Below are 121896 nucleotides of genomic sequence, written 5' to 3' on the forward strand. Positions count from 1 at the left end.
GCAAGCCAGCTTCAGCTGCCTGAAGGACTTAGTATGTGGAGGCCAATACCTCCCCGTGATTCCGTCATGATGAGGGGTAAACGAGGTGCAAACTCCCCTCCCTTTCTGCGCCCCAGATCTATAGGGCTTCCTTGTCAGAGCTTGGGCTGGGGCGGGGGTCACTAGGAAACCTGCCTCTCTTTTAACATTAAACAGCTCATGTTGGACTTCCCTGGTGGTCCAATGGTTAAGACTCCGCGCTTCCACTGCAGGGGTGCAGGTTTGATCCCTGGTCGGGGAACCAAGATCCTGCATGCCACGCAAAATTTTAAAAAAATAAATAAATAAAAAACAGCTCACACGGACCCAGGGGTTGCAACCCGGGGGGCAACAGGCTGGGTTCAACCCAAGGATGTGTTTCCTCTGTCCTGCATTTAGGGTTTTCAAATTCTGGGCATTCTATGCACACATCTGGATTTCCTTCTCCTGAAGAGCCAGAAGCTCTGGAACCCTAGGCCTTTCCCCTCTTGGCAGCAACAGGAGGGAGCCGACATGAGGCCTCCCCTTAGGGCAGGCCTGGGCTCTCTGTTCCCCCAGTCCCCAAAGCTCTCCCCTGCACCCCACCTGACCCCTGTAGGCTGTCTGTTCAAGGCCCCTGCTGGAGCATTCAGGGTACAGAGGGCAGTGACCTGTCCAGACCCCGGCTGGCCCAGGCCTTCTCCATCCATGGCCCCCCTGTAGCCTTTCGCTGAGGGGGACTTTGGGGTCCAGGTGCCCTGGGGATGGAGGTGAGGTTAGCAATGGCCTCTGGAAGATTGGGAACCTGTCTGTGACTGAGAGCAGGCCCAGCCAGGCATTCCCTGCTGTGGCTGGGGGGACCGGGGCTGGGACGGGGTAGGGGGGGCAGTCAAACTCAAGGGGGCCTCCGAGGCCCTGCCACCGCCTACCCCGTAGGCACCCCCCAGGGATCAGGCCACTCACAGGCGGCCCTGTCTCAGGCAAAGGGAGGAGGAGGGTGCAGAGAAACTGGCCGGATGGGGTCCCGGGCCTGTGGGCAGAGGCAAGTGGAGGCGCCAGTGTCCCCAGCCCTGCTCCCCAGGGACAAGGCCCCAAAGGGCCCAGGCGCCCCCTCCTCCCCAGGCCCTGACCACAGCTGCCATGCTGTGTCCCTGAAGCTGCCATAGCAGCGTGGCACCGAGGTTGCCTTGGCACAGCTGCCCTGGGCAGAGCAGAGAGGAGGTGGTGGCTAGGGGTGCCCCTGGGGAAGGTCCCCCTGGGGAAGGTCCCCCCGGATGGCCACAGGGAAGCCGCTCAGGCACGGGGGGAGGATCAGGAGCAGTAGCCGCCTGGAGCCCCCCGGGACCCGCTCGCACTGCAGCGGCGGGGGGGCAACTGCGCAGGTGGGCCAGGGCTGCCTCCCCTGAGCTATGGGGGTCGCTCACCCCACAGGCCCTGATCCGCGTGCAGCCCCTGGCAGGCCTGGGCCTGGGGCTTTAACACCTGAAAGCCGGAGTGGCACCGGTGCCCCCTCCTTCTTCCCTCCAGCCAAAGCGGGTGGGGGCCGCGCAAGGCCGAAGGGGAGAGAAAACCAGAGCGAGCTTCTTTCCCCTTTAAGAGCCCTGATGGCCGCCGCCCAGACCCAGCGGCCCGGGGACGAAAATGTCGCGAAAGATTCCCTTCCGAACTTCCCGAGTCTTTGTTCGGGAGGAGGCCGGGGCGGGCGGCTTCGCTGGGCGGAGGGCCGCGGGCTGAGCCGTGCGCTCCATGGCGGCCACGGTCACGGCGGCGGCGGCGGCGGCGGTGCCCCCCGCGCTCGCCCCCCGGGGCGCCCCCTCCCGGCCCGAGCCCGGGCCCGGCCCCCGGCCCCGGACCCCGCCGGCCGCGGGGGGCGCCGAGGGCTAGGGCGGGAGAGCGGGCGCCGCTTACCAGGTCATCCCGGAGTGCCCCGCGGTCCCGCCGGAGTCAAGTTCACGTCCGGCCGGCGGACTGTCCGAGGTCCCGGCGCGGCCGCGCAGAGCGAGGCCGCGAGAGGCCGCCGGCCCGGGTCACGCTGCACGCGGCCCCGCGGCGCCGCTGTCACCCTGGTCCCGCGACCCCAACTTTCCGCACAGTCGCGGAGCTGGAAGTTTCCGGGCTTCGCGGGCGCTGGGCTGGGTTTCTGCAGTGTCGTCTGAGCTTGGCAACAAAGAGGGAAAGCAGGCCGGGAGAGGGGAGAAAAGAAAGAAATACGATGGGGAGAGGCCCGGCTACTGAGAAATCTCCAGGACTTGAAATTCCACCCGAAGCTTTTTTTGGATGTTTTTTCTTAAGTGGTAACCACCACCCGCAGCTCAGGATGGAGCCCCTTCTCTGGTCCCATGGCTGAGGCACCTTCCTCGGCACCTGCCTGTTTTATAACCCACTCCAAAGCGTCTTGGGCAAATTTTGGGGGTGGGAGGGGAGTGAGGTGGGCACAAGATGCTTCCTGAAAGGTGGTTGACCCCAGTGCAGCTGCAGCAGGCCTGGGCTCGGAGGGGCTCCCTCTTGTCTTGTCCTCCCAGCAAACCAGCTTGGGTCAGCTGCTGCAAGCAGCTCCCCTGTGTTTCTGTCCTGGGAGCAGCGGGACAGCTGGGACCGCCCCCCGCCTCCACCGTGTCCAGGAGAGGACCTGCGCTCCGTACAGGGTCGAGGGCCCCGGGCCCACCTGCCCCCAGCCCGCAGGTGCCGTAAACGTAGGACCCAGTCCTTGCCCTCTAGGCAGTTGTTCTATGTGTGAGGTGGGAGGACTCACAGTAACCTCAAGCTCAGGCCTCCTCTTCTCGGGGGCTCCCCGGCTGCTGGCACCATTCTTTGCCCTTTTGGCTCTGCTTGGCAGGGTCCCGGGAACGTGTCTGGGCTGGAGGGGGAAGCTGAGTGTCCCCGGGCCTGGGAACCTTCGCAGTGGCCTAGCCCAGTCCCTTCAAGGGTCGTCTGAGCACTGGAACAGGAGCTGAGGGGCACAAAGCATCAGCTGTCACTCGGCCTTGGGATGCTCCTGCCCTGCCCTGTTCCTCAGTTTGTCTGTCCGTCCTTCCCTGCAAGACATGTTTATGGAGAAAACAGTCCCAGGCCTGCTATGCCAGAGCTCTGTGAAAGGCTGGGAGAATGGGGTTGTTTGTTTTTTTGTTTAAAGAAAAATGAGCAAGGGGGCCATGGAGACAGGTTGGGGGTTGGAGTGGGGGGGTGGGGGGAGTATGTTGTCTCTTGTCCCTCCAGGTGCCGGAGAGCTTCTCCCCTCAGTGGATATTTGCCCTTCCAATGATTTCTCTGATGTGATTCTTTCTGGAGTTGGTCCTGGATGCCCACGTGTAGTTCACAGAAGAGGCTGCGCCTGGGGGCACCTGATGGATGCTGCCCATCCACCTGGAAACTTCAGAACTTACCATGGGGCTGAGACCACAGAAGGGGCAGAGGCGGGCAGGTCATCCTGGGACTGGCTGGGGCGGCGTGCGGAGCGGGTGTTCAGAGCCACAGATCTTTGTCAGCTTATGTACCTAGGCTGCCAGTTCATCCCCAGGGCCCCCAGTTTGCCTCATCTGGGGAAAAATCCACCTGCCAATGAAGTCCAAGATCCTTTCCCAGAAGGGGTATTTTCACAGGGACAAGCATTTATCCCCAAAACCTAGGCTGGTCAGCCATGCACACTCCAGCAAAGCACCGAAGATCCATCAGGGCTCAGCGCCAGGGCACCTCCTGCAGTAGGTACCCCTCGTTGACACGAAAGTCCCTTGCTCAGAGGCCGGGCCCTTTCCGCGGGAGGGAAGCTGCCTGTTCTCTCCCACGGCATCCTCATTGGGGGACTCCATTTGTGAGCTGCACTTTGTATTTACAGGACTGAAAAATGCATCCAGAACTGCACGTCTTCCTGAAGCTTGAACCCACCCATTTGCTTTCTGATGTGTGGTCACTGGTGCTCAGTTTGTCCCCAAAGGGGATGTCACCCTAGCTCCATCAAAAACCGCCAAGACCTTGTTCGGCCTGGCTTCATGGGCACGTAGCCTGTGCAGTCACCCCATGCTCTATGCTCTGCTGTCTCTGTCTTAAAGTTCTTTTTTTGTTAATCAATATTTGTATTTATCAATATATTTTTTATTTTCAACAATTTACAGTGTCATGTTAATTTCTGCTGTACAGCAAAGTGATTCAGTTATACATATATATATATATATACATTCTTTTTTAAGTATTCTTTTCCATTACGGTTTATCATAGAATATTGAATATAGTTCTCTGTGCTATACAGTAGGATCTTGTTTTTTAAAAAAATTCTTAATCCTTTTTGAACAAGGGGCCCTGCCTTTTCATTTTGCCCTGGGTCCTGTGCTGTTGCCTACTTTGGCTGTTGTTAACAGGGTCATAAATTTAAAAAACAAAAACAAAAAAAACCCCATGATTTTTATATTTCTTTTACTAAAGTCTGTTTACAGAAATAATTTCAGATTCTATCTAAACAAGATAAAATATTTGAATAAAAGATCAATGTATTTAGGAAACATGTTCACCTTGAAGGGGCAGGAAGTTGTTATGGAAATAGTACAGCTCTGAGAGTTGGAATCATCCACGTTCAGCCCCCCGCTCTGCCACGTGGGCACTGTGTACCAACTCAGGGTCTCGGCTCGAGTGAGCACGGGGTGACAGCTCCCACCTGTGGGGTGTTCTAAGGAGCCAGGATGGTGAGAGAATTTGGCAGAATATCTGGCACATACCAGATACTTAATAAAAATACTGTGGATTGTCATGTTATATTATTTGACATGAAGGCTTAGGTGAAGTTTGACTACTTTTAATAAGAGTGTATTTTGTCCCTTCTCGTTATAAAAGTAATACAGACTACACAATGTTATAGAAAGTTTGGAGAGAGATATATATATATAGAGAGAGAGAGAGTTAGAGAAAGAGAAAGTAAGCATGTCCCTCTTAATCCAAAGCCACCTTTGGCCACTCACATTACAGTTTATTTCTTTATATAAAGAGACATACAAATACATTTCATTTAAAAAACTATTTCTTTTACCCCATGGACATTTTTAAATGGGAACCCTGGTGAGGCCCTGCAGGAGAATCCGAGCAGAACTAATGGCCCCTACATTGTGAACTAAATCCAGGCTGACCACAGTTCAGAGCAGCTTCACACACAGGTATAAACCCAGCCTCCGCCGCCACCTGCTCCCAAGGACCATAAATTGTGACATTTACAGTTACAAAAGCGCCAGGTGATAACAACTCTACATCACAAAATGTCCTTAACCTGCTGCTACCTCATCTTTCCCATTTGTGACTTAGTTAAAAAAATATATTTTTAACAGTTTCGGGTTCTTATTTTTAATTTCCACAGTCTGTTGTAGAATCTGCTTAGTCAGGGAGGGGAAAGAAACCCAATCAATCAGGTCTCCGCGGCACCTTCGTGAGGCCAGCTGGTTGGAGGGAAGGGGCCTGATGGGGGAGGGGGGTCCCAGCAGCTCTAAACACAGGCAGAGCCCTGTTCTCAGAGAAACTCGTGTTTAACCGCTAAGCCCCGCTGACGGGTCCACCGAATGAGCGGTAGATTATAAATTGTACAATAACCCGGAGCAGACAACAGGCACAGGAGAAACACAGCCCCTGACTCCCAAACCCATGCTGCATTAATGAGCTATTTGGGGCCCAGAAGCTCCTGGGAACTGAAGTTTCAAGGCAGTGAGAATCCAGGTGTGAGGTCAAGTCTGAGCTGCCCAGGGCTGCCGGCCAGGTGATTCTGGGCAAGTCACTTCTCCGCTCAGTTTCCTCCAGTTTGGAGGGAGTGGTAGTGATAAACAATAGCCCCAACCTCCTAGGGCCGCAGGGACAGGAGACGTGCTACAGCTCAGTCACTGGCACTGGGTGTGCCACCCTCTTGCCCCTATCAGTCCCTGCAGGTCTCACCGAGGAGGGCCTTGTGCAGCAGGGAAAGTGGCACCGGGGCAGAGACCAGAACCCCCGCCCACCCTCGCCAGCTGGGGAGACTGGCAGGTCCAGGAGGGGACCTTGGAGCCACAGGGTCCTGTCACTCCAAACAGGAGGGTCTGGCTTCCCAGCCACCCAAGCAAGCCCAGGGACCACACTTCTCCCTGCTTCCGTAGTGCCCAGTGGGCATGGCAGCCCTCAACAATAACCCAGCACCGAAACTGGGCCAAAGGACTGGGGCAGGGAGCTCCACCCTCACACGCCCATCATCCGCTACTGCCTTCCAGGCAGTTCCCTTTCGCTGGACCCGGGCATCGTCGTTGTTCTGTCCCAGAGCCCAGGCCCGCGTCCCTGGCCTGCTACAGCTGGAAGAGAGGAAAGGAGATCTGTTTGTTTTGATTCAATTTGTTTATAAAAAGGAAAGTGTTTGTTATAGAAAATTTGGAAATATAGAAAAGCACAAACAAGAAACCAAAAATTACCCATAAGATAATTACCAGGTACATTTTGTTGAAAGTCATTCTGGTATATTTCCAAACCATATATGTATATGTACTCTGTGTACATATAGTGTGATCACACTATAGGTTATTTCTGAATCTTTTTGTTTAATATGTTTTGAGCATTTTATGTCATTAAATTTCATTCTTTTCAGGATTTGAAAAATAAAATCTAAATACCATTAATTTTAAAAATCAACTTTATTGAGGTATAATTTCCATGCAATAAGATCCCTTTCACTTTACTGTTCAATGAGTTTTGACAAATGTATTCAGCCCTGGGACCACCAGTACAATCAAGAAAGAAAATACCATCACCACAAAATGTCCCCTGGCAGGCAATCTTCTGAATCCTACCACTATAGATGTTTTACCTTTATTTAACATAAATGGGATCACAGAGTGTGGACTCGCCCAGCATAGGTGACATTCGTCTATGTCTATCAGTATGTCCATCAACAGCTCACTCCTGTTTATTGTTTTATATTATCCCATTGTACGCCTATCACAGCTTGTTTACCTGTTTGGCTGTGGGTGGACAATAGAGTTGTTTCTGATGCTTTGGCTATTGTGAATAGACCTTGTGAATGGTAATTTTTTTTTTTTACAATGTCACTGGCACAGGTTAAGTACCCATCATGTGGACATGGCCTGTGTATTTCTTGCCTGGAGCACTCCCGAGAGCTGTGCAGTAGTCCATCCTATAATTTTTGCCACTATTGTTGGACATGTAGTTTCTTTAAAGCTTTTGCTACTATAAATAATGCTGCTGGGGGAATTCCCTGGTGGTCCAGTGATTAGGACTCCGAGCTTCCACTGCAGGGGGCATGGGTTCGATCCCTGGTCGGGGAACTAAGATCCCTCAAGCCGAGCAGTGGGGCCAAAAAAAAAAAAAAAAATGCCGCTGGAACATCTTTATAGTGACTGTTACATGTGTGGCTATGCTGCTTTCCTGAAGATAAATTCCCAGAAGCAGGAGTGTTAGGTCAAATGGTGTCCATGTTTTTAAGGCCCTTGCCACACAAGGTCAGGACTTTTAGGCACGTTCATATCCATTTTCCCCCCATTTACTTCTCATATTAAGGATAGGCATCACTATCCCCATTGTTCAGATGGGAAAACTGAGGACTGGAGAGATGAAATGATCAGCCAGAGGCCATGGAGCTGGTTAAGTACAGAGCTGGGAGGAAACACCAATCTCTGAGCCCTGTACTCTTCCAGGACCACTTCCTGCCTCACTCTCACGCATTTGCCTGTGTCAGAAACGCTTGGAATTTTCCCACAAAGATTTCCATGAAAATCAAATTGTGAGCTGAGAGATGAAAGGCAGCCTCGTGTTAATTAGTCTGGCTTTGGTTTGGTTCGTCCACCGAGCCTGGCTGTGTGTGACTATCTCCATTTTCATACACCCGCACGTTGGCACTCTCACACCCACCAACACCAGCGGCGGCGAGTCCAGACGATGGGTCCAGATTCTCCTTCCAAACTGCCTTCGGAGCTGGGAGCCACAGGTCTCCTGACTTTGCAGTCGTGGCACATTCTGGCACTGGACGGGGGGCCCTGGCTTGGCTTCCATACATCTTCTCAGCCAACTTGGCCCAAAGGACATCTGGTTATTTCCCCAAATCAAATCTCCCCTGAGGACAAAGATCAGGCTGCTGGGGTGATTCGAAAGAATGATCCGTTCCTGAGATGACTGCTTCCAAAGAGGTGTCGCAGCTAGTCTGGGGGTAGCTGAGCCCTGGCGCTCATCCAGTGCCCGGAGGATGTGGAGGTGCTCTGTGAAGTACGGGAATCCTGGGTATTTGCAGAGGGTTCTCAGGCCACTCTGGGGGTTGTGGAAACAGCTCACCATCAAAACTGAGACATAGTTTGAGTTCTTTCACTTAATTGGTTTTGTGTCTGACAGGGCTATACTCATTATCTTATTGAATCCTCAACAACCAAATATTATCCCTATTTTACAGATGAGAAAACTAAGGCTCAGAGAGGTTAAGAAACTTGTTTGAGGTCACACAGCAGTCCGTACTCAGTCTCAGTGTGCCTACTCTTTGCAGACATCAGGCCCCAGCCTCTCTTCTGAGTTACAGAGGTCTCTGCCCCTGTGTGTGGCTAGTAGGCCCCAAGAAACGCATGTTCATCTGAAGAACCCAAGATGATTCTCAAGTGCTTGGAAGATACAAATGGTCCAGACTCCTCCTCCCCCCACCCAAATCCTGTTCAGGTTCCTGAGGCGCTCCCTTCCTGGGACCACACACTAGGCCAACCCCATTGCTGAGTGGATCCATTAACACCCCGTTCCTGCCCCCTTTTAAGAATGTGGGTGCTGTGTCCTGAGTTGGGGCAAAAAATAATCACCTCCTGTCAGCCCTGGGACTGAGGCCTCCCTGTTCTTGAAGCAAGGAGGCCTAAGAAGGCCTTTGTCCACGGGTGAAGAAACCAGGAAAGGAAGAGACCATTCTCTCAGAAAACATGTGTTTTCTGTTTACAGAGGGGCCTGTCCAGTTCCCATGCTTTGTTCTTTAATATGGAGCCAAAAAAAAAAAAAAAAAATCAAATGTGCAGCTTCCTCTCTGAGGTACATTTGGAGGCTGGAAAATCTGGACTGCTGCAGGCGCGTTGTGCTGGGCTTTGAGCTGGCCCGGGCTGGGGCCTCGTGTCCTATCTGCTGCCAATGTCCAGCATCACGTGGCCTTCGTATACCAACCCAGAAGGCCACGTGGAAAACAAAATGCCCCCTCGGTGTCTCCCAGGAACCCGGTGGGTGGAGATGGAAGAGGCAGGCAGCCTTGGTGTAGCTGGGGGTTTGGTTTCTTCAACACTGAGTCTGTATGTGTGTGTGAATATCCTGGGGTGCCCTCACTCACACTTCCTGAACTTGCGCCACTGGCATGGCTGACCTGGTCCAACAAACCGACCATCCTGGAACCACCTGATTTTTCACACCCTCTTCTCAGCTGCTGGACAGAGCGTGTCCTTCCCAATACCTGAGGCAAAGAGACCCCGTGTAACAGGTGGGTGTTAACTTGGACGGAATCTCCGGGCTCCTGGGGCAAAGCTCGTGGGTGCTGGTCACCTTCAGAGTGGGTCGAGGGGCTTAGCTCTGGGTGGAGGGTCTTCCTGTTGGGGATGAGGCAGCAGTGAGCTAAGGAGCTGGCAGCCAGCTGTGCCCACTGTGAGGAAACTCTCACAGGAGTCAGGTTCGCACAACGCGTAGAGGTCTGAGTTCCACAATCAGGGATCTGGGCCCCAATGCAGGCTGTGCCCCTTCTGCTGAGAGGCCTTAGACAAGCCTCCTCTCTGATCTCAGCCCCTCATCTGTGAAAGGTGACTGCTTACTAGCACTTAATGGAGCTGCTATGAGGAGTAATGAGCTGCTACAAAGGCACAGGGCCCAGGCCTGCCTGGCACTGGTTTTCAGTAACTGGCAGCTGCTATTATGACCGCTGGGCCTTCCATCTTTGCAGTGGCACTGCAAACTCAGCCTCGGCTGACACAGCTTAGGCCCAAGTCACGGCCAGCATGAGGGAGGGCGCTACAACCCCTGACGCGGAGCAGAGCCCGGAGGGGGCAGGAGTAAGTCGCCTTGCTGGGCCTGGCCTGCTCACTGCAGACACCGTAGCCTGCGTCCTGCCTAATCGCGCTTCGTCCCGGGCAGCCGCTCGGAAGGCCCAGTCGGGGCCGGCGCGCTTTGATCCACCCGCTGCGCGCGTCCCAGGGGCCCCGTCGGGCCCCCCCCCCCCCGGCTTTGATCTCTGCCCCCCGCTGTGCGGCATCCACTGCGGCCTCCGCGACCCGCGCACCTGGGGGCAGGCGGGGGCAGGAAAGAGGTGGACAGAAGGAAGTGCGCGCGGGGGCTCCTCGGGGAACCGCGCCCTTCCACGGCGGGGCCTAGCGGCCCTGGCCTTGCTGGCCTTTGCCTTGCCGGCCGCCCGCCCTTCCGTCCCGCTCCGGAAGCCAGAACATGCGCAACGGGCGGCGCGGACGCAGCGTGGCGGGAGGGGCGTGGCCTTACGTCCCCGGGGGCGGGGTCTCTGCCCGGCCGACTCCGGAAGCCCGGGCTAGGGCGCAGCCCGCTGGCGTTATGAACCAACGCAGCGGCGCGGCCGAGGGGGCGGGGCGGGATCTGGGGGCGCGGCTTCTGCGCGGTGGTCGCCGAGCACCGGGGGCAGCCGGCGGTGCGGACTTAACGTCGCAGTCAGGCGCCCGAGGCGTGGGCGGGGCCTCGCGCGGCCGGGGGCGGGGCCCGGGCGGGGCCTCCTTTCTGCTGCGGCGCTTGTGGCTCAGTTTACGCGTCCCGCCTGCTGTCTTTGGCTCGGCTTTTGGTTGCGTATCCGAGATATTTGAGCTAAGTTTCATCTAATTCAGATTTTCATTTACTTTAGAATTTCATTTTTAAAAGATTAACAATTTCCCCTTTTTCCCCCCTTCCCTAAGCAGATAACAAAACAACCAGACAGTAGGGAATTTGGAAAACCTAGGAGAATACAACTAAAAATGAGAAATCTCAGAATCTCACAGCGCCTACCAGGGCGGCTGAGAGTTCCGCGTGGGACTCTGGTCTCGAGTCCTTTTTTTTTCTTGTAAATATATAGATTTTCACATAATCGGGGTAACACTGTACATACATACACTTGTGGATGCCTTAAAAATAACTGACTTATTTTTTCACTGTAAAGCCACACGTTTATTGCAGAAATTTGGAAAATTGAAAAAATACAATGAAGAAAATAAAAATAACCTGAGATTCCACCACACGAGATCACCAGTATTAACATACTGGCATTTTTCCTGCCTCTTTACAGAATTACACATATGCTTGAAACAAAATTGGGATCTCACTGTAAATATTGTTTTGCAACTTTCTCCTTTCATGCATAGCTAATTATAAATGTCCCCACATCATGGAGTGTTCATCTCCAATGTTACTTGTAATCTCAGAGCATTGTGTAGGCTGACCCATGTTTTATTTAACCTATATACCATGATTAGACATTAATCCTTGCTTCCTCCTTCTTTTATGATGACCATCCTTGTAGCTAAATCTTTGTGCACGTTCACAAAAATTCCTGATGACAAATCCCTAGATGTGGAATTGCTGAGTCAAATAATATAATCACTACCGCTTCTTGTATCCCTCTTTTTTCTTTACGTGTTTTCCAAATTTAAAAAATAATAAACTAATGTTTTAACAAGTGATATGACCCAAGAATACTGTATATGCAAAAAATGATCGCCCATATCTAAAATATATAAAGAGCTCCTACAACTCAACAACAACAAACCTGATTTAAAAGCAGGCAAAGGACTTAAATAGACATTTCTGCAAAGGTGATACACAAATGGCCAATAAACACATGAAAAGATGCTCAACATCACTAATCATTAGGGAAATGCAAATCAAAACCACAATGAAATACCACCTAACACATATTAAGATAGCTATTATTAAAATAATAATAATAACAAGCATTGGCGAGGATGTAAAGAAAATGGGACCCTTGTGCATTGCTAGTGGGAATGTGAAATGGTGCAGCTGCTGTGGAAAACCGTATGGCAGTTCCTCAAAAAATTAAACATAGAATTGCCATATGACCCAACACTTCCACTCCTAGGTATATACCCCAAAGAAGTGAAAGCAGGGACTCTAGCAGATAGTACACATCTATGTTCATAGTAGCATTATTCACAATAGACAAAAGGTGGAAACAACCAAAATGTCCACCAACAAATGAATGGATAAACAAAATGTTGTCTGTACCTACAGTGGAATATTATTCAGCCTTAAAAAGGAATGAACTTCTGACACATGCTGCAACATGGATGAAGCTTGAGAACATAGCCTAAGTGAAATAAGCCAGACACAAAAGTGTAAATACTGTATGATCTCACTATACGAGGCACCTAGAGCAGTCAAATTCCTAGGGACAGAAAGTAGAACTGTGGTTACCAGGGGCTGGGGGGGAGGGAAGAATGGCGAGTTATTATTTAATAGGTAGAGAGTTTCTGTTTGGGATGACGAGAAGTTCTGGAGATGGACAGTAGTGATGGTTGCACAACAGATGTGAATACTTAAAGACACTGAAATGGTAAATGGTAAATTTTATGTATATTTTACTACACACACACAAAAAAGACATTTCTTGGGGGGAAAAAGATCTCTCCCAGATTCTGGTTCTAAGATGTCTGGGTGGGACAAGGCCTGCACATGTCACAAGCTCCTGGTGGGTGACCCTGCCCAGGTGGTCAGGACAGCCCTTCTGGGGAGCTCTGTTCTAGGGAAGCAGGGGCCAAGCCCAGCCTTACACATCCAGCATTTTCCGTAATAATTTCCAAGCTGGGAGAGAGAAACCTGCTTTGGGAAAGTAGTGAGTCACTGTGGATCTTTATCTGAACTTGGTGTTTTCTTTCTGGGCCATTGAAACACACACATACACACACATACACACAAGTCTCTTTGTCTTGATTGTAAATATAATAAACATTTATTGTCATCAACAAACACAGAAAAGCACCCATGAGGAAATAACAAATACATAGAATCCCACCTCCGAGAAACCACAGTTGACGTTCGAGTGTATATTTGACCAGTCTTTCTTCTCTATTCATAATACATACCTAAAATCATTGTGGTGATATATCATGTTTTATAATCTGCACTTCTGCTAATACACACAGAACAATTCACTTTGTCTTTAAATATGTTTCTATAGCCCACTTTTTTAATGTTTGCAGAATAGTCCGTTGTTCAGACGTCCCCTGTATGTAACTTCTGTACCCAGTTCACTGGTTGGCTGTCTAGGTGATTTACAAATGTGCTGTGATGAACATCTTCCCTGCACATCTTTAATAATTCCCAAGTTCTAAATTCCTTTTTTTTTTTGAGCCTAAGCTGTGTTTTCTTTTTTTACTTTATTTTTTTAAAAATTGAAGTACAGTTGATTTAATGTTGTGTTAATTACTGCTGTACAGCAAGGTGATTCAGCTATCTATCTACACTCCTTTTTTATATTCTTTTCCATTATGATTTATCATAGGATATTTAACATAGTTCTCTGTGTTATACAGTAGGACCTTGTTGTTTATCCACCAAGTTCTAAATTCTAATAATTTAGGTACTCCTAGGCGAAGAATTGTCACTTCACAGAGGATTTGCTTTTTAAAGGCTCTTGAATATATTGCCAATTGGCCCTCCAGGGAGGATGAATAGGTTATTCTAGCACCAGGAGCCCATGAGTGTTTGTGGGCGTGTTTTTTACGTAGAGATATCTTAGTTCTACCTGGCAGGGGATCTGTCACAGCAGGAACATCACAGCTCCAGGCGTGGGGAATCACTGTGAGCCCCTGTCTCTTGCTTTTGCTGAACAATCCCCAGGAGTCAGGCTCTGGGGAACTGGGCTCTGAGCTCTGCTGGGGCAGCGGCTCTGAACCCATGGCACCTGCAAGGTTAGACTCCTACTAGCCCCTAGAGGCCACTGAGTACTTTTCACTGCTGGTTTGCTGGCACTGTAGCGACCACCTGGACCCAGGTGTGGGGTGTGGAAGGGGCTCCAACTCCCCACCAGGCTCACCCGGCTCTTCACTGTGGCTTGGAAGATGGCATCCTCCACTGTAGGGCCGACAGTCCTGGACACATCCCTGGTATGAAGCAGGACTCCTGTACTAAGTGGTCACCACCAGGAAACTGGACCCCCAGCCCTGCAGCCTCCCTCCATCAGGCCCCCCATCACGGCAGCACAGGGTGTCTTGTACAACGCTTGGGTGGTCACTGCTGTCAGCCGAGTCATGCCGGGGCTCAGCCCAAGACCCAGGGCTGGCCTGGGGCATGCCCTCCACATCTGTCCATCCCAGTTACGAGCAAGGCCACCAGGGACACTAGAGATACAGGTCCCGGCCATCCTTCCTCCGAGGCCCTGTCATCAGCCCATCCTCCCCTCCCCAGGGCCACAACCTTCCCTCATCTGGACAGTCCCCGCTTCACTGCTGCTGCCTGGCAGTGCAGCTGCCAGAGTGGCTCCTCAAACACACAGCTCCCTTCCCCCCTTCTTAAGCAGGTGGTCTCCTGCTTCTCTCTCCCACCTCACCTCCCACCCTTTCCCCAACACCGCCTCCCCCCTTCTCCCGCCAGAGAGAACTGCCTGCCTCTTCTCTCAAGCTGTTCCCTCTGAAAGGGATGTTCTTCCCACCCACGTTGCCTTCCCAGCCCCTCCTCCCCTACTCCTACCGTGAATAACAATAGCAGCTAACGTTATTGGTTATTGAGCATGTACCGCGGACGAGGCTCAGCCCAGCTACCACCCCCTCCAGGAAGCTTTCTGGGGTGGATCCCGGGCTAGGACACGCCACTCCAGCAGTGCGTGGGTCTTCCGGCCTTTGGTAACAAGCTCCACATCCCTGCCTTGGAGCCCCACGAGGCTGTGAGTATTCAGAGAACAAGGACGTGGGTCCTCACTGCCCTCAGCGCCCAGCCCAGGGCCTGTCCCAGCTATCAAGTCACATCCTGTTTGGGGCAGCAAGTCCAGGACACCACAGCGGGTAAAAGCAAGCAGCCGAGCGCTCATACGCTGGGCAGCACTGGTCAGAAATTAATTCAGACCATCTAGTTTCAAACACACAACCATCTGGAAACACGAAAGCTTGATATTTGTTCTTGACAGAGGGATAAAAGGGAAAAGGAAAACCGGAAAAAAGATTACAAGTTCACGTCACCTAAGAGAGCAATGGTTTTTCCAGTGTAACCCTGCTGTGTGACCTTGGGGCAAGAGTTGTCCCTCTCTGGGCCTCAGCCCTCAGTGACCACCCCGGGCCTCCCAGCTCTGAGACTGGGTGCAGGATTTCTTTCTTTCTTTCTTTCTTTTTAAAAGTAAATTTATTTATTTTATTTATTTACTTTTTAAAATAAATTTATTTATTTAATTTATTTATTTTTGGCTGCGTTGGGTCTTCATTGCTGCACGCGGGCTCTCTCTAGTTGCGGCGAGCGGGGGCTACTCTTCATTGCGGTGTGCGGGCTTCTTATTGTGGTGGCTTCTCTTGTTGCAGAGAACGGGCTCTAGGCGCACAGGCTTCAGTAGTTGTGGCTCGCGGGCTCTAGAGCGCAGGCTCAGTAGTTGTGGCGCACGGGCTTAGTTGCTCCACGGCATGTGGGATCTTCTTGGACCCACGCTCGAACCCGTGTCCCCTGCATTGGCAGGCGGATTCTTAACCACTGTGCCACCAGGGAAGCCCGGGTGCAGGATTTCAATGGTAATTACTGATGGTGACCACCCTGCAATCAGCAAAAGGTCCACGGTGCAGCCTGCCCCTGGAAGTGAGGATGACTCTCCTTCTAGAATGTTCCACAAGGTTCAGTGCCTCTGCTTCACTTGAGGTGGCCCTGCCCCACCCTCCCCCTCGAATGGACCCCCCCCTGGCCTGTAGCAGGCCTTCTGCAGGCCACCCCTGGGGACCCTCTTCATGGTTCAGCTCTTCGCCCTGACTGACCCAGTACGCTGGGTGGGTTTCTGAGGGCTGCCAGGTTAGAGGAACCCAGCAGAGTCAGGGGACCATCAGGAGACCCACCCGGTCCAACGGGGTCAGGAAAGCAGTGGTCCAGAGAGGAGAAAATGCCACAAGGAGGACCCACCTCGGTGAGGGCTCAGCCATGACCAGGGCTGCAGGTAGTGTTCGGGTGAAATGACAAATATGAGGATGACGTGACAAGTTACTCAAAATGCCACGTTTGATCAGCATGAAGAGATGGACTTTATCTTGAGACTGACTTCCTATTTTTTGTTGTTGTTCAAAACTATCCTTTCAGAAAAGGGAATTATAATTAGTTATTTTTCTAAAGGTCCCAACGTGGAAAAATAGAAAGTTGGCAATCTCCAGTAGAACGGCAATATTTCCTTTGAAATCTGACCGGTCTGTGAGTTCCAGATGTCTGAGAACCCCTTTCTGCATGCTCCCTGTTGAGGCCACCGGGGAGGGTTGCCACTCTGTGTTTAAAGCCTGCAGTGGCTCCCTATTCCTTCAGGTTTGGAGCCAGATTCCTTAATGTGGCATGGAAAGTCTAGGAAGGCAGGAGACGGGAGGAGGGAAGTAGGAAAGCAAAGGTCAGGGGCAGCTTTCTGGAGGAAGTGGTAACTGAACCAACCCTTACAGGCTGAGCCAGTTGGCAAGGGGTAGATGGAGAAGGGGGGGCAGGAGGCTAGAGAGGAACTTCCATGCCTCTGGGAAGTATCACATCCTGGTTGAAAATAGCCACGAGTGGGATCGGCTGAGCAGGGACAGGGTTAGGGAAGCTGGAGAGTCCAAAACAAGGTCCTGAGGAATGCTCAGAGCAGTGAGGAAAATATAACCATGCCCATTTCATAGGCTTAGAGAGAAGGAGGGACCCACCCGGGGCACGTAGTGAGTGAATGCTGGGGAAGGGACTTGAACCTGGATCTATCTGACTCCCAAGGCCAGACTCTCTACCACCTGAGGGCCTGACTGGTGCTGGGAGTCCCCTCTCTGGTGCCCCATGCTACCACCCTACCCAGTCCCTCCTTCCTGGGCCTGGGCTTGGGCCTGGGCCTGGCTGGGGCGGACTGGCTACGAGGCTCAGCTCCCCCCGGGCTGCTGTTGGAGATGCCATGGAAATGCATCCAGAACATGATGTCTCCCAACCTGCAGGCCCCCGCTAGTGCCATGAGGACAGATGCTGCAGAAAGTTGAGGGCCCCTTGTTCTGCAGCACCGGCCTCTAGACCTCCTGACAGGCACCCCAGTGGGGCAGCGTGTGCCAGCTCACAACCTCCTGCAGAGAGACGACTCCCAAGCCTCCCCGGAGGGCCAGACGTGGGGACACTCCTGGGGGATGGTGGGGCTCCCCTAAGAGAGGCCTGCTCTCACCTCGCAAGAAGGTCTCTGTGCCTCTTTCCAAGTACTAAAAACGCTAAACGCCATGGCTCGCCCCCTCGACCACTGCACAGTGTAACCCATGCTGGCTGGCATTCATCCATCCGATTATGAAGTCAATAAATACAGCCTGGGTGCTGCCGTGCTGTGGGGATGGAGCAGTTTCTGCCCACAAGAAACTAGGGGAGACAGAACACCGGGTGACCAGGGCCTTGATGGGGAGTGATGGTCATGATGCCAAGCTATGACAGTGATGCTCACGAGGGCATCTCCCACACAGCCACACTGTCAGTCCTCAAAATGTCTCAGGCTTTGAGAAGGAGCGACTGTCGCAGGCCACCAGGCTGCCAGGCTGGAGGGCTGCAGAAGAGGCCAGACCCTGCGGGAGCGTTGTCTAACCACCCCATTCCCAGCAGCCTGCTGGAAGACATGGCCAGGTCCAGATGGGCCCCTGGAGACCATCCAGGGCAGCCTGCCCAACTGTTCCGGTGAAACTGAGGCCCGGAGAAGATGCTCCGGGCAGCACCAGAGTCCTGGCAGGGCAGGGGCAGCGTCCTAGGCCTCGCTCTGCTCCCTGGCCAGCCTCTCCCCCAAATGTGGCGCTGCCTTTCCCATGGGGGCGGGGGTCCTCCTGGCGGCTGGAGGGGAGGGTCTCCTGGTAGGAGGGGTGGAGGTGGAGTGGGATGAAGGGCACCCGGCAGAGGAGTGGGGAGCGGGGGACCCCTGGCATGGGACTTGGGGGCCTCCGGGCAGGGAACGTGGGGGGCTCCCACCGGGCCGCCCGCCCGGTCGCGCTGCCAGGCTGATTAGCATGGGCGAGGGGCGCTGGCGCGGGGGCTCCGCCGGCCGAGCTGGCACGTCCCTCGCGGGCCCAGCTGGCCGGGCCGAGACACAAAGCGCCTCAGACGGCGGCGGCCCTCGGCCATTCACGCGTAGGGGCGGCCCGGGTGCGGGCGGCGAGGAATTCCCGCCGCCTGGGCGAAGAATAGCGCCTGGGCCAGGCGGGGCTCGGCCGCCCTGCGCTCCTGACCTTGAACCTTTGTGACTGGAGCGCATGCAAATCGCGGCGGGGCCGCGCCAAGCCCCGAGGGCGCTGCGCCGCCCGGGGTGTCCCGGCGAACAATGCGCCACTGTCCCCGCGCGGAGCCGCGGGCTGGGAACGGCGCGGGCACGCACCCGGCGGCTCGGCGCGGAATGCCAATGCGGATCCACCGGCGCGGCGGGGAGGCGCGGGCCCGCGGGCGGGCCGGCGGGGGCGAGGCGGGGCGGGGGAGGCGACCCCGGCCCGGAAGGAGGCCCGGCCCCGCGCCCTCCGCGCCCCCCGACCTCGGTGGCTACATCCCAGAGATCTTAGGTTCTTTTAGGTGGCTGTCTCTCCCTCCCTCCCTCCCGCCCTTCCTGTCTTTCTCTGATTGGTTTTATTTTTTAAATCCTCTAAATGATCGGTAACAAAATAAAGGTGGCCCCAATAACCGCCTCACCCAGAAGGTACTCCCCGGGGTGGGTTCCTGGCCCGTTCCCTCTCCTCGGGGCATATTCCTTCTCCCCGTGGAGGGTGAACTCTTACAATTCAGCATCTTGCCTTTGTCACTGGGCATTTCCCTTTGTCGTCCACACCCTTCACCGATGTCCCTTTTAAAGGGTGAACAGTATTGTTCTCCGTGGCTAAGCTGCAGTCCCTGCCCCCTGGGTGGGTGTCAACAGGGTCGTACCAGTGCATAAGGAGCCCTTCAGAGAGGGCAGACTGGGGGGAACTCTCCATGAGTCACTAAATTACAAGTTGCTAAATTGAACCCAGAAGGGTTGTACCAGGCCAGAGTGCGGGTCCTACAGCATCTCTCCTCAATGGCCTGGATATTGTCCTTATTATGTGACTAAGTGGGTACCTTAGAAAGCACACGTACCACGTGGGAAGCTTAAGCTGGTTTTTAGGCACAGGTGCATGACCAGGTGATTCTAGTACTTTGAATTGGACACATTCTCAGTAGGAGACAGAGGCCCAGCCCAGAGTCAGATGTTGCAGCCCTGGAGCTAACTGCTAACTGGCACCTTGTTCTCCTGGGACTCTCCTGGGACTCTCCAGAGCAGGGCTCTGGCACCTGCTTGTCCACCTCACAGAGGCAGTGGGTGTGAGGGCTGAGCCTGTGGGTTGCAGGAGGCTGCCCAGGTGTGAGGGAGGCCCCTGTGTGTGCGGGCAGCGTGCACGGGTCCGTTTCTACCCACCGAGGTGCCAGGGAGCCCAGTTCTGCAGGGGAGAGGGTCCACGGCAGGAGTGAGAGGCTCAGACGAGGTGACCTTGTCAAGATATTTTCTCTCTTGGCCTCAGCTTCCCCAAGTGATAAATAAGGGGGTTGTAGAGAGACTCTCTAAGGATCATTCCTGCTTTGTGACATACAGGAATAGGATCGCTTTTTAAAGGATGGGAATAGAGCACAGGGCCGCATCCTTCACAGACAGGGCTCCCGAACGTGCGGGCATGATTGGTTCCTAGCAGCTGGCTCGTACACTGAGGCTTCTTTGGGCTGGACGCTAAGCAGACCCCCCAAGGGCCTGAAACCCTGCCCCTGTCCTTGAGGGGCTCAAAGCCTGGCTGGGGGCAGGAGGGGTGGGAAGGGATAGATAAGGAAGCAGACGGTGAGGGTGGTGAAGGAGGAAGCTTGGTGGGTGGTGGGCGTGCTGGAGTGGGAGAACGCAGGAGGCAATGTGTGGGGGGGGTGTCTAGGAAGGCTCTTGGGAGGGGGCTGTCTGAGCTAAGTCTTAAGGAGGATGAGTAGCTTCTCATCAGGAGAAGAGAGTGGGGAGCGCTTCAGGCGGGGGAGCTCATAGGGCACAGAGGGAGCACTCCTGGCACAAGGAACATTCCAGGCGGAGGTAGCATTCTAAAAGGCAAAGGACATGATGAATGCATTCTAGAAAAATCCCTTCCTCAGGCAAAATTTTCTATTTCTTTGCATTTATACACTCTGCCTCATGGGTGGCCAGCAGAACTAGAAACACCAAAATTAAAATAAAATCTAGGACTTCCCTGGCGGTGCAGTGGTTAAGAATCCACCTGCCAACGCAGGGGACATGGGTTCGAGCCCTGGTCCAGGAAGATCCCACATGCCGCGGAACAACTAAGCCCGTGTGCCAGAACTACCGAGCCCGCGTGCCACATCTACTGAAGCCTGCGCGCCTAGAGCCGGTGCTCCGCAGCAAGAGAAGCCACCGCAATGAGAAGCCCGCGCACCGCAAGGGAGAGTAGCCCCCGCTCGCCGCGACTAGAGAAAGCCCACGTGCAGCAACGAAGACCCAACGCAGCCAAAAATAAATAAATAAATAAATGACATTTAAAAATAAATAAATAAATAAATAAATAAATAAATAAAATCTAGGAGTGGGTCTGGCGAATGGAGGTGTCAGGGCAGGAGAATGAGATGGGGGAGGAGTGAGGTGGGTGAAAAACTCACACTTCCAAGGAGTCGCAGGTGGTGCCACCCTTGCCCTCAGAGCAAAAGATTTGGGGTGCTGGGGAGCAGCTGCGTGCACAGGAGCCCGGCAGTTGGACTCTGTCCCTGAAAGCACACACCAGGTCCTCACCTCATTCCTCTGACAAGCAGGGCAGCAAGCATCACAGGGCACGGTGCCAGGGGCCAGGGCTGCTGCTCTTAGCACTAACACAGCTGGGAGGGGAGAGGAAGTCTCAACATGGTGGGACACACACTGGGTGGCACGGTCCACTTGGCTGGGGGGTGCCCGGCAGGGTGCCTGGGCAGGACTTGGAAGTCAGGGAAGGCTTCCTGGAGGAAGTGATGGCAAACAGTTGGTCTGATTCTGGCAGGGAGGTTAGCATGGCTGCAAAATGGCGATAATAATGGTACAAACCTCCCAGGTGGGCAAGGATGAAAATGAGCCTGGCGTTCGGTAAGCCCCGGGGGCAATAGGCACATCCTCTGTGTCCTCAGTTGGCTGAAAATCTGGCTGCTCCAGGGATAAAGCTGAGACATCCAGAGGTCAGTGGCGGCGGGGCAGCAGGGGGGGCGGGGGGCGCGAGCCACGTAAGACTGGTAAGTCACGGTTGACTGTTCTTCACTCCCAAAGACACATTTGAAAACAAACAAAACCCAGAAAGGCTGCTAGCCCCAGCTAGCAGTCCACCGGCTGCTGCCTTTGAAACTCCTGGGCCTCACCGACACCAGGGCATCTTGACGAGTCCAAACGGGACAGGGCCCTGAGCATCACGGCTCCTGGTTCCTTACCCACCAAAGGGGAGACTGAGGCCCTGGGGGTGCTTGTCTGAAGCCCAGACAGGGCCGGGGAGAGAACCAGTCTCCCGCCTTCTAGGTCTTTCCACTACTTCACCGGATTCCTCGGAAATTAGCAGTGGAAAAGCGATCCCACGCTGGGGGAAGAAGAGAGTCATATTTTCCGTCCTGGCTCCTAGCGAGCACCTGGGACGTGGTGGGTCCCCCCCCAGATCCCTTGCAGAGAGAGGAGCTGGCTTATGTCCCCCGGGGCAGTTAACGAGAAAGCCTGCGCAGTGCTGACATCACGGGCGGTGGTCCTGTGTGAAATCAGCCCCCCAGGCCTCCGGCTGGGGCAGTACCCGCTCCGCCAGGGCTGCCACCACCCTGGGGCTGGGTCACTGGCAGAGGGGATCAGGGTGGGTGGCTGGGTGACCCGAGGGTGATGGCAAGGTCTCAGAGCATCTTGGGCCCAGGAGAGGGGGAAGGAAACGTGGACACTCGGCTCGGGTCCCCCAGCGCCGGCCTGCTCTTGTCCTGGGTGGGCCTAGAGGCACGGAAGACAGCACTGGAGCCGGCCTGCCTGGACTTGACCCTGGCTTGCTACTCACTGGTCCTGTGCCCCCAGACAGGCTGCTTCGCCTCCCCGGGCCTCAGTTTCCTCCTCTGTGAAATTGGATAACAAACCTAGCTTGGTGCCTGGCACATGGTGAGAACTCAATAAATGCCAGCATTTATCTGATGCTCAGCCTCACCCCCTCATCTCACCGCCCCCAATCCTACACCCAGACGCGGTACCCTGTCAGTTTTGTCCTTTCTCCCCCACCTTCTGGTCCCCAGGTATGAGGTCCCAATCTGCTCCATGTGGAATAAACTGGGAGCTGGAAGGAAGGGGTCTGAGTGTCCAGCGCCCATCACTGGTGTCCAGGCAAAGCTTTCTGGGCAGGGTTCTTCCGCGCCAGCCTGTCAGGAGAAGGGGTTCAGGCCTTAGGGGACAAACTGACTCAGACACTGAAGCTGGCAGCTTCATTGACTGGCATGAGGGCCATGAGGGAGGTGGCAAAGGAAGGCTTTGGTCCCAAACGGCTGGCGGGAAATCACCCTTTGTGTCCACTGCTAAGCTGGTCACCCACCCCTCGCCCTCCCTCCCTCCCTCCCTCTCTCAGCTGTATTTCTATTTCCGTGCCTGTCCCTGTGCTCGTTGCTGGAAATAGAGGGCAAAACTGAGCAGATATTGACTCTGTCATTTCCATACCTACAATCTGGAACAAAGCAGCAGGTATCGTGCAAATAATCCAGAGAAACGGTGTCCAATAGAACTTTCCGTGATGGTCGAAATGTTCTATATCTGAACTGCCCAATACAGTAGCCTCTAGCCACCTGTGACTATTGAGTTCTTGAACTGTGGCTAGTGCTACTGAGGAGTTGAATTTTAAATTTTATTTCATTTAAATTAATTCAAATGTAAATAGTCACCCGTGGCTAGGGGCTACTGTATCAGACAGCATGGATCTAGTCACAGCTCCATCTCACCAGGCTGTCATTTCTTCATACTACATGTATTTATTCAAATGTGTGAGTTTACTTTTTCGTAATCTGTCTCTCTGCGATGGCATGTGCCTTAATCTGGTTTCCTTGAAAGCAGAGCCTGAGATAAAAGGCTTGCCTGCCAACAGCTCAGTTGCGACTGAGATCCTAGGGGTAACCAAGAAAGGATGCTTTATCAGCCTCATCACTGCTACTGGGGGCTGGTGCTTGATCTACAGGAACTTCTGGGGTACTCATGAAATACCCCTCAGATCCGTCTACCCAGGGGATAAAAGGCAGACGCATTTATCCACCAGCTCCAGCTCACCGTTGGTCCAGGATGGCTCCGTGAACGTTGACTTCCCAGCTCTCGTGGGTTGTGTGAGTGTGAGTGCAGAGTGGGTTCTCCCAGGTGTCCTAAGTCACATTCTCAGACAAGCACCAGAGCAGGAAGCAGGAGCTGTCCAGCATGGTCCCAAGGTAAGGTACTGTCTGGTTGGACCTGCCCACAGCTGGCCAAAGCCACCGTGAAATGGACTGCAGGGGCCATGGCCGGAGTAAGAGGTGAGGTTGAGAGGACCCTGAAGTGGAACACCACAGATCAATACAGTCCACCCCTTGCATCACTCATATCTGCTTGGGCCTTTGATAAAGTCTGTCCTGTCACAGAGTTCCCTTCACTTGATCTTAGCCAGAAGGCCTAGAAGTGATACACAGAATTCCCTTCAAGTCGATGACCAGCCACAGCTCTATAACTTTTAAAACCAAGATTATTCGTGGGGCAAGATGCAGTCTCCACCACTGCAGCTGGTCTGAGGCCGTGATTGTTCCCCATCACCTCTATCCTGCATCACAAATTCCAGATGAGCGTCCCAACTGGTCTAGGTTGCCTGGCTGGTGAAGCGGCCCTAGACCTTCATCACTGAGGGACTCAAGCCCTTCGTGGCATCACCCTTGCTGGCCTGTGGTGGCTGCCATTGACAACTCATTGTTATCACCATCTTGGAAGCAACAAGAGGCATTGCTTCCAGTGAATTCTCTTGTTCTGAGAAATACTCCTGCCCACCCCCCAAGCCTACCTCCTCCTGCTAGGTGACTAATATTTTGCCTGTTAGTATGTATGCTGACATGAGAAGCCAAAATGACCAATAGATAGTTGAGGCCTCAAGATCTGTGGAATCTTTGGTTTGTCCCGTGGTGGAAGAATCCCCCTGTGGGAACCAGGACCTCACACCTGACAAAGCCTAAGGCTGTGGGGATGGCAAAGGAGTCAGTTCTGCTTCTTGGGCCAGTGTATTTCCCTTGGTTCCTGGACCAATGTCTTCTCAATATTGGGGACACAGCACCATATGTCTAAGTTTATCTCCCACCTTCTGGCATTGAGAGTACCTGCCACTTCCTGTTCACCAGATTTTTTTTTTTTTTAAATGTGTTTGCCTTTATTCTTTTTTTTATTTTATTGTTTTGGCTGTGTTGGCTCTTCGTTTCTATGCGAGGGCTTTCTCTAGTTGTGGCAAGTGGGGGCCACTCTTCATCATGGTGCACGGGCCTTTCACTGTCGCGGCCTCTCTTATTGTGGGGCACAGGCTCCAGACGCGCAGGCTCAGTAGTTGTGGCTCACAGGCCTAGCTGCTCCGCGGCATGTGGGATCCTCCCAGACAAGGGCTCGAACCCGTGTCCCCTGCATTGGCAGGCAGATTCTCAACCACTGCGCCACCAGGGAAGCCCCTGTTCACCAGATTTTGAAGGGATGAGCAATGAGTGTCTGAACAGAATGAAAGTTCCATGAAAACAGAATTCTTCTCTGTGTTGGTCATTGCTGTATTTCCAGTACCTAGAACAATGTTGGACTCAAAATAGGAATTCAACAAATATTAGCAGAGTAAATAAAGCAAAAAAAAAAAAAAAACCTCAAGTGGAATTTTATATCTGTAAAATGTATTATAAAGCAAACATTTTCAAAAACGTATAAGACTATCACTGGGGTGGGTGGATCAATAAAAAGAACAGAAAATCTAGAAAGAGATGAAGGTAGGGGATACAAGTTTCTCTAAGTATACCTAAAAAAAAAAAAAAGGGATGGAGCAATTGGCAGCATTCTGAAAAAAATGACCTGACAGTAGACCCATGTCTCTCTTTTTGCACCAAAATAAACTTAAGCTGGAGTAAGAATCTTAAGGTAAAACAGTGAAACCATAAATATACCGGAAGGAAATATATGTATTTATATAATTTTGAGGTGGATAAAAATCTTCCTAAACAATGCCACCGACACCAGGAGCCATAAAGGAAATAACGGAGATTTTTGCTACATAAAAATAAAAATTCCCAGGACTTCCCTGGTGGCGGTCCAGTGGTTAAGACTCTGTGCTTCCACTGCAGGGGGCACGGGTTCAATCCCTGGTCAGGGAACTAAGATCCCGCATGCTGCACAGCCAAAATAAATAAATAAATAAAAATAAAAATTCCCATGTGAGGAAAAAAGTATAAACAGAGTTGAAAGACAAAAAACAAACAGAAAAAATATGTACCAGGCAAAATAGTTCTAACTCAATATAAAAAAATCCCCTTGCAAATCAACAAGACAAAATATCTGCAAAGATATGGAAAGAAAACTTACAGAAGAGAAAGTTCAAATTTCCAATACCTCTGTGAAAAAGGTTTAATTTCAAAGGCTGCAAATTAATCTAAGATAAAATTTTCAGCTATTAGATTGAAAAAGCTTATAAAAAGATGAACGTACTTATAAAAGATTGTAAGTACCAGTGAGAGTTCAGGGAATGAACAATCTTATGTGTTGCTGGTGAGACAGCAAATTGGGAAAATATCCTGGAGGCAAAGTGGGCAACGTTCATTCATTAAACAAATATTTATGGAGCTTCTCTGTGTGCCAGGCACGTGGCAACAGCATACTGTTCATCCTTGCTCTCATTTCCCTTCCAGTGTAGTGGGGGAGATAGACATGAAAGAAGAAAGTATACAAAGAGGTTTGTAATTACTGCAGTTGTAGAATGTACTTATAGATGTGTTTAACAAGTGGTCCTAACCTGGTCAGGATGACTGGGGAGACTTCCCTAGGGGGGTGATTCTGTAGCCAAGTCTAGCATGATGAGAAGGATTTAGTGAGGAGAATAGAGAGGAAAACTGTTCTGGGCAGAAGAAATGTAAAAGACAATGTAAAAGTTCTGATGAACTCTGGGACTGTCCCCTAACCCCCCACCTGTGATTCCTGGCATGCTACGGTCCTGGCTGATCTTTCCTGACTCAACTCCTGATTCCAGAGCTGCTGCAATGTATTATATCCAATAGCCCATTTTCAACCCAAAATTATTAGACTATCCAAGAAACAGGAAAGTGTGCCTCACAAAGGAAGTCCATAGGTATGAACTCTGAGTGGGCTCAGATTTCAAATACTTAGCAGTCACATACGTCAAAGCAGCTACTGTAAATATGGTCAAAGAATTAAAGAAAAATATGTATAGAGAAAAATATGTTCAAGGAATTAAATGAAAATATCATATCAATGAGTGAACAGATAGGGAATCTCCACAGACAAATGAGAACTTAATAGAAATTATAGAGTTGAAAAGGACAATAATTGAAATTTAAAAAATTCACTAGATCGGCTCCAATTCTGGAGATGAGAGAAGAAAGGATCAGTAAACCCGAAGATAAATCATTGGAAGGTATTCGACTCAAAGAAAGGAGAGAAATAAGATTGGAGAAAAAAGAATAGAACTTCAGAGACCTGAGAGACAATATTGAGTGGCCCAAATGCATGTCTCCTCTCCAGAAAGAGAGGAGAGAGATATAGGGCAGAAAAGAAACTGATGAAATAATTATAGAAAACGTCTCAATATTAGTGGAAAACATTAACTGAAATATCCAAGAGGCTCAAAAACCCCAAGCAGGGTAAACACAAGTGAAAACACTTCTAGGCAAATCATAGTCAAACTGTGAAAGCCAGAAAAAAGGGAAAATCTTGAAAAGTTTGGAGGAAAAAACAAAACAAAACAGTGTGTTCCGTGAAGGGGAGCTATGATATATTTAATACCTGGCTTCTCATCAAGAAACAAAGGGACAAATCCAGAGGTTGCCTCATCTATCTATTAAGAGCCCCAAGAGTAGATATATTAGTGAGAAGGAAAAATAATTAATATTTAGTCACATACTAAACAGGAATTCCCTGAAACTGAAGGAAGATGTGAGGGCTCAGACTGAAAATGCTCAGTGAACACCAAGCCAAATAAATAACTGAACAAAAAGAAAAATCTCAACGTTCCACACTAAGGTACATCATGATGGAATTTCAGGACATCCAGGAGAGAGAAAAAAAAATCTAAACTTATTAAAAAAAACCCTATAAATCACTATACTACTAGTTTTTTTTATAATTATACAAAGATTACAAAAGTATTATGTATTACAAAAAGTACTTATAAAAATTTATAAGTGCCAGCTCTGTCAGAGTAGAAGTTAAGCTGCAGAAAACTGATTATAGGGCAAATGATTCTTATCCATAATAATGCAAATGAATTTTTTTACAGTAGAGCTATAATTATATCCTGCCTTATAGTAAAGATAATCCCAGACAGTACTTTGTTGCTCTATAGGCTATTAACCAGTTTTGCACCTATTAGCAAATTCATTTCAGCTTTTCTGATAGCCTACAAATATGTCTGTCCTTCAAATTCTCCTTTGAACTGTTTTTCGCATTTACTGATTCCCATATTAATTAGTGAGTCAAGCAAAATCTTAGATGTGTTCATTTTCTATTTCCATGAGGATTGTGCTTTAACCTCTTTAAAAATTATTCTGTGTCCACAAGAATCTGAATTCATCATATATGATATATAAGTAGAAAAAGAGCTCCTATACATAAAAAAAGACACAAATCCAATTAAAAATGAGCAAAGTTGTTAAACAGAGAAGTAACCTCATTAGTAATCAGAGAAAGTAAACTTACAAGAGCAATTTATCATTTTTCACTCACAGCAGTTTTCCACTGGCCTGAAGTCATGGTCACTTCTGGGGAGAGGGGCCTGGGAGTGGTGAGGGGCCGGCCAGGGACAGACTTACCTGTGAGGTCTGAATATCTTAGAAAGAGCCTTTGGCTGCTGGGCGTGGGGGGTGGGGACTGTGGGGGACGTTGGCAGTAGCCCAGGTGAGGGATGACCTGGCTCAGATCCAGGTGGTGGCAGAGATAATGCACCGAGAAGTCCAGGGGATGTGGGGCATCTGCCTGAGATCTGAGAGTGACACCCCTAGGGGCTGACATCCGTCTCCACCCTGGGGCCTGAAGGAACAGAGTGAGTCAGAGGTCAGAAGTCACGGGGGTGGCTCCTGGTCCAGAAGTGGCTGGTACCCTGGCCCAGCCGCAGGAAGCCCTGATGCGGCGGGTTAGGACATCCGGGGAGGTATTGGGGATCCCAGGAGGGCAACCAGGTTTCCTCTGCCAGGGAGATGAGTGGAACCGCAGGAGGCCAGAGGTGGGAGGGCCTGCCCATGACTGGTTGAGTACCAGACAGAGCCACGGCAGCCGCGGGAGCATCTCATAGCATTAGGGACTCGTGGTCCAGGCCTCACTGCAGCTCACCTGGTCCCCTCCGCCATGAGCCCCCAACCCCTGCCTCCTCTCTCTGCAGCTGGCACTGTGGAAACCTCAGAGGGGACTGGGGACTGGCGCAGGGCTGAAGGCGTGGACGTGGGAAGCCTCAGTGCGTTTTGGTCGTTGAAGTCTGGCAGTGGTTAAGGTCAACCAGGAGGCTGGCCAGCCACGGCGCAGAGAAGGAGCATCCCGCAAGGCTGGAGAGGGCGCAGGCCCGAGGACAAGAGCTTCTGGGGGGGAGGTGTGTTTGCTGCATCCCTTGCCGTGAGATGGAATCGGAGGGGACCTTGGCTTTGGCAAGATGGAGCTCACTGTCTACCCCGTAAGAGCCATTTCGGGGTGGGGGGGTGACAGACCGCACCTGACGGCAGGGGGCTGAGGAGCATGTGTTGGGGGATGCGATGGGGGTGGCGGTGGCAGAAACGTGGGTGTGGCGTCCACGGTGTCTTTTCCCCCTGGAAGAGGGAGAGACTTGAGAGTGCTGGGTGCTAGAGGGAAGGGAGCGGTGGGAGATGCAGCCGAGATAGAAAGCACTTGCCAAGGAGGCAGAGGGAACGGGCCGGGGCCTGGATGAGCAGGTGGGGACGTGGAGGGAAGGGCGTGGACTCGGCACAGCGGGTTTGGTGGCAGGAGGCGGGGGTGGGGGAGGCCATGGAGAAGCAGGTGGGCGAGGCAGCGACTTGCCCCGGGCCAAGGGACTGCCTTTTACCACCGCCTACCCGCCCCAGCACCTGGGACGATGACTTATCCGTGTGACAATCTGATGAACTGCGGCAGCACCGTGGGAAGGCAGCTGGAAGGATGTCAGTTCGGAAACGTACAAGTTCCAGCACAGAGCTCTGCTGAGCTGTGGCTCGGGCGGCCGGGCGCCCAGGGCTGCAGGTCTTGGCCGGCACCAGGATGCAGGGATGCAGATCCAAGCAGATCCCCACCGCGGGAGCAGGTGGGAAGGGGAGGCTGACTCGGGCCCTGACTCAGCAGGGCTGCCACTAGGGTGAGGAAGGGGGTCCTGAGGGATCTGCCCTGTCCCCGAGCACCCTTTCCTGGGAATGTTCCAGAGTGTCTTTTTTTTTCTTTCTTCTTTTTTGGCCGCGCTGCGTGGCTTGTGGCATCTTAGTTCCCCTACCAGAGATCGAACCCGTGCCCTCGGCAGTGAAAGTGCCGAGTCCTAACCACTGGACGGCCAGGGAAGTCCCCCAGAGTGCTTTTTGGTTCCAAGTGAAGGGTGGCTTCTTTCCTCCTCCCAGAGATCAAAGACATTTTCTGAGCTGGTCCCGTGGCCTCTGAGCTCAAGGCTTGCCCCTCAAGGGGCTCTAAAGGAAATCCTTCACCATCTTCAGTGTGATAAAGCTGGTTCGCGGTCACCCCGATGTCATTTACTCATTCACGTGTTCATTCAGTAGTTCCTTGCTTCCTTCCTTCTTTCCACGTGTTCACTGCAGGCATGCTGGGCCCTGGGACACCGCGTGACAGAGACAGACATGTCCCTGCCCCAGAGCCCACGGAAGTTTTGTCCCTGCAGCAGCAAAGCCGGTAAGAGGCTGAGAATCCGGAGCTGGGGACGTGGCCCAGGGAAGGCCTCCTAAGACCTCAGCTGAGAGCAAAGGGGTGACTCAGGGAAAGGGCAGGGGAGGGTTTTAGGTGGCGAAGGTAGAGGCGAGTGGGATGCAGGGTCAAGCACTATAGGCCGTGTGGGCCGCAGAAGGAGGGGTGTGAGTGGAGGAGACCGAGGGCGGGGACTAAGCTTGGAGAGGCCTGGGCAGTGGAGCCTGGGGGCCTGTGAGGTCAGGGCCACGGGTAAGGGTGAGGGTGGAGAGGTGGGAAGGGGTGGTGAGGGCCAGGCTGGCACCACAGAAGTGCGGCTTCACCCAGACCCACGGCAGGAGGGAGCAGGAGCTTAGCTGGCGTTGGGGGGCTGAGGATAAGGGGCTGGCAGGACAGCCAGGGGCAGCTGGACAAGACAGAGGCCCCAAGGCCGCACCTGCCTTTGGGTGCTCTGAGCCCCCCCCACCCACCGCCCGAAGGTCTCCCCCCCTGTGCACACAGCCCTGGGCTCTAGCCCCTTGGGTGCTGGCCTCAAGATGTAGAGCCCCGCCTAGCCCAATGTCATGGCCTCCCTGGGCCGGCCACATCCAGTGATGCTTGCAGGCAAGAGTATAAGGACTGCCCGATTCCACCGAACTCAGGCCAGCTCTGGTGGCCCCTCTAGTTCCAGAGCTCCCACAGGGTCAGGCCTCCGCTCAGGCCTGCATCCTTCCCCTCCCGGCCACAGTGGTGACGCCAGGCCATCACTAACTGACATCCTGCTCCCTGAAGCCTGTCCCGAGTGGCCTCCTGGGAGCCCATACTACCCCACTCCGCCCCACTCAGCTGTGGAGCTAAGACCCCGGCAGGCAGGTGGCCCAGCCTTAAGTGGGGAGAGGGCAGGCGAGGGTGCAGGGAAGTCCCCTACCCCGGGGGAGGCACAGAGGAGGGGTCAGCAAGGGGCTTCGGTAGACCTGAGAGCTGTGATTTGGGCAGATGGCTTGCTCTGAGCCCCTTCGCCATCTCCACAAACCCCAAGGCCCCTTCCCTGTAGTTGCAGCCCAGCATCCTCGGTTCACGCCTTCTGGGTCCTTCTGGCCTCAGTGTCCCTCCTCGGTGAGGCTGCCCACTCTCCCCAGGGTCACAGTTATTGGGATGACATGGCACCCGCCCCCTCAGTCTCTGAGCTCCAGGATGGCAAAGCCCCTGTGACCGAAATTCTGGCAGAGACCCCTCTGCGAGCCCCTGGCTCTCTCTGGGTCTTCCCAGAAACCGGCCCGGAAGCGCCCATTCCGTGAGCCTGGCTTACTTGGGAAGGGACCCCAGGAGACATGAGGAGGGTGTGAAGAGTGTGTCAGGGAGGGGACAGAGCCATTGCAGCCTGTGTCCTCAAGCAAGTCACCTCTGAGGCTGCTGGGGCTTGGCCCCCGTCCCCTGGGGAGTGCTGGGGGCCGGGGCGGAGCACAGCTCTGAGGGGCCCCGGCCGAGGGGCAGCCGGTCACCTGCTCCATCCATGCTTGAGTGGGGGCTGCTCCTGGGCACCCACACTCTGGCACTTCGGGTTTGTCTGGCTTGGGCCAGAGACAGCATCTGTCCGCAGTGACAGCAAAGACACACTCTTGGGGGCGCCCCACGGAGGGGCGGGAGGCCCGCTCGTATGTTGTCGCTGACGCCCTGGTCTCTTGGCTCCTCACCCCAGCGATGGAGGGGAAATCCTATTCCTTTATCCAAGGAGCTTCTGCTGTCCTCAGTCTCCCGGGAGCCTCAGCCAGGGAACTGTGCGCCCGGAGGGCAGAGCTGGGGAGGGTGTCTGCCCCCCTGCCCTCCTTGCTGCCCCCAGCCCCAGCTTGTTCCCCAGGGGCCCAAGGCGCAGGTTGCGGGGCTTGCAGCTCGGCCCCGACTGGCCTGGTCTAAACCGATGTTCCGCCAGCCAGGCCCGGTTGGCTGCCATGGGCGCCTCACAGCCAGCCTTTGTCCCGTTGGCCGCGTGCTCTGTGCCCAGCTTGTTTTTCCCAGGCCAGGCTGGGCAGGCAGAAGCACTGAAGCCATGGAAACAGCACAGACCACCTGCCCCGCTCCAGCTCTTCCCTCCGCCCGGTCCCTTTCTTAGGCTCCGCAGACCCCCTGGTGTGCTGGCCCTGCCCCAGCCGGGCTCTGAGCAGGACAGCACTCACTGCCCTCAGCCCCACCCACCCCGGCACCTCAGCTGGGCCAGGGCAGAGAGAGCCAAGGGTGTTCTGGAGCTCTGGGGTTCCCTCACCTGCCCCCGGCACTCATCAGATGCAGGCTCTGAGGACCGTGGGTACCGAGGGCTCCTTCCTTGACCATGTGCCCCTTCCTTCCTCCCCTGGGGCCCAGGAAGGAGGCCAGCTGAGGGCAATGCTCTCTGATCTGAGCTGCCCCAATATGAAACAGGCTATCTTGAAAGGTGGTGAGCTCCCCGTCATGGGAAACGTGCAAGAGTAGACTCCTGGAGCTGCTATAAGGGAATCCTGGTTGCGTGTGTGGAAAATTAATTGACTGAATGAATGAGCATGGGAAGAGTTCTTTCATTCATTAATTCATTGTCTCATTCTTTCATTCAGTAAACACCAGTGGTGTCCACCTTTGGGCTAGGTCCAGGGCCAGGGGCTAAGCATGTATGGGTGAGATTACAGTCATGATTCCTGCCTTCATGAGAGGTGGAATCATGTGGATAGAAGGACTTGGGGGGAGACGCACATGCTCTGGTCCCACTCAGGCAGACCTGGGAGCCCAGAGGGACCCCAGAGGTTATGAGTTCAGTGTCCTATTCTGTGGGTGGGGAAACTGAGGCACGGGGGGCAAACATGCCACACAGAATCTGGATAAGTCCCCAGAGCTTTGGGTCCATAGTTACCCAAGCTGCAAAGGCTCTCAGGAGTTCTGAGGAGGGGAGACCCTTTTCCAGATTTGGGGAGTGATTCAAGAACAGCTCTGTGAAGGAGGCTGGACATTATTCATTTATTCAGTGAGCTTGCCCTGAGCACTGGTTACATGTCAGGCCGGGCTGAGGAACGCTGAGAGCATTTGGGGAGAATGTGTTCCTGGGACTGAATTCCAGGTTAGGACAATCTTGCTTCATGGGGCCACGTGGCTGGCTGAGCTTCTCACCTGTTGTAGTTAGCTAGGGCTGCATAACAAATCACCCCAAAACAGTGGCATAAAACTACAGCCACTGTATTCTACTCATGAATTCTGTGGGTCAGTTATTCTGAAAGGGCACAGTGGGGACAACCCTGCTCTGCTCTGTGATGTCTGGTGCCTGGGCTAGGACAACCTGAAGGATGGAACTGTCACCCAACACACCTCTGTATGGCCTCTCCATGTAGCTTGGGCTTCCTCACAGCATGGAGGTCTCAGGGGAGTTGAATTTCCTTCTTACATGGTGACTCAGGACTCCAGGGTAGCAACTGTGTAGCCTTTTATGACTCAGCCTTGGAAGTTACCCAGCAGCACTGTTGCCACACCCTGTTGATTGCAATAGTCACAAACCTGCCCAGATTCAAGAGGAGAGGACATAGACCCCACCTCTCAATGAGAGGAGAACCAAGGAATCGGCAGCCATACTGAAAACTGCTGCACTACTGCCTCTTCCTAGCTTCCAATTTCTTCCTCTCGTCTTTGAAAATCTACCATCTGCCAAAGCTGGGCTTAAATCCCAAGCCAGAAAACTTTCCTGCTAACTCCCATCCCCAGTTGCACTTCCGGCTCACACATGTTTCTTTGGTTCTGACCTCTTTCTGATGAATAACAAGGACAGCCGTGAGCGTGATACCCCTTACCTTTCCCATGTGCTCACACATATATGTTCTTTTTTGGCTCTCAGAGCAACCCTGTGAGACATTTCAGAGGAGGGGGCATCTCACCTGGAGTTTTGCAGGATGAGTAGGAGTTCTCCAGACAGAATTTGAAAGAAGGTGTGGTGAGCTTGGGCACGTGCACAGTCAGGTGTGGCTGGAGGACAGTTTCACTTACCCTGGGGCAAGAAGCTTTTAGTGGGGACGTGCACCAAACTGACCTGTGTCTTAGGAGGACCCTTCTGGCCCCAGCAGTGTGAAGACTGGCAAGTGGCCCAGGAGGAGCTGGTGCTGGTGATTGCCCACAGGCCCCCCACAAGAGCCTGTCTGCCTGTGCCTCCTATTCTCTGTTTTATGTGGTTTCAAGAGTCCTTCCAAGCATTCTCTGGGGTGGGTGGGAGGGCACTGTTAGCCCCATTTCGCAGATGAGAACAGTGAGGGTCTGAGAGGTTTCTCTGGACTCCAAGTTGGGTGGAAGGGCTGGGACCAGAGTTCGGAGCTCCTCTTGTCTGCCCCACACCCTCATCCCTCGGCACCCACCTCAGGCAGGGCGGGAAGTTCCTCCTCTTTCCCCAGCACCCCAGCTGCCCCTGCGGCTCCCCACCCCTCTCAGCCCTGACCACATGGCCCAGAAAGACTGATTCAGAGCCAGCTGCAGGCAGCCGGGCCTCTGGTTTAGATCAGCAGGCAGCAGGGAGCACGGTCATGTGCTCACTTATGTCCAGTGCTCCTTGGGGCCACAGGAGGGGGAGGGTAAGATCTCAGGGGGAGGGGTGCTGGACTGAGGGGAAACCAAGGCCCGGAATGGGGGAGGGCTCAGCTTCTGCCATTACTTTGGGCCCGGCTTCCCCTCCTGTCCAGTCATTCAGTTCCAGCTCTTGAAAGCCATCCTCTGCCCACTGGGTAGCCAGCCGGCCGGGGCCAGTGCCCTGCTGCCTGCCTGCTTCAGACTGGCCCGGTCACCCCGAAAAGCTGACAAAAGCCAGCTGCCCTCCCAGTGGTTGCCCGGCAGGCAGACACCCAGAGGCGTGATGCCTGCCCTGGTCTGGCACGGGAGGCTGCCAGGAGGGCCCTTGGAAAGCTCCTCTCCACTCCCACTCCCAGGGGCTCTGCAGCTCCTTTCCGGAATGGCTTCCCGATGAGGTCATGCCGCTCAGAGCGAGGGAGGAGGCCGCAGGGAAACGCTGCTGGCCGGGCCCCAGTTCGCCTGGAAGATGGCTGCTCGCGGCCTCCAGGCCTGCCCGCCCAATGCTGCCAGACGGGGGCCACGGGGCCAAGCGGGGAGAGGACGCCGGGCCAGGACGCTTGGTGGCCTCACTCTGGGGCGGCCCGGGGGACCCCGGATGTTGACTCGTCTCCCGGCCTCGATGGCGTGGCCCCCAGGCCCCCAGCCTCGGCTGCGGCCTCGCATTGAGCCCGGAGCCCGGCCTGTGATCACAGCAGCGCCCGCAGGGGACCGAGGCCCGGGCCGAGTGCGAGTGGATGCACGCTGCGCCGCAAGGGTGGCCTCGCAGCACGGTCGCCTCGGGAACTGCCCGACATGCCGGCTCCAACCTGCCAAGCTGCAGGTTCCTGGAACATGAGTCCTTTCCGGCCACAGAGCAGAGAGCTCGAGGCCGCCCGCCTTCCTGTGCCGGGGCCCGGAGGAAATGCCGAGCTGGCGCATGCGGAGGGCGGCCAGGGCCGTCGCCCACGTCCCCGTCAGACCTCCCCTGCCCCATGCGAAGCCAGGTCCCGTTTCCCTGTCAAGCCTGGCCCCTCTCCCTTCCTGGGGCTCTGGGCCAGGCTCCTCTGCAGGTGGGACCTGCCCAGGAGAGTTGGGAACTGAGCAGGGAAGTGTCCCAAGGGGTGACTCACCTCCTTCCCCCACGGAGGCCACAGGAGCCAGCATGACCCAACAGCCCCCGGGTCTCCCAGGGGGGAGGAAGGGACACTGAGATTTGAAACTGCCCCATGAGGGCCGGTGGAGCAGGGCCCACGGAGGCCTCACCGGGTCCTCCCTGGGGCCTGGCAGCCAGAGGAGGGTCACCCCCCCCCCCACCGAGGGTGGGCCCAGCTGGAGGTGCAGCAGGACCCCTGCTCTCGGTGGCCTTTGGGACTGGTGGTGGGCGGAGCGAGCAGGGCAGGCCTTGGCCTCTGCAGGCCTGGCCAGTCCCGTCTCTGCCTCGAATTTGTTGTGTGACGTTGGCCAAGCCCCTGCTCCCCATCTGCAGCCCGGAGGCGTGGGGTCAGGGGCCCCCCAGGCCTGAAAGCCCAGGCCCAGGACCGCAGCTGTGCGGGGTGGGAAGCCTCTCTCTGGGCCTCGCCTCGCATTTCCGTGTTGGAAGAGATCCAGCCACCACCGGGTAGCACCCCGCGCACAGAGGAGGGACCGGGTGCGGGAGTAAACGGTCGGGCCGGGATCCGAGCCCAGACTCCTCTGCTGGCCCCGAGTGACCCCGCTGGGCCTCCTCGCCTCCCTCCCACTCTCCCTGCCCGAAGCACAGGCTCCAGGAGCAGAACTACTCCCCTCTGCTGCCCCCTGGTGGCTGAAGTGACACATGGCGGCCCAATCCCCAAACCCCGGGCACCGCAGGGCCAGGCGCCCTCACACCCAGAGACACCCACAGATGTGTGCACCCACGGGGACACAGATACCCTCACTAGGAGCCCTGGCGAAGAGCACCACCTGTGTTATTTCACTGAATCTCCCTGTCTGCCCATAGACGGTGTTGCCCCTTTACAGATAGGGAATCCAAGGTTCAGGGGCTCGGTGGGCAGACGGGCAGACCCTGCAGGGAGGTGATTTGCCAGGCGGCTGGTGATGTTTGTCATCAGACGCCTCGGTGGAAAACTGCCCCTGACCCCAATCAGCAGCCACGGGGCTTGAGGCTGTGGGAGGGGAGGAGGAGTGGGGGAGCCCGGGGCTCCCTCTTCTGTAGGGGTGGGACGGCCACCCAACTGAGGAAGAGAAGGGCCCAGTTCATGGGAACAGGAAGGCGTGTGTCTGGGACGCCGTCCCGGGGCCCTGGGTGTAGGGGCAGGAGTGGGGTGGTGCCACCATCCTGAGGCCCCCAGCCCTGGGGCAGAGGGGAGCTGGGACCCAGGCCCACACCTGGAGTCCCCAGAGCCATCACTACCCTCTCCGGCTTTTGGCCTCAAGGCCCAGGCTCTGCACTGGCTGAGTCCCCACCATGTGTTAGCTCTGCGCCAGGGGCTGCACGCCCCTCCCCTAGTCCTTACCGGTCACCGAGGGCTTTCACAGGGGAGGGAGTTGCGCTCAGAGAGGTCCAGCAACCTGCCTAAGGCCACGTGGTGGCCACAGTGGCGGGCTGCCTGAGGACCCACGTTCCCGACAGCGTCCTCGGGATGGGGGTGGGAGGGCTGGCGGGTCAGTAGCTAAGGACATGCTGGCCACTCCTCTCTGCAGGTGTTTGCTCACGTGGGCGCCCTCTCTGCTCCCTAAGGTCTGACTCCCTTTGCCTCCCTGGCCTGCAGAAAGCACCATCAGGCTCTTCGGCTAGCCTCCACCCCAACCCCCGGTTCCCTGGCGCCTGCCTGGACACCCATCAGAGTGGGCACAATGCTGGTGCCAGGCCAGGCACGAGACAGGAACCCAGCAGGGCCATATGGCTTTAGGACGGGAAGGGTCATCATCCACTGAACCCGAGTGTCAACTTTTGCTGGTGGGGAAACTGAGGCCCAGAGAGAGGAAGGGCTTGACTAGGCCCAGGATGGGCCAGACACAGAGTTGGAGTGGGATCAGAGCCAGAATCCAGGGGTTCCCATCACTGGTCCCACACCTGTGGCACTGAGTCCCAGGGAGAACAGCAGGGACAGAGGACAGGTGGGGTCTCCCAAGTCCTTCCACCCGTTTCCCCGAGTTTCCCACAGGAAAGGAGATGGGGAACGGCACCATTGTGCCTGTGTGACTGGTGATGGGCGGGCGTGAGGCTTGGCCGGGCCCCAGCGGGGGCAGGGAGGGGAGGCCATGGGCACACCCTGTCTCCTGCTCCCTCTCGGGCGGTCCCCGGGGACCCAGCCTCGGAGGCGAGCGTTGCAGAGCCCGGCGAGGAGGCCAGTCTTGCTATGACCCCCAGTGTCATTTTGTGTGCGCTCCCCTCGGCCCCCCACTGTTCTGGGAGACTGGCTTCTGAATGAACAGACCCTTGGGAGGTGGGCGTGTCACTTCCGCTGGTCCACTGTGGGCCAGGACCCCGATGGAATGATCTGACGGGAGGTGGGTAGAATGCTTACATAATCCAGGGGAGGCCATCTTGCTGTCCCGTGACCTAGGCCTTCAGGCCAAGCAGAGGTAACAAGGCCCGAGGTAGTCGTGCCACAAACACGCCCAGGGCCTGCCCGTGTGCCCAGCCACTGGTCCTGTGGCAGCTCACCCGGGGGTCCTCGGGTAGGATGCAAAGTGTTCGGGCCAGGCTGCCCAGCTCCTTCCAGGTCCCTGCCTATCTGGCTGTGTGTCACTGGGCAGCTCACTCAACCTCTCTGTGCCATGGTGGGTAATGACAGTGCTCACTTCACAAAGCACAGTGAACAAACACACAGAAGATGCTATAGCGCCTGGTGCAAGAGAAACACTGAGTGGATCTTGGGTAGCGCTGTTGATGTGATGGATCAAGGCCCGGGATTTGGAGGGGAACCAGAGGTGGCCCTGCTCTTGGGTCTCCAAGTCTAGAGGAAGAAACTTGGCTGATGTCACCCTCCGGGCAGCCTGGGGCAGGAGAGAGTGACTCATTCCCTGGGACATGGGGTTTGGTAAGGAGGGTGGGGAGGGACCCGCCTGGCCCTGAAGAGGTGTGCAGCATCACAGGCAGAGGGGCTGGGGTCAGGGGTGCAGGAGGCAGGGGGGTGCAGGGCGAGGTCAGTGCTAGGCAGGCAGGTTCTAGAAGGTCTGAGTTTGTGCCGTGAGTGGTCCTAGAGCCAATAGCTGGAAAAGCCATCCATTCGTCCCCATGGCAATGGCCACGATGCCCCTGTGGGGAAGGCCGAAGTGAGCGCTGCCTCCACAGGGCCTGGGCAGACCGGAGGTACCTGGCCCCCATCACCCCTGTGTCCTGGAGTCTCGGGCCAGGCCAGGGCTGTTGAAGGGGGGCAGGGGCTGCATGAGGCCTGCATGAGGCCCTGCACAGCTGGATGCGATTAGGAAAGCTGAGACGTTATTGTTTTGGGGTTAAATCGAAACTAATCCCCCCAAGGTGATGGCCAGACACCTCAAGGGTGTGTTCTCACGATGTAGCCCCTTGGGCTCTGGAAGCGGGGTCCCTGGATTCCAGGGATGTGTGGAAAGAGGACAGTGACGGCCCTGCTGCCCCGCAGGCCTGGTCCAGCCGGAACACGGTGGCGTGGGTTCCTCCCACCCCCTCCCGCAAATCCCAGCTCCGTCCGCCTCCCACTGAGCCCGCCCCCTCCCTCCCCGGCTCAGCTGCACCATTGGCCCAGCCCGGCCCCGCCTCCGCTGGCTCGCCCCGCACCTTTCCCCTCCATCTCCATTCGTTCACCACCTGGGCGGTTTTCTTGAACTTCCAGGTGGCCCTGTCCTGGCTCTCCACCCTTGGGGAGACCTCACTGCACCCCTCAAGGGTTCCCCACCCTGCACCCCAATTCCCATGGCTTTTGACACCCACTACCTTGTTTGCCCCACGACACTGGGGGGCATTTCAGTCAGATGGAGACATCGAGGCCAGGGAGCAGAAGGAACGTCCAGAAGGTCCCGGGGTGAAAGCAGCAAAGCCAGGTCTGGGAGGCAGGGTCTGAACTCCCTCCCACTGACCACCAGACAGAGGGTGTGGGACCCAGGAGCTGGGAAACGGGGGCAGGGGGCTGCCGCCATCTCCAACGAGGGACACAGCCCCACTCTTGGCCTCCAGTGGCCTCTGGTGCGGGGCAGCCAGGCCGCAAGGGGTTTGGAAACACGACCGTGGCTGTTTATTCAGCTGTCTGCATTGGCGTCGGCTCCCCCTCTGGGGCCTGGTCTTTCTGGAGTTAAAATACCCAGCCCTGTCCCCACCACCGGGCAGTGACCTGCTCAAAGCCAGAGTTCTCTGCAGGAGGCTGGTGGGGAAAGCCACCGAGTGGAGGCCCGGGCCTCGGCCCGAGCCGCGTGGAGATGGCGGGACCTAGGGACCACCGTCTCCGAGCAGGAGTGCACATCTTCTCTCCCCAACGTTTCTGTCGGGCAAGGTGTCTGTGAAAGGAAGCGGAGAGCGCCCTCGGTTTGGGTCATTTGAGGAGCGTTTCATGAAGGGACATGGCCGTGTGCAGAGCTAAGGACAAGCTGCCGGGGACGAGCAGTTCTCTGGGGCTGGTGGCGGAGGGTCGAGGGAGGGCTTGGGCCCCAAGCCTGGAGCCGGCCTTTGGTAGAGGCCCCCGTCCTCCTGCCAGGGCCTCCTACTGGCTGAGCCCAAGTGGACGTCAGCGCTCAGGATGCCTGTACATGCATCCCTCCGTCCAGGTCAGCCTCCGGGCGGCTGGAGCAGGCGGAGAGTGGGTCTGCAGATGCAAAGGGAAAGGGGGCGGCAAAGCCCCCGAAGAAGGGAGACTGCGGCTATAGAAAGTTCCTCGTCAGGTGTAGGGGTGGGAGCAGCCACCGTACTTTCTTGCTACAGAAACGCAGAGAGACACCGCCTGGAGCCAAACAAAAAGATGGAACTCTGTGGCCTTTCTTTAGAACCTTACTGATTCTAATGGATGGGCCCGTGACGGCCTGGGTGAGTAGAAGGTGTGGAAGGGCGCTGGGTGGGTTCGGGCCTGGGCTGTGACAGCTGGCACCTCCACCTGGCCTTCTCGGGCACTGGCTCTAGGAACCCAGCGGGGTGAGGGGCAGCCACGTTGAGGGGTCACAGCTGACAGCCGGTACTACCTGACGTGTGAGCGAGGCTCCTGCAGTGATTCCAGCCCCCGGACCCTGAGCCCCCTCCAGCGAAGCCCCTGACCTGGTGCAGCAGAGATGAAGCGTTCCCGCTGCGCTCGGTTCAAATTCTGGACCCAGGGAGTCCATGAGGGTAATAAAACGGCCATGACAAGCCTCTGTCTTTCGGGCTGATCTGTTAGCAGCTATCCCAGCAACAGGGACAAACATCACGACACAGGTTGGCGCCGGCCTCTCTGTGCAGTCTCTCTGGACAGTGTTGAACCACCACCTTCTCTCTCTTTACTCCGAATGATACCTCCTGACCTTCATGGGCTGGCCCCCTGCTGGTCTGCAGAGAGGCAGGGAGAGGGCCCTGGCCTGGGCAGTGGCTGGGGAAGGGGGAGGACAGAGGTGGCAGTGCCCAGGAGTCAGGCAGAGGCAAGTCCTCCAGCACAGACCCAGCATCCAGAGGCACCTGGCTGGGAGGTCGGGGTGAGCAGGACATGCCCAGGGTTCAGTGTTCCCATCACAGGGTCACGGGGTCAGTCAAGGAGGAGAGAGCACACCAGGCTGTGGAGTGAAATCACTGTACAAAGCTGAGGGATTGCACCCCGAGGACACACAGACCCACCGGATCATGAAGACCGCTTGCATCTTTCCTTCGTCTCCTTATTTGTACAGTGGGAGGAGTGACAGGCGCTGGGCTGGGCTGTTGTCAGGTCGAAGCGAGTGGCAGTGATGTGCGTGTGCTGAGGGCCTGGCAGGTGGGGCCCCTGTGCCCAGCAACCCGACTTGGGTTGAGACCTGACACCTTCCGACCCTAACCACAGAGGAATCACTTGTGGAAACTGGCACTTTCCCTTTTTGCCTTGGCTGCTGGGGAGCTTCGAACCAAAGCTGGGAGCTCACCTCTGGCTCCACTTAGACATACCTTCTTGCCCTTGCTTTCCCTTCATCTTTTACCTCTACTTTTCATCCCACGTCCTGTGGCATCTTGGTTGTACCTCCAAATCCCTTCTGGGCGAGGTGACCCCTGACTCCTTCCTTCAGGCTCCTCAGCCCCACCCCCGAATGACATGGAATTCTGCCCTCGGGAAAAATGCCAGCGGGGCACGGGACACTCACGCCCTCGGCTTGGGCTCAAATCCTTGCTCCCGGTCTCACAGCAATGTCAAGGCCGCCCCTCCACCCGCACCCCTGCTTCCTCGGGGTCAGTGCCTCTTGTGAGGCTGCAGGATGGATGGACCGGCACCTGGCACACGTGGCAGCTGCCAGCGTCACTTTCTCCTCCTGTTTTGATTCTTGGCTGATCTCCTTCAGCCTGGCCCCCAGGCTCCTGAGTACAGGAGGCAGGAAGTACTCCCCGCTCCCCACCCCTGAGCTGTCACCTCTCTTCGGAGAGAATGCCCTGCAGATGGCATCCCAGGCCTCTGTCCCAAGGAACTCAGTCTAGCCAAGAGTCGGGGGTGATGGAGGGCTATCCGGAGAGGCTGCCTGGAGGAGGGGTCCTCACAGGTGAGACCTGAAGCTGAATAGGGTCAATCAGGGGAAGGTGGTGTAGGGGAGAACAGGTGGGAAGGAGGCAGTGAGGAGCGGGCAGGACAGGTGGGTCCATGGCCCTTCTGAAGCCAAGGAGCTGAGAAGGTCGTTTGAAGCTGGCCCTGTGAATTTGTGTTGATGGGGCTCTGGGGCCTGCAACAGCAGAGGCAGGGCTCCCGTGTGCCTGGGGAGGAGGGAGCAGGTGGGAGGCTTGGAGGGCAATGGGGAGCCACGGAAGGTTATGGGAGGAGAGTGTGCCAGGCTCTCAGATGCTCACTTGGAGCACAGTTCTGACCTGATCATTCAATCGGACCTGAAGACTCCTCTGACAAATGAGCCTGGCCCTCCTTGCCTGGTGGGCGGGTGTTTCTCCCCAGCTTTGGCACTCCAACCCCCCACACCCTGCCAGGCAGCGGTAGAGAGAAGGGAGATCTCTCAGGGAAGGATAACGGATTCTGTCCAGCTTTTGACATTAAAATAGACTTTGAAAAGCATGGCTGAGACCACATTTTTGAAAGAAAAACAACAAAAGGAGCTTCTAGAAGCCAGAGCCCCAGCCAACATGAGTTCACGTCCCAAACAATGGCTCTGGGGAGATGATGAGCCAGTGACCCTGACCTGGCACGGCGGCGGGCCTCCAGGGGGGTTGGACCTAAAGAGGTTGCAGACCCTCAGGACAGGGCCGGGCTGGGCTCTGAGGGTTTGGCGAGGCTGGCCTGTGCCCGCTGCCCTGGGATCACAGTGGGTGGGACCATGTGCTGCTCCCGGCTCTGGTGTAGGTGAGGTGGGGCGGTCCTGGAGTGGCCACGAGAGCAGGTCCACTCTTCCAGATGCCCCAAGACGGATGTGCAGTGATCGAGGCATGGGTGGCCCAGGGGGACCTGGCTGGAAGGAGGACCCCGGAGGCTGCCTGCCTGGACAGAGGGTGTCCGAGGTTGGGCGCTGCTGACGGTGACGTTGAAGGAGAGAGATGCCGCTGGAGAAAGAGGGTTCTGAGCGGACTCAGTTTACCCTGTTGACCAAGATCACGGGTCTGCTAGAGCCGGAGCACTAGATACAAGTTCAGCTATGAACAAGTGGATTCCGTTTTGCCCGCTGGACGTAGCCATCTTTCCTCAAGGATGCTCGGCGAGGCGGGGTGTCTCGGCCCCTGAAACCCCAGCCCAGGGTGGGCGCCATGGGGTCCAGGGGACACTATGGCTTCCCAGGTTTGACTTCTGCACCAGCCCACCCACGAATCCCTGCGCCTGGAGTCTAAGGTCCAGTTCCCTTGGGGCCAGAAACTGAAGCCTCTGAGGCTACAGGGCCTTGGTGGGAACCGAAGAACAGGATTATTTTCCTTTGGGGAGGAGGCCGTGGCCATCCCTGGAGTCGTTTCACTTGTAAATTAGGTCTTGGCTTTTCTCCCCTCTGGCTTTCTCCCCTTTGCCTTGGCTGAGAGGTGACCATCTGCAGTACCGGCCAATAATGGGGTGGTCATCCCCCAGCTGGGTGACTAGATGGTCGTGGGGAGAGTTGGGGGGATGCAGGGACAGGGAGAGAGCCCCAGCCTGGGCGGCCGTGCTGGAGGCAGGGCCCCCCCCGCCCGCCAGCCACGTCCAGCCTCCTCACTTTAGTTGGAGGCGGCCCTGGGTGGGAGCCGGGGTGGGAGCTGGGGTGGGTTGCCCTCCCCCAGCCCCGCTATCCAGGCCAGCGAGCAGAGGGTAATGGGGGCCAGGGCGGCCTCTGCGCAGACGCGGAGCCGGGTTCACAGCCCCCAAGCCCCCGCCTGCCCTGGGCAGGAGCCGCTTCCGGCCACAGGGCGGACAATGCACTGGCCTGGGGAGGGGTGGCCCCGGGCCAGACCCCCCCACCCCGTCCCTGCCACACAGGAAGCCGGAACTCAGAAGACAGCGTGTCCTGGAGTGAACCCTCCACCAGGCGCTGGGATTCAGGGCGCCGCATTCCCAGAGGAGGTGCCTCCAGTTGAATCCGACTGATTCCTTTCAGCCTGAAAATGACGAGGGGCCCTGGGACCCCGCCTCGGGGGTGAGCTGGGGGGACTTTAGAAAATCTCAGCCTCACATTTGCGCCTCTCTTGCAGCCTTGCCCTTGGGCTGTGCTGAGCTGCTTCCTACCGCAGGGCCTTTATGCTGGCTGTGTGCTCGCCTACAGGTCCCTTCAAGGCCACCTCCCCTTGGTCTCAGCTGCCGTGGCCTCCCATGGGCTACACCCCTCTCCCTCCTGTCGGGGTGTTCTTGTGCCAGCCGTCCCTCTACGGCCACCCCACCCACACAGGCTCAGACCCGTGCTGGGACCTGCCTGTCTTGGTCCCGCTGTGGGACTGTGTGGGTCCTCCCCGCCCACCCCTCCAGGCATCCCCTCCCTGCAGGCGCAGCTCTCGCTGTCCCCCAGCCCCTGTGCACTTCCTTAGTGCACACACCACACCCAGTGTGCTCATCTGCTGCTCTCTATCCGGCCCCAAGGCTGGGGTGAGGGTCCTGGCAGCTGGCGGCTGGGTACTCTGGTGACCGGTCGGGGTCGAAGCCGCTGACGATCCCCACCCTCTATGATCCCCTCCCTCTGCGACCCCAGGGCTCGCTCTAGGAGACAGGACACGGCCCCGCCTCCAGGCCTGTGGACCAGGAGGCCAGCCCCCTGAACCGGATGCAAGGAGCTGAGAGCAAAAGTCTCAAGAGCGGAACTGCCCTTCCCTGAGCCCTGCTCACTGGGGAGACCTTCCCACCATCCCCGCCCCCTGGCCGAGGACCAGCTCCCTCCCAGGCCTCGGGCCCTGCCCGCCGGCTGCTGTACCCACCGCCCTCAGCCCTCACCCAGGCCCCCAGCCACACAGCCTCCTTTAGGCTGAGAGTCACCCCAGGGCCTTGCATGCCCCATACCCGGCCGGCCGGGCTCCTCACCCCTCAGCCCACTCGGCCAGCAATGCTGCCTCAGGAAGTCCTCCGGGATCTGCCTGCCGTGCTCTCTGGTGTTGCCTCTGGTGTCCGAGCCCTTCCCAGCACTGAGAAGGGAGGTTTGTGCAGCTCCATCTGGGTCTTATATCTCCTGCCGGACTTGGCTCCATTTTTTTTTTTTCAAGGGGAAGGAGTTAAATTTTTGCTTATTTCTGTACCCCCCAAAACTTTTAGCACAAAACCTGGTACATAGTAGGCCTCAAAAAGATCCTTGTTGGTTGACATATGGCTGAGTGAGTGAGCTGTGATGACAGCACAGTCCTCAGAGGGTGAGGGTGTGTGTCTGTCTGTGTGTGTCTGTGTGTGTGTCTCTGTGAGTGCGTCTGTGTGAGTGTGGGTGTGTGTGTGTCTGTATGTCTGTCTGCGTGTGTCTGTGTCTGTCTCTGTGTGTGTGTCTGTATGTCTGTCTGCGTGTGTCTGTGTGTGTGTGTGTGTGTCTCCGTGTGTGCGAGTGTGTGTGTCTGCGCGTGTGGGTGTGTCCGCGTGTCAGTCTGTGTGTGTGTGTCTCTGTGAGTGCGTCTGTGTGAGTGTGGGGGTGTGTGTGTCTGTATGTCTGCGTGTGTCTGTGTCTGTGTGTGTGTCTCCGTGTGTGCGAGTGTGTGTGTCTGCGCGTGTGGGTGTGTCCGCGTGTCAGTCTGTGTGTGTGTGTCTCCGTGAGTGTGTGTCTGTGTGCGTGCGTGTGCATGTCTGCGTGTGTGCGGTCCACCACCGCCTGGAGCACACTAGACTCCACACTCGCCCTGCTGGTCAGCTCGCCTTGTCCCTCTGGATGCTTCCTGGAAGTACGGATTTCTCCCCAACCCGCTGCCTCTGTGGCCGCCCTTGATGCCGGGGCTGTGGGTTGGCTTTAGGGTGTCTCCCTCCTGACCCTGAGCTCCTGAGGGAAGAGCACAGGCTATTATACAGCCATAAAAATGCATGAAGCACAATGAACGAGATACCCCTTCACATCACTAGGGGGCTAAAAATAATAACAACAATAAAACAGAAGGGAAATAACAAGGAGGGGAAACTGGAACACGCCGGGGGGAGGCAGCCGGCGCCATCGCTGTGCACAAGAGTTTGGTGGTTCCTCAAAAATGAAACATCGTATACGACCCGATAATCCCAGTCCTGGGTGTGTCCCAGGGACCTGAGAGCTGGGCCTCCCTCGGACGCCCGCACGCAGCACCGGTCACGGTGGCCAGACCGTGGGAACACGCCGGTGTCCACCAGCAATGAATGGCCGCACAGAATGCAATCCATCCTTCCCACGCTTACCCAGACCTTTGGCCGCGCTGGCCTCTGCTGTGTCCCATTCAGGGCCCTCGGCCCCCCAAGAGGGCAATTCTGGGGCCTTACGGAGCCCCTTAGCCTCACGGGGACCCTACATTCAAATGCTTTTCCCACCACTTCTCGCGGCCATCTTGGCTTCAGTCTCCCCGCCTGGGGGGTGGTTGTGCCTGAGCCCTTTCCAGACCCTCAAATGTCCTCCTCGCAGCCCCCCAGGCAGCACCACCGGGGAGGGGCCTGCAGGGGTCACAGCTCTGCGGTGCCTGTCCCCACAGCGCCCTTCTTTAAGCTCTGCCAGTTCCACGGGCCCATCTTTTCCTGGCCGCAAAGCGCCCTCTGGTGGGAACACGGCGGGGTTGTCGGGGACTCTGGAGGAAGCCAGAATTGGGCGGACCCCCAAGGTCAAGGGCGGGAGGCCAGGGGCTGTCTGGGGACAAAGACCTGTCCAAGTGAGTCCTGGGGGACGAGGGCGGGAAGCACATTGGGCGGGACGGGGGAGGGGACAGCGACCTCTGACTTCTCAGGAGTGAGTGTTGTTAACTGTCCCCATGGTGCAGATGAGGCCGGGAAGGCAGGTGTCACCAGGGCTCTCACCCCAGGGACCCACTTCCTCCCACCCGCCTCTGCCCCCAGGCCGGGGCCACCCTTCCAGGCCGGGCACGCTGGGGTTGCAGGCTCGGGCAGCCCTCCGTGCATAGTGGGTGCCAGACCTCCCACCCCCCTGCCTGGCCCAGCGGCAGTCACCCAGCTCTGATCCTGACTCTACCCACGGAGGACGGCAAAGAGGCCCCGGCAGCCCAGAGCTGAGCGGTGGATCCAGGAAGGGTGATATTGGGATTTACTAGAAGAAATATATGTTTGGTCTTTGTCGAGTCCCCATTTCTGGCACGGAGCTCTTAAAACTTTTGGAATTTCCTGCGTGCAGAGAGTGAGAAAGGTGTCTTTTGTTATGTTAATGAGGTGACTCCTGGTAAGCACCAAAGAATGGGGGCTGGTCACCAGAAGAACCAACCAAATGATTAAGGGGTTGGAACTTTTAGTCCCATCCCCCCATCCCCGACCTCCGGGGAGGGGAGAGAGGCTGGAGGTTGACCCGATCGCCAGTAGCCAATAACTTAATCAATCGTGCCAAAGTAATAAAGCCTCCATAAAAACTCAGAAAGGACGGGGTTCTGAGAGCTTCTGGGCTGACGAAGCCACGGAGTTGCTGGGTGGGTGGCGAGGCTGAGGCGGGCGTGGAAGCTCTGTGCCTCTCCCCATACCTCGCGCTGTGCATCTCTTCCACCTGGATGTTCTTGAGTTTTATCCTTTTGTAATAAACCAGTAATCTAGTAAATGAAATGTTTCTCTGAGTCCTGGAAGCCGCACTAGCAAATAAATCCAACCTGAGGAGGGGGTCGTCAGAACCTCCAATTTATAACCAGCAGGTCAGAGGCACAGGTGACAACCTGAACTTACAACTGGCCTCTGAAGGGTGGGAAGCAGTCTTGTAGGACTGAGCCCTTAACCCGGGGGGTCTGACACCATCTCTGGGTAGATAGTGTCAGAACTGAGTTGAACTGTGGGACCCCCAGCCTGTATCTGAGTAACTGAGACACCTAACACCCCACCATGGAAAACTGAGGCTGAAGTGGGCAGGTCTTGTCCAGGGACTGTAACACGTAAGGGCAAATCCAAGTTCAAAACTGGACCCAGTGGGTGGAGAAGACACTTCCCCTCTTTTTAGTCTCTAAAATACCACCATCACCTCCACCATCGTCACCATCACCATCACCATCACCACCTCCACCTCCACTTGCCAAAGAAGGCTTCGCAGCGGTCACCACTCGGCAGCCCACAGTAGTCACGGCCCAGGCACCACTCTGGACTTGACAAGTGCAGAGTACAGACAAATCATCATCCCAGATCTGCCCAGAGGCTTCTCCTGGAGAAACAGAGACAGACAGCACAGCGGGATCCGGGTTGAGATGGGAGCAAAGGGGCCGTGGGGGGCCAAGGGGAGGGAGCATCTAAAGGCTACCTGGGACAACCAGGAGGGCTTCCTGGAGGAGGTGCCAGCCCCTTCACGGGCTGAAGAGGAGTTTCAGGAGTCTTCTGGTGAAGGTCTGGGGGCAGGAGATCTAGGCAGTGTGTTTAAAATAGAGCATGAGGGGTCCCTGAGGACCATCTGTGTGGCTGGAGGGGGTGGTGGGAGCTGGGGCTGGGGGCTCAGTGCAAGTGGGTTTGCCGAGGGTGGGTTGCAGGACTGTGCTCCTGGGAACCTCAGGGAGGTGCCTGCAGGGTCTGCTGGGGGCAGGCAGGCATTGTCACCCCATTTTACAGATCAGAACCCTGAAGCTTCTGAAAGGAAGCCACTCGCCCAGCACTGGAGTGGAGCCAAGGCCTTTGGCCCCCACGCTCCATCGAGCAGGCTCGTTCTTGCTCGTCTCTGTGCCTTCACTCAGGCTGGTCCCTCGCCCCAGAAGATTGTTTCTTGGACTGTCTGCCTGCTCATCTCTCAAGGCTCGGCAAGGACTCCGCGCTTCCACTGCAGGGGGCACCGGCTCGATCCCTGGTTGGGGAACTAAGATGGAGGGCAGAGCCACCTGATTTCTTTCTGGACCCCCGGGCTCTGGACAGCGTGGCCTGCCTGTCCAACACAGTTGGTGGTCCCCCTTCTCCTGCTGCTGTCACCAGTGCCTGTGAATGAGCCTCTGGCCCAAATGAGTGAGGACGCTGTGCCCAGAGAGGCTGGAAACTCACCCATGGTCTCCCTGCTAGGATGGAACAGCAGGCCCCTCAGCTCGTGCCCCCATCTCTGGCCTCCTCCATGTGTGCCTGGGGCACAGGCAACGGGGGCGGGGGGATGATGGGAGCTTCAGGGCCTCATAAAAGTCTGGGCTCTCAAAAGCTCGACCTGAAAAGCCCCTTTCCCTGGCCAGAGAAAGATGCGTCTGCCAGGTGGACCCCATCAACTACAGCATTGCAGGAATTTATTTGCTTTAATAACCCAGCGGCCGCAGGGCCCCAGCTGTCCTCATGGGCAGGACCGAAGATCCAGTATAATTCAACTACAAGCCCACCCAGCGTCCGCTGCGAGCTTTCAGTACTTTTCTCTCCTGGGTCAGGCTCTAGTTCCTCCTGGCCCGGCTGTGAGAGAAGACCACATTCAGACACTTGAACTGGCCAGGAAATCAGTTAGATGTGTGTGTTTGAGGCATGTTCATTTGCATCACGCTGATTCCCACTCCCTAAAATCTTTCCCATGTTTTTTCCAGTTTCTGGGGAGAATGTCCTAAAAGCCCCAGCCCCCCAGGAAGAAATCAGGTAGCTCTGCCCTCCAGGGGAGATGCTACACAAACAGACAGGAGCCTAGGGAGCCATGGGAGCCCCAAGGAAGCCAGCCCCAGATGGGGATGTTCAGGGAAGGCTTCCCGGAGGAGGGCAGCCATTGCTGAGCCCTGAAGGATGAGCCAGGCAGACGGTCCAAGAAGCAGTCTTCCAAGCGGAAGGACCAGCACCAGAGAAGGTGAGGAGAGGACTTCCCCGGTGGTCTAGTGGTTAAGACTCCGCACTTCCACTGCGGGGGGCACGGGTTTGATAATTGGTCAGGGAACTAAGATCCCGCATGCCCTGTGGCGTGGCCAAAAAAATTAAAAAACAAAACAAAACACACACACAGAGAAGGTGTGGAGATGTACAGAGGAGAGGAGGAGGGAGACTGAGCGTGGTCCCCAAGCCCAGGTGCTTTGGCATCCGTTTAACGTCCACCACCCACTAGGCAGGGAGGGCAGAGGCACCCGGAGCGCTAAGGTGGCTCAAGAGGCTTGAAAATCGTGGGAAGGGAAATGCAGTGGGATGCAGGAGCTGCCGTCCCCCATGTTCTGGGTGGTGGTATGGCAGCAGGACCCACTTTCCCAGAGGCCGGGCTGTGTCCTGGGCCCTGGCCTGGATCTGCCCTGTGCCTCCGCAGGGGTCCCAGCTGCCCACCTGGAGGAGGAGGATGTGGGCGGGTGTGCCATCCCCATGTGCCCACCTGCTCCCTCTCTCGGGCACAGTTCCTCGAAAGAGGAGGGGTCACGGAGCAGAGCAGTTTCCATATTACAAGCACCCTGGAGATGTCCTAGTGTTTGCAATCAGTGCTGTTCACAGGCAAGAAGCCTCTTGTTTACGGGGGCACTTAGCGTGTGCCAGGCGCCACGCAGGATGACAACCAAGGAGGCAGCGAGCGTTTCATGGATGGGGAAACTGAGGCTCAGGGTCACAGAGCCTGGCGCCCGCAGCCTCCATCTGTCCCCTACCCCCCCACTTTCTGCTTGCTCACCATGAACCTGGGAGCCAGCTGTGAGGGGCCCCTCCGAGCACCCACCCACCCCCACTGCGCCGGGGTAGTGGGGGGCGACCGGGTTGGGGGGTGACCCGGCTCGGGGCACAATGTGACAAGTGCTGAGGAGAGAAGCAGGGCTTGGCAGGCCAAGGCGGGCCCATCACCTCTTTCATTTGTTCATTCACCCAGTCATTCATTCATTCACCATTATGGGGACACCACCAGTGATAAGGGGTCGCAGGGCATCAATGCTGGCCAAGGCCTCAGCATTGGTGACAACCTCTCATTTCACAGCTGAGCAAAATGAGGGCCGGAGCTTTCCAGATCCCAAGGCATTTTCTGGGCCAGGACTGGAGACTGCCCTGACGCCCTGGGTGCTGCCTCTGGTGGCCTGTGTGCATCTCAGGCCGAGATGAGGGGCCTCCATGGAGTCTGGACCTGTGTGCCCACCTCCCCAGGGCCCTGCATAGCGGGATGGGTGCAGGCAAGGAAGTCCACGTGGCCAGGCCAGGGACCCCAGCCCCAGGGCTGGATGCTGGCTCTGCCGGCTGCAGCTACGGGAGCGGGGGCAGTGCAAGAAGCCCCGGGCACCCCTTACCATAAGAGCTCAGAGTGCCAGGTGCTGGGGCAGTGCACTCGGGCTCCAATCCTTGCTTGGCCACTGGGTGACCCTGGCGGTCCTTTCCCTCCCTGAGTCTCAGCCTTCCCACCCTTAAAGCAAGGGGCTCCATCCAAATACTTTGGCCATGAGTCAAAGTCTTTGTTGTTCATGAGTCACATGGGGTGCGGGGTAAGAATGCAGGTTCCCAGGCATCACTGTGGTCAGTGGTCGGCCCTGGCGCCCTGGCTCTTGGTGCCCGAGACAAAGAACAGACACCTCATTGCTTTTAGGAGATCAACCTGGCAAATAGGATTATGGCTCCAGATGCAATTACATTGCAGACAGTTAATCCAGCTTCTTAAGGATGGGTCTCTGGTTCAGAAATGAGCTTCCCCCTCTCCCAAATGATTGGCCAGTCATTCTCTGAGAGGCTGGGAAAGTGAGTGACTCAGCCCTGTTTTCTAAAGAATACACTTGGCTTAAGAGGCATGAAAAATGCATGACGTTAAATGCAGTGGCAGAGTGACGACCAGGAGACATGAAAGTGTTTAGACAATGAGGCCTCGCCTGCCCCTCCCGGCCCTGTGTCAGCGGCTTTGTCCAGATCAGCCCGGGGTGGGTCTGACTCACCCCTCTTCTCATGAACAGGGGTGATTGGGGGTGGGGAGGTGGGGGTGTCCACCTGCTCCTTTATTCTTTCAGCACAGACCTTCTGGATCTGGCTGCAGGCTGGGGTTCAGCTGAGCCCCGAGAGAAGAATGTCTGGACAATCGGTTGCGCACAGGCTGGGTGGATCCAGGAAGGGGACATCTGAGTAGATCATGGGGTGGAGAGAAGTCGGTGATGGTGTGCTCCAATATCCATCTCCCCATCTGCCTTAGTAACAGAGCTCCAATTTTACCTGGGCCTAGTGCTGCTCAGCTGAAAGATTACATTTCCCACCTCCCTTGCAGCTAGGTATGACCATGTGACCAAGTTCTGGCCAATGAGAAGTAAGAGGGAGTGTCCAGGAATGGGAAGAGGCATGCCCTTCTTTGGCTCTTTTCCCATCCAGCAACCTGGAAGGCAGATGTGATGGCAGAGCTCAAGCAGCGATCTTGGAGTCTGAGGTGAAGGACCACATGCTCAGGAAGGCAGAGCAATGAGCTGGCAGGACCCTGAGTCCACGATGACATGTATGGCCTTTACACCAGCCCTAGTTTGCCTACATCTGGACTTCTTTTACGGGAAAGAAAAAACACACATTTATCTTGTTTAAGCACTGCAGTTTTGAGTTTTGCTGTAATAGGCAGTCAAACCTAATCAGAACTGGTACAGTGGGGAAGAGCTCTTGAAGAAGAGAGAACAACATGAAAACCAGAGGATTGATCAGGCTGAAGGACTCCTGGTGCTTTGCGTCGCTCACATAGGATCAGTGGATGACTGGTCAGGTCAGGTCTCCTGCACTAAGCTAGGGGCTCGGGCTGCACCCTCTAGACCAAAGGCCTAGAAGGTCCATAGTAATCTGATGAGTAGCATGGGAGCATGTCAGGCAATGGGTATGGAGAGGACCGCGGTGGGGACCAGAGTGTAAAGGGGTGTGAGGGACTGCCGTTTGTCCTCCAAAACCCATCGTTCCCTTCTCCCCTGGTCTGGGTCTGTGTGCCCACCTGTCCTATAAATTGGAAGCTGGCCCCGGAAAGCAGCCCAGCCCACGACCAGGGTTCCCTGCCCCTTGTAGCTGAGTGTGGCCAGAGACAGGCCAGCATCAGTGGAATGTGGGCAGAGGGAATGCAGATGCTGTGTCACTGGCTTAAAAGGAAACTGCTTATTTGGACTTTTCTGCCAAGCGGGAGCTCAAATGTGCCCATGCCCATTTGAGCCTGGCTGACTCAGCCATGTCCTGGGGATGGACAGAGCTGTTCATCCGAGCAACAGGATGGACAGAACCTGCATTGTCCATACCAAAAAGTCCATACCTTGTAGCTTAGACCCCTGGTTCTCATTAGAATGTCTGGAAACACTTTGGGTTGTCACAACGTGGTAGGAGTGCTATAAGCTTCTAGTGGGTGGAGTCCAAGGACGCTGCTAAACATTCTACAGTGCCCAGCGCAGCAACCCCCCGCCAGCCTCGAATGTCCATGGTGCCACCGTTGAGAAACCCCAGCTTACTCAGGCACCTGAGTGCATAGTGTTTGGCCCTTGCCTGGGACAAGGTCCAAGGTCTTGGTCTGGCTTTCGGTGCCCTTTATGGCCTGACCCAGACTAAGGGCTCAGGAGGTCAATGGTCGGAGTCAGGCTGTAAATAGTCGTGGAAAGGAGAGGGAAAGGAATTCCAGGTGGGGAACAGCATGGAACAGCGTGGAAAAGGCACAGAGGTAGGATCAAACTGTGGACCATAGACTCTTTCCTGGACTCCAGGCTGAATGGCTTTAGGGGCACAAGTCAAGAGGCCAGAATATGAAGGGCTTCAAAAGCTGGCCTTGGGGAGAGAGCAACGGAGAGATGGTGAAGCCTGTCATGCTAAGGAAGCAGCCTCTGGTCCAAGTTTTCTAAGAGTTTCTATTTGTTATATGCTTGTTGTTTCAAACCAGGAAGGAGTCTTCAATTTTTCTCACTGCCTCTTTGGCATCCTTGGAGATGAGCCTGTGGCCTTTCTTCTTTGACTTACAGCTGGAACATGCTATAGTAATTTTCCAATATTGGATCACCCTCAAGTCCCTGAGCAGGGCCTCTCTATGCCTCAGTTTCCTCATCTGTAAATGGGGGTGATAATAAAACCTCCCTCACAGGGCTGCAATGAAGAGTAAATGAGGGCTTCCCTGGTGGTGCAGTGGTTAAGAATCAGCCTGCCAATGCAGGGGACAGGGGTTCGAGCCCTGGTCCGGGAAGATCCCACATGCTGCAGAGCAACTAAGTCCGTGCGCTACAACTACTGAGCCTGAGCTCTAGAGCCTGCAAGCCACAACTACTGAGCCCACATGCCACAACTACTGAAGCCTGCGTGCCTAGAGCCTGTGCTCCGCAACAAGAGAAGCCACCGCAATGAGAAGCCCGCGCACCGCAGCGAAGAGTAGCCCCCGCTCGCCCGCGCGGAGCAACAAAGACCCAATGCAGCCAAAAAACCAAACAAGTAAATAAATAAATTTACAAAAAAAAAAAAAAGTTAATGAGTTAATGACAGAGGCTGTGCTATATAAGTGTTTGTTAAACACAGAGCTTTAAGTGTGCAGTGGACACTGGTTATTTTTCCCGCCCAGCATTTACTCCCTTCTTTCATTTTTCTCATGGAGTCACTGCTGCTCTTTTCTGTCTATGCAATCGGGATGGCAATGACCCCAACCGGGGCTCCAAAATCCTAGGCCAGTTCTTCCCTCCCCAGACACAGTGGCCGGCTAAAGGATAGTCATGTGACCCAAGCCAGGCCAGTCAAAGGCAATGACAGTCAATCTTGGAATTTTGTTGGAACCTGGGAGAGAGAAGCTCTCTTTTTCTGTGGTTGTCAACCTGCAAGGCAGAACCCTGGAGCAGTGAGGGGCCACTGCATGGAGACGGCCTGCCTGGGAATGAGGCTAATTTCTAGGTAAGCAAAATTGACAGAAAGAGAGACAAAAACCACTGGTAATTTTATTTGAGCCCTGGCTCCAGCTGTGCCTGAAGTCACACTGCCTGCCCTTAGGCTCTTCAGTTATGTGAATCAATAGTTTCCCTTTTTTATTGCTTACAGCTTGGCTTCTGTCATTTGCCATGGAAAAAGTCCTGACTAATACAGGGGTCAGCAAGCTATGGCCGGGGGCCAAATCCCCAAGCTAAGAATGGATGTTACATTTTTAAAGAGTTGTAAAAAATTAATAAATCAAAGAAGACTATGTGATAGAGACTACATGTGGCCTGGCAAAGGCTAAAATATTTACTATCTGACCCTTTTCAGAAAAAGTTTGCTGAATCCTGAACTAATACATTACTTATAAAAATTCTTAATCTCAAAACTTGGTTCACTTATTTTCATCTTTCCTTTTAGTGATGAAAGCAATGCATTTGCCTCTGAGTATGGCTTTGACTGCCTTCTGCAAGTTGTGGCATGTAATACAATGGAGGTTATTTTCCCAGCTGTCTGCTCCCACCCAAGTACTGATATGGGGACTGATATGGGGACTGATATGGGGACTTTTCTTTCCATACTCACCGTCCATCACTGCCCCCACCCTCTGACCTGTGGGGCTTCTGAGTATTCTGAGGAGAAGGTGTTTGCACAGGGAAAGTTGGATAGGGAGTGAAAAGTCCAGGGCCCTAGGCAGACATCCTTCCACTAGAAAATTCATGGATTATGTCCTGGCAGCTGCTGATGGAAGGTTCTTACTCCACAGCAATAAGAAAAAGAGCCGCTCAAGCTAGGGTCACCAACTTGGCCCAGTTTGCCTGGGACTACTATATGGTTTTAGAACTGAAAACCTCTCCTCCTGGGGACCCCCTCTGTCCTGGGCAAGCCAGGACAGTTGGTCAACCTAACGGTAGCTCCTCCGCCTGGGTAAGCTGGTGGCCTTCTCCTGAATGGTGGTTATCCTCGGGCATTGGATGAACTTCCATGTGATGGATCACGTCCATGTAACTCTCCAAGGACTGGCCCAAATGTCCTCCCAATGCCAACCTCTAGTCCTTCCCACTTCCCTCTTCCATTCTGAGCCCAACCTTGAAGGTCACAGCCCCTTTCCTCTGCACCTCATCCAGCCCAAGGGAACTTCCTGCAGTAGATGGGGCATCCGTCTCTATTCTTTCTCCAATTCTAAGAACTCTCAGCCCTGAGAGGCAACCTGAATTCCTCGTCACGAGGAAAGCTAGCAATGGCACGTCAAATCCTTCTTGTGCTTCGAATCTCTCTGACTGCCCCTTTTGCTACAAACCAGAGAAAATTCTCTGTTTTTAAAGGGCTCATGTGATTAACTCAGCCCACTGGGATAATCCTCTTTTTGATGAACTTAAAGTCAACTGATTAGTAAACGTATCACATCTTTTGCCATGTAACGCAACATCATCATGGGCACTATATCTCATCATATTCACAGACTCTGGGATTAGGGCAGGACGTGTAGGGGGGCCATTAGGGGTTCTGTCCCCTGCACCTCCCTTCCCTTTCAGGCCCTCCTCACCTACCTCGCCTCCCCTGGGGTTTTCCCCATCAGCACCTTCCATCAGCACCTTCCTTCCTCACGGCCTCCTGGCCTCTTGCCACACTCAGTGTCCCCCCATTGGACTGGGGCTCCCACAGCAGGAAGTGAACGGTTAACCCTGTACACTCCACTCCATGAGGCCCAGGCTCTGCCTCCCTAGATGCTGAGACATGCTGAGCTCTGAGCCCGATGGGCCTGGGTTCGCATCCCAGCTTGACCAACTGTGTGACTTTGGCCAAGCACTTCTTTCTCTACCTCAGCGTCCTCATCTGTGCAATGAGTCTAGTAGCACCATTTCACCAGGCTGTGCGAAGCCCAGTAGATGAGCACTTGCTGCTTATCTAGACAGGGTCCAACACACGTTCAGGGTCTCCTCAGTAGGACTTGCTGGGGTTCAGGAAACACTTAACAGTGAAGCCAACAAAAGTTGCAAGAATGAGGCAGGAGAAAGTGTGTGAGAATGCGGTGTGGTCGATGTGGGAGATGGTGTTTGAGCCCAAACTCAAGGTTCAAAGGAGTCGATGTCAGGTCCATGCTCTCCACAGCTTACAGCACTGCAGTCACGATTGTAGCTGCCTCCTGGAAAATCTTTCATGCCATAATTGCTTATTGAGCCCTTACGATATGCCAGGTTCTCTCTTACCTTGGGAATAGAGCAGGAACCAAAGCAGTTGTAGAGATGGTCCCCATGGAGCTTATAGGCTGGTGGTACCCAAGAAACAAATAATGACATTTTGTCCCCAGTGTCACAAAGGGAACAGCAGTGTTATGATAGAGAACACTAGTGAGTATGCTTGCGGAGGAGGAATGGGAGCGCCCCTCTGATGTAGGACATTTATGCTGAGGCCACATAGAACCAGAGGAAGAGCACTGTGCCAGAAGGGGCAGCACGTGCAAAGCCCCTGGGGCAGAACTAGCTTGATGTGTTAAGTAACAGAAGGAAAGACAAGGGAGAGGAGGATAAGGGTGCTCACGTGTGTGATGAGGTTGAGGGCCAGGTAGGGGCCAGAAGATGCCAGGCTGAGCCTGCACTGACTGAGTGCCTGCCATGTGCCGGGCACCGTCCAAGCACCTCCACATGGGTTAACTCATTCAAGCGTCAGAACCCCACGGGGTGTACGTGTTACTGCTGTCCCCATGTAGCGATGAGGAAACCCAGGTTGCAGAGCTTGAGAGCTCTGCCTGAGGTCACCCAGGGAAGAGTGGCTGAGGCCACTGAACGCCACTGAGCCTAACGGTGGCCTAAGACTCATCCGGGGTCCCCAGGGCATCCTGACTCTGGAGACTTCTGCCCCTGGGCATTGGCAGGTCGCCATATTCATTGAGTACCAGAACCCCATTCCCAGCAGAGCCACGCCCTCTACTTCCACCCAGTGGTTCCCCCACCCAAACAGATGCGGGACCCTTGGAGCCAGACACAGACCACCACCCTGTTCAGGATGACGGGGAGCTGCAATTCCATTTGGGAGGAGGGACGGGTCTGGGTGTAGGGGTAACTGCGTCAGTGGCCCTCAGAGCCCTGGAATCAGCCCTGGGGACCCAGGCTGGGTAGGAACCTCAGGCCTGCTGCCTGCCTCTCTGTGTGTGTGTGTGTGTGTGTGTGTGTGTGTGTGTGTGTGTCCGCGCCCCTGCACATGCGCGCACGCACACACACGGGGAGGGGATTCATAGAGCTCTTCCACCCCAGATTTCCCCCAACTTTGGAGCCATTCAGGGACCCCCTTGGAGACGGACCCCGGCGGGGAGCGACTCGCTGTAAGTCACGCGGGCGGTCCTCAAACCTGGCCCAGCGGTACCTGCTCCGCCGACATTTCTCCCGCGGCCGGCAGGGGGCAGCACGACGCTGCGCCGCTGTCCCCAGTGTCCCGAGAGGTGCGGCTCTACATGCTGTTCTCCCGGGGAAACTGAGGCACGGAGCAGCACGCTGAGTGAGTGGACTAACCTAGGCGTCCCACCCGCTAGCCGTAACCCTCTCCTCTCCTGGACCCACTACGCCGGGCAGGCTGGTTCGGGAGCCTGCCCGACCTCGGACCCGGGAGCGGATTGGGGGTGGTGGGCCGCGAGGCGTGAGGTCTGGGGCGGTCGCCGAGGCCCCGGGACGGGAGCAAGCAGCCGCTGCGGGGGTCATTACTTAAGTCCCGCCACACTCCTCAGCTCCCGAGGATTCGCCTCATTATCGGAGGCGGAGACTGAGGCTGGTGGCGCTGGGGGGGGGAGGTGGCCCCCGGAACCTGTGCCAGGTGGGGCACCCCGTCCGCCTCGCAGTCCCGGGACCCGGCGTGGCCCCAGCGGCCAGAGACACCCCCCTCCCGCCCCGGTCTTGGCGCGCCCGCAGCCTCGCGTCTGAGCGTCCTCCGTGTCGCCGCCGGGTGGCAGCATCGGCTCGTGCTCCCCAGCCCGCCCGGCTCCAGCCAGCAGCCTCCCGTTTCCCGGGCTCAGCTTCCCGTTCCGTGCAATGGGGTGACATCTGGGGCGCTGGGACTCAGGGGACACTTGGGGGTGAGGCTGCTCTTGTCGTTTCACTTCTTTCTGTGCCTCAATTTCCCTGCCTGTGCTTATCTCCAACGTGCCTTTCATCTGTGAACGCTCCCTATCTGCCCCGCTCTGCACAGCTGCCCCCGCCACACCTCGGATCCAGGGGCCGAGGAACGGCCCGCGCCCGGGTCGTGGCAAAGGTTCAGGGGATTTGGAAGGATTAAGAGGGGATCAGGAGCAAGGGGTCGAGAGGGACGGCGGGGCGCGGGAGGGAGGCAGACTCTGAGGCAAAGTCCCCGCTGGGGCTTGGCTAGGTGGGACCAAGGGTGGCTGGAAGCAACACCCCTCCCCCACCTCTGGCACTCTTTCCCCAGCAAGTCTCGGGTCTCGGCTGGTCCTCAGGGACTAAGTGCTTCCCAGTTCCATCCACTCTCCCAAGAGGCGTCCAGGTCTGTAGACACTCGGAGCGGGACAGGAGCCTGGCCAGGACAGCGCTTAGGCAGAGGGTCACCGTCCTGCCCTCTCGGAACAGACAGGGCTTTGGCCAGCAGCAGGGTCTGCCCGCCCGGGTGCCCACTGCCCAGGACTGAACCCAGTCAGACCACTCCCGTATGCGAGGCACCGCGGTGGTTCTGACCTCGCGCTCTGGGCACCGAACGTGAATACTGAGCCTGGCACTGCAGAGGAGGTGGTGCAGACTGAGGGGACCGGGGGCGGTGGGGAGAGCCGTCAGGGAGTCCTTGGGGTGGGAGCCTGCCACACAGCCAGGGAAGCCCCCTTAACCTCCTCCTATCCCTCTCCATCATGGTGCTGAGCCAAATAGCTTTTGTAGGAGGTCGTCCGAGCCACCGCCCTGCATCTGTCTGTCCCTTCCCTGTCCCTACTTTGAGTAAGCACCACTGGCAGCGGTGGTGACAGGTGTGGGGGGACCCTGGGCGCTGGAGGAGGGTCTGATCGAGGCCTGCGGCGTTGGCAGAGGTGCCTGGGCTAAGGGTGTGGCCCTGGTGGACCCCGTGTGGATAACTGCTGGGGGTAGGGTAAGCGTGCCCAGGACGGCGATGGGCGTGGGTGGGTGGTCTCTCCCTCCCCCACTAGAAACTGGAAGCCGAGTGGCTACCACAGCCTGAATCGGCCATTCTCCCCGGCCCCCCACCCTTGCGGGCGCAGAGGAGCGACCGGCCCCTCCGCAGGTGTCTGTTCGGTGCCGCACCCTCCCCCGCGCGCCCCCCCTCCCCGCGCACCCAACCCCCTTCCTCCCTCCCAGTCCCGGCCGGGCGATCGGAAGAGAGCCGGCCTGGGGAGGGGGTTCCGGGGGATAGATGCGTTTGTGTGTCACGGGGGAGGGAGGAGAAAAGGGAGGGGAGAGCCCGCGAGCGAGGGCGAGAGAGCGCGCGGCGAGCGAGGAGGGCGGGCGGGAGGCGGATCCTCCTACCTGGGGCGCGCTCGCACGCTCGCAGCTCGCTTGCCGGGGCCGCGAGTCACCTGCGGAGGCCGACAAGTGCGGACACATTGGCCGCCGCAGCCCTCGGCGAGGCGCGCACGGCCCCAGGCGCCTGCGCCCAGTGGAGGCAGCGCCCGCCCGCCGCGCTCGGGCCTCGGCCCCGCCGGCCCTCCTGGGGCGCCGCGGTCACACAGTCCGGCTCCGAAGTTGCGGCCCCCGGCCCAGGTCACTCCCCCAGGCGCACGCGGCGGCGGCGGCCCGGGCTCACCATGGTGGCAGCGCGCTCCGAGTGCCCGCGCGTCGCCGGCCGCCGGAGCCGCAGCGCCGGCTGAGAGCTGTCCACCGAAGCCCCCAACTCCTGCCCGTCCCTCGCCCGGCCCGCGCGTCCCCTCCGCCCGCCGCTGTCTATGGCGCAGCCCCCCTCCCTGGATCATGCACAGAAACTTTCGCAAGTGGATTTTCTACGTGTTTCTCTGCTTTGGCGTTCTCTACGTGAAGCTCGGGTGAGTAGCCCCGTGGTCGGGGCCGGTGCCCGGGATCGGAGCAGCCAGAAGGAGCCGCTTCCAGGGTGTCCCCCAGGGGACGTGGGGACCGGAGGGGGGCACGGGCAGCCCTCGGGGATCCGGGGCTGGCCTGCGCCTTGGACACTCGCCCCGGCCCTGCAGAGACGCAGCCGAGCCCTTTGAGCTGCGGGTATGCCCGAGGGGCGCCCAGCCCAGGGTTGGAGGAGGGAGAGGAGGACGCGCGGGCGGCCAGGCTCGCTGGTAGCGGCGAGCGTGCCCGGCGCGTACTTTCACCTGTTTGGGCTCCAGGCCCCGGGGGTGGGACGCGCCTTCCCTCCCCCGGGCTGCGCTGGGCGCCGAGCCCGGGCCGAGCGCTCGCCGCCTGGAGGGCGCGCCGGGGTGGGGGGCGGGGGGCTTCGGGCGGCCGAGGGCCCCGGGCGGGCGGGGGGCGCGCACCCCGGCAGCGAGCGCGCCGGCCTGGGCACCCGCCACGGCCCTTCGTCTCTATCCATCACCCGAACGTGTTGAAATTACCTTGACAACTCGTCCGGCTGGCTCGGGAGGGGCCGAGCGGGCGGCCCGGCCGCCTCGGGCTCGGTCCGGGCCCCGCGCCCCCGCCCGCCCGGGGCCCTCGGCCGGGCCCCCTCTCGCCGCGCTCCCCCTCGCGCGGCCCGGCGGGCGGGCGGGCGGGCTCCCGGCGGGCCGCGCTCGCTGCTTGCTGCAGTAGCTGCTCCGAGTCGTATTTCCACATTCCTGAACCCAGCCGAGTCCTTACCTGTTGAGCTGCGATCTCCTTTAGACAGAATCTGTCTCGGCCTCGCTCGAAGCGGGGGTGGGCGGGCAGTGTGACCGTGAGGGGGGGGGGGTGCGGTCCACCAAGCCCGGGGGGCCCACGGCTCCGCGCCCCGACGCGCCCTGCGCACCTACTGTGCGCCGCCAACGGCGGGGGAAGGCAGGCCCGGTCCGGGCCGCGGGCAAAGCCGGTGAACAGCCCCGAGGGAGGGCCGGCACCGGTGCCGCCAGCCGAGCCGCGGCCCCCAAGGCGGAGAGGTAGAAGCAGACCTGAGAGTAATTTCATCCATTGCCTCTCCATCCAGCGCCTCCTCCGCCATTTTACAGATGGAGAAACTGAGGCCCAGGGCCGACAGGGGCTGAGGCCAGCGGCCGCACAGGCACGGCTGGAAGCTCCCCGTCCTAGCCTCAGCTCTGCAGGCCTGGGCGGGCGTGTCTGCGGCTGCTGGTGGCGCTGTTTATTGTGGGTCTGTTGTAGGCTGTGTCCCTGGGTGTGTGTGAGCCTGCTGGGGGGTGGGGGTGGGGAGGGAGGCACTGTTTTCCGGACCCTCCAGGAGCCCCTGCAGTTACTCCCCCTGTGCCCCGTAATGTAACAGGCAACCCCTAATGAGGCTTGCCTTCTGCTGCCTGGTTCTCAGCACTGAGGCCTCATCGCCTCCTGGCAACCCTGGAGGCGAGTGCTTTTACTCCTCCCGTTTTAAGGACTAGGAAGCGATGGAACAAGGGGGGCCAAGTCACTGTCCGCAAGAGTAGGTGGCAGAGCTGGGACGTCCACCTCTGACTGCTCTTCCTGACACCAGCTCCTCAACAGGAGTCATCTGAAAGCACCCCTTCCCCCGGCTGCAGGAAGAACTCTATGAATCCATCGCCACCTCCCCAGCCCGCGACTGTGGAAGGAGCTGAAGGTGGTGCCCAGGACTGGGGCCAGGGCTCGAGGTGACCTCGGGCAGGTTCCCCCTCGCCAATCCTTCCTGAGCCTCCTCGTTCCCCTCTGTAAATGGGACCGCAGCTCTGGCCGTTCTGAACAGGATGGCGGCCAGTGTCTGAGTAGAGAGAACCCAGTGAGTGAGACCCAGCCCGTGTGCCCAGGCACCTGTGCCAGCCTCTCTGGGAGCGCATGAGACAGCAAACCAGAACTCGCTGAGCCTCTCTGTCCTCTGCCCCACCAAGGAGCCCTGGAGGGGGGGACTCCTCCCCACGGCGTGCCCCCTAAAACATATATTCTCCCAGTCCTAGGGGGGGAGAAGATGTGGTCTCCAAACACCCCTGTGGAACTACATCCAGGAAAGCCAGAGAGTCACCCTGGGACCTGCCAAAGGGAGGGAAGGGGAGGGGACTCAGTCCCTGTCACCACCACATTGGTGGTGCCTGTACTGGAGTGAAGGGGCCTGCTTTCTTTGCAAGCCATCTTGGCTACACAAGGTGGGGAGGAGGGGCAGCTGGGCCAGATGTGACCTAAGGGGTTAAATGACTTGGAAGCCCAGTGCATAAGGACAAGGCTTAGGGATCCATCCTCCCCCTCACTCCTCACTGGGTGGCTTTGGGTGAGCTCTTTAACTTCCCAGCCCACCTTCCCTCGTCTGAAAAATGGGTTAACAGTAGTGCCTCCTTCACTGGGTGCTGGGAAGGTTAGTCCTGAGGGCCTTTGATCTGGGGGTGGAGGGCGTCCCAATAAAGTCGACCTTTTCTTATTGGTAATGATATCACAGCCGCTGCAGGCACCTGGGGACTCCTCCAGATAGTGTATTCCAGCGCCATGACGAATCCCAGGAGATGGGATTTTAGGATCATAAAAGTTCCAAGGAAATATCTTGAGATTGTATGTATTGGGGGACTATTCCGTGATCACAGCCCCCTCCCCCCACCCATACCCCCATGATAATGAATGTTCAGAAGCAGCTTCCCTCACCCCCACCTCTACACGTGCAGCCACCATACACACATGCCCCTCAGCCCGGGTGCCAGTGCAGATGTGCAGCCTCTGGGGGAGCCCCTGGGCCGGCAGGAACAGAGAACTCAGCCCTTGAAACCCTCTTGCGGATCGGGGCTTCAAAAGCAGATGCACCTTGGATTGGGGCAGTTTCAAAACACATGGCTTTGAGGAGGCACAGTTCCTCACTTTGGAACTGAGCAGCCTCCAAGCTGCAGCCGTGGAGGAGGCCGAGCCGGGGCCGGGAGGAACCATCTGGAGTCTGGGTACCCTCTGCCCACTGGAACTGGGGTCCTGAAGCCCCAGGATGAGCCTTGCTCCATGACTGCCTCCTGCTCTCGGGGTTCAGGAGAGGCAGAAGGGCCCAGAGGGATGAAGGTAGGGGAGGCGGCCCCCTCCTCCTGGATGCTGGGGACAAGTCTCCATGCCAGGTCTAGAAGCCAGGAAATCCACTCCCTCTGGGGCCACTGGCCATAATGCACAGACCTCTCCTGTCTTGTCACCTTCCCTCTTTGTGCCTCAACTCCTGCTTAAGGGATCTACACTGCATCTAGAGAGACATTCATATGTAGCCTGGCTTGGCAGCCAATAGGAGGTGGGACTCAAAACCTTGTGCTTTGGGCTTTAAAAAAATCACTGGAAGGAGGATTGTTCAGAAAAGTGTGTTCTTGTGGGTGTGCTCCGCCCCACACCTATCCCAGCCAACCCCTCAGAGGAGAGTAAAAGAAGTGAGGTGGGGGAAGCCAGAGTTGGGGGCCTCTATGCACTTGTTGGGGGGTCTCCAACAAGTGCAGAGCCTCTCCAAAGAGACTCAGAGGCAGGACCCTGCAGAGACGCCGGCGCGCTGGTGCACAGCTGAGCCCTACCACGCTGGGCCTGGTTGGCCATGGCAGTGAGTGCATGCGACCCACAGCCAGTCTCACCAAACCCAGGGGCGCACGCAGGCAGAGGCGCAGCGAACACAGTGCATTTGGGCGCACACACCTGCGCGCTCACAGACGCGCCCACGCTCCCGCAGTCACGCGCAGGCACATGCAGGCACGTGCACGCACACCGGAGCAGACATTGCCCAGCACAACACCCAGGAGAAGCGCACGCCCCCGCGCGGTTATCCCGCGGTGCCTCCCCCCAGGTGCACCCTCCAGAGCGGGCCAGAGCGGTGTGGCTGGCTGAAGTTGCTGGTTGGGGGGATTGTCCAAGCCAAGGCGGTTTGGGCAAGCCCTGGAGGCGGCTCCCGCCGCACGCTTCGGTCAGCCTCCCCTTTAAAAAACCCGCCCGCGGAGGAGGCGGATGTAGGGGTGGCCCGTCCAATGGCAGCCGCGCGCCTCAGGAGACTTGAAGACGTGAGCCAGAGCGAGCGACAGAGCTGGTTCCGACCGATCGACGGACGGAGGGCCAGACGGCGGCCGAGGCGCACTCGCTGCCCACTGCCCGCTCGCCTCCCGGCACTCCAGCCCCAGCGCCAGCCGCAGCCCTAGCCCCAGCGAGATGCGCGGCCCTGGAGGCGGGGCACGGGCGACCACTGCGCCGGGGCCCGCGCGCTCGGGTCCCTAGCGCCGCGTTCCGCCGCCCTACCTTGGGAGGGCCGCGGAGACCCCGGCCTCAGCTGGCCCACGCGCTCTGCCCGCGGGGCCTGCGCAGCCCCGCCAGGAGCGCCGGCCCACCATGCTCCTGCTGTCGCCGCGCAGCGCGCTCCTCTCCGTCTATTGCCCGCAGATCTTTCTCATCCTGTCCAGCGGCAGCTACCTGTGAGTGCCGCGGGTCACACGCGGGGTGGGCGGGTTGGGGCCCCCTCCCTGAGCTCCAGCACTGGAACTGGGCGAGCAGGGAACGCGGCAGTGAGGTCCCTGGGCGGGGCGCCGGGTGCCCGGCGCGCGCGGGAGCGGGGGTACTATGGGTCTTCTAGCCGGCCTAAGCCGCCAAAGTTGAGCAGTTGGGGGTCGGCTGAGGCAGTGAGAAGTTCTGGCTTTGAGATCAGGGAAAGGGTGGCCCGCTACAGGCCTGACGGCGCCCGTAGCCCTGGCTGCGCGCACGGAGCGCGAGGGCCGGAGGGCGCGCGGGTAGCGCGGAGATACCCTGCGCTTCCCAGCCGAATCCTGGACCAACGGGATCCCCCTCCCTATATAAATACACGCGGCCCGCACGGCCGTGGCACACTTGATAGAGCCGAACGCACACATCCGCTCCCCCGCGTACACACTGGCACACACGTGCACGCCGCGTCCCACCAGACAGCACCCAAGCTGTCCTCCGAGGTTGCCGTGGTTTCGCGCGGCTTCCCGCCGCGCCGAGCTGCCCGACCCTCGCCGCGGCCGACTCCTCGTCTGGGGCGAGGGGGGCGCGCAGGGAGCGCGTGCGGCCGGCCAAGGTAGCGCGAGGAGCGTGGGGCGCGGGTGCGTCGGGCCAGGCAGCGCCCGCCGGGCTCCGGGAAGCTCCCGGCAGGGCCCGTCCGGGCCCAGGGAGCCGAGGGGCGCGTCGGCGCAGCGGTGGCTTCGCCGGATTCCTAATGGGACGCATATGCTCTGGCCTCCGATTTAAAAAGACGTTTGATTTATGGAACCGCCGTTTGGGGGAATTTAAGCTGGATGCTACTGATTAAACCTCAGAGCCAGTTCTCCCCCCCTTCTTTCCTCCCCTCCCCCTCCCCCTCCTTTACACGCGGGCCACGTCCGGGGTCGCCTAACGCGGCCAGAGGGGGCAGCCGCTGCCTTCCCGCTCCCTGCGCCACCCCCTCCCCCCGCGCGGCCGCAGTCCTAATAAATCGCCGCGCCCCCGCCCCCTTTTAATAGCGACGCAGCCAATTTCTCCTCCAGCTCCTAGGAAATTACTATCCTACCAGTTTTCCTTCTATAAATAGTCGCGCATCTTGAAACAAAAGTTCGCAACCGCAGCCAGATGCTGCGAGGCCCGCGGTTTCCCGGGCTGTGGGACATAATTACAAGGTCCGGGCGCAGAGAGCGCTCCAGGCCCGGCGGGCAGCCCCGGCTGCGGAGGCATCGCCTGAAGTTGGGGTGAGGGGGGGCAGGCCGCCCAGGGCAGGGCTCGGAGCCGGGTGGGGAACGCCTGATCATTGGGGACTCAGGCTAGGAAAGTGCCAGGCCAGAGAGTCCTGCTGTGGCGACTCTCCTGGGATCTGGATCGACTCAGGAGGTCTTGAAATCGCAAGCCTCTGGTTCTCAGAGGTCGGAGGTGGAGATCCAGAAGCCTCCCCCTCCCCAGAATCCCCAGCATGTCAATCTTAAGCCTTGCTAGGGAATCGGTAGCTACTCTGCTTAAGAAATCACTTTTGGAGCCAGCTGGCTGAGGTCTGGCGTTAACGGGGAGGTGTCCAGGGGTGGGAAACCAGGAGTCCTCCCCGGGTGGTTTGGAGTAAGAATCTGGGACGAGGAGGTGGGCTCAGGGCTTAGGAGCTGGTGAGAGTGGGATGCCAGGGCCGCAGCTGAGGGGCTCTGGGGCAGGTGGTGGCCAGTACACCTCCACAGACCCTAAGTTTTCCTTTGGGGGTTGGCACCCCAAATCCAGGCCTGCCGTGACTACCATCTGTGCCCACAGAGGCTCGCTCCTCGAGTGTGCACTGCCAGCTTTGTTGGCAGAAATTCTCCTAAGGCAACAGCTTTCCCGAACGTTCCTGGACCAGTGCTGGGGTCTGGAGTGGGTGTGTGTGGGGGGGAGGGCGGTAAGGCAGACTCTGCCCCCTGCCCTGCCTTCAGCAACCCCTGCCCCACTGTCAGTCCAGCCTGACCTTCAGCCCCAGGGGGAAGAAAGTGCTGATGCCAGCCTTTCCTGAGCAGAAACTAACGCCAGCGTTCCCGAGAGGGAGCAAGGGAGGCTCCGGCATCTCTGGGGTTCCCCCCACTGTTGGTGGGCATAGGGCTGACTAGGGTTAGGGTTAGGGGTGTCAGATGCCATGGGTGGAAGCAGGTCCTCAGTGATGCAAATGAATGTGAGTGTGGAGAGAAGACCCTGTGGGCCGTCTATGAGCCGAGGCTTGAATGCAGGTGAGGCAGCCGTGCAGTGCTTCGATCACTGTTGGGGGTCATTGGTAAAGCCCATCTCAGTAGCCTTCTCAGAATGCTCCCAAAGGTTGGCCCTGGGGATCTGAGGATGCCAGGGGCAGGAGGGGGCCCTGGGCAGAGGCTTCTTTCTGCTCCAGAGAACTTTCCAGAAGGCATCCATTGCTGGGATCACAAACACTGGCGGACAATTGATCCTGCCGCTTTCATCTGGGCTGCTCTCCCGGCTCCGCATCCCGGGCTGTGGTCCGTGCACAGCGAATCCCAGATGCATGCCTGGGCCGCTGCCACTGATCTGGTCGGACGGGTGTGCTGGCCTGGAAGAGCCCCGAGCCCCTGCCGGACTCTGAGCTTGGCCTGGCTGGCCATCCGAGGCAGCTCCGGCCAGCGCCGCTCTCCACTGTTGTCAGAGTCGGCGCTCTCAGGGCTGGTGGGGGTCAGCAAGGGCCTAAGGGAGGGCAGGTGGGGGACTGCAGGCCGAGGGGAGGGCCTGCGGTGCCGGGTCGGCGGGTCTGGGGGCCAGGCTAAGGCCTCGTGCCAGGACAGGGCTGACCTACTGTCCTGGGCAGGTCCCTTCCGGTTTCGGCCTCCCTCTCCCAGATGTGGGGCTGGCTGCAGTGATCCCCCCAGATCTTCCGGTACGAGTTTCTCATGGTGACCGCCACTCTGGGGAGCAGGGTGAGTCATGGTGACGGGGCAGTTACTCACCGACCACCTGGCCGTGGGGGTGAGGGCGCTCACCACTGCCCTGCCAAGGCTGGGCCTCTTCCCGGCTCTGCCGCTGTGGCTTTATTGGTGGTGTCAACCGCAGTTCCAGAAGCCCTGTGGACATGACCCTGGAAGGGGGCTGCTGAATCAGGCCCACTCCCATGGTATCGCAGCCTACGTGGGGGCAGAATGGGGCCACCGGCTCAGGCGGGGACAGGTTGCCCTGGGGAGGAGCAGCTCCTAGCCTAGGAGACTGTGCGTGTCCCGGTACGGGAGGAACTCTGCTGTGTGGCCTCGAGCAGGTCCATGGGCCTCTCTGGGCCTCAGTACGCTTGTCGTCGGTCACTTGGAAATGAAGATCCTTCCAGCACAGGCTCAGGTCAGGCCCATACGCCACTGGGATTCAAAAGCACGTGTGGCTCTGTGGAGGGGTGTGCACACGGGTGAGCCGAGCTGGGGAACCTGACAAAATCTCAACCCCCAAGGGACCCCCAGCTCAAGATATACGAATAGAACTGCTCTGATCACAGAGAACTTCGAGACATCATTGACGTGTGAGTGAGGCTTGTCAGCCACTAGTTAAAGGGGGAAGTGGTGCATTTTGGACATGACTCCTTCGACCTTCTGTGTGTGGGGCAGGAGGGTCGGGAGGGGAAGGTGGGTCCCCACATGTTTCCTCCCAGGGCTGCGTTAGGCCCTGCAGCTATGTATTGTGGCCCGCAGGAGAAGGGCCCATTTTCTAACCAGGTTTCCCTTTGGTCCTTGTGAAGCCAAGGGGCCTGATGGTGACGCAGACACCAGGTTCACATCACCGTTCCTCCTCTTACTGCCTGGGTGCATCCTGTAACCTCAGCTGTGTCCTCCGTACAGTGGGGGCCATGGGAACAGTAACCTAGAGGGGGTGTGAGACTTCAACAAGCAAATGCTGAGACGAGCTCTGCTGGGTGCCTGGTATACAGTAAGTGCTCAGAAGATGGGGTCGTTCTCAGCTATTAGGAGCAGGGAGGCTGGCCACCCGTGACAGAGGGAGGCCCTGTGTCTGTGCTTGTTCAATAGAGAGTGATGAACTCTCTAGGGGATCTCGGAGGGCTTCCTGGAGGAGGTGACACCTAGACAGGGTTTTGAAGGATGGATGGGAGTTGCCCAGACTAAACAGGAGCACAACAGAGACTCTTAGAAGAAGGAACGATACTCACCGGCAAACACATTCACCCAGGTTTTCTCTCCAGGGAGCCTCTCAGCATCTTATTGAGGTGGGCAGACAAGAATGTCGGGGTCCAGGAGAGAGGCCCTTTCCTGAGGTCACCTCTGGGTAACAGCCCTCCCGGCTCTGGTCCAATAGCGAGAGGAGTCCCGGGATCTCTGGGGCCTCGGGGGTGGTACAGGCAGCTGTTGGAGGTGCCCTGGAGCGGGGAGGTCACCACAAAGGGGAGTGATTTTTGATTTTTGATGCCCTGACCACACATTGTTTCATTGGGCTTCTCTGGGGACACCATGGACACAGGTCTGGCAAGTTGCACTCCTTGCCTCTGCCCTCCCCACACACTCATGTCCCCCGGAGCCTCATGCCAGCCTTGGGGAGCAGGGGGCCAGGGCTGCTCAGCTTGCAGGGAGCCCAGAACTGGGCTGGGGACCTGGACCAATGCCATGGTCTGACTGCCCTGGAAGGACCCTGCGGGTGGTGGCAGGCGGGGGGGTGAGGTGGGGTGGAGGTCTTGGTTGTGGGGATGCAGACCCTCTGTCAGCTCAGGATTTGGGGTACCCAGAACAGGCCCCTCCATGTGGCCTGTGGCCAGCCCCCTAACCTCCTGGGGCCTTGCTCCTCCTGGGGCAGATGGAGGGGCTTCAGCTGGCTCCCTGAGGCCTCCATGTTGCATGGTCCTGGGTCCAGCTCAGATACAGCTCACCTCCCCCCCGCCCCAACTCCCCCAGCAAGGGGACAGGAGGCCGGCGCCCTCCCTTGTCAGATGAAACCCCGGCCCAGGGCTCCCTCAGCCTGATGAAAGGGTCATTGTGTGGTGCGGGCCGCCGGCTGGCCAAGGACAAAACCACCATTTGTCCTCCTTCCCTGGCTCAGGGCAGGGGCCTCCCCTCGGGCCAGCCGGCGGGGTGGGGGTGGGCACAGGTGCGCTCCTCTTCCCTTTCTCCATCTTCCCGGTCTCCATCACAGAGCTGCTCCGCTTGCCCAGGCCCCCTCCCGGTCCTGCCTCCCACCCAGGGCATCCTTATCCTCTGGGCCAGCCCCTCTATTGGCAAGGAGGCAGTGAGCTCTCCAGCCCTGGAGGCATACAAGCAGATGCGGGAGTGAGGGCTCGGGATGATGGGGAAAAGCCTTGCCTGGAAGGAAGCCAGAACTTCTGGTCCTCTGTGGTGTGGTCGGCCTGCTCCATGGACGGGGATGCTGAGGCCCTGGGCAGGTCATCCCATAGCCTCAGCAGCGGAACACAGAGCAGGGCTTGGACCCCTGCCCACTGATGCCTCTCCCATTTTCGGGCCGGAGCAGGTGGCCTCTGAGGCACTGGGGATGCCAGAAGGGCTCGATCTGAGGCTGTGAGTAGAAGACACTAAAATTCTGCAGCCCCCAGGTAGACACTGTTGCCGCAGACCCTAAAGCCTGCCGGCTGCCTGGAGCGGGACTGAGGGGGTACTCCACCCTGCCCAGCAAGCAGCTCCCTGGCATCAGCTGTGGTCTGGAAGAGCCCAAGTCAGCAGCCCCTGGCAGTCCCATCCCAGTGACACCTGTGGGCCTCCATCCCTTTCTGGAACCACCCCCCATGGCCATCCCTGCTCCCGACCTTTCTCCACGTGCCTCCCAGGCCAGAGGTATTCCTTGTGCTAGAAAGCCCTGGTGCCATGTCCAGCTGGAGCTATGAAGGAGCAGGCCCCTGGCAGGAGCCTTTGGAAGGGTTGGTGGTGGCTGGGTTCACCCTCCCCGTAGCATGTGGCAGTGCTGCCAGGGTGCCAAGGGCCAGGGTGTGGAAGGATCCAGAGCGTCGAAGGATCCAGAGCTGAGACTTAGGCCCTCACTGTCCCAAATTGCAAAACCCTTTCGAATAGGAATTCCTCCAGAACACACTACCTGTTCCCTGGGCCCCTGACTGGGGACACAGGGCTTTGCATTCCACTTCTGCGGGACCAGGTCTCCCTGGAAAGGCTTTCTCTCGTGGGGTGGATGTGTGCAGACATCTGGGGTCTGCTTTGGATCTGCTCCCTCCCAGGCTGCCGGAAAAGGGGAGCTAAGCAAGGGCCTCCCACTTGGGAGAAGCATGAAGGTCAGAGCACCGAATAACCCTCTAGGTCATGCTCAACAGGGCTGAGCCCAGATTCGAACCTGGATCTGCCTGACCCTTAGGTCTGTGCTGCCTCTCATGGCATTCTGCTGATGCAGGTTTCCTGCCTTCAGCAAACTCCACTGCCTTCTAATTCGCTGCCTGTAACCTCACATGGGTGGAGAAACCAACTAACCCAGCTGGTTAGAACTGTCCGTTGACCAGGAGTCATGAGGCTCCGAGGGAGGACTTTCTCAAGCTCAGGGGCTGCCTCCACATTTGGATTTGGGGCCAGAGGGACGCTTTCCTGGCAGGTGCGGGGGAGCCGAGAAGCCCTCAGATTCCTGCCCTGGGTCCCTCCTGGCCATGGGCCCTGACCTTTTTCCTCTGAGACCGGCTTGAGCAGAGAGGCGGTGGCCCCAGCTGGCCAGCTTGTGACCTCTGCCGGGTCAGCATGTGTATGGTGCCTTGTGCCATGGACTTGAGGCAACCTTGTGGGCAACCCTCCCCTTTTCTGGACCTCAGTTTCTCCATCCGGGTGATAGGCCTAGATGCTCAGGGGCCCTCCTCTCCCCTCCTGCCCTCCCGCTCATCCTCCCCAGCAGTCCGAGCTTGCTCTCCACACCAGCAGCACCCACTGCAGCCCCTGTGCCAGGGGAACGAGACTGGCCATGTGTGCAGGTGTAGTTGGGAAGCCCCCTTCCTTCCCCGTGATTATGCAAAGCCCTGTGGTACCCGCAGCAGGAACACTAGTCCATGTGCAGTGAGGGTAGACCAGGGAAAACCTCTCACAGAAGGTGACCTCTGAACTGGGTCCTAAAGAATGTGCCGGAGAGAGGGAGGATGGCGTTGGTGGCGGGATGACCGGGATGGTGGGGTGGGGGGCTGGGGGGATGGGGAGTGGGTGGCGGCTGGTTAGAGTGGGGTGGGCAGTGGGAGGTGAGGTCAGAGTGCTGGCAGGGCAGCTGCCACAGGCCTGGGGAGCTGCAGGACAGAGATGAGTAGCTTCATCCAGAGCTAAGGAAAGCCCCTGGGCTCAGGGTGGACGACAGGGGAGAGGGGAGGAGGCTGGTCCCTCCGGCCTCAGGCGCAGGGGGTGCTGAGGGGAGGGGGCGGATTTCCCCGGCGGGATCTGCAGGGCTGATGGGAGGCCGAGTGTGGGAGGGGAGCCCTGTCAGCACCCAGGCTCGGAGAGGCCAGGCCTGCGGTTGTGGGATTGACCACTGCCCCCTCCCCCAGCGCCCAGCACAGCACTCGGCTCTCAGTTGGTTCCCAGTAAACACATGTTGGATGGTCAGATGGCTGCTTGTGTGTCTGGGGCTCAGCGAGGCCCACTGACCTGGTCAGGGCCCACTGCCCAGCGGTGGCAGAGGCCTCCAGGTCCCAGGTGTGTTGGCGCAGGTGGACACGGGGTGGTCTGGGTGCCTGGATGACTCCCATCTTTCCAGGGTGACTGGCTGGGAGTGCTGGGAATTTCCGGGTGCTGCTGACACGCCCCCTCCGGCGGCAGCCAGATCCATCACCTTGCTGCCCCGTCTCCCCGGGCCTTTCCTGTGTCCTCTGTGCCCCGTCTGCCTGGGTTGGGCCCTGCAGCAGGCTAACGTGCTGGCTTGGTGGCCCCAGTGGACCAAGCCCCTGGCAGTGCCCCGGCGGCGGCGTCACCCCTCATGGTGGCACTGCCCTGGCGGTGCAGCATGGTGTCCAGCATGCCCAGGTTCCCAGGGTGACCCTCCTGAGCCTCAGGTCCATGAAATAGGCTGGGATAGGCGCCGGGCCGTCGGGGTACTCAAGGAGTGTGCACGGGGTGACGGGGCAGGAGCCCAGGGCTGGCCGTGAGGCTGGTGCCGTGGCGCACCGGACAGGGAATCAGCAGCCTTGGGCTCTGGTCACTCACCCTGTCCCCAGTAGTTCGGAGCACACAGGGACTCTGGGTTCATTACCCAGGGCACGGGGGACCCCGGAGACACTGGCCTGGAAATGCCACATCGGGGCTGTGTGGTCAGGCAGGGCTTCACTCCAGGCCGCAGCTCCTGGAGCTGTGTAAGGAGTGGAACGTTCCTCCGCCCCCCGGGCCCTTCTCCTTTATTTCCTCTTGTGCAGCTCCAGGAGTGAGGCAGGGTCTGAGCTCCGATGACTCCATAGCCTAGGGAAGTCCTCGATGTCTAGCTTCTGCCCTGAGGAGTGGGCATCGGAGGGGAGGCTCTGGCTGACCCCCTGGGCCACATGCTTGTCTCCCATCCTGTCCCAGAGAGGAGCGGAGAGCAAGGGTTTGCAGTCAAGTCTGAGTGTAACCCAGAGCCGACCCCTGACCTTCCTTCTGCGGTCGGGACTCCTGCGGGGGGGGGGGGGGGGGGGGAGGGCGTTGGGGGGAGGGGGGGAAAGGGGAGGAAGCGGGGGAGGCAGGAGGATGGCAGGGCAGTGGAAGGATGCTGAGGAGACAGACAGGGCCTGGGGCAAAGCCAGAGGTGGGAAGAAAGGCTGCAGAGCCCCGTCCTGCTCTTGGCTCCGATACCAAATCCCTGCCAGGTGGCTGGGTGGCTGGGGACAAGGTACTGCCCCTCTCCTTTAACCGGGGGCTGGCAGTGGAAGGCAAGGGTGGTGCTCAGGACCCCGGGCCACCTGGGTCAAGCCCTGGGGCCCCCTGAGCTCGGGGAGGTGCTCTAGCCCCAGGAAGCGCTCACCGATCGTTCAGGTCATCACAGCCAGGCTGAAGGGGGTGGGGGTGGGGTGTGTGGAGGAGGCTTCTCCTGGGGAGGGTGAGTACCCATCCCCAAAGGCATCCAAGCTGAGGCACTTGGCTGGGGAGGCCCTGGTGGCCCAGGAATTCTTGGAGGGAGCAGCCCAGAGCAGTGGGCTGCTTAAAAAGAGAGGTGGGTGGTGAGGGCACTGTGCAGGGGGGTTCTGGCCCAGAGGGGGTCCCCAGCTTTGGTGAGAGCAGAGGGCAGGACTGTGGAATGGAGGAGAGCCTGGAGGAGGCTGGGCTCACTCAGGCTCACACTCCGCTCTGAGGTGCTGAGTGGCCCAGGCAGGGTCCCACCCTCATCTGTTCCTGGAAGAGGGACCCTCCAGGATGCCTGCCCGAGGCTTAGTGCCAGGGCAGGGACTCAGCCCTGCAGTCTGCACAGAGGGGATGGCTCGCTGCCCACTGTCCACAGGGGCTTGGCCCCCAGACCCACTGCTCAGACCGTGTCCAGGGTGGTCGGGAAGGCCGAAGTGCTGGCCAAGCCACTAGGCGCCGAGACTCCCAGCCTGGCCATGGGCCAGTGGGGCCTGCCAGCTTCCTCCCACCTGTTCCGCCCGCCTGTCCGTCCATCCGTCTGTCCTGAGGTTTCAGACTGGCATCCTGGTCATCCAGGCCCGCAGGCGCCCCCGCGTCCGACAGATCTGGGGCATCGAGGCCGAGGCCAAGGCCCAGGCCAGGGGTCTCATCCCTGCTCGGACCTCAGTTCACTGTGGGACCTCAGGTGCTCTGGCACTTCTGGGTGTTAGTATCCCCACGTGTACCTGAAGCAAGGCGAAAGGTCAGGGGTAAGACCTAAGGAAGGTCTAGGGCACAGCAGAGGATGCAGGAAGTGTGGCCGTGGCCTGGCCAGGCGGGTATTGCTGAATCTCAGCCCCTAAAGGCCTCCTCAGAAGCCTGGCCTAGATGTGACCATGCTGGGCAGGAGGAAGGGAGAACAGAGGAGAGACCTGTGTGGGCTTCTTGGAGGAGGGGGTACCAAGCTGGGCCTTGAATTTTGCCTGGCTGCTGGAGGGGGGCAGGGTGGCCCTGGAGGGGGAATTGCTGGTCCAGTGTGGTCAGAACTCAGGAGTGTCATGATGGGCCTAAATGCGCAGCAGAGGTCTGGAAGTTTCTGAGGTCAGAGGTCAACATCCTGAAATTTTAGGGTCACAATGACTAGGTGAGGTTCCGACTTCACAGATTTGGCAGATGTGGGGGTGGATGGTGGTGGCCGCAGCCCTGCCCAAGACCCCCTGCCCGCCACCTGCTTTCCCTCAGGCTGCCTGGTTTCTCACCAGGGTGGGGTCCCAGGATGCCAGGCCAGGAATGCCAGCTATGTGGGGAGGGCGGGCTGGCAGCCGCCCGCCGGGGGCGCGAGGGAGCAGGCGGACGCTCTGCTCTCTTCCCCGGGAACACTGCGGGCAGCGAGCTGAGCGGAGCAGTGGCCTGGAAAGATTGCAGCGGGCAGACCCGGGTGCAGGGAGCCAGCCCGCAGGAGGCCCTGCCCACGAGCATTGGACGGATGGGTAAACTGAGGCTCCCAGAGGCCAGTGAGAGTCAGTGGCTGAGCGGAATTCGAACACAGGACCCCAACCCAGAGAACCTTCTTTAGGATACAGCTGCAGGTACCTAGATTGTCGCTTTAGCCCCTCACTCCGCAGATGGGAAACTGAGGCCAGGGCAGGTTGGGGGGCCTGCTGGGCCCCTTCCTGCCTCCAGGCCTCTCTCCAGGCTGCTTGGGACACCCTCCTTCCTGCCCAGCACCACGGAGCTCCCTGCTGGGTGTCCTCCTGAAGCCTTAGTTTCCTCATCTGTAAAGGGGGCTGGCAAGGCCCACCCTGAAGAGACCCCATGGGGATGAAGTAGGACAGGGTGGGGGACACTGCTCAGGAAGGGTGGTCTTTTTGTTTTGTTGGGTTTTTTTTTCTTTCACAAGGGTGGTTTTTTGTCTTGCCGCCCCCATAAGTGCAGGCCCTGTGACTGGGCAGGTTAGGCGACAGGTCAGATGGTCAGGCAGGCTGTGATCAGGCCTGCCCTCTGCACATGCTCCACTCCCCTGCACCGCCTCCGGCCATGTCCCAGGGGGTTCAGGTACTTCCTGACCCAGTAGAGGGAGAAGCCATTTGCCAACAGAGGATTGATTGTGTCCGATTTTCAGATGAGAAAACTGAGTCTCAGAACAGCCTCGGAGTGGCCTTCCCGAGGTCTGGGGATGTCCTCAAGCCCCATGCTTCCCCCAAGCTGGCCTAGAACCCTGGCTGGGGAAGGAGATGAGCAGATTCAAGGCAGATCGGAGCAGGGGCAGGTGGCCTGCGTGCCACCGGGCCCTTGCACTGGCTGCACCAGCCTCCAGCCTTCTGTTCCATTCTATCCTGATCCAGCTGACAGGGGAAGGCTGTGGGGACCCTGCGGTGCTGGCTCTGGGACTGTGATGGTGGCCCAGGGGGTCTGCAGTGTGACCCCAGACTTGGAAGACATTCTTGTCCCCATTTGACAAGCAGGAGCACTGAGGCCACCATGCGCCCCTGCCCCCCACTCTGCCCACGGGGCCCTGCTGGGCTCCAGAGCCGGTGAAGAGCCTCTTCCAGGCCATCTGTGGCTGTAAAGTTCTGGGCCAACTCCTGCCCACCTGAGGGAGAGGCTGGCAGGGATGCAGCCTTGGGTGGGCGTGGGGGCCAGGTGCCGCCCTCCCAGGTATTTGCCGAGTTACTTCCTGGACAAGTGGACCCCGGCTCGCCTCCCTGGCTGATCGCAGATAATTAGAACATTCTTCAAATATTTTGCTGGAGGATGCCTGAGGAGGAAGAATTACAAAGCGCCCTGGGCCAGGAGCGTGGGCTGGAGGAGCTCTGGGCAGCTGGGCGGCGGGGCCAGGCCAGGGATGGGGGCCCGGAGGGAGGCTGGGGATCTGGCCATCTCAGCCCGCCTGTCCCCACCTCCTTGGGGGTGGAGGTGCTTACGTCCAAGGCCAGCTCAGAGCCTGGCTGGGTGCTGGGCAATGTTGGGGATCCCCCAGCTGGTGGTGGTGGCCAGACCCTGCCCCAAATGGCATCAGGAGAAGCCTGAGGGTGTCAAGCACAGAGTCCTGGCTCCCTGGGGGGGGCCGGTGGGTGGGAAGGCCTCTCGGAGGAGGGTCTCTGAGGTGGTGAGATCAGCAGGTCTGGGAAGAGGGCCTGGAGGGTGAAGGTGCAGAGGCAGAGAGCCGAGTGTTGGAGGGTAAGAGTGAGTGGTAGGGGCGTGCCCGGGGCCAGCCTCATGACTGACAGCACCCAGGGCCAATGAGGAGCAGCCCAGGGCCGGGCCGGGAGGCCTGGCTCAGGCCCTGAAGCCACGTCCCGCTGGTACTGGGGCAGGGCAGAGGGGCAGACCCGGGGTGGGGTGGGCCGCCCCAGAGGGCAGAGGGAGCCGTGGGCTGCCGGCGGGAAGCCCTCTCTCATCACTGCTCACCTTCCCAAAGGTGGTACAAGCTTCCTCCCCAGGAGGAAAGCAGGATGTCCCCCAGCGACCCGCTCCTGGCTCCCGGGGCTCTGGGAGGGGTCTGCGGTGTTGCGGCCTGGTGGGCTCAGTCATGAGGTCTGGGTTCCGGCAAGTACTTAGATCCTAGTCTCCCCCATGGAGTGCTGCCCCAGTCCTAGCCTCGGGAACGTGCCCAGGATTCTGTGGTTGGTTAGGGGCAGGGGCTGCTCCAACCCAGAGCCCTGGGGATGGGTGGGCTGCATTAGAGCTGGTGTTCTGTCCAGTGAGAGGGCGCTGAGCGGGAGGGAGCTGGGGGTGCATGCCGCGGTAGGCCGTTTGCCCTCTGCGGGGGCGCCTCTATCCTGGGCTGTGGTTTGTGGGGTCTTGTCAGGGAATTTGTAAGAGAAACAAGGTGCTGAGGTGGAGGCGCCTGGCTCCTGCGGCCGCATCCGTGGCCATCGTTTTAAGGCCCCGTGGACAGATCAGATGGCGTGAGGCTTCCTCTGGGCCTGAGAGGCTGTTCTGTCGCGTGGACCCAGGCTGGCAACGACGCCACTTCTCTCTGGCTCTTTAAGTAGGAAGACAGGCCGATGCCAGTGGACCAGTGCCCTATCGAGGGCACTTTGGGGTGGCTTCACCCCCATAATCCCGGCACCCTGCCCACATCCTGGGACTCGAAGTGCTGGCCCTCCTCCGGAGGCTGACATTTTCTCAACAACATGTAAAGTGGGAATAAAATCTGCTCTTTATCGACCTGTAACAGTCAAAGAGAAAATGGGGTGCACCTGGGTCCCCCGCCCTGCTGAGAATGTGCCAGCCGCAGCATCCTGCTCTCCGTGCGAGCGGGGTCATTCTCCCCGGGAGGCCCAGCAGCTGTGTGCGAGCTGTCCTCACGAGTCCCGCTGGCTGATGCGTCCGTCCGTCACTCATTCGGCAGCTCCACGGTGACCACTGAGGCTCAGCTGGGCCTGGCGCAGGCCAGGCAGCCTGCACAGTGGGGAGTGAGATGGGCCACCACCCTGGAGCAGCACACGGCCTGCATGGGGAAGGCCTGGCACAGGTTTGGGGGCCTCCTTCAGCAGCCTCCCGGGAGGTCCCCCCAGTGTAGCTGGGCCCCAGTGCAGCCTCATGCCCCCAGGGACCGATGGGGGAGGATGGTTCTCCAGGTGGACAGGTGACCCCTCCAACTGTCTTTGAGGGTCAGGGACGGGGTGATGAGACACTGACCGGTCTGGGGCCAGGATGTATGGGTCCTGGTCCCGGCCTCCTGCCTCCCTCCCTCCCTCCCTGAGCTACTCGGCAGGTGGCTAGACCTTCTGGACCTTTCAATCCTTATTCTGAAGAATAACAATAATAATTATAATTATTATCACAACATTTGCCCCCCGCCCCGCCACTGAGGGGACCCCTGAGCCCAGAGTCCAGCACACAGTAGGTGCTCACGCCACCTTGAGTCCAACAGCATGACGGGTTTAGGTTAGACTCCTAGCTGCTGGGGCAGGTTTGGAGGGCGTTAGCTCCTGAACGAAGCAGGGGTGTCCTACACAGAGACAGGGAAGGGCAGGATGGCTCTAATCCTGAGCATCCGTGAGACACTGGCTCCCCTACTTGACCCCTCTTGGATCCTCAGGGTCCCTGCTGTTGTTTCCCAAGGAAGAGCCCTAAGGCTGGGCCGTGGCAGGACTGGGGCTTGGCCTAGACAGGGGTGTTAGCTGGGCAGCGCTGGGAGGAGGCTGCCCGTCAGGGTCTGGCCCCACTGGTGGGCCCAGCTCCTCTGGGCAGAGGACCGCTAGCAGGTGGGCAGCTCTGCCCCCTGCCCCGAGCGCTGGCCGGGCGCAGGCTAAGGGCAGGAGGGCACTGTCCCGCTCACGACGGGCTCCCTCCACTCTCACGGTCCTCAGGGTCTCCTACGTCCACGCTTCTTATTGCCCCGGGAGCTGCTGAGGCAGCCTGCCTCTCTATTCAGGGTTCCCAGAGGATCAGGGCCCAGTGGGAACAGGCTGGCAGCATCTGTGGACGGAGTCCAGGCGGAGGCAGAGGGCGGCAGGCAGGCAGGGGGCAGCCCTCAGCAGAGCCAGGCTGGGGATGCCCTTTGATCCCCGGGCCTCCGAGCCTGGGTTTGGGCTGTGCTCTGGGCTAACCCAGCTCTGCCTGCAGGGGGCGGGGGCCCAGCCCACAGCAGCCCCCAGGAGCATGTGCTGCGGGAGGGGTTAGCACCCCTCAAGGCCGGGCACGCAAAGCATCCAGGAATGACTTTTAATGTTCACATTTTATTTCTCAATTGTGCTTTCTTTATTTTAATTTTTGTAAGAAAACTTGGAGTTTGTATTCTTGCCTTGTTCTGCCAGCCCTGTAAACGTTTGTGTTGCAACAGTTTACTTCTTTGTCGAGGTATAACGTACATACAGTGCAGAAATCTCTAGTGGGCATTTTGATGCCTTTTCACCTACACGGGCACCTGTGTAACCCCTGCCCAGCTCGAGACAGAGAACATTCGGGCCCCCAGCAGAGCAGGCTCCCCCGTGGCCCCTCCCCATCAGCGCCTCCCACCTCAGGGTAACTCTCTTCTGACTTCTGAGTTCCGCTTGGCCTGGAGCTTCTTACACCTGGTAGCATCGGTGTTCTCCCGTCTTTCACTCCACGTGGTGTCTGGGGGAGTCATCCGTGTAAGCGGTTTGCATCTGGCTGGGTGAATGTACTGCAGTTTATCTGTCATTCTCCTGGTGATGGACGCCTGGGTTGCTGTTCCCAGTTTGAGCTGGAGACCCTCGTTCATGTCCTTTGGCAGATGTAAGTGCTTACTTTTCTTGGGTGTACAGACCCTAGTGTGAAATTGCTGGGTCAGAGGGAAGAGCTGGTCCAGGAATGAACCCCTTGGTGGTGGATGCAGTGGCTGATATGAGCACCCACTAGCTTCAGAGTTGCCGGTTTAAGCATTGGTCCCCCTGATAGAAACAGCCCCCCACAAGGGGGCTGGATCCTGGGGGCTCAATGAATGAGGGTCAGTAATGGGGCTCCCATTACTGGGAGGCTGTGAGGGTTAGTTAATAATGGCCAACGTCGATGACCTCTCACCACAGGCCAGCTACGAAGTGCCATGTACTTCGACTCAAGTATCCCTCCCAGAAGCTCTGTGATGTATCATGGCTATTATTACTCCCACTTTACAGATGTGGAAACTGAGGCACAGAGAGGTTAAGAAAATTGCCTGAGGTCTCAGAGCTAGGAAAAGGCAGAGCCAGGGTTCCAAACAAGCTGGCCCGCACCAGCGCTCATGTTCCTAACCCCTCCCCACAGAGCTGCCAGGTGGGCAGCCTGGTACCCAGCTAATGATACAGCAAAGGCCCCCCCCAACCCTTGGCCACTTCTCTGCCCATCTGTCACCTGGCAGTGGTCACCTGCCCCTCAGCCCCACTGGAACCCCCTCGTCCTAGGGGCAGCCCCATCCACTTGGACCGCTCTGGCAGGAGAAAGATCTTCTGATTGTTCAGTGGCAGCCCCCTCCTTGCACAATGCCGGGCTCCAACCCAGCGCCCTCTGGTCTGAGATCAGAGAGCCCTGCCCACAGCCCCCGGGGACGGGGACGAGGTGGGGGCTTCTTGTCTGCAGGGCCTGAAACCCTCCTCCTCCGAGCTCCCTTCATGGGACTGGCCCAGGCCAGGAGTGAGGAAAGTTCCAGACTTTCAGCTTTGCCCACTCCCCCCTGGCATCTTGCCTGTGTCCCGAGGCCCCTCCCTGAATAGCGCAGGGGGATGAGCCCAGGGCAGAATTTTCCATGGAAAAAGTCAGCAACTGAAACACGAGCACCCCGCCCGGCTTCTCTGTGCTCAGGGCCACGCAGAGCCACCCTGCCAGCCTCTCCTGGGGCACCTGGGCGGGCAGCTGAGGGCAGGCAGCCTCCCAGAGGGTGAGAGCCGGGCCCACCCGGTGGGGCATCTTGCTGAGAGTGCCCATAGCATGTCCTCACGCCAAACTGCAGTTACCCCTGAATGCTGCCTGCGTCCGCCTTCCTGTCTCCTGCAGGGCATCAGTTCTGTAGCGACCATGTATTTTTACCCCTTTCCCACTCTGACGGTTTCCTAATGCGCCGGCCACTCACATCTGCAGCCCCGTCCCCTCCGGGTGGAAGGAACAGTGTGGGCAGGTCTTCAGGTGTAGTGAGGCCAGGTCCTGGGGTGAGGCGGGCCAGGCCTGTTCAGGGAGGCCAGTGGTCAGACTGGGGGAGAGGGGATGGACGGAGCACGGGACCGGTTGCCAGAGCTCAACCACTAGCACCGGCAGCTGTCCAGAAACCTGCACGAATTAACGAGTGACCTGGAGGATTTTAAACGCAGGGAGGATGTAAGGTGTGTTTTGAGAATGAAGAGTGGGTGTAGTTTCCCACTCCAGGCCGTCTTCTATATTATACTCTGACTGTGTGCTGTGCTCTGAGCCACGGTGCTGTCTCCACCTGAGTTCTGGAAGCAGAGACCTGGCTGTGTGGCCTTGGGCAGGTCCCTTAGCCTCTCTGAGCTCCAGTCCGCACTCCTGTAACATGGGGATGGCAAGGCTCATCTTGCAAAGAGAGGATTGAGACACAGCGGAAGCCTGTGTTGTCCAAGGCGGGTGCTCAGAATGGGAATATTTAATATCTTTAGGGGAAAAAAATCTCCACATTCTAAGGGAGACAATGTTGAAATCATTTCTGAATTATCAACCATATCTGATTATTTTTGCTCCTGGTGTACAGCGCGACTCTCTTCTTTGAAGCTTTTGTTTTACCTCTAATCTACACACTGACATCTGGAGGATGGCTGGGGGCTCCCATCCCCCTACTGCATCAGCACCAGTCGCCTGGGAGAAGCATACAGGGTACTAGCCGGGCAAGGCCCCTCTGGTCCCCTTCCACAGATCCCACCTGTGGCCGGGGGTGTGGAAGTCCTGTGTACAGAGAGCATTTTTTAAAAATTAATTAATTAATGAATTTTATTTTTGGCTGCGTTGGGTCTTTGTTGCTTCGCTCGGGCTTCCTCTAGTTGCGGCGAGCAGGGGCTACTCTTCGTTGTGGTGCGCGGGCTTCTCATTGCGGTGGCTTCTCTTGTTGCGGAGCACGGGCTCTAGGCGCGTGGGCTCAGTAGTTGTGGCGCACGGGCTTAGTTGCTCCGCGGCATGTGGGATCTTCCCGGACCAGGGATCGAACCCGTGTCCCCTGCATTGGCAGGCGGATTCTTAACCACTGCACCACCAGGGAAGCCCAGAGAGCATTTTTAAAAATTGTGTTCAAAGTTCACTTAACATAAAATTTGCCACTTCACTTTCACCGTGTTAAAGTATACAATTCCGTGGCATTTCATACATCCTCAGTATTGTGTAACCATCACCTCTATCTGGTTCTGTAACTTTTCCATCACCCCAGGTGGGAATTCCACACCTAGGAAGCAGTGACTTCTCATTGCCCCTCCCCCAGCCCCTGGCCTACCCTGCTTCTGTCTCTGTGGATTTACCTTTGCTGGACATTTCATAGAAAAGGAATCGTACGATATGTGGCCTTTTGTGTCTGGCTTCTTTCACTGAGTATAATGGGTTTTTTTTGTTTTTTTTTAAAATTTATTTATTTATTTATGGATGTGTTGGGTCTTCGTTTCTGTGCGAGGGCTTTCTCTAGTTGCGGCAAGTGGAGGCCACTCTTCATCGCGGTGCGCGGGCCTCTCACTATCGCGGCCTCTCTTGTTGCGGAGCACAGGCTCCAGACGCGCAGGCTCAGTAATTGTGGCTCACGGGCCCAGCCGCTCCACGGCATGTGGGATCTTCTCAGACCAGGGCTCGAACCCGTGTCCCCTGCATTGGCAGGCAGATTCTCAACCACTGCGCCACCAGGGAAGCCCGAGTATAATGTTTTTGAGGTTCATCCATGTAGCACGTGTCTGTACTTCATTCCTTTTTATGGCCAAATAATATTCCATTGTCTGGGTAGACCACATTCTGTTTATCCATTCATCCGTTGATGGACATTTGGGTTATTTCCTCCTTTTGGCTATTGTGACTAGTGCTGCTATGAACATTTGTGTACAGGTTTTTGTTTGAACGCCTGCCTTCATTCTTTTGAACATACACCTAGGAGTGGAATTGCTGGGTTCTATGGTCATTCCTTTTTGAGGAACTTCCCAACCGCTGTCTACAGCGGCTGCACCATTTTACATTCTCACCAGCAATGCATAAGCGTCCCAGTTTCCCCACATCCTCGCCAATGCATGCTATTTTCTGTTGTTTTGATCATAGCCATCTTGGTGGGTGTGAGGTATCGCCTCTCTGTGGTTCTGATTTGCATTACCCTAATGATGATTGATGTTTAGAATCTTTTCCCGTGCTCGTTGGTCATTTGTCTCTCCTTGGAGAAAGGTTTAAGTCCTTCACCCATTTTTAAAATGTGGTTGTCTTCTTGTTGACTTGCAGGAGCTCTTTTTGACATAATCCCTGAGTATACATTCATTCGTTTGTTCATTCATCCACTCCACACTCATGGTTGGCTACACGGGGCAGTCCCCAAGGCCCTAGGGCCAGCTCAGACCTGGCACTGCCCTCGACGTGTTTGCGGGCTGGTGGGGGAGCCAGGGGTGAAAACAACGACCATGAGACCAGGGGTGAGGTTGGTACTTGAGGGACAAGTGTCCACAATGCGTGTCCTTGGTGCCCGGGGAAGAGGGGTTTGAGCCCAGTGGGGCTTGCCCTTGGGCCTGGAAGGGCAGGAGAGTTTGCGAGACAGAAGAAAGGGAGGGAGACCAGCGTGCCAGGCAGAGGGAGGAGCGCAAGCAGGGGTGGCAGGGTCGTCAGAGGCCGGATCCTAGGAGGCCTCCGATTCTGATCAAAGGAACCCAGGGAGCTGTAGGTGGGCTCTCAGGGACACCATCAGGGTGGGGTGGGGGGAGGTGGGTGCTAGGGGTGGCCCGCCTGGAGCGGGGAGACCAGGGCTGCAAGAATCTGTTTCTGCCCCCAGGTGCATCCAGTTAGACCCCATTTGTCTGAACTTCTGCCCCCAGGAGCAAGGGTTCTTACCCTGGGCAGCAGGGCCTTGGCAGCCCAGAGCCTGCTGGAAGAATCTGGGAATGGGGAATGTGCTTTTAGCATCCAGGCTCCGACCCGAGGCCTGGAGGCTGGTGCCCGGCAGGGTTCCCATCCATCTCATTTCCCCGGGTCGGTTTTCTGAGCATCTACAATTACTTTGGGCTGAATTCCCCAGATTCCAGCCCGCTCCCAGCCCCGCCTGCCCAGAGGCTCTTCCTCCACGCCATCCTCGGGCGTTTCTGCCCATTGTGCCTGTGGGAGACCCAGGGGGGTCTTGGCCAGATTAGTGGGTGGGGCTGGCGGGCCACGGGGATTGAGTGTCGCTGGGGCGTCCTGGTCGCAGCACGTGCTGTGGGCTCAGGCCACACGGGGACTTTCCCAGCTGGCTGTGGGTGCTCGGCTGCCCTGGAAAAACACTGACTCGTTTCTCTCAAGAAAGGGGCTGGCGGGCTGTGGGCAGAAGGAGGGAACTCACCGTGCTAGGAGGCCAGGGCCTGCGCAGCGGCTTTGGGGAGCCCCTCGTGGCCTCCCCACTCCCACCTTTTGCCCACTGGTCTGTTGTTTGGAAGCCAGACTCTGTCTTGAAACCCAGCTGTTGCTGTGGGTCTGCGGAACCCAGCCCGCCTCCTTTCAGCTTGCTGTCCCTTCCCTGGGTGCTTAAAACCAAACAACTGATGGAGCTTCTGTGGGAAACAGCCTGCCGGTTCCTCAGAAAGCAAAACAAACTACCTCGTGACCCAGCAATTCCACTCCTAGGTACATGCCCCGAAGAATGGAAAATAGGGACTCAAAGAAAACTTGCGTGCACATGTTCAGAGCAGCATTATTCACAACAGCCAAAAGGTGGAAACAACCCAAATGTCCATCAGTGATGAAGGGATAAACAGAATGCGATCTCGCCCTACAATGGAATATTATTTGGCCGTGAAAAAGAAGGAAGTTCATGATACAATGAGGATGAACTTTGAGGAGGTTATACTAAGTGAAAGAAGCCAGGCACAAAAGGGCACATGTCGTATGATTCCATCTGTATGAAATGTCCAGAACCAGCAAATCCACAGGCACGGAAACCAGATTAGTGGCTGCCAGGGGCTAGGGGAGTGACTCCTAAGGGGTAGGGTGTTGCCTTCTGGGGTGGTGACAGTGCCTTGGAACTTGATAGAGGTGGTGGTTGACCAACATTGGGAATGTACTCAGTGACACAGGACTTTAAAATGGTTAACGTTCTGCAATGTGAATTTCACCTCCTTAAACAAATAAACAATCACACTGATGACACCCAGGCGAAGAGAGAAAGAGCCCAGCAAGTGCCCCCAGTTCCTGCAGGGTGCTGGGAGATTAATTACAAGGCACCCTCAGGGGACCGCTCTGAGGATACAATGTTGCAATAAAGCACCCTGCCGAGTCCAGCACACAGTAGGTGCTCAATTCACATCAGCTCCTGTTTCCTCCTCTGAGTGCACCCAGTCTTCCAGAAACAATAACAACAGTCATCCCCACGTGTGCAGCCTTTCTCCCCTCGGAGAGGGGGAGAAAGGTGTTTTATACCCTATGTCATGGGTGTGAAAACTGAGTCTCAGAGAGGCAGAATGTCTCCCCAGGGTCACACACGGGCTGTGGCTGCAGTCAGGACCCGGTGGGCTTGGCTCCCGGCCTGCCCGGCCTACTTAGCAGCCTGCCTGGTCCAGGCACCCTGGGGTGGAGGGAGCCGGGGGTCTACAAGTGATGGGAAAGCCTCAGTTGTCTGGGAGTTGGGGTCTGCTGCATGGGGGCACCTGTGGACAGTCCCAAGTTGGTGGCTGTCAAATCCACGAAGGGTCTGTGTGTCTGAATCCGAGGCACAGAGAGGCGTGGTTCTTGCATTCCACGGGACTGTTGATTCATGGAACTTGTGATCCCATGGTTCTTGCAATCCCGTTCCTGCAAATTCGAGGCTGAGGGGGCACGGGTGTGTGTGCCTTTTCAAGCTGGAATCCTGTGTGCAGGTCAGTGGAACGTGGTCCTTGAGGGCAGGGCTCTGTGCTTTGTTCCCTGGCGGGCAGAGCTTGGCACGAGGTGGGCTCCTGGAACACGTCCGCTGGCCGAGGGAATGAGTGGGGAGAGTGGCAGGCGCGGGGTGGCGGGAGCCTGCCAAGGTGTCTCACCTCCTCGGCATCCTCTCCCCCCTGCAGAGCGCTGTCATCCGTCGTGGCCCTGGGAGCCAACATCATCTGCAACAAGATCCCTGGCTTGGCCCCGCGGCAGCGTGCCATCTGCCAGAGCCGGCCCGATGCCATCATCGTGATTGGGGAGGGGGCGCAGATGGGCATCAACGAGTGCCAGTACCAGTTCCGCTTCGGACGCTGGAACTGCTCCGCCCTCGGCGAGAAGACTGTCTTCGGGCAAGAGCTCCGAGTAGGTAAGGGCGCCTCCGGGCTGGCGGGGACCCCGCCTTCGGGGCTTTGGGTGCCTGGGGGCCAGGCCACCGGCCCACCCACTGAAGGCCAGGCCAGGTGGCCCACGCTCGCTTTTCTACACCCACTGGCTGATTTCTTTGCTGTAACAGCACTTCTCTGGGTCTGGCCTGCTGGAGGCCCAGGACCCCAGGGATACCCGGACCCGGACCTGGCCTGGCCGTCTGGGACACTGCCGCGTCTGGAACGAGGGAGGTGTCGACAGGAGCCAGCCCGTGTGAATGGACGAGGGCCCTTGCTCTGGGCTGTCAGGCTGGGGGACACTGTCCCGTGTGGACATGAGCGGGCAGGCTGGTGGTGCAGCGGTTAGAGGCACGCCGTGCTGATGCGCAGCAGCTGGGTGGCCCTAGGCACGAGGCTTTGTCTCTCCATGTCTCTGCGTCTGTGTCTGGAGATGGGATAACAGTAGTGGTTCCTGCAGGGGGTGGCTGGGGGGCTTGATGCGAAAGGTGCCCGGCCCACAGGAAGTGCTGGATGATTGTAGCTGGGGTTCCGAGAGTGGAAGGGACTCTGGGCAGAGGGAACAGCAGGACGCAGCAGTGTGACAGGTGGGGGCAGGGAGGAGTCCGGCTGGAGGGAGGGCAGGGCTGGGGGGGTGTGCAGGGGGAGTTGGGACGGCCTCCGATTCCACGGGCAGTGGCACATCCAGATTTCTGCGGGCCGAGCCCCGCTGCGCTTGGCACAGTCCCTGGGCCGCATGCCCCGCTCCCTGTCCTCACGGCCCCGGGGGAGGCTCCCGTGTGCCCATTTTACAGGGAAGGAGACTGAGGAGTGAAAGGGAGAAGTGGGACTTGCGGAGCCTGACCTGATTTGGAGCCGCTGTGTGACCTTGGGCCTGGCCCTCGGGGCTTCGGGGCCTCAGTTTCCTCGTTTGTAACCTGAGCTGTGAGCGAGCAGGCCCTTATCTGGGTCCCCAGCGCCTCTCCCAGTGCCTGTGTGCAGTAGGTACTTAATAAACAGCTGTTGAACGAGTGAGAGTGGGGATGGTGAGACGACCTGCCCCCCCCCCGGCCATTGTGAGGGTCAGAGGGCAGAGAGTGATAAGGGGACACAGTGCCGGGCATGCAGGGCTGCCCTGTTATCCCAGACCCCAACCTGCGGGCACAGGTGAGCCTCCAAACGTGTGATTACAGCAGGTCCTTCCGTTCCCAGAGGGCCAAGGAGCCTGGGCCTCTCGAGCGGAGTCACAGCTGGCGGGACTGAGGCCAGAGCTGAGCTCTGCAGGGCTTGGAACGCCTGCGTGGGGCTGGGGGAGGCACAGGGGAAAGCCCCCAGGGGCTCCTTTGCGGTGAGCAGCCTGTGGGTGCCACCTGGCACAGCCAGGAGGGTGGCACCGCCCCCTCCCGAGGGCCCCACCACCCAAGTGCAGCTTCCTCCCTCCAGGTGCCAGCGGAGAGGGTGGGACTGCCTGCCCCGTCTCCCGCAGTTGGGAGGGCATGGGCACCGGTGCCCGCTTCATGCCAGGGGCCCACCTGCCTGCCTGGCACTCCCCGTCCTCTTCCCCTCCCCCCCCCCAGGACCCTGGGCTCCGAGGCAGCTGTGACCATCCCCACTGCACAGCTGAGGACACTGAGGCCAGGGGAGTTGTGCCGTGGCCGGTGGCCACATGGGGGAGCTGGGTTCAGATCCCCTTTCTGGTAGCCCTCCCTGCCTCCCTGTGCAAAGGGGGATGGGCAGTGGACGTGGTCCTGTGGCCTGAGGACGGGGGAGCTTGCCCTTCATTTAGGACCTCAAGACATAGGCGGTGAGGGAGACCTGGCCTCTCTTATCCTCTCCTCAGGGTCAGGCCCCAGACAGGGAGTTCACCAATACTACCAATAGTAAATGCCGGGCTCCTATGCACCCTCCAAAGCCCAGAGGAGTGACGTTGGCCCCCCTGCCAGCGACCGGCCCCCGCATAGGGGACCCACATCACTTGCCCTGAGAGCAGCCCCTGGTGCTGTAAGGATCTCGGCTTACAGCTCACAGCTGTTCCTTCTTGGAGTCTAGCCCTCTGCCCACAGAGAGGAGGGGTGCCTACAGCCAAGGACGGGCTGATGCAGAGGGTATAAAGTCCCCTTGTGCAGGTGGGGCTGCTCTGTGACATTCTTCACACCCTGAGCTCCCCTTGGGATCAGGCATCTCAGGCTCTGCTTCTAGGGAGCCCACCTAGGATACCCCCTCTCACTTTCACGAGCATTTCAGACAGAGTTTTTGGCAGATATGTCCACACCCACTGTCCCCATCCCTCATTTTCTCACTCCAGTCACCCCTGTCCCAGCCATTAGTGACCTTGGTGTGGCCGATTGACCCTCTTCCTTGGCTGGGCCCCAGCTCACCTGGGCTTCCTCTAGCCTCTGGTTGCTCCTTCCCAGCCCCGCCCCAATCAGCTCTCCCCCGGCGTCAAGACCATCATGGCCGCGCCCTGTGGACCACTCGGCGTGGCTGACCCACGGGAGCCTCTGGTCAACACGCTCAGCATCTTGCTGCTGAAATCTCCATCCTCAGCCTCCCCTGCTGGCCTGACCACCCAGTCGTCCAGCAGAAACCTGGAGTTGTCTCCTCTGTCCATCCCCCCACTCTGCCCCATGGCCACTGCGGGCCTGCCTCTCTGGCCCTCCTCTGGCAGCTGTCAGTTCCTCCCTCTGCCTCCTTCCCAGCCCCGTCCATGCCATGTCACTCCCTTCCTCCAAAACCTACAGTAGCTCCCTAGTGCCCAGGATAAAGTTAGCTTCCTAGCTTGGCGTCTGAGTAGCCCCTGCCTCCCTCCATCCCTTCTCGAAACTAGAGCTTTAGCCATCGCTGACTTCCTTCTCTTCCCCGAGCCTGCTGGGCCCCTTCCCTCCTCTGGGACTTTGCTCCTGCAGCTTCTCACCCTGGGAGGCCCTTCCCCTCTGCCTGCTTATTCACATCTGATTTCCCCGCTGGCCGGGCAACAACTTTTTTCACCCCTCCTGGCTCTTCCTCATCCACAGCCGGGCTGAAGTCACACCCTGGTGCTTCATTCTCCCGGGTCTGTCAGCCCCGGACCAGCTCAGCACCTGCCTAAGGCTGTCTCTGCTCTCTGTCCCCGGTGGGTGGGCTTCCTAACACCCAGACTGTCTCCCGACCAGCCTGAAGCCCTCCCTGGCTCCTCACTGCCCTCCGAGGAAGGCCCAGCTCTCAGCCAGGAGGGCCCTGGCTGCAGCCTGAGCTGGGCTGAGTCCTGCAGGCAGCAGGAGTCCCTCTGTGTGCTGTGATGGTGGTCTGAGCAGGCCCCTTGCTCCTCCCAGGGCTCAACTCCTGGGAGTCAGAAGCAGGAAGTCGGGCTGAGCAGTGAGGCCAGCCCATGTAAGAGGCATGCAGGTGCCCCGGGCACGGGATCGGAGCCGGGCCATGGGCTGGCAGGCAGCCACTCGAGCGGTGCCAATTAATGATTGGCCCTGAGAGGGGGGATGGCCTGGGTGGGTGGGACAGGCCCCCTTCAGGCCCTGCCTATGACCTTGGGCCATGCCTAAATCTTGAGAGCTGAAGGCAAACCCTTTAAAGGCGCAAATCAACGCCTGTGCAAAGTTCCAACTCCTTTTCCAGTACCTGGTGCTGTTGCATGTATGCTTCCAGGGATGGGGAACTTACTACTCCACATAAGATACATCTTTCTTATGATGACCCTGTGCCGGCTTTGCCCTGGGGCCCTCTGGGTGCCAGTTGCTGTGCTTCCTCTGGGGAGTTGAGGCCCACCCTAATCCTCCCTCCACCAACGCGGTCTCCCCTCATGCCTGGCGGCCTCCACCCTCTGCCCTCCACCCACCCAAGCCTATTTCCTCCCCTACAGAGCGAGGCTGGGCCACCCAACTCAGCTGTCTTCTTCCATGGGGTGCGGGAGGAGGACGGGGAAAACATGAGAGTCAGGGGTGAACCTCGTATTCCAGGGACACCCGTTAGAAACTCAGGGCCCCCAGGGATCCCGAGCAAGGCAGGGCATTTCTAACAGGCGCCATAACGGAATGAGGACTGTTGTCGAGGGCTTCCTTGATGCGGTGATGTGTCCATTGAGACCCAAGGGAGGATCAGAGTGACCCAGACCAGCCTGAAGGTGAGAGCCGGGAAGGGGGCTCCAGGTGGAGGGAACAGCATGTGCCAAAGCCCAGAGGCCAGAAAGTGGATGGTATTTTCCAGGAACTGTGGGAGTGTCCGGAGCAAACGGGAAGGTGGGGAGACCGGAGGCGGCAGGAGGGGTCACGGCTGGAGGGCTGTGGGCTGAGGTGTGAGCGCTGTGAAGGCCAGGAAGGCACAGATGGGTCTGAGCAGAGAGGGGCTTCTGCCGCCCACTGCCCCATCTCTGCCTGAGCCCAGCCCCTTGGGACCCACTGGCACGGGGCATGGGGGCTGCAGCTGCGTGCACTCGGGCCCCCGCCCACCCCGAGCTGCCATGGAACACTGAGTCCCGCCCATCACGTGCCGCTCGGACATGACCAGGCATAGGGGCCACCCCTAATCCTGCCTCACGTGGCGCCCGTTTGTTTTGTGGGTGAGATTTGCGTTGGGAGCAAGCCCTGAGCCTCCTGGCTGCCTGCAGTAGGGGCTCAGCAAAGGCCATCAGTTTCTGGACAATCTGAGGGAGCAGAGTGACCTGCCTCTGAGTGTCTGAAAGGCGAGGGTCTGGGGGCTTCCAAGTCGGCCACTGGCCGGGGCCTTGGGGGAGAAAGGGCAGCTCCCAGGCCCTGTGCACCTACTGCATGCCCGGCCCCCTGCCCGGGGCTTGCACACCAGGCTCAGGGAGGTCCGACACGAGTCCCCAGGAGGGACGAAGGCTGCGCTGTCCACTCTGGGGGCACAGGCCACCGCGGGCAGGAGAGCACTTGAAATATGGTGCGTGCAAACTGCGATGTGCCGTTGAGTGTAAGACACATGACAGATTTCAAAGACTTGGAGAGAAAAAAAGCAAGTAAAATAGCTCTTTAATGATCTTTTTACATTAAGATGTAGAAATGGTAATGTTTGGATATAGCGGCTAAATAAAATATGTTACCAAATTTAAGTTCACCTAATTATCTTCACTTGTCTTTATGTGGCAACTAGAAAAGTTAAAATGACCTGCGTGGCTCGTGTGAGACTTCCGATGGTGGCACTGCTCTCAGAGGGGTCAGGAGGTGCCCGGAGTCACCCTGGTCAGGGGCAGAGTGGACATTTGAACCCACGTCTGACCGTCTTCTCCCAGGACGCCGTCCTCCAGCTCGGCTGAGGGCAGAGGGTCACTGACCATGTGCTTCCTGGGGCAGCGCAGGGGCGTGAGGGTGGCTCCCTTTGGCAGCCCCTGTAACCGCTCAGCCTGCAAGCACCGAGTGCCTGCTGTCTGCCAGGCCAGGGGCAGGGCGCTGGCAGTGGAGTGAAGGCCACCCAGCCCTGCTCTCGGAGCCTTGCACCCAGGACGCCCTGGGGGAGCCGACGGGGCTGGACTGGGAAGCCTGCCTGGGCCCCGGCCTTGCACCGGGCACGCCCTCTCGGCCCACAGGCCCCAGCTCTGAGGGACACACAGCTTCGTCCTGTCTGTCCTGGTCACTCCCTACCCCCACCCCCATCCCGGGGGCCCAGCCTGAGGCAGCAGAACAGACATTGTCCAGGCTCGAGGCTCGGGGTCCAGGCAGCCAGGACACTAGGGAGAATTGGGGCCTCGAATGTCAGGATCAGAAAGACTTTCCTGGAGGCAGGGCTCCCCAAGCCCACTCCTGGTTCAGGATGTGATGAGCCTTGGTCGCTCCAGGTGGCCCTGGCTCTGGCCCCCTGCACCGGAAGGCCAGCTTGCTCCCGGGAGCAGTGGTTCCGAGGCGACCAGGCTCTGGACCTGCCAGTGGTGAGCAGCTGGGGGCTTAGGCTGGGCGGTGGTTGATCCCTCCACATGACTCCTCTAGGTCCGCCTGGAACTCATCCAGGATGGGAATTTTCCACCTTCACTGGCAGGGCCCGGACAGACAGGACAGACTATGGGGGGGGGATGGGGTCTGGGAGGGGGAGGGTGCTGCCGCAGTCCCACCGTGTGACCCTGGGCACGGCCTCCCATTCTCTGAGCCCCCGTCTACCCACCCACACCAGGGCTGAGGCTGGGGCCCCAACGCCAACAGGACTTGGGGGGCGTCTCTCCTCAGAATAAGGGCAGGAAGACCCTCTGCTTCCTTGGCACGCACATCTGCCCAGGGCTCCACGGACAAGGGGTCCAGGACGCCGGGCTCTGGTCCACCGAGCAGGACACAGATCCCAGGTGGGCGGGCCGCCGCCCCCGGCCTCCAAGGGCAAGGCCTGGCCCAGACCTCGGTCCGTCTCCACCTGGGGCCCCTCCTGCCGCCACTGTGGGACCACCATTCCTCCCAAGGCCGCTGCGGCCGGGCCCTTTTGCACAAACACCACTCGCTCCTGGTTTCCCTGTCCGCACAGCATAGATGGGGAGACTGAGGCCCACGGAAGCCTGTCTTGGCCAAGGTCACACGCCGGTGAGAACTAGAGATCTGAACCCACGGTTCAGCCCTGTGCCCCGGCGGGGGTCCGGGAACCGGCTGGTGGGGACAGGGGGCAGCTGCGGGGGGGCGGGGAAGGGGCTCTGGTTCCATCGCGTCCCCCCTCACAGGCAGTGGCTGATCTTGCCGCAGGCCCGACGGAGGAGGGAGTGGTCTGAGGGCAGGCTGCCCGGGGCTGACCTCCCTAAGGAGAGAGGCCGCAGAAGAGGCCTTGCCAGCCTCCCCAGAGCCACGGGGCAGGGGTGGAAGCTCCTGGAAGCCCAGCCCAGCTGGGGACGCAGACCCCTGGGCCCTGGCTGCCCCTCGCCGCGTGGCCCTGGGCCAGGCCCCCCCGGCCCAGCCGGAGCACGACACCGCTGGAGGGCCGCTGCGGGTGTGAGGGCCCCGCTGGGTCAGAACAAAGGCCGCGGGCGCGGGTGTGCCGGCGTGTTCGGACCTGGCACGACTGTTTCCAGTGCTCTGTTTATGACAACGGCAGGGAAGAGCTTAGCGTGGAGACACTGACTCAGCCGGGGACGAGCCGGGGCGGCGGCTGGGACGGGGCCGGAGAGAGCCAGGGGGACAGAGAGGGACAGAGGGACGTAGAGAGAGAGACAGAAGCTGAGAGGGAAGCACAGAGACCTGCAGCAAGAGGGACACGGGGAGGGCAGCACACAGGCACACACGTGCACGCACACAGCGCCAGCGCAGGCCTTCGCCCGCCCCAGGCCCGGGTCCAGGCCGCTCTGAGACGGGTGAAAAAGCAGCTCCCGCGCCCTAAGCACTTCCTCACCCGCGCGGCGCTGGGCCCCACGAGGTGCGTGATGTTATTGCCTCCCTTTAGCGGGTACAGAAACAGGCACGGGGGTGCAAGGCAGCCTCTCTAGTAGGCACTCAGCAGAGCGTGGATCGCACCCCGGTGGTGGTCCAGGCCAGGCCCCACACCCCGCCAGAATCCTAGGTCAGGATGGCAGAGGGCCTGGTGGGGCGGGGCCTCTGGGCTTCTGACCCTTCAAGTGCACAAATGGGGATTTGGGGCCTGGTGGGCCTCGAGGCATCTCTGGGCTCCCCTGCCTCCCCCCTCCCCCGGCCTCTCCACCTCGCCCCATGTGTGCTGGGACCCAGCTCGGGCAGGGGGTGCATGCCCAGGCCCCATGACTGAGCTAAGGCTGGGACACGGGCACTGCACTGCCCCACTGGGGGACCCCAGGAGCTGCTGGTGTGGCCTAGGGTGTCTCCTGGCCTCCCTGGCCTCCATCTCTCCACCTGTAAACTGTGGGCAGGGGGAGGTATTCTCCCACCCCTTCTAAGCTCCTGGGAGCCTGAGGGCTGAATGGGGTGGTGGTGGGGGTCTCAGAGGAGCGGGGGAGCTCACCAGCTGGCAGTGTCCCACTGGCCGGGCCAAGGACTCGGGACGCCCACCCCGTCCCATGTCCAATGTCGGTCACAGCAGCACCCTCCAGGGGCTTTTCATCTTCGTAGAATAAAATCTAATATCGTCCCCACGGGCTCCCAAAGTCACCATGGAGTGGCTGTCTCTCCTGCATCAAACCACACACGCGCGGCTCATTCCCTCCCCGTGACCTTAGCATTGCTGTTCCCTCTGCCTGAACACTGTTCCCTGCGCCTTTGCATGGCTCATTCCTCTTGTCATTTAGGACTCACCTTCGGCATCCTTCTTGAGAGGGGCCCGCACTGGTCATCCTCCACCCAAGTCCCTCCCTACAGCCACCCGTCCTGCTGTCCCCTCCGTGGTTCTGACCGAGGCCCTCTGCCTGCACTCCCTGTGAACCCCCTCCCAAGTCCACTAGTCCCCTGGGCTGTGATGTGTTAGTCTTGTCCTGCTGTATGCTTGGCCGTGGGCTTGGGGATGGGTAGGGGCTGAGGGCCTCATCCCTGGGGCCCTGGGGTTGGCCAGGAGGGCAGGCCGTGCTTGGTGCTGGGATGGTAGCAGAGGAGTGAGGGAGGGAAGCGTGAGAGATGGAGTCGGGTGCCCGGGCGTGACACATGCAAGCCTGGGTCTCAGGCCTGGTCAGTGAGGGGGGAGACAGACTGTATGGTTTCCCTGTTCTGGTGGGTGCGGGGGGAGTGGTCTGAGCATGGACTCTGGGGTCCTGGGTCAGATCCCAGCTCTGTGGTCAGCCTGCCATGAGACCTTGGGCCAGTCACCCGCCTCCTTTGAGCCAAGCATCCTCACTGTGAGGTGGGGCCCCTGTGAGGGTTTAAATCGAGTAGGACAGGTTGTATGCAATCCCCTAAAACCATCAGATGCTGTATGTTTTTATAACAGCTTTATTGAGATATAACTCATATACAGTACAATTCAAGCATTTAAAGTGTACTATTCACTGGTTTTTAGTGTAGTCATAGGTTGTGCAACCATCACCATAGTCAATTTTAGAACATTTTCATCACTCCAAAAAGAAACCCTTAGCGATCATCCTCCAATCCCCCTCGCCCTCCGCAACACTCATCTGCTTTCTATCTCTGTGGATTTACCTATTCTGGACATTTCATATCAATGGAATCATACACCATGTGGCTTTTGTGTCTGGCATCTTTCACTGAGCATCATGTTTTCAAGGTTCATCCATGTCGTAGCCTGTGTCAGTACTTCGTTCCTTTATATGGCTGAATAGTGTTTCATTGTGTGGAGAGACCACAATTTCTTTATCCATTCATCCGCTGATGGACATTTGGGTTGTTTCCTTCTTTTGGCTATTGTGAATCATGCTGCTATGAGTATTCACATACAAGTTGTCGTGTGGACACATGTGTTCATTTCTCTTTGGTACATAGCTAGGAGAGGAATTGCTGGGTTAAATATTAATAGTAACTCTGTATTTAACATTTTGAGGAACCTCCAAATGGTTTCCATAGTGGCTGCACCATTTTCCATTCCCACCAGCAGTGCGTGAAGGTTCTGATGTCTCCACGTCCTCGTCAGCACTTGTTAGTGTCTCTCTTTTTATTTTAGCCATCCTAGTGGGTGTGAAGTGCTGTCTCATCGTGGCTTTGATTTGCATTTCCTTGATGGCTAATGACGTTGAGCATCTTTTTTTGTGCTTAATGGACATTTTTATACCTTCTTTGGAGAAATGTCTATTCGGATCCTTTGCCCATTTTAAACTGGGTTGTTTGCCTTTTTATCACTGAATTGTAGAAAATGCTGTGTTTTTTCAAAGAGGGGCAAGTACAGGTTGGCAGAGAGGCAGGGTTTGACAGATCTGAGCTGTGTTGGCCACGAGCACAGGAACACACACAGGAGCACACACTTGCTCACACTTATAGGAACTGCATTTGTGCAAACGTAAGTCCAGGCATATGCCCAGGGACACGGGCATGGGGACACATGCAGAGGTACACACGCATGGATGCCTAAACCTGTGTACACCCACGGAGAGCCCACGTGTGGTGTGTCCCACACGTGTGGGCATGAAGCTCAGGTCAGCGACCCTCTGTGTGCTGGGGCCAGGCCTGCCCTCCCGGGACCACGCGTGGGTCCTCTGACATGGTGACTTGGCCATATCAGAGCAGTTATCCTTATTTTGCAAAGTGGGGACATCGAGACATAGAAAGGCCCCTTGATTGGTCCAAGGTCACCCAACTGGCCAATTTTAGGGTCTGGACTTGAACTCGAGGCCTCAGACTCTGAGCCCCTTCTCTGGGGCTTTGACCTCACCTCAGTCATTCCGGAATGTCAGGTCTGGGCTCCCCCACTTCCTGAGCCACTGTGTGACCTTGGGCAGCATGCTGCCCCTCTCTGGGCCTCAGACTCCTTGTAGCGTAGCACTGGATGGTCCCCGAGGCCCTCCCAGCCTCTAGGTTCCAGATCCCCAGCTCCCCTTCTCAGAGGGATCCAAGTGCCTTTCTCACCTTGCCTCCCCAGGCCTGCAGTTAATCAGGTCATTATGAGCTCAATTAGTGCTTTTTGTGGCTTTCTAAAGATAGTGTGCCAGGCCCCTAGGGATGCTAGGAAGTGGCAGGTGGCTTTGAGTGGACACTGAGGAGGGTGTGTGTGCCTGGGGCCTGGGGAGGGCGGGCACAGCCCCCAGCTCTGCCCTGGGAGGGTGAGGGGACCTCTGTTCTGCCCAGGCCCCCGCATGACCCAGGAGCCACATCTGTCCCCTCCAGTCACTGCTCACAAAGATCTGCCTGGTCCCCAGCGTCCTCATCGGGGTCAGGGTGAGGGGACGGCCGGGTGGGCTAGGCCCTGCTGACCCAGGGAGACCCTCTTTCCCTGGGAGTCAGGTCTGGCGGGCACGGAGCAGGGCAGTGGGGGGCGGTTAAGTTTGAATAACCAAGAGCAAAGAGAGAGCAGAGCTGGATGGCCCCTGAGTGGCCAGCGCCTCCGTTTACCCATGGGGCAGTGGTCCCTGAGGGCTTGGCTGTTCTGGATTCATCCAGAATAGGCGTGGAGGGGGCAGCTGGGCAGGCCGACGGGGAGGAGGCTCTGGACCGCACAGAGAGGTGCCTGGGCCTGCCCTGGAGCCCCGCACTGTACCTGCTCTTCCCTGGCCCGCTCAGTATTTGCAGATGCTGAGGGCGATGCCCACTTGTCCTGTTTGCTCTTAGAGCTGCTCCTGGGGCTGTAGGGCAAATGGGGACACAGGCTCAGAGAGGGTTTGTGACTTGCCTGGGGCCGCACAGCAGGTGTGAGAATGCAAGTCCAAGGCTTTCTCACCTGCTTCTCCCTGAGTCTCCCCGTACCTCCCTCTCTGCTTTCCCGAAACCTCGGGCCGGGGGCCCCGCATGGCTAATGGAGCCCACCTTGACCTGTCAGGTGCCAGACGCAGACTGCAGGACCCCGCTGCTGGCTCTGGTGTCTGAGGGTACAGATCCACGCTGGGATGGCTCTGGATCCCAAGAGGGGCCCCCGGGCCTCCCAAGTCCGAAGCGTACCCCCAGGACAGCTGCTGGCCCCAAACAGACCATCCACGCTGCCTTCACCCAACTCCCCACCCTCATCACCGGACAGATCTGGAGCAGCCGCTGTGCTCAGATGGCCATTACTGCTACTGCCTGGAGCAAATCACTTCCCGCCTTTGAGGCTCAGTGTTCCCACCTGTGAGACGGGTCGCATCAAGAGGATCTATTCCGTGGGTGGTCGTGGAGATAAAAGGTGATGAATGCAGTGCGTCCAGCCCCAGCCCTGCTCACATGAAGACTCAGGGAATAATGCTGCAGGGTGGGCGTACCTGGGAGAATCAGACATGGATCCTACCACCACCCCTGCAGCCCGCGGGCACCTGGCAGGAGCCCAGAGGAGGGCCCTCACCCCAGTGGGGCTTCCGGGAGCAGGGGGCCTCCCAGCTGCGTCCAGAGCCTGGGTGAGCTGCAGACACATGGGCACGCAGGCAGGGTTCCCAGCAAAGCGGGGGCCAGCGTCCACCAGGGCAGGCAGCAGGGAACCAGGCTGCTTCTATTCCAGAACAGTGGTGTGGACCAGCTGTTGGACTTGGCCAAGTGGGGCTTGATGGAGTGGTGGGTGGGACGGCTGGGGTCAGGCTTCCAGGGCTTGAGGGCATCTCTGAGGCTTGGGGAGCCATTGATGTTTGCTGGCCAAGGCGCACGGGTTCAAGGGGCTTCTTTCTAAATCTACGCACTGGCTCCTTCTCACCCTGGAGGACACGCAGGCGACACGCCAGGGATTCCAAGCCGGCCCCAGTGGTGATTTGGGGAGGGGCCCGTCTCCTCCCTCCACGTCAGGCACACTGTGACCTGGGGCAAGTAACGAAGCCCTCTGGGTCTGCATCCAGGTCTGTGAAATGGGGCCACGGGGCTGTCGTGAGCATTAAATAAGGTGCACGTGCAGAGTGCGGGCGCGTGGGAACCCCTCCATCCAGGACCCCACCTCATCCTCCTCGGTTCTCCCTAGACTACAACTCTCTCACCGCTTGCCTCCCCCTTGTCTCCATGGTGAGATGAGAGGGTTTGGCTCATTAAAAGCAAATAAAAAAGGAATTAGTGGGAGCGGCAGCCCGGTGAGTAACTGATGAGTAACCGGGTCTGAGCAGAAACCAGGCGGGAGCAGAAAGGCTGGGAGGGAGGGTTCTGTGAAATGCCCTCCAAACACACCGGCCTGGCCTGGGCGCCTGCTGGCCTGCTTGGGGGCGTTAGGACGGAGGACGTGGGAGTCCCCCATCTGGCTGCTGACGGGGAGGGAGAGCGTTTGGGGAAGAAGAGGGTCACGGGCAGCGGCGGGTCCAGGGCCTCCGAGGGCACGCCACACCGTGCTCGCTTAGGCAGGGCTTGGTTGTGGCACCTTTAACGCCGTTGGCCTGGCCTCTTGGTGTGATTACACAACTGGTGGAGATTTCTAACCCCTTGCTGGGCGCCTAGCTTGTGACACGCCCACTCTGAGGCTAGCTCTACCTCCCCAGAGCTCCCAGCCAGCGTTGCCCTGCCGCGAGCGCCCCGCCGCCACTGCACGCCTGGGGTCCACAGATGGTCCAAGTGCAGCATCTCCTCCGCAAGGGGGCTGTGCACACCTCTTCTCCTGCCTCCTCCTGCCCAAGGTCACTGAGCTGCACAGGGGCCAAGCTGGGGGCAGGATGGACTCCGGTGACCCGCGCCCCAGGCCCCGAGTCCCTCCGTCTGCCTCGCTGGGCTTTGATTCCACTGCCTGGGTTCGAGTCCTGCTTCAGCCCCTAACACCTGGTCTCATAACTTCTGTGTGCCTCAGTGTCCTCTCCTGTGAGATGGGAATAAGGACGGAACCTGCCTTGCACGATTGTCGGGACAGTTCGATGAGAACACGTGTTAAGGGTTAGAGGGGTACTGGTGCTGTGACAGCAGGTGAGTGATGGCGTGAGGAGGAGAGAAGCGCAGCTCTGCTAATCCACTTTCTAAACAGTTCCAGGACCCCACCCCTCGTGTAGCCAGAGCGAGCTCCAAGATCCAAATCCTACAGCCTCTTGCCGCAGCACCTGCACAGAAAGTGCCCTCTGCTTCATGGGACATCTCTGGCCACCCACAAGCTGGCTCCCTGGGACCTCGGCCACCTCTTTTCTTATTGCTCTTGATCTCAGACTTGCGCCAGCAACAGAAAGCCGTTTCACACCTCTGCACCTCTGCTCCTGCTCTGTGTGCACCAGGAGTGCGCACCTACCACCTACGCGCCACACAACTATACACTCACACGCTCACATACTCAGACACCGTGTACTCAGTCACACACATCACGTACACACACTCTCACTCATGGGGAGTTAACTCATACTTCTTGGTAAGATTTAAGATGTCACCTCCTGCAGGAAGCCTTCCCTGACTCCACCCCCTGCCCCCCCTTAGAGAGGCAGGTCAGGGCATTCTTGGAGGTTCCATGGTTCCCTGTGCCCCTCCTCGCAGAGCACTGTGGTCCCCTCCTCTCCTGGAATCCCCCCACGAGTTCACCGCTGCTCCCCCGCCCGTGCGCAAGCTTGTCACAGGCCCTGCTGGGCTTGGGTGACACCAAACCAACAGCGAGGAGTTCAGTAACCCACTTCACACCATCCTCTCCCTGTCCCTGTGTCTGTCTGGTGCTCCCGGCTGGTGGCCTGGACGGTGCAGGGACCAGGGCTCCCCGGTGATCCTCCAAGAGCCACTCAGTGTGCTGAGAGAGGCTTCTTACAGAGCGGTGGCAGCAGAGCGGTCCCCGCGCGGGAGGTGGGAAGTGTGGGCAGGAAGGGCCCACCCGGGAGGAGGGGGTGGATGTCCAGCAAGGCCCTGGGAGGGCAGTGCCGCCCTGTGCCCTTTGCAGACCCTTATCTTTCTGGGGAGGAAGGGATGCCCGACACCACCTTCCCGTCAGCTCTTCTCAGAGGATGGAAGTTTCCAGGAAGCTATGGCCCCCTCCGAGACAGCAGAGGCCAACCAAAGCCTCCTCTGCCCTGGGCCCCTGAGACCAGAAGGTCTCACCCTGGTCCTCATCCTGAATGGGAGAAACCCCGGGAACAGGGACCCCAGATAAGTGAGCCCCCCAGGGAACAGGGACCCCACCGAGGGTGAGACCCCCAGGGTAGAGGAACTCACTGATGATGAAGACCACCCCGGGGACAGGGACCCCACCCAGGGTGGGCCCCCCCACCCTGGGGACAGGGACCTCCCTGAGGGTAAGCCCCCCAGGGGAACAGGGATCCCATCTAGGTGAGCCCCCCTCAGCTGGTTGGTGGGTGAGGAGGTGGACCCCAGAGCACATAGTCAGCACCCAGCACAGGGCTGGGCATGCAGTTGGTGCTCAATGGATGTTTATGGAATGGGCCTAACTTGACCCTCCACCCTCTCTCAGACTGGGGGGATGACGCCAGCCCCCAACAACAGGGACAGCACCAAGCACACAGAGGGGCACGCTGGTGCTCGCGGGGCACAAACACAGGGCTTGTGCAAGGATGGGGTCGTGGGTTTCCAGCGGCCACACCTCGCTATTGCTGAGGGCAGTGCGATTCCCGCTCAGCAGAGCTTGGCTTTGGTCCAGTCGACATCACTGAGCTCTGTACCCACAGTGGCAGGTGCTGGGGACCACACAGACCGGGCTGTGGCCCGCAGGGAGCCTCTGTGCTCGTGGGCAAGGTGAGAGGGGCTCAAGAGACTGGGGCCAGGATGGCAGGATGCACAGGCTGGGGGCTGTGGAAAATAAAGAATGAGAGCTGGACCCGCTCATCTGAGGGGCCTTTGACCCGTGTGGAGCTGGCAAGTCCCAGAGGTAGGGCTAACCAGGTGGACAGTGTCGAGAGCAATGAGAGCGTCAGACCTGCCACTGAGGGAGATCGGGCAGCCCGGGCTCCCTTCTGGCTGGTGGTCTGGGAAGGCTGCCTGGAGGAGGAGGCATTGGAACTGGCCTTGGAAAGTTGTTAAAATTTGGGCATGAAGGGGAAGGAAATTACACCAAAAAGACCAGGAACCCTCCAGGAGCATGTGAGCAGCACCGGATTTGAGTTGTTCTGGGTGGCAGATGGGGAGAGGGGGCTGGGGGGTCCAGCTGGACATGGACTTCAGGCTTGGATGGCAGGCCTTCCCTTCTCAGCTCAGGCAGAGGAGAGGGAGGGAAAGTGTGTGTGTGTGTGTGGGGGGGTGCAGAGCTGCACTTTGCACCTGCCTGGAGGGTGGCTGGCGGGTGAGGGAGGTCGGGAGGACCGGCACCCGAGTATGGCAGTTCAGAGGCCCCTGAAGCAGGCAGGGGTGTTGGAGGAGAAGGGAGATTCAGGAGGCCAGGGCCTGGTGATGGGGTGACAGTGGGTGGTTAGAGAGAGAGAGAGACAGACAGATGGCAGCTCTGAGCTGGGGCGATTCTGTCTGGCTCCTGGCTGGTGGGGTGGGTGCCCCCCCAAAAGGATCAGCACAAGTGGCTGGTTCATGCAGAGCAGCGCTGGGAGGCTGACAGAGGCACAGACCCCAAACATCCCCTCCCAGGCCCCCCCCCCCACTGCTGTCTCCCAGGAGGAAACTGGGCCCCTCCAGCCCAGGCTTTCGGGACAGGAAGAGAAGTGTCTTACATGCTGGTGGCAGGGCCGTGGCATGCATGGAGGGGTTCTATCAGCCCCACTTTGCTGAGTGAGAAGCTCAGAGAGGCTAAGGGCTGAGCCCAGGGTCACACAGCCGGCCGGCAGCAGGACCAGGGCCCAGCACTGGGTCCCCTGAGCCCACCGGGCCGGGACCTGCGCGGCTTCACCGTCCGCACCCGTCCCCTCCCCGCAGGGAGCCGTGAGGCCGCCTTCACATACGCCATCACCGCAGCCGGCGTGGCTCACGCCGTCACCGCCGCCTGCAGCCAGGGCAACCTGAGCAACTGCGGGTGCGACCGCGAGAAGCAGGGCTACTACAACCAGGCCGAAGGCTGGAAGTGGGGCGGCTGCTCCGCCGACGTGCGCTACGGCATCGACTTCTCCCGGCGCTTCGTGGACGCCCGCGAGATCAAGAAGAACGCGAGGCGCCTCATGAACCTGCACAACAATGAGGCGGGCAGGAAGGTAGGGCGGGCAGTGGGCGGGGCGGGGCGAGCAGTGGGCGTGGCGGCGCGGGGCGGGCAGGCCTGGGTCAGGCGTGGCGGCCGCGTTACCCAGGGACGGTGTGGACCTGTCGGAGCTTTGCGCTCCTCTCCTAGCGGAGGGAGTTGGTGAACTGAACCCTGAAAGTGCGGGGTGGGTAGTGCTGAGCACAGGCCGTCACTTCTGTCCGTCCCAGCAGCCCGAAGAGGTGGGCCTTACTGTTCCCATTACAGAGGTGTGAAAACTGAGGCTGGGCGTGAAGCGATGCCCGCGGCCCCCAGCTGGAGGGCGGTAGGGGTGAGACAGGGACCCTGTTTGCACACAAGGTGGGAGCCGGGCCTGGCCTGGGACCCAAGGGTGAGGGGAGGCCCCTGGGCCACAGTCCATGTCCCTGCCCTGCTCCTAGAGGGGTCATGCCAATATACGAGGAAAGGCTTCCCGGAGGAGGCGGCCTTTGGCTCAAATTGCTGTGAGAGACTGGAGGAAGGGGTGTTCGCAGGAAGCAGGAACGGAAGGGCAGAAACTGAGCTGGGGGCTCTTGGGCAGCCAGCTTCATGCGTGGTGCGGGACGCAGAGTGGTGGGTGATAACCGAGGACTTTCAAGCCGGGACGCACTGGGGAAGAAGTCAGGGCGAGTCCAGCCCCGCCCCTGGGAGATGAGGGCCCCAGATACTGGGCTGGGAGGAGCGGCCGCCATGGCGGCAAGATGGCCCGAGATAGGGTAGCCAGCCAAGCGGAACGCCTCTGGGTCTGGCTCTCCAGCCCGGGGGGCTGCACCCAGGGCGCCAGGGCCTGAGGGGCTCTGCAGGCTAGGGAGGACTTACCTTTCCAGGCAAAGAGTTGAAAATGCCCTCTGCCCCAGGGCCCAGAGCTGAGCTCATTCATTCTCGCTGCCCCTTCTGTGTGCCAGGCGTTATGCTGGGCGCAGGGAGGAGTGAGACATAGCCTTGGCCGTGGGAGCTCCCACAGCTCCAAATGGGTCCACATGAGGGGAGCAGGGGCCGCACCCAGAAACAGTGAGAGCCCAGGGACCTGAGGGAGGGGTAGCAGTAGCTTCCGGGAGGCAGTGGTGTCCACGTGAGGCCTTGAAGGACGTACCGGAGCCGAGAAGAGCAGAGGCAGAAGGAGCTGGCACTTGCGAGGGGTGGGAGTGGGGGAGGGGTGGGAGTGGGGGAGGGGTGGGGGAGGGGGTACTGCAGATGGTTCCGGCTGGTGGGAGCACGAGGGGTGGTGACACAGGGCCTGAGAAGTAAGCAGGGACCAGCCCCGAATGGGCCTTGAACGCCAGGCCCAGGGTTTGACTTCATCCTGCAGATGCGGAGGTTGCCATGCAGCAGGTGGTTATTAAATTATTGTCAGATGAACACATGAATGAAGAAATGAGTGACAGCCTTTGTCTCCAAGGAGCTCACAGACAGCACGTAGGCCCCATTCTCTAGGCACAGGCAAACAGCGATCTGGGTCTGGGAAGGCAGAGGAAGGAGAGATTCACTTACATGGAGGCACCAGGAGGGCTCCCTGGAGGAGGAGGTGTGTCTGAACTCTCAACTGAACCAGCCTTTGAGCCTCTGCGGTGGCTTAGGTCTTGAGCAGGGACTTTCCCACACCCCTGGGAGGATGGTCTCACTGTCCCCATTTTACACATGGGGACTCGGTGGCAGCAGGGGGTGGGCGGGAGGGGGTCCTGCCAATTGACAGGTGATGAAAAGGCATAAGGGAAATGGAGGCTAGCAGGATTGGGCCCCCAGGGAGACAGGAGGCATGACAACAAGGAGGCTGGTGAAGGGGCCCGGTCCTGCTCAGGGGGATGAGGATGGAAGAGGGTCAGCATGGTGGGGGTTTTGGACTGGGGTGAAGTCATGAACCTGGAAGCCATGAACTGAGGAGAAGGAGATTGTCAGGGGCGGGAAGAGCAGATGGGCAGTGCGAGGGCCCGTCAGGGACAGGGCAGCCCCAGGAAAGGCCTCTAAAGTGGTCAGCAGCCGGGATTGTCCTGCCAGCGCTATCCCCAGCTGTCTGTGAGGCCCTGGCTGACCCGGTCCTTCTGCTGAGTCAGTCTTCCCATCCGCACAGTGGGTGTAATGCACCTTGTGCCCCTCCCCCACTGCCTCTCCAACAGCCTCGACCCTGTGGGGCTGTGAAGCGTGTGTGTGGTCTGAGCCCTTGGAAGAGGCCAACGGTGGTGGCCACACAGTGTCCCCGGGGGCTGATCATGGTGGTAGGGGAGGGTGGGTGTGGCTTTTGAGGCTTCCTAGAGAACTGAGTCCAGACCTTCACTGGTCATCCCAGTGCTGGGGCACCCTGGCCCCATTATAGAGAGGCCAGGCCCACCCCCCCACCCCCTCGGGGCCACGGAGTTCAGCAAGTCACGTGGAGAGGAAGCTGATGATGCCACAGCGAAGTCCCCCAAACTGCGTGGCTTAGAGCAAGAGAAATTGATTCTCTCATAGAGCCAGAGGGCCTAAATCAAGGTGTCGGCAGGGCCGAGCTCCCACCAAGGCTCCAGGGAAAGACCCTTCCTGCCTCTTCCAGCCCCTGGTGGCCCCAGGTGCTCCTTGGCTTGTGGCCGCATCATCCAGTCTCTGCCTCTGTCTTCACATGGCCCCTCCCCTGTGTCTGTGTTCCCTCCTCTTCTGTCTCTTATAAGGAGATGTGTCCTTGGACTTAGGGCCCACCCTGAACCAGGACGATCTCATCTCGAGTCTTACTTACATCTGCAAAGTTCCTATCTCCAAATAAGGTCACCTTCTGAGGTTCTGAGTGGACATGAATTTGGGGGGTACACTCTTTTAGCCCACCCCAGACCGGCACATGGCCCACCGCCTCCCTGGTGGGCCAGGGCTGGACAAGCTGAGCGTGGAGACCTGCTCAACTCCGGGCTCCCTCAGGACTACGGTCCATCAACCCTGTGACTCCCCCTAACTTGACAGTAACTAAGCACTGTCCCCAGAGTGTGGGCCATCCCTTATTCTGTAAAGAATCCCGGTCAGCCCTTTTCTGGAGCTCCCCCATCCACCCCCTCCACTACCTAGGGTGGTGGGGCAGGGGTGAGGCCCAGGGGAGGGGCCCTGCTCAGCCGCCAGCTCCTCTAGGCAGGGTGGGTCACTCTGCACCCTCCCAGGTGGTCTCCTGGGGCAGCGGGACTGGCGCCACCGTCACTGTCGCTCTTATCGTGAGGGCACTGGAGACTGAAACAGCACATTCTTGAATTCTGTGATCACGTCCCAGGAGAGGCTCAGGCCCAGGGGACCCAGCCAAGCGAGGCTTCAGCCCCTTGCTCTGCAAACAGCTGCCCAGTCGCCTTCATCTGCTGACTGTCACACAGGATCTGGCCACACAGGATCTGAACGTGGAGGGAAGGGGTGGAGGGAAGGGGCTCGGGGCAGGTGGGGCAGCTGTTCAGCAGCCGAAGTGGGCATACCGATGGCAGTTAAGCCTGGACCACCTGGCCTGCACAAATGCTAGCCTGGACACTCCTGCCAGGTCTCTGGCCATCACCACCTGTCTGAGGAGGCACCTCCTGGAGGCACCCTGGGGTGGGGTGAGCTGCTTCCCGGGCTGGGGGCTCTGAGAGGGCTATGAATCTGGTCAGCTCCTGGCCCGGGGGCATCACGGCAGGCAGTGTGGCCAGGGCAGGGGAAGCTTCCCTGCCTTGAAGGGTAGATTAATGGAGGGAGGGGCTTTTGGGGGAAGGGGATGGTCCAAGCAAAGATGAACATGGGGCGGGGTTGAAGGAGGGAAAGGAGAGGTCTGAATGGGATGAAGGGGAGACGGGGGAGGGGCTGGAGGCAGAGAAGAGGTCCAGATATACTTTTCCGGGGTGGAGGTCCCACCCTTCACCCAGACCCCCAGACCCGACTTCTGGCCAGTGCCTTCCACCCAAACACCCCACGGCACAGTCACCAAGCCCTGCAATTCCAGTTCTGAATATTCCCCAAACCTGGCCCCTTCCCCTCCTCTGGATACTGGGGCCGGGCCCGCCCCGCCGCGGCCCTCCCATGCTGGAGCATCACCCTTCCCTCTCCTTCCTCCTCCCTTTTCCCCAGCTTCTCCTGTCTCCACCCCGGGACACCCTCCACACAGGAGCAGAGAGCCTCACTCCCCAAACTCCAGGCCACCAGCCTCACGTCATGTTCACTTGGGCCGAATCTTCCCTTCCTTGCTTGCGCCGTACCCCTCCTGGCTCACCCCTCCTCTTTGTCTCATGAGCTCCTACTCCTCCATCAACACCTAGTACAGGCACCACCTACTCCAGGAAGCCCCCCGCCCTAGGCAGCCTCCCCCTCTCACAGTCCGTGCACTTTGCTGCTTTGTGTGTCAGTTTCCTCCTGTTTCCCACCTGGACCGTGAGCCCCGGGGTTCCTCGCCTTGGTCCAGGGCCCCATGTGGTCAGGGCAGGGAAAGTGAGTGGGCAGTAGCCGACACTGTGGATGTTTCTCTCTTTCTTTCATTTGTTCATTCATTGAGGGTCAGGGCTGGGAAAGTGAGTGGGCAGTAGCCGACACCGTGGATGTTTCTCTCTTTCTCTCATTTGTTCATTCATTCATTCATTCACTGAGGGTCAGGGCTGGGGTTCTGGACCAGGGGGCAGAGGGTGGCCAAGACCCTGTAGGGCTGGGCTGTCACAATGAGGCCAGCGGGAGCCCGGACAGCTGACAAATGGCCCTTGTGCAGTCGTGGGGCGGCAGCTAATGATTCCCCATCTTTAATCAGGCCTGGCTGGCAGGGCCTTTTCGATCCGGGTAAATGAGTGCCTGGGGTCAGGGCTGGCTCTGGGAATTGGCTTTCCAGGGTCAAGGAGGGAGGCCCAAGGAAAACACGGCTGCACCCATCACGGGCCCTCGGGGAGCGGGAGAGAAAGAACAACACTGGTCGGAGGGCGGCTTCCCAGCAGACGGCACGCCCGGGCCTCACTGATCCATGCACTCACCTCCCGCCCGCCCCCACTCTGTCCTTCAGCAAAGGTGTACAGAGCTCCGTGTGCGTGCCAGGCTTTCACTGAACAGCCACTTATTAAGCGCCGACTGCATGCCACGGCCTACACCAGGCACGAGGGTGCGTAGTGGAAGAGACAGGGGTGGGGGATCCACACTTACTAAGCACCTGCTGTTGCTGGACCTGGTACCAACAAGAGGCGCCTCCTCCAGCCTGGATGGGTGCATGCACCAACTTCTCCACCTGCCACTCTGTGACTGGCAGGGAGTCCCATGGCCCCCTGAGCCTCAGTTTCCTCATCAGTGCATTGACCTGCAGCTCCCGTAAGAATTTAGTGAAACACATTTGACAAATGTACGCCATGCTCTGCCGAGTTCTGAATATTCTCACTGGACCCTCACAAGGCCCTATGCGGTAGGGACCTATGGTCAGCAGCCCCATTTAATGGATGAGGAGACTGAGGCTCTGGGAGGAGGAAACACTGACCGTGTGGTCACACAGCGGGAGGTGGGGAGCCGGGTCCAGGTCTGGAGGAGGCCAGGGTGGGAGGGAGCGGGGAGGCCCCGGCCCTCCACCCACACCGAGCCTGCCCCGTGGCCCGCAGGTCCTGGAGGAGCGCATGAAGCTGGAGTGCAAGTGCCACGGCGTGTCCGGCTCGTGCACCACCAAGACGTGCTGGACCACGCTGCCCAAGTTCCGCGAGGTGGGCCACCTGCTCAAGGAGAAGTACAACGTGGCGGTGCAGGTGGAGGTGGTGCGGGCCAGCCGCCTGCGGCAGCCCACCTTCCTGCGCATCAAGCAGCTGCGCAGCTACCAGAAGCCCATGGAGACGGACCTGGTGTACATCGAGAAGTCGCCCAACTACTGCGAGGAGGACGCGGCCACGGGCAGCGTGGGCACCCAGGGCCGCCTGTGCAACCGCACCTCGCCCGGCGCGGATGGCTGCGACACCATGTGCTGCGGCCGCGGCTACAACACCCACCAGTACACCAAGGTCTGGCAGTGCAACTGCAAGTTCCACTGGTGCTGCTTCGTCAAGTGCAACACGTGCAGCGAGCGCACCGAGGTCTTCACCTGCAAGTGAGCGGCTCCTCCCCGCCCCGCGGCCCCGCCCCCCGCCCCGCGGCCCCGCCCCGCGGCCCCGCCCGCCGTGTTTTGCACTTGTGCTCCCGGCCGGGCCCGCGGGCAGAGGTGGGTGGAGAAGGTGGGAGCTCCGCGGGCGGGCGGGCGCGGCAGAGCTCCCCCGGGGCCGGTCACCCTGTCCTTGCCCCCCAGGGGCTCCCTCCTGCCATTCCTGTCCCCTCCCGTGGCAGAACAGTGCCCATCACCTGGCCCAGAGGGTGAGGCCCATGGCATGAGTGTCCCCGAGGGGCCCAGTGAATTTTTTTTCTTTTCTCCGGGAGAGTGAACCCCAAGGACACCCACATACCCCGGAAAGCAAAGCGACAAGACTCTGAGTGTCCTCCGCCGCCTGGTGGTATGGACACGGAAAGACTGTCCCAGGCCGCCTCAGTCACTGGGCTCCAGGGTGGTTTGGGCAAATGTTGACAAAAATTATTTATGTTTTCTTAGTATCAGAAGAGGATTTTAGCACTAAGGCATAGCCGGTCCTAACTCCATACTCCGTGTTAGCTCATCCCCTTGCTGCCCTCTGCTTCCTCTTCTGGCCCCTGGGTACCCTCGGGAGCATCCCTGTGTATGGCCCTGTCCCTGGGGAGGTGGCGGTGCATGTGGTCCCCATGTGAGCTGGGCAGGGGCTTGGTGGCTGACATGGCCAAGACGGCCTCTGAGCAGAGCCACGGACAGGAACCTCTGGCCCTTTCTTTCCTTCTTTTGAAAATCAGCTCTAGCACATCGAAATGTCACCCACGTCAGGTTCCAGGAGTGCTGCATCCCCTCCCTAATGCTGTTGCTCTTCTGGTCCCCCGCCAGCCTGACACCCCCTAGTTTACAGAGCCCCCTCCCACCCTGGAACCAGCCAGACCCCCAGGACAGCGCTGTGCCGGGGCAAGCTGGTGGGAAGGGGGATAGTTCAGGGGTGTTTGCCTTATTTGACAGATGGGGACACTGAGGCCCAGAATGGCTCAAGCACTAGCCAGAGACCCCAAGGCCATGAGTGGAGGCTCTCGCCTTGGCTCAGGCCTCCTCACCCTGAAGGACGCGTTCTGGGGATGCCCAGGGTGAGGGGCAGCCCCCATGCCTTGAAAAATCTGGCCGTGCTCTTCCCCCCGCTGCCAGCCTCACCGGGGTCCACGCCCCGCCTCGAGGTGCCTTTGAGAGTTTCTCCTGTGGTCTTCTTGCCCGGTCCTTGTCCTTTCGCCCTGGCCCCGATGCTGAGAAAACTCGGATAGGGCGTTGCTCCGCTGGGTTCCCACCTGCTGTGCCAGCAGATGCCTGCCCTCCAGACATTCCCCCGTGGTCCCCATACCACGCAGACCCTCCCTTGAGGTCCGAATCACCCCGAAACCTGGGAGACGGGCATGGAAAGGGGTCCTGCTTGGTTTTAAACTGTGTGTGGGGTAGGGAGAGATTGGGGGCCAGGGACTTGGCACTGGACGTGTCCTCTGGCAATATTCCCACCCACCTTGGGGAGACTGAGGCACAACTTGTCCGGGCCCAGAAAGGCTGGTGTGCACCTGCTTCTGGCGCACCACTGCCCATACACTTGTCCCTGCTCTGAATTTAGGGTGTTTTCTCGCAGAAACCCGTGGAAATGTGTCTTCAGGCTACTGACCAGCCAAGTGGGCCGGACATTAGCCTGGGGTGAGTGACCCTGGGCCCTGGCCCTGGCGTCCACCCTGCCTGCCCCGATGATGCCAGGACGCTCCACCAACAGCGGCTGTCCTGAGAGCTTCCAGGCCACTGTGAATGCCCCCCAGTCCCCTTCCCCCCCCATCCTGGGTCCCAGGACACCCCCGAGTCCACAGGCCTAGCATCTTCTGCCAAGGAACCTGGTTAACTTATATTGTTATATAGCGTCGAAATGTCTATAGTGTCTTTTAAATTATTGTGACCTACACTGGGTACTGGGGGGCAGGGGGGATGGCCGCGCTGTCCCCAAGCCAGGCTCCTCCTTCTGCTTGAAACAGACCCTTGGACCCTTGGGGCCCCTGATGCCACCAAGTCATGCGCACTGTCCCTCGGCTACGAGGTGCTGCCACCGAGACCCCGCCGTCCCCTAGCAGTCTGTCAGCAGCAACCCTTCCCTTGGGTGGGGGTGGGGTGTCAGCGTGGCCCAGGCAGGGACGGTGGTGGCCGAGGTGCTGCGTGTCTCCGCAGTGCCCTCACTTCAGGAGAGCCACCGGGGTTCTGATGGGCTGTGTCTGGCCTCCCCGAGAGGGGAGCGCTCGGCTCCAATAAAGCTGGAATCAGAGAAGTGAGTGTGCGGAGTCTCTGCAGCTCTTGCTCCGGGGGGTCGGGAGACGCCTGAGCTGCCCACCGAGGACGAGCCCAGCCCCGCTCCCCGTCAGCCCGCATGCGGCCCCCGCTTCTGACTTCCTCGCCCCTCTGTGCGGGCTGGGCTGGCGCCGTGCGAGGGGAGGGGCTTGTCGTGCCGAACCCTCCAGGAACCTTTAGCCTGTCCCCATCTCGCAAGGGCCACTGGTGAGAGCTGGACACAGACTCAGGCCTCCCTAGACAGCGTGGGTCAGGCCGCAGGGACAGGAGGGCCGGGGCCCGGTGCCGAGCCGACTCGGGCTGGGGGGCTGTGTGCTGCTCTCAGGAGAAGCGGGGGCCTGGGGGTGGGTGACCCGCAGCCAGGAGGCCCTGGGCCCATCTGACTCCCTCGGTGCCTCCTTCCCCTTCCAACCCCAGGAGGGGTCTGTCCCCAGGGTCCCTGCGGGTCTGTCCAGTGGTATCCGGTGGGTTTTGACTCCAGTGCCCCCCTGGGGTGCTCCTGGCCCTCTCCACGTGTGGGAAGGCAGTCCAAGGTCCCTGGGAGCTCAGCGGCCCCTGGCTGGCCACCAGGCCTTGCTGCTTCTCCCCAGAGGCCCGGCCTCCGCCCGCGGTAACTAACCGTGTGAGCAGGGAGGATGAATGGCATTCCTGCTGAGGGCCGGAAGGCATGTGGTGGGGCCGGTTTGGCCACTGCCCGCTGTCCCGGCAGCCTGGCATCAGGCAGAACCACTGATCAAACAGCCCCCGTCTGCCTGGGTACCCACAGAGCCTGGCCCCAGACCCAGATCCCTGCGGAGGGGCCACCAGGTGGGCTTTTGGAGGAGGACGCGCCCCTCCAGGGGGAGACAGGAGAGCGCCCTGGGTCTGGAGTCCAAGTCCTGTCCCTCCCGCCCCCCAACCCGGGGCACGGCAGCCTGTGGTGCGCCCCCCCCCCCCAGAAGGCCTCAGTTTCCCCATGTGGCAGCCGGAGGTGGCCGGGGCCAGGACTCGGGGGTCAACAGGCTTTGTGGGGCCTGAGCCAGGCCTGGGCCGGGGGGTTGGGGGCTGGTTGGCAGGGGGCCCCTGCTCCCCACAAGACGGTAAGCAAATCCGTGGTGGCGGCTGCAGCGGAACGCCAGGGTCCGGCTACTCCCACAGGGCCAGGAATGAGGAAAGAGCTCCGAGAATGCCACGGCCCCGGTGCCCAGACTGTACTTATTTCTTGGCTACGGTTCAACCCCAGCCCCGGCCTCCCAGGGCCGCCCAGCACATCCTCCAAGGGGCCCTGCCCGAGGCTTCGAGCCCACACTGCCTGGCCCAGCCTGGGAGCCCCCCTGACCCTCAGCCCCAGGCTCCACCTCTGAGGCTACTATTTCAGAAGCATTTCTCCAGGCGGCCCTGCACCCCCAGCACAGTGGCTCATTGCCCCAGAGTGACACCTGTGCCCCCGTGGCTCTGGCCCATCTCTCTCTGCTGGCCCCGGGCATGCCGGGTGCCATCCTGCCTCTGAATTTGCCTGGGATGCACCTTCCCCAGGCTTGCCTTCCCTTTGTGCCCGAGAGAGCACGGAATCACCGAGGCAGGAGCGGTCATGTGGGCTTCCCTGAGTAGGATTTGGGGACACTAGCAGGGGGAGCCTGGAGTTTTGGGCGCACGTCTCCATCACCCATTCATTCATTCATTCACTTGTTCATTCACTCATTCAGGCTTGCTGGAGGCCAGGCCCTGGTCTGGCCCCGGGGGGAAGGGTGGTTCAAGCCTGGCCTTGACCTCCAGGGGCTCCAGGTCTTCGCTCCACTCCTGCCTTAAGCAGGCAGCCCATTCTGGGGGTGCAACTGCGGACTGACGCAGCCTGGGAGATGGAAAGCGCTTTGGACTGGCTCTTCCACACCTCTGAGCCTCCATTTCCCCCTCTGTAGAATAGACACAGAGGAGCTAGCTCTGTCCAGCCAGGCTGGGGTTCCCTCTTTTCTCTGTCTGGAGGACGCTCCTGCCCACACTTTGCTCTCAGGCCGAGCTTTTTCATTGAGGTCTCTCACGCTATTTCCCCTACAGGCTGTCCACTCAGCTGCTGTCTAGTGGCCAGAGCTCACAGGGGGCCCTGTGGCCATGGTGGGCAGAGGCTCTCTCCTTGCTGTGGCCTTTGAAGTCCTTCCTGACCCTCTGTCTCATCTCCTACAGCCCGAGGCCCCCCACACAAAGCCCCCGGCCCTGCCAGCAAGCTTCCCCTCCCCAGAGCTGCCCACAGCCTCTGCCCAGCCTTTGTGCCAGCTGTGCCTTCTGCGATGGATGCTGTTTCTTCTGCCATCCCTTGCCCACACCCCTCTTCCCTATAACGCCCCCCCTTCCCCAACAAGCTCGCTGGGGCTTCTGTCCTCCCTCACCCTCCATCTCAGCTCTTGTCCTCATGGGCAGAGGTCTCATTGCTGGGACCACCCCCCGCCCCCAGCAGGCTGAGGGCCCTTGGAAGTGAGCAGGCCTGTGGAATACTGAATAGCTCCCTCCACCACGCCAGCCGCTGGGTCTGGTCCACGGTTACCCATAACCTTCACAACACCCCTTTCCCAGATAGGTCAGTGCTAACTCTATTTTATAGATAGGAAAACTGAGGCACAGAGAATACAGTATTCGGTCCAAGGTCATCCAGCTGGTGAGGGGCAGAACCGGGGTTTGAACTCAGGTGTCTCCTGGCATCTTACTTACACCCAATTCATATGCCAACTGCCACGAGGGGAAACTGAGGCCCCGGGGCCTTGTCCAAGGCCTCACAGAGATGAGTGGGAAGAGAATGGCTGAGGCAGGTCTCAGGGAGGAGATGACAGCAACTCACTCTTCACCGAGCACAGAACAGGGAAGACAGGGCTAAAAAGCAGCAGGCAGGATCTGGGTTAGATACCTGGGTGAACTACATAACTCCTAGAGCCGGGAGGTGGGGAGGGGTCAGGAGGGCCGGTTGTGGGCCTGGTGAAGGGAAAAGGGGCAGGTGACCTGGGTTGGGTGGGCCTGGGGCGGCAGAGCTGTGGTCTAGGGGGCCCGAGGGGCCCAGGAGGGGGACGAGAGGTGAGTGGGGACTGAAGCTCCTGACACTCAGGCAAATGGGAAGTTGTGAGGTCCCCTGAGCAGAGCACGTCCCCCAGGAGGCATGGCGCTGGGGCAGGGCCCCCCGGGAGCCAGGAGGTTCAGCTGAACATGACCTTGGACCTCACCTGCTGCCGTCCCTGCCCTTCCCTCCTCTTGGTCGGAGCTTGCGCCCACCTTCCTTCTCTGATGCCCCCGCCTGCTCATCAGGTCCTTGGTCGTGTAGGACCTGGGGACTCAGCTGCGTGACCTGGGCATCCCAGGACTCTTGGGAATCAGAACTTGTAGGTCTCAGAGCGCGCAGGGAGTCGCAGGCCTGGCACCCACAGCAGTGCCCAGAGGTCTGGGAGGTGGGCAGGTGGTCCACCAAATGCACTGGTGAAGGGGGTTCAGGGCCCACGTGCAGCCTCCCCTGGGCGGGCACTGCTCCTAGGGTGCCAGGGGTGAGCAGCGCCCGAACCAGAGCTGCCTGGCCAGCCCCCCTGGCTGGCCTGTCCTCTTGTGGGCCACATGCCTCTCTGAGCACAGCTGGAAGCCTGCAGCCACCTGGGATGCTGTAGAACGGCTGCCCCCGCAGCCTCGCAAGGAAGCAGCCAGATGCAGGCAGCGTAGGCCCAGGATCAGGAGTCCTCTTACTCCACCTGCAGGCAGAGGCCAGGGGCCGGCAGGGCAGCCAGGCTGAGACGCCCTCCAGGTGCTGGACACAGGTGGCCTCGCTCGTCCCCCGTGGGTGGCCAGCCCACCCACCCTGAGGCCCAAGGGTGGCCTCTAGGACTCCACTCCTTCCAGACTAGCCTAGTGTGGGGTCTCGCTGGTAACGCTGGGCAGGACTCCCGTGGAGGCCTCTCCAGGGGTCTGCAGCTCGGGAAGCTGGGCCGCAGCTGGGGCCACTCTGCTGCTCCGCTGGGTACTGCGTCCCCCCAGCCCCAGAGTGGGCTGGGGGACTTTGCCCAAGTCCCTCCCCTGGTTTCTGGCTCAAACCCTCACTTCTGGTTCCTGAGCCCCTCTTTTTCCACCAAGCAGGACGGGATGGTGCGTCCACCCCTCCCCACATTCCTTTGTCCCCTCATCCATCACCGCTCATCTCCTCGGGGCCCGGAGCTTGGCTGGGCATGGTGGGGTCCCAGAAATGAGTCTGAAATGAGGTCCTCCCTTAAAAGCCCCAGGCCAGGATGGGGGGGACAGAAGGATGAACAACAGGTGCCTTCAGTGCCCCCCCCCGCCGCCCCCCGCCGCCCGCCATCCATCCCCGAGGCTGCAGCGGAGGGAGGAGGGGCTGGGAGTGCAGAGGAGCAGGGAACCGACCTGGGGCGGGGGTGGGGGGTGGGGGTGGGGCGGGACGTGGGGGTGGGGCGGGACGTGGGGTTGACGGCAAAGCTTCCCGGAGGAGTGGCCTCTAGGCTGAGGCCGCAAAGGAAAGGAAGGAAAAGGAGGGGTCGGGAGGGAGGCAGGAGGAAAAGAGATGCTTCAGGGTCAGCAGCGGAGGTGAGTGAGGGTCTAGGGTGGGACCTGGAGCATGGAGTGTACGGGGGCTGGGCAGTGGGGAGAGTGGAGCTTGGAGAGCTGCCCCACCACTGATAAGGTTCCGGAAGTTTCTGGAAGGACAGAAGAGAACCTTGCCCTTGAGTCTCATGGTTTCCAGCTTTTGTCAGGAACTCTCACTCCCTGCTCCTCCTTGCCCCGGGGCCAACGTGGTCCCTGTGCCTTCTGGGCAAAGCCAGCTGGCTTCCCTGACACCGAGGCTGCAATCTACAGCGCCCCCATTCCATAAAGAAGTCTCTCAAACAAGAGTCATCGGCTGGGAGGGGTGTGGGGAGGAGGCCTGGGCACTGGGGGCCTTCCTGAAGCCACTCTGCCCGCCTCCCCACCTTGGCTGGGCCTGGAGACCGGGCTGTCCGTTGCCGTCTTTGGCTAGCTGCTCATCAGATCCAGGATGGGCCCAGCTGCTTGAGCTCCCCTTGCCTCCCGCTTTGAGCTACCAAGGCTGATGCCAAGACTTTGAGCTTCTCCTTGTCAGCCAGTGTGGGGAGGGGGCACCCTGCCTGCTGAGGAAGTGGGGATGGCCTTGTTGATGGGTCCTGACACAGAAGGGGTGACTAACGCTGGCTTCCCCTCCTGGGTTCCCAGGGAAGGAGGATCGATTAAATCTCAACGGCAAACACTCTAGGAGAGGGAGGGCAGCTGGTGGCGACAGAGCTGAGTCACCAGGGCTGTCTCCAGGAGCTGGGGGCGTGCACACGGCCGGGGGGGGGCCCTCCCTGATCTCAGCAGCCCTGCTCTAGTGGAAAGGGCCTGCAAGCGCCGCTCACTGAGGAGACTTTGGGGCAACCCTAGGAGGTCTGGTGGGGGGCAGGCCTCAGGCCACATTAGGAGGACTTTCTCACTGCCTGAGCTACTGGAAGCAAGGAGTTCCCTATCACTGCAGGAATTCAAGCATGGTTTGATCTCCACATGATGGAGAGGGAGGTGTGCAGCCTCCACGGTATTCTGATTTCATTGATTCTCAGATGCTGAGAGTCTGTGCTTTCTGTCTAGGGTTCCAGGAGTCTCGGTTCTGTGGCTGGAAGAGGTCACAGGTCTGGGCCAGGGCCCGGGTGGGGTGCGGATGGATGGTGTCGGGCTCTGGGAAGGCTGCCTTGCCCAGGTCCTCTTCTCCTGTGCCTCACCTGGAGTTTCCTCTGGAGGCGAGAAGCACTTCGTTTCACCCTCATTCATTTGCTTGACAAATATTATTGTGCCTCACTTGTGTGTCAGGCACTGGCGATGCAGCAAAAGTCCTGCCCATGGGGAGCTGACAGTCTGCAGGGGGCATAAGACAACGAGCATCTATTAGCCATGTAATAAACATCATAAACCATAAAGGGTTCTTTGTAGAAGAAGGTAATCAGGGCTTAGGAAAAGCCAAGGCGGGTTATGTAAGATGGGTGGGTGGTCAGAGCTGGCCACATGAGATGGATGAGCTACCACTTGACGGAGACGAGGAGGGAAGACATAGAAGATGTTCCAGGCAGAGGGACCAGCCAGGCCAGAGGCCGGGAGGAGAGAGAACGGTTGGTGGACTGGGGGAGCTGAGCACCCAGCTGCCCCTCAGGTGCAGGGAGCAGAGACTCGCCCCAGGGCACGCAGGGCTGGGGAGCAACTGGCATGCAGGCCTGCCTCCTGCTCAGAGGGCCTGGCCCCTCTTCACCCCGGTGGCCCGTGGATGGAGGGGGCGGCTGGCTGGGCCGGGGAGCAGGCTGACAGCAGGGGCTCTGGGTCTGATCCTTTCCTGTCTTTGTGACCTTGGCCAACCGTGCCTCAGTTTCCCCTCTGTAAGACAGGACGAGAGTGCCTGTCCAGGGGCTGTGAGGAGGGTCCAGCCAGGCACTCAGAAGAAGTCATCAGCCTTTCCCTCCTCCTCCTCCTCCTCCCGCTCTCACCATCCGGTCCCACCGAGGGACAGAGGGCAGACGTGCCCCCCAGGCCAGCAGCCAAGCAAGGACGCTGGCAAGCCCCTGCTCAGTGCCCCCTCCCCCCTGGGCAGGCTCGTGGGTGGGGTGGGGGGCTGTGGAGTAGACGGCCCCTCCCACCCTCCCCTGGGGAGAGCAGGGCTGTCTCCCTGGGGACCTCTGCCTGTGCAGAGAGGCCTTGCCAGCCCCGGCCAGCCCTGAACGGGGCGGGCCCCACAGGCTCTGGGAGGATACCAAGAGCCCTGCCCCGGTGCGCCCTCGGCTCTTTACAGTTTACAGATTTCCCTCATGACCGTGGTCTACCGCAGCCTCAGGGCCTGGGAGCCCCGGGCCCCAACCTCTCCCTTGTCCTCGGGGTCTCCCTCAGCTGGTGCCCTTCCCCCTCTCTGGTTCCTTCCTGGGGGGCTTCTCACCCTTTGCTGGCCCCTGACTGAGGCTGGGACTCAGGGGCTCAGGGTCCCCTCCTGTCCGCTCACGGGGTTCTCAGGGCCACAAGGCCGTCTGTGGTTCCGAATCACTGTGTCCCAGGCCAGGGTGGCCATCGACCTCCTTGAGCCCCTGCAGGCTCCTGCAAGTGGCACCCAGCATGTGCCCCCGCCCTGGGGATCCCTCCCCACAGCCTGTCCACCCCCCTGCCTGAGGACCTCCAGGTTCATGCCCCAGCTCTACCCTGGAGCGCAGCGCAGCCGGCCACCGCGGCCTGCGGTGTGAACACACCACCTGGCGGCAGCCCCCTTGCACGGTCTGCAGCCCCTCCTTCAGCCCTTCTTTGGGGCCCCTGCCCCCTCTGGCTGATACTCCCCTCCCCTCGTGGCTCCTGGTCCCCCTTCAGCTGGGACGTGGCTTCTGCCAGGACAGCCCGTGTGTGCCACCCCTGCCCCGGCTGTGTTAGCGTTGTCTCTTTCCCTGTTAGTCGGGGGGCATATTATCGTTGCCACTGGGTGAAGGCGGGGCCGGGACGGCGTCCAAGCCCCTCCTGGCTGCCCCCCACCCCGATGCGGCCCCTGGCCTGGCCGGCCCGGCGCTGACATGCCTCCTGCAGGGCTGTAATGGGCACCCTGACCCCATAATCGTTTTCTGATACCTTCGTGCTCCCGTCACCGGCAGTTAAGTCACAACTTGGCACGAGACTGGGAGCGCCAGGCCAGGGCCAACCGGCGGGCGGGGCAGGAATCCCCGCAGGGACACAAGATGCGCCTATTTTTAGCCTGGAGAAGAAAACTAAACCCCGACACACACAACATGCAACACAAATGTTCGTTCTTATTCTTACAAGGGCTTGGGTGGCGGGTTTGGGGCCTGCAGCGCACGCTTGGCTGAGCCGCCTGGCTCAGGGGAAGGCTGGCCTGTCCCCGCGCGCCCCAGCCAGCGCGCCCTCCTGCGGCCCCCGCCCTCTGCTCCGGGGCCTCCCAGGCCCCCACCCGCCAGCGCTGGCCCCAGGCACCGGGCCCCTCTCCCCCCAGCAGCCACGGAAACCCCGGCCTCCCGTGAAGTCTCCCCCTGCTCCGGATGCCCAGTCGCCCTCGGACCAGCCTCCATCAGCCGTGGGGAGTGGCAGACGTGCCCTATTTGGGGGTGCCACTCCGGCTGCTCCTGTTGGCTCCTGCGCTGCGTCCCGGGCGTGAGGAAGACACCCCAAGGTGCTCCCACCCCAGGGGAGACACAGGAAGGCTTTCGCTGCAGTGAGTGAGGATGCAGCCCGGGCTCCCCTTCCCTGGGTGCTGAGGAGGAGGCCGGGCGCTCTCTCCTACGGCTGCTCTAACCAACCTCCACAGCTGGGCGGCTTTACTTCTGAGGCCAGAAGTCCGAAGTCGAGGTGTGGGCAGGGCCACCTCCCTGGGAGGTTCTCGGGGAGAATGCTTCCAGCTCCTGGTGGCTGCCAGCATCCTTGGCTTGTGGCCGCGTCACGCCAGCCTTCAAGGCCAGCATCTTCCCGCCTCTGTCTGCCCCGTCTTCACGTGGCTGCTCCTCTGTGTGTGTCGGAGCCCCCTGCCCCCTCTCAGGACCCCTTTGGCTGCGTTTAGGGCCCACGGATAATCCAGGATAATCTCCCATCTCAAGATCCTGACTTTAGTCACATGTACCATGTAAGGAAACATGTACAAGCACGGCATTAGGACCTGGATGTCTCTGAGGCCCCTCTTCAGCCCTCTACAGACAGCCTGGGCTGGCGGACTCCCCAGACCCCGCCCGCCAGAGGCAGCTCCTTCTAAGAAGAGGGCAAAGTTGGTGGGGGGGTCCACAAGGCAGAGGACAGCTGTTACTGCCCGAATTTGGGTTTGCGGGAGAAACGCAGAGCTCCTGGCTGCATCCCAGCCCACTGGGTCTGATTGCTGGCTGGGTTGTGAGGGCCACTCTGGGGTGGAGTGGGCCCGGGTTGGCCTTGGCTCACACTTGCGGGCTGTGTGCCAGCGGAGAAGCACGTGCCCCAGGCTGGTCGGGGTCACCACGGTCCACGCCTCCGAGGGCTCTCCCTCGCGAGGGCCAGCAGGACCGTGTTGGTGAGGAGTGAACATCCAATAAACAGTGGCACCTAATAGTCTCCTGACTCTGCTCTGTCCCCGCCCAGCCCCTCCTGCCCAGGACTGTCTGGTTCCCCTCAACCTGGCCAGGGTCTGCCCACGACCCCTGGTATCCCTCCTGCCCCCTGATCTGCCGGTGGGGCAGATGAGGTGCCTTCTGCCTGAAACAGTCCCCAGAAGACCTCTGTGTGGCTGTCCTCCTGCTTTGGGTCTCAGCTTGGTGGTCACCAGCTCAGAGAGACCCTCCCAGGCTCCATACTGCAGAGGCCACGTCACTGTCTGCCCCGTCCCCGGAGCTGGCTCTCACCGAGCTTGTCCCCCAGACTTCCGGTTGGTTCCACTGGCATGTACAACCATCGCTGGCTTGTCACCAGCGAGGCCCAGTGACAGGGCCCAGGGCATAGCAGGAATACAGCAATGTTTTGTTGACCCAATCAATGGGTGGAGATTTTCCAGACATTGGTTCAATGAGAAAATGCCGTAAATACCAGAAAACAACAATACATAAAAACAAAACCAAACTGCTTAGCGATGCTAAGCAGATCCGTCTAGCAGCCCCGGGAACAGAGTAACTCCCACCCTGGGCCCGAGGTCCTGGCTGGGTTCAAGGTTCCTACAGGATTAGGAGTTCAGGGGGAGCTCTTGCCCAGTGAGC

At 58.8% G+C, this 121896-nt stretch overlaps 1 protein-coding gene across 4 annotated transcripts; it reads left to right on the top strand.

Moving 5' to 3' along the window:
• The first annotated feature begins 60691 nt into the window (after positions 1 to 60691).
• WNT7B (Wnt family member 7B) lies at positions 60692 to 112193 on the top strand. Of its 4 annotated transcripts, none has more exons than XM_061205706.1 (5): positions 60693 to 61084; positions 87187 to 87413; positions 103593 to 103864; positions 109422 to 109897; positions 111519 to 112193. In XM_061205706.1, the coding sequence occupies exons 1-5, from the start codon at positions 61014 to 61016 to the stop codon at positions 111586 to 111588; spliced, it is 1116 nt and encodes a 371-aa protein (XP_061061689.1). In that variant the 5' UTR covers positions 60693 to 61013; the 3' UTR covers positions 111589 to 112193. The 4 variants fall into 4 exon arrangements, with proteins under 4 accessions (XP_061061691.1, XP_061061689.1, XP_061061688.1 ...); XM_061205705.1 differs by lacking the exon at positions 60693 to 61084 and adding an exon at positions 65368 to 65554; XM_061205708.1 differs by having other exon boundaries at positions 60692 to 61084; positions 109422 to 112193.
• The last annotated feature ends 9703 nt before the right edge of the window (positions 112194 to 121896 follow it).

This window comes from Eubalaena glacialis, chromosome 11 (genome assembly GCF_028564815.1).
Source record: "Eubalaena glacialis isolate mEubGla1 chromosome 11, mEubGla1.1.hap2.+ XY, whole genome shotgun sequence".
Lineage (NCBI taxonomy): Eukaryota > Metazoa > Chordata > Mammalia > Artiodactyla > Balaenidae > Eubalaena > Eubalaena glacialis.

What these genes read in the sequence shown, in the direction of transcription:
- WNT7B (XM_061205705.1), top strand. Translation starts at nt 65,472, where the DNA reads ATGCTCCTGCTGTCGCCGCGCAGCGCGCTCCTCTCCGTCTATTGCCCG. An exon ending in CTGTCCAGCGGCAGCTACCT is followed by an intron (nt 65,555 to 87,186) that starts GTGAGTGCCGCG and finishes TCCCCCCTGCAG; the next exon opens with AGCGCTGTCATCCGTCGTGG. An exon ending in CGGGCAAGAGCTCCGAGTAG is followed by an intron (nt 87,414 to 103,592) that starts GTAAGGGCGCCT and finishes CCCTCCCCGCAG; the next exon opens with GGAGCCGTGAGGCCGCCTTC.